The 144,179-nt window shown below is 36.4% G+C and overlaps 1 long non-coding RNA gene across 1 annotated transcript; it reads right to left on the bottom strand.

Moving 5' to 3' along the window:
- Window positions 1-67,646: 67,646 nt before the first annotated feature.
- LOC122838493 lies at window positions 67,647-137,486 on the bottom strand. The gene is made up of 4 exons (XR_006371902.1): window positions 137,431-137,486; window positions 137,296-137,353; window positions 68,272-68,461; window positions 67,647-67,861 (listed from the first exon to the last, which is right to left on the bottom strand). It is a non-coding gene; the product is annotated as an uncharacterized LOC122838493 (long non-coding RNA).
- Window positions 137,487-144,179: the final 6,693 nt, after the last annotated feature.

Raw genomic sequence — 144,179 nt, 5'->3', positions numbered from 1 at the left:
AGCTACACTATTCAAGCTTTTCCAATTCCCTTTTGTCTACAGAGATTATATGTTATTTCTTTCTGTCTTTCAGTCTCTCAAAATCACACAAGACCATCCCCCTGCATGCGTCATGTGCCACAGATCCAGTGCAGATAAGCAACCCCAAACCTCCTCTCCCTTAACAAACACAACCACACAGGCACACATATATAACCCATAAAAACTGATTTAAGGTCTCCAAAGCAGAACTGTCCACATATGACTATCTTCACAAAGCTGCTACGCATGAGTTGGTGAGCTGTCTCATTGATCTGCCTTTCCCTGCAGTCCGGCCTGGGCATTCACTCTTGTTTGCTACGCCTTAGCGACTCCACTTTGGAAAACATTGCCCATGGGAGAGATGGAGGAGATTTCTTTTTTTTTTTCTTGGAGGGTGGGGGGGATTCAAAGTTTTACTTCTGTCATCCCTTTTAAAGAGTACAAATTTATATGACCTCATAAATTGACAATTGAAAGCATGCCGCAAATGCAAACCAGACATTATGTAATGGTGGCATGTATAACTACAAGAATGTATCTAATCTTCCATTGAAGAATGCACAAGGGTTAATAAGACCTTATTAGAGTGGAGATAAGTAATGTTCATAAGTGTACCCATGCTTGCTCTCCAGCATCAGCTCAAATTTATTTATTCTGTATATGAGGAAAGAGGGAGGCATTACAGCATTAGTTAGAAATCTAGGTTAGTTCACAAAGTCACACAAGAATGCAAAGTGCTTTTCTTAGTTATTTATTTATTGGTTGTTATTTTTAAAGAAGGTAATTCTAATCTGACATATGAGCATCATTTGAAAGCATATTCTAATTTATTGAATATGACTGTTTAGGTTCAGCAAATTTCTTACAAACACAGAACAAATAGATGAGTTTAAAGACATTTCTGACTTATTTTGTCCTTTGTGGCATGATGAACATTGAATGTTTCCACTTCTTGAGTTGGATTGCTAAGTTGTGCTTTTACTTTGTGCATATTTTTTTCAGTTTGTTTCTCAATTGGAATCTTGTCTGTGGATTCAGACTGTCATAGTGGACTAGTTACACAGTGAAGAAAGCATGTTATCAAGTGTGTTATAACCCTGTTTCTATAAAATGAATGTTCTTGACATCCTCTGATCAGTTGGTTGACTTTCAATTTTACTTCCTTCTACTTGTTAGCATTAACCATACAAATATAATATAATATAATATAATATAATATAATATAATATAATATAATATAATATAATATAATATAATATAATATAATATAATATAATATAATATAATATAATATAATATAATTAAATAAACCATTTGATTTAATTTCTCATTTTATTATTTGAAACATTAAGCACATCCATTACACATAGAGGGAAGTGGTTCATTCCTTTTTGTATTTTTGATTTTGATCAAAGGGTAAGGAAATTAATAACTCAAAAAATTTAAACATTATGAAACACCAATTTTCTAAAGAAAGTCTTTTTAATGTAGAAATGTTATACATCGACTTAGATCTTAAATTATTTCATGAAGTAAAATAATTTAAAAAGCTCACCTCACTGATGTATAAATTTGGGATAAAGATTAGAAAAGTGGAAATTGCCATTGTTTGGCATAAAAACCAAACCATGTATGGTAAATGTGAATCAAATAGTATATTATCTGATCTGAAATTCACAAAAAGTGACATATGTCACTATTTTCAGTGTTCTGCTTTTGATCAATAGATTAAAATAAGACTTTTTATATCTACATGTAATACTTTTTAGCTCAAAATTGAGTTGAAAGCCCCGTCCTGGGTTTTCTTTTCAATAACTCTTCCCTAGGGTACACTTGCTTTGAATCAATTAAACCTGATCCCAGCCTCTCAGATATCATTTAAGGCTCCTGGCGTCAGCATTATCTGTGTCATCAAGCAGATTCAAAATTGGTGCTTTTGTTGTATCTGCTTGCTGGCAATGTTAAAGGTCATGGATCAATGTTTATCGTCTAAACAAAATTGCACAAACTTGATATTATCTTATGAGAGGCAGCCTGTAAGCGCTTAAGTTGACTTGTAGCACAAAATTGTAAGCTTGAACAAACACACAATATGTCTGCTGATAAATGATGGAAACCTAAGTGTATCATTGACATGAACAGCTGCTCTTTTTTATCAGATGAAGGACAGTGCAATGAATGAAGGGACAGTTGGTAGATGGTTAGTTTGAAGCTCAGAATTTAAGATCTGATAGAGTAAGTGTCCAATGTTTAGACAGTGGTTGGGCAAGCTCACTGGAGTCCAATGTCAAATAAGTTAACAATCTGCCGACTCAACAGAGAATTAAACATTTATACATGACACCTCAAAGTTTTTCTATTAAGCAATCTCTTCAGCCTATCTGTATGACTACCCAGATCACCGTACACCTTATTCAAATCCTCCACCTCCCATCAGCTGATTTTACATTTTATGTATGTATTTTAGTCTGCTGGAATCAGCCTGTAGTTTTCGTCAACCATCGTCATGGAACGAGCCTTATTATATGCAAAATAAACACATATCCTGGAACACTGATAACTTGTTCAACTACTGATTTGAAGTGCTGGCTTTAATGATTCTATAAAAAAGTTAAAACATGACATTTAATCCTCAATTAGTGGAAAAGCAAGCAGAAGATGTAAACAGAGATAAGCAAAAAGGAGATAGTGAAGAGGGAAATTCAAACTATCTCTTCCACCAGATCTCTGGCAAACAATACAGAAGAACTCAAAGTACTAACAACGACCCAGCCAGGATGTCGGAAAAGCAATGTTGCATGCTTTATTGAGACATGGTTGCAGGATCATTCAGAGATTTACAGAGGAGTGTCTAGAACAAAGACGATTAGCAATAATTGTCAACTTTAGATGGTGAAATCCAGGACATTATGTTGTTTTGTCTCTAAAGCCCAGATATCAAACAACTAGAAGTAAGTTTTCTTTCATCAGTGTTATTTTGGCAACCAAACACATTCCACCATCAATGTTGCCGACTCTGAATGTGATGTCATCAGCCCAGTTGTTGCTAAGCTATAGACACAACAGATATACACACTTTGGGGAATCACATGGTTTTAACTGGACCTCATTCTCTTCCATTGTTAGGAGGGAGAGCAATTCTATTGCATGTTTTAGAATGGTTTTATTTGCATGTTTACAGATTTGTTTTTGCAGGCATTGATTGAAGGCAGCTGATTGTAATTAGTTTGTCCCTATCATCAAAAAGGTCAGGAGCTGTGGCTGCCTGGAGAACAGGAGCTGTGGCTGTGCAGGAGTTGCTGCAGAAACTTCAGCTTGTGGGAAAAGACCAGTTTGGACAGTTGACAGGTACTCTGCTCTTAGAGTGAGTATAAACAATCTTTTACTAAATTCTCCTTTACTAAAATTTATTCCTGTTTTATACATAAGGAGACACCAAGCCAGCTTCTGTGACTTCTATGAGCACCATTGTACCAAGCTGTTCCAAAACAACAGCCTACGTGAGCCTTGTTGCCGACCACCTTCACAAACAAAACGTACCCATCTTCTGATAGCTTCTTCAAAAAAGAAAATGTGCCATGTCAATAAGTCTAAATCATATAGAACAAGCTAGAGAGTTCACTGTACTCCAGTGGCCTTCAAAGTCTCTATCCAATGGAGCACTTTGGTCATGCACTGGAACAGGAGATATGCAAATTGGATGTGCAGCCGACAGATTTGTAGCAATTTTGTGATACTGTCATGTCAGTATGGATAAAAACGTCTGAAACCTAAATGAATCTATGCAATTATAAATTTATACTGTGAAAAAAAAACAAAAAACATTTAAACTGGTGTATTCCTCTGGTATCGAACCCCTAAACATTTCTGTGTCACATTTATAATATTTATATTTGTCATGTTATATGCTTCTTTCTTTTGGTCAATGTCTTGCACTCTACTGGAACACAAAAGGTTAATGAAGAGTTTATGTCTTCCTATATTTTTTTTAAGCAATATGTTTTCTAAATTGAAGGAAATACGAGAATCTGATCAATACTTTGTTACCAACAGTGGACACAAAGCTGCTCTGCCACTTTCTTTAATAGTCATTCCCCTAAGACCTTTACTTTCATCTGTTCTCTTTTGTTTTTCATCTTTGGTTCTACAGTGACATCAATGGAATCAAGCAAAAGACAACTTGAGTTTGTTGCTAATCATTATTGCCTTAAAGGCAGAAAAAACACAACAACCTTACACTATCACTCGCCTGTAGCAACTGGCCTTATGTACTTACATTGTTCTATTGTTCTGCCCATGTCCTCGGGGAGCCTTTTCATGCTTGATATCTACCTCAGGGTGTGTTTTAAAGATGATATTCTGGAGATCGATAAGAATGAGTGCCCCTGGGAACATGGCCTTGTTTGGAACAAGTGCCTGGTAAAACTAGGGGATTGACTTTGGGCAGTCAAATCACATGACAGGCTCCAGGCTAAAGTCTGACTTCAATCTCAGAAAAATAAATCACTCACTTTAATACCTGCCCTATATAATATAATTCAGCCACTACATCTGTGACTTGAATACAGACCTGAACGAGGTCTGAAACAGACTGTGCAGCACATACCAAGAAAATGAAAATAGTGGTGGGGTGGATGGCTGATCTTTTGATGGGAAGCCAAACGCTAGAGCTGGGAGACATAAAGACAGGACTCTTTCCCAGAGTGCTGTTTTTTTTTTTTTTTTTTTTTTTTTTTGTTGCCTGGATTGTGGATAGAAAAAGAGGATTGAGTTACTGTCGTTTGGAGATTGCACAAGCAGACGCAGCAGACTAAAGGATGAGCAAGCTATGTTGAATGTAATTCAAGCTAGTTATTAGTCTCCAGGTTAATTGGCAAGATTAGAAAGACAGGTGTTCAAGGCTTGAAAAGGGGAACAAGTTACACCTGAGACACAATTATTGATGGACACTGGATCCTTGTAGTAAGTCGCAACATCAAGTAGCATTGGGTTTCAAATGAGGCGTGTAGGAGTTTTTAAACGGCTCATGCATCCTTTTGCAGTCACTAACAGTCATTCCCTGATTTAGTCACCAGACTACCCATATATAGATGTTTTGACAGAAGGTTATTCAAATTTGCTGTGAATTACTTTCCATTTCTCCTACAATTTGTCCTGAATTGAATCTGAAATGCTAATGTCATTTCAGCTTAAGTGAAACTTTAATTAGCAGGATCTTCCAGGGCTGTTACATATGCAAAACTTGAAGACTGGTAAGATAAGTAACAACATTCAAGGATGAGAGGACATAATTGTTGTTTACTTTTAGTAAACAGAAAAGTTGCTACATTCTCAATCCGAATATAAAGGAGATAATTATAGTCATTTTCAAGCTGCCTTTTCTGGTTGGTTTATTGCGACCCACGAAGGATTTCAGGACAAACAACTCCGCATAATTTGAGGGAGAAGCAGACGTTTGAGGATCATAAATTTAAGTGATTGGGGTCTGACCTTTTGTGGAAAATTGTCACACTTTGTTACAATGTGAACCAGGCTCTCTGATTATCCTGATCTGAAATTACATATCTCGTCAAACCCCATGACAGAACAGCATTACAAGACAAAAAGACCATTTGGTCAAGCTGGACTAACACAATTCCTAAATGTATTGAGTTCGGATCTTAGTGACAATGACTGGCCATGTTTCCACCAAGTCTCCTTTCGCCTATTATAGCCTAACCATTTCTGAGCTATACCTTTTTCTTGGTTCTTGTCCTACTAAAATGGACAAAATCGTGTCTGAAAGTCAAGTGACATGAAACTGCATTTAATGTGCAGCTATAGTTCATTCTCAACCTTAGTTCTTTAGTCTGAATATGGAGTAAGTGTGAAAATGAAAACAGACTCTGGCATCTCCTTTTCTATTTATACTTTGTTCTTTTTTTCTCAACCCCAAGTAGTTCTTTTTGTTCTTTTTAAAATGCTTTTAACAGATGCTCAGGGTGGCAGATTCATTTAACATAACATTGCAGCACATTAGCTTTTGCTTGCTAGTTAGTAGAAGGAAAATAAACTAAGACAGAGTCAGTTGATCACGACATTAATATTTTCACCATGTGAAACCCAGTGCTTCTGTCTTCACTGGAAGCTAACAATGGAAGTTTGACCTGGAGATTTCTCACCCTTAGTTATATAGCAATCATAAAACATTAGCAAGCAAACTTAATATAAAACTGAACGTTCGTAAAGCCACTAAGAAAGCTATAGGAATTCAAAGCACAGAAAGTATTTGTCTTTCTGTGCTTCATTGTAAAATAGTAGTATTATGTGTGTTTTGGACATATAACTTGGAATTGCAGCTGTGTCATCATATATTGTGTTTTGCTTCTTTAGCTCAACCTTTGATTTTAATTATATATTATGTGCAATCTGCCTAAGTAATTTCAACTATATTAAAGTAAAGTTTAAAATCATTGATGCAATTGGTGACATTTTTTTATACTATTCTTTTAAACATGTGTATCAACATTCTTTTTTTATATATTCAGAAGACAGTTAACAGCTATAAGCCTTGTGTGACAATGCAGCAATGGGCGAGGAGTGCATCAGAATAAAATTAAGGAACTGTAGAATAGGAATAGATATAATGGCTGATATAGACCTTTAAATCATCTGGCTCTTATACCGGTGCTTCTGCAAGCTGCTGTCTTAACACTTTTCACTTCCACTTATCAAAGAGACATTGATAAGTGGAGGGCAAGAGCTGGATCAGTCATTTTGCTCTCTGAACACTTTTTGCAAGCTTTAGAAAAATTAAGTGTGCTTGTATCACAGCAGCAAAGTCCATGTAGTGGGGAAACACCATTCACTGTTTTTTTTTTTTTTTTTTGATCCAGCTGTCATTGTATTGATTTGACAGTGGGAAATGGCTACAAAGAGCTTGCAAGCTGAATGTCAGCATTTAACTTAAAATCAAGAGTCAGGAGGCACATTGAAATCCCTGTGATTTACAGATTATTAAACAAATTGAGGCTAAGACTATTTTTCATGAGTTGTTTGTGTTGCGATTATCAGAATTAGTGAAAGCATTTCTGGTAAGTTTTTCTGTTTAAATATTAGTGAGAGTAAGATCTGAAAGCATTTAAAGTAAGCAGTAAAAGAAAGATAAATTTATGTGCAGGTATGTAGGTAAGCCCACAAAGATTGGTAAAAATAAATTACCCTGGTGCCTTCAAGTCTTGTTTTTTTTTTTTTTTGTGGTATTAAGAGGACTTTTACTAAAATAGAAAAAAAATGTGGCTTCAGTTAAATGTTAATAAATATGTTGTTTTTCAAGTCACAGTCAACTATTTATTTACTGATTTAGACTAAGGCACCCTTTAATTAGAGGTTTTGAAGTGGATTTAAAGAGACCACAGTCTTAAGTTGGTTGCTGTGAGATACTAAACTTATGCACAAAGCCCTAAATTTTCCACCACAATAAATGGATGTAGTTTAGAAAGATAGACTTTTGTACTAGAGAAAAATTATATAATTTCTGTAAATATGAATAGCATCTACAGTATGAATGTAAAGACATTGGAAACCACTCAATATAGTAACTATCAAAACTCTCTTCAGCTTCAAAGGGAAGTCTAAATTTACCCTTGTAGTTTCCTTTAAAGCTTTTATTGGGTACTTAAACAAATTTGGTAACATTTTTGCTAATTATAGCAAATATAATTATTTGCTATATATATACACACACAAAATAAGCAGGTGATTGTAAAAACCATGTATGGTAGTATTTTTTGAGACTGTAGAAGCCTCTGGGGTGTCTGGCATGCAAGACGATGCTGGAAACTCTTTCTTCTGTGCAAGACCCTTTGATTCAGGTCAGTGAACATACAAGCAGCAGAAAAAAAATATCACTTAGCAAGAACAACTCTCTCTGTGTCTCCTTAATGTTGTCACATACATGACATGGCAGAAATGCAGAGCAGATTTAAAAGCAATGTCTTATTAGTTGATAGTGAAACCTTCACTAGATTCAAAATTCATAACAATAACTTGATCTTGCTTGGAGTACTCTGTAGCAGACAGCTTTGAATAGTCAGGTCCTCTGCTTACAGATTAAATTCACCAATAGCTCAGGTTTCATCTGGTTATTTTGTGAGAAAAGGGCATTCATTTTGCATGGCACAAATTTCCTTGAGCCAAAAATCTTTGTGACAAAGCTTCATTTGACATTTTGCTCTTGCCTAATTGAGACCAGTTCAGTTGAAATTTGAATGATTTTCTGAGCCATAAAATTTGCTGACATTAAATTCTACAATGGTAGATGCTATGTTAGTGATGTTGTTATATGCTGCAAACATTGCAGCTATACTTTGATAAGTATTTACAGAGGACATTGTTTCTTAGAATATTGTCCGGGTCCTATGTAGCAAAGCAAATAGGACCTCTCCTTCATTTGAATTAGAAGTACATCCACTAATGTCTAATCTTTGCTACCACATTAATTTTTCAAAAGAAATCATAGAGAAACATTAAAAAAACCATTCATAATGACATAAATTGATATGTGAGATTATATACAAGAAGGCATCTTTAGCATCTCAAAGGAAAAGCATTTGTTGTGGAAGCTGGGATGTATCCTGACCTTAGGGAGGACTTCCATTAGTACAAAATTGAAAACATATTTTAAACTGATGCAAATTCTTCTAAGAAGGAAAAATTTGATTAAGAGGGTGGCAACTTGCGACCTGAGGCCCAGCGCTTCGAACCAGTACTGCACAAGTATGACAAGAATAAATTTAGCACCCTGTGTAGGCATTTTCTTAATCCTCCTCTGTAAATTACTCATTCGTCTCCCCATCTTTCAATTATCTTTATCAAAAAATGAAGTGAGGCCTGAGAAGCTCTACATGCAGTGAAGTTTCATCCAATTACCTGCTTCAAGCTTCTGTTTTTTCATCTCTATTAAAGATGAATTGGGAAGCTGTTGGATAGTAATTTGAATCCCCCTTCCTGTTTTGGAAATGTGAAGGGATGGATAAGGTACCAATAAAGTAGTCGTTGGCAATAAAGTTTATGTGATGGTATACAAATATATTAGTACCTTAATATAGGGATCTGATTTGACGGAGCAGAAAATAATTATTCAGTCTTGGTGTGTACTTGTCATAAACAAAATAATAAGAAACAATGTGAAAACAGAAAATAAAGCCACACAAACTGCTTTTGCTTTCCCACTCTTTTCTCATGAACACTTAAGCTAATTCTAAAGTCAGGGCATTTCCTTTTTTTACCTGCCTACACCTTTCAGTTAAAGCCAATGTTAATGCGCTTTCCCAATGTCTCAACTTATGATAAAATACAGCAATGTTGGGTTGAGTTCACAAGGCCAATCGTTAAGAAGATGGAATCAACTCCTCTGGGAGGAACCAGGGCCTAAATTGCTTTTTAAATTCATTAACAAGCAGATGTAGCCCATCCATATTCAGTTCCCGATAGAGATCCACCAACCTAGATAGGGGTTAAAGGGTATTGTGCAAAAGGATGCTACGAGTTCACTGACCCTGCGCCTGCCTTTCTTCACTATGTGGGAACCATTAATCAGGCCGCCATGCAATGTCTCATCGTGGTTTTGGTTTGGCTCTTTATCAAATATAGATAGACACCTCGAAGTAAGGTGTTAATTAGGAAGAAGGAAGAAGACAGCTCTGCTCAGTTTGCTGATCAGTCTGTTGGGGCCCATAGGCTACAAGAACTAACTCAAAAGATGGAACAGTCTTTCACTTTTCCCCTTCTATCTCCACTTCCCATTCTTTGTACATCGATCTCATCAGCATGGATCCTCGGTGACGGGAAATCAATCTGTGGAGTCTTCTTGATAAAGCCCCTGACTCATTCTGGTTCATTCTCTCCACTGAGTGAATTATACTTCAACTCCTGGTGCCTTGACCTCGTGCATGTTGGTGAATCCACACCTGCCAGAACTCAAGAGGCTCTACCATCACAGATGCTCCTTTCTCGCAAATGTTTTCTAATTGCATTACCTGTGACTAAATAAACAGAGAAATTGCCAGATGGTGAGAGTTACGTGAGAATTTTCTTAGTTGATTGCAAACATACTACCAAAAAGAAATGATCTCAGATTCTACACTGAATTATATAGGGAGAGTTAGAAAATGAGTGTTTCATTCATACAGTTTCATTAAACAGTTTACTAATACATCATATTTAAAAATGTAAATCTAATGTGTTTTTGTATCACTCCAACATGGAAGGATGACACAATTACAACTTCAGTCGTTTATAAGACAAAAAACTGGCTGCACAACCTTTGGAAAATATTTTTTCTAATTCCCAGTAGTTAATAAATATTCATATTTTTGCTAGTTGTTCAAGAAACTCAACATTAATCTTTTTTTTTTTTAATCTATTGCAAAATAATTTTTTGTATGTTTTGGATTATTGTTCTTGTTCAACATCCACCAGTTTTAATGAGCTAGCAGTTAAATTTGGGCCTATGTCCAAGATTTTGTAGGGTATCACTTCTCATCTTTATTATTCAGTTCACTTTCTGCAGTGCACTATTACTACTGGTTGCAAAACAGCTGCTACGGTATTATGATTCCACTACAATGTTTGACAGCGTCTCGAATCATCCAGTGTTCTTGTCTCTGTGGCCAGATAGCTCAGTTTTTTTTTTCTTGTCTGACCATAAAATCTTTTTCCAGGAGAAAGTTTGCTGTGGGCAAATTTCAATCTGTTTTATGGATGATAATTTCAGAGAAGACAGTTCTCTTTTGGTTGGTAAAAGAGAACTTACATTTAAACATCTTAAAATTAAACATCTTACACTGAACAGTGACACTATCATTCGAGTATATTCCAGTGTCCACGAGTCTTGTTCATTTCTTAATTGATCTTATCTTATCCATCATCCTTATCAATTTCCTTTTTCTTAGAGTAACATTGTTATATTAGTAAAACTTGGGCACAATTGGGTTCTTCAACCAAGCACTAATCCCAAACACATCAAAACCGGTTTTGCAACATAGAAAATTAAAGCCCCCAACTTCAACCTGGTTGAAAAATAAAGAAAATTGATTAGTAGACGTGCACGGCATAAAGCTTGGCAGCTTAAAATTTTGTTAAGGGACAATATAGGAATTGTCGATGTAAGCCTGTACAGGGAAGTCTGGACTTGTAAGGGTTAGCAAAAACGTACAATAAAGCCAAACTTGTACACCCAGTTCATGTTTTAGATTTATGTAAATATCAATGTCTCTTCGAAAGCCAGTAATTTCTATAAGATTAATGCTTCTGATTAACAATTGTAACTTTCTGACCATGATGTTTCCCTAGACATTTTCTATTAACATTGTTTTTCCCCTTACCAGATATGCATTTCATTTGAATGGAAATCACACTTCCACAAGGGCAAGGATCCACTGACTCATTTCCCCAACTCTTTGAGACAAACCTCAGTACATAATGTTGTACAAAAACACACAGTAACAGTAAACCTTAGCAAATGTTTGTACATTTTCACATATTAATAGATATACACACAAGCTAAACCTTGGCTGGCCTGGCCCACCACAATACAGGTAATCTTCTTTATCTAGCAGTGCAGTCGTCACCCGGTCAACTCCCAGATTATTCCTCTGTGTGTTGATGTGTTTACTACTTATCTTCTGGAAAATGTTTGTTTGCCAACAAGCACAGCTGCATCCATCATGGGACAGAGATAAAATACTGTATATCACAATTCAGTTTCAGCTTGAAGTTGTTTTCCATAAGATGGTGAAGATACATTAATTAAATAATACAATGAGAACCATGTTCATGTTCCTTGTTCAGGTTCTGGACCACTCTGATTTTCCTGGCAAGTGTTCTTTTCCCATCACCATGTAGAGTTTATCTAAATAAGCCTTTGTACACAAGAAAAAGATCCACACAAAAACTTCTGCCTGATTTTGAAAAGTGAAAAGAAATCACCAGAACTCATCAAAACAACCTATTACAGGAGTGCAAGGTGGTGCTGTTGGAAGAACTGTTGCAAGCAGGATGTTTTTTCTCTTTGCTTTTTTTTTTTTTTTATTATGTAAAGCACCTCAAACTGCCTTCCTGCTGGTATGTGCTATACAGATAAATATGGTTGACTGTTTAGAATTTCCAATATGCTTTTATATGTTGATTTAATGCATGGCTGGCTAATATTCTTACAAATGATTTTAAAAATCATTTGTAAGAACGATTCTTTTTGGGGCTTTAAAAAGATCAGCCCCAAAACCAGTTTAGGCATTACATAGTGACAGAGTATGTGTCCATGTGGACAGCATGGACACATCTCTCTGTGTTTATTTTGAGTTCCTGCGTCTTCCGAGTCTTTGTGTTGTCCTGTCTTCCCCTTGATTGTTCCCAGGTGTGTCTCGTTTCCTGATTACATCCTGTGTATTTAATGTCACCTGTGTCTCTGTGTCTTTGTCGGGTTCTTGTTGAATGTTTAATTCCAGTCTGTCTTGCTGTCCCTTTTGTTTAGTCAGTTGCTACCAGTGATGAGCCTTAGCATTCCACTCAGCTGTGCTGCCTGGTATTTGGAATTGCTGAACTTTGAAATTTTGGGCACCAATCATTAAAACCATCATTATTCATCTAATCCTGGGTCGACTGCCTGCTGCCTCACCACCTCACTCCACAATCTTTGGCAGTCTGAGAATTGCCAAATTTGTTTGTTTTTTTATTATTCAGACAATAATATGCTATAACTGGTTAAAGACAGTTTGTGTTAACTAAAACAAATAATTCAAGTGACTTGATGAGAAAATATTTACATTGTACATGTAATTTTGTTGACTAAATTTTATTATAATTATTTCAACAAAACTAGACTAAAAATAAAACATTTCAGATGACTAAATTGTGATTATAGCTAAATGATATTTTAGTCAAAAGACTAAAACTAAACAAAAATTTGCTATCAAAATTAACACTATTAATTCACTGAATTAAAGTGTCGGGGAGCTGTCAGCCTCAACAGGGGGCGCTGTTGGTGCTCTCCCCTCAGCTATCATCTGATTCAATCAAAAGAAATCCCTCTAACCATCATGCTTCTCAACCACCACTAATTACTGATCTGTGACTCAATTAGGAGAATGATTTATGGCTTTCCAGAGAGCTGTGGAAGGATTCAATTATAAACAACTTATGGCGTCAAACTCATCTTGGCTTGCAGTTTGGACCAAAATGGAGCAAATCTTTTGACGTGGGATTTTCAGTTTATTTCGAAACATTTAGGGCTATTTTGAAACTCACTACTTTGTAGTTTTAACTTCCTCTCCATAAAGCAGGAGCTGAGCATGCAGCCCCCATAAAGCACGGCCCATTGGTTCCTGGCCCCAGTGAACTGTATATTGGGGCGACCTGGCAAATTGCCTCAAGAAAGCACAGATCCAAGGGGAGCCTTGTTTATTTTTGTCCAAAGAGAAGCTTTGGATTAAACAATCTGTGATAAAACGAATGTCTTACTTGGGCAGATATCTGTCTGTTTCCTCCCTAGCGCTAACCCTTGTATAACAAACAAAATGACATTTGAAACAGAGCAGAGAAGGAAAGTTGGCAGATTATGAAGTTGCTGGGAGGAAGAAAATAGGAAGGTAGCCATACAATGTAGCTAGAGATAGATTTTTGTTGAATTTTTCTCTAGAGAAAACTTGTAGGTACCTTTAATGTAGAGACATTAAAAGTAAAGGCTATTTTATATTAGACTAGTATAAAAAAGAAGGACAGGGTCTGTCTGCTGTAGTACATAAACTCTAAAGTGCCCCCCAACAGAGACAATATCTCTAAATTCCTCCAGATCCTTCTTCGTCTTGTCTCCAAAAGGACAATAACAAGTCTGAAAGGGAAGGTAAATATTTGCATGACTACTGAAGCTTGTTGTAGCAAGGTAACAGACCATCAGCAGGGGCCAACTCAGATTCAGTGTTTTGGGATTTATAGGACTTGTTCTGTGAACCAACTTAGTTTGTAAGTTTTTTTTAACAGGCATTTTATCACGTTTTTGGTCTATGTAATCTTCACCCGTATTCTTTCTAAAACACTATATTGTAATTTATCCAGACCAAAACCTTCCCTAAATAACCTATTTATTATTATATCCTTTGGCATTTCTCTTAATACTTTTAGGTTCTTCTAACCTAAGTCTAGACATAATCATTATCTTCAAACTGACAAATGAAAAATTCAGGGTATCCCAAAATTATTTATAAAGTAGTTTTAGGATACTACTTAAGTATCCTAACTTGCATTTTCTCAAGTTATGCCCACAAATTTCACAATGCAGTCCATAATCTGTGTGTGTATACCAGAGTAATATGTATTTCCTAAGCACATATCTTCATTTTATACCACAGTTAGGTATGTTACCTATGAGCACTATGTTTTGATTTCCAAACATGAAGACTTTTGGCCTGAAACAGTTCAGTTGTACTTGCTCTACTTTGATCTTCATGTATTTAAAGTGTACCTTCTTGTGTGTGGTTAGATTAAATAACACATTTTAGCTAGGCTTTCCGACGTAAAATCGGGCCAATATAAGAAACCTGTTTATTTCCATGTTGTTGCCACATGTGTATATGTTTCAGGAGAGAAAGTGGGATGGCCACATGATTTTTATTCAGTTAAGGGACAGATGAAGTGATACAGTGCAGGATAATGGGGTGTTTAACTAATGTAGAGAAGGTGGTGGGGTTACTTTTACAAGGTGTCGACAGTATAGGAAAGTATGTATAAAACATACATAATATTGGTAAATACTGCCATTACTGCAGTAATCATATCGTCTTTCAATATCAGCTTAAATTTGGCATTGGTGCATTTCTGCTAATTACTTTTCTGTAGCTCAGAAAATTAACCTGGAACAGAAATAGTTAACTTTTTTAAGTCAACCTGAATAAAAGTTACATATTTATCAAAAATTTAATTCAAGATAATAATAAAATGAAAGCAGCAATTTCACAAAAACACCTTTGAAAAAATTGCATTTACTTCTAGTTTATGTATTCATCTTCAGCCAATTGAAAAGATTAACTCTCACTTTCCACAACGTTTATAATGTTTGTATCCATGTGGCCTACAGGATCTCTGGCACCTTTGTGACGGAAATGTATTTGCCAGCTATCAAAATGATAAACTCCACCACCCATTTGTCATGTGAGAGACATTTTTTTTATAGTTCTTTAATAAGGTAAAGCTACATCCTTGGTTTTGTAAGCATCACCTGTAGCGCAGCCAGCTGTGTTCTGTCTCTCTGCTCTGCTGCGCCCCACCACCCACTCCGTCACTGTTCGCTCTGAACCTCCCATAGTGGGACTAAAGTTAAAATGTTTAAAACAAGAAATGAGAACCACTTGCACGCCCAATCACAGCTCTCTATGCCCACATTCAGTGGATCTTGCATGGATCTAAGGGAAGAGAATTAGTACATGTGGTTGGAGAAAATGAGTGCCCAAAACCCTAATGGTAACATGGGATGCCAAGCGACGCAAGCATACACCCTTTGAAAGCCATCAGTCATAATATTTATGCTCAGTTTGTCTAATGCTTACTTTATTCTTATGTTGTGATGGGAAACTTACCATCAACTTTACACTGCAACAGGTACTTGTTGATACCAAAGAACCACATCTGGAAAAGTCATTCACAGCAGTTTTCCCTTAGGAAAAAAGAAATACTCTGCAAACGTGAAAATTTACTCTGATTTTCACCTAGCTCTAGCAAGTAGATATCATTGTATGTCAGTATGACATTAATCTTCCAGTTTTTGTCATTATATGTCTTCATCTTCAAAATCCAGTTCTCAACTTCATGGCAACAGGATAAAGAAGATAAAAAGTCACAGTAAACTCTAAATTTAAAGATGGCAAACATTTATTTATGTATTAAGATAGAATCAAAGTTAAAGTTAAACTTATCTTTTTTATATATATATATATTTGCCTTTCTTAAACTTTAAGAATAGAATGCATTGAAATAATTTAAAATATTTGGACAGAATTGTGAACTGTACAAAGTTAATACCCTCCCAGAAGTTTTTTCTCTTTGAAGGATAGCATGAATGGTGCAATAATCTTTATAGCAGATCAGAAACAACCCTCCCTGTCTGGGCTTTCTCTTTTCAGTTTTCCACTCACCCTTTCTCCCTTTACTTCCTCAATCTGCTTAACATTCACGTGTATCTGTGTTGACCATAGATTAGTCTGATTTATGACTAAAACTGTACACAAGAGATTTAAAAGGAAAACCTACATATGTTCTTTATTTATAACCAACACGAATGAAAAGTGAGCTCATCCTCTCCTGCTTTGTTTTTTTTTGTCCTTTGGTGAGTTTCTCTCACCATTCACCACCAGCGCTCCATTTCTTACAAGGAAGCATGTGGGATGACCACCATTGAGCCACAACAAAGCAACTTTTCTTCCTAAGACACATGTTGTTTGACCAAAGTAATTTGGAACGGACATGTAAGTTTTGTGTATTTATGGAACTTATTATATTGCAATTTCCAGATAATTTTCTTTACTTGCACACTGACACAATCTGATGTTGAAAAATCCCCCCCAAAAAATAAAAAAAAATCCAGCCTTTTATTTTAATACATTTATTCAATAAAGCAAACTTTCCCTATTAAAGTTAGCTTGTTTTGTCTTTTTAAAAAAACAAAAAAAACAAAAAACAAAATAAGTAGTAGCATACATTTTAACACTTTTAACAATTTCCATAAGATTAGTTCAATTTATTCAATTATTTTATTGATATTTTAAGAATAATTTAAGAAAGATCAGACTACACATCAATAGCACAGTATAAATGAAATGGTTTGCTTATAAGTATGAAATTGAAGTAGAAAGGAAATTGAGGAGAATCTGAAAAAAGGAGGAATTTTACCCTAAGCTAAATTTTTTTTTCTTGCCAAAATGGTATGGAAGAGGTAAGGTGCAGGCATTGCACTTTCCCAGAGGAAATCTTTTACATTTTTTTAATACTTCAGACAGATCTTAACAGCAAGATAAGAGAAACAAAATGGTTGCACGAAATTAATTAAGATCCACCAAAACGATTGCTGGATTAGTCTAGCAGTAATTGAAAAAGCAGATGAAGACCATATCCCAAAGATTAGCAGCATCTGAGACTCTTGTGTTCAAAGGAATAATATGAGGTGCCAATTTTAATTTCAACATTATCTGCAGGTAGCAAAGTGTGGGAATATTGTATCAATTAGCCCAAATTGGTATTTCAAGACTATTTGCAAAGGTGTCAGGTTATAAGAACTTGAAGAGAGCTGAAATTAAATAATGCGCAATCCACACAGGTCAGACCAATTTTCTTTAGATGTCTGCGCCATGTCTTCTGTGGTTGCCAATTTTCACACAATGCACTAAAAATAAAAATAAGCAGATTCTCAATACACAGATTTTTTATTATTTTTTTTTATTATTATTATTTCATTTTGAGCTATTTCAGGTTCCTGGCTCACTAAGAAGACAAACACTAATGCAGTGCCTTCAGACATAGAGCGTGGAGGAAGGAGCTTACAGCCGTAGGGTTAGCAGGCTCCAGCTTTATTTTCTCTGAGCAGGTGCCCCATCACCATCCCCCAGTATCAGCCGTGTGGGATGACTACCTTACATATTGCTAAATGCAAAGCCGACGGCAACACAGTTGCCCTTCCAAGGCCTAGTAGGCATGGCAAGTCTGCTCATCTCCTCAGCCTTCATGTTTCACACATCCAATAAATGTGATCCTCTGTCAACAGCATGCACGGCTGAGTGGAGGTTTAGTATATTTTGGCAGACATGGATGTTGGACTCACAGCAAGGTATGCAACTTGCTGAGATGAGGTCATTATTTACCTGAAGATGTTGCAGTTCTCGTTTTTCTTGAGGGCAAACAGGTACAGACCTTATCAGCTTTGAATTCCATGTTTTGTTCATGACAGCATATGAGCAATTCCATGTACATACGGCTTGCAGGAGAGATTATTTTTGCTTGTGCACCGTCTGTGTTTGGAAACAGGGTAGACACCTCACAGCTCTAGCCATCACTCACAACAACAGCAAGTCTTCGACTTGTCTGAGCCCTTACTTTCAGATAAGGCTTTGAATCCTTTGGCTCTGCAGTTTGATCAATCTGCAGATTTACAGCCACCACTGCAGCACACTGATGAACCAAAAGAGCAGTAAATTCTACTTCCTTCATAGAAAATTCTCCACTATCTCCCTTATGTATTGATGTAACACCCATGAAATCATTTCTATCTAGTTTGAGTGAAATAACTAGCAAGTGGCTGATCTTAATCAGTTAAGATATGTTCCTCACTCTATTTGTCTTCCTTTTACAGTTTTTTTTTTCTATCTTTCCACAAACGCATTCACTATATCTAATACTTCCCAGAAGTTGCAAGGTCTCTCATTAATTTTCTTTAAAGCTGGGGACTCTACTTAGCTCTCTGTAAAAAAAATAAAATAAAAAATAAAAAATCTTATGAAACTGATTTTTTTCCAGACAGTTTTTTGATGCCCTTCATATCTAAAGTGGGAGGATTACTGTAGCATCCAGGCTCTTATAAAGTGTCTTGCAAAAATATCTGTCTACCTTGAACTGCTCTATTTTTACATTTTAACATTGTACAACTAATTTTTTTCTGCATTTGAAGTTATTTGTACATTTTCTTTGCCACTTTTGCTCAACTAGAGAGTGAAATAGTTCCTCTTAAATCTGTGCGAGACAGAACTATCTTAGTCCTATCACATGGATTGTTTTTGTGAGCATAAATTCACAAACCTCAGGTTAAGTTACACACAAGTAAACTATTTACTATTCTGTTGGTTTTGTTGGAATTTATTGAAAGGTGTCAGAGAAAAAGGGGGCCAACAAATGCATGCAGCACTATTCAGTGTTGTTTTTTTTTTTTTCATTTATTTCTTTACAGTTATGTGTTGGTCTATCAAACACACATAATGGTATGGTTGATAGACACATAGTGTCCCATACACACTTTATGTATATCCCAATGTCATAAAGTGAAGTACATAATTTTAAAGAAACAAAATGTTGGAAGCTTCAAGATTTAGATCAAGATAAAAGAAAAGTCCTTTATCTCTACAATGTTTTTAAGTCTTTGTTTTTTCATTTAATGTTAGAATGGGTCTTTATTGTTGGTTTCTGCTGACTAAAAGGAACTTGGCTTTGAATGTGATGGTGTGTCTCCTTTCACTTGGAGTTTTTAAAGCATGACCAACTGTCACAAGACCCTGAGGCAGACCATGAATACTCTGGAGAGATTATATTCCTCTACTGACCCAGGAGAGTTGGGGATCCCCTAGGAGGAGGTGAAAAGCATTGCTGAGAAAAGGGATGCCCAGAACTAACTTGCTTACCCTGCAGCGACAACATTAGGATAACTGCCAGAAAATTGATGGATGTTTTCAGATAAAACAACCGCGGTGGGACAGGAAAAAATGTCTATTTGGCTAGATAAAAGATCTTCTTAAAATGTAGTTGTGATAATGATGCTGACTGGGTTAATTTCTCTGCTCTGCTGGTGGCTAAGCTGAAAATGGCCATCCTTTGGGCTGTTATTCGAGATGCAGTCAAGTCTCCTGAGCTCTAAAAGCACAGAGGTGATGAAGCAAGTACAAAGCCTGGATCCCTTCTTGTGCATTGTGAATGATAGAGAGGGGTGCGGTGCAGCAGTGCTGGGAAAAAGGATAAAGCAAAGGCTTAATGGCAACCTCCCTAACCTCCTGACCCTACTTTGTTGGTAGGGAGGAACCAGGGGTACCTGACTAAGACTCCATTCAGAAATAATGAAAGCACAAAGCTTGGATATCCGACATGTGGTTCAAATTCCTCCCATCTTTACAAGGACTTTCTGTAGACTCTGAAAAAGGTACACCAAAAAGTACAAGTCTTAGTCTTCCTATGCTGCTCCAAAGGCCAGATTTGATCGTAATTAGAAATACAACACATCTTAGCATTTCAATAACATTGTTAGTTATAGCTCATGATTCTTTCTAAATGTTTGGCAGTAGTAGACAGCCCTTATGTGTTTGATGTACACAGTTACAAATATGAGACAGGCAGGGCAGGTAGGGGGTTGGAATCATTACTCCTGGGAAGGCTGACATCAGAGGCTTTGAGCAGGATAAAATCACTCTGATCTTCTTCCCACATGCTCCGCTGCCTTGGAACTTTCCCCGAGCAGCCGGATTCCTCCTGACACTGGATCAAACAACCTTTGCCTCCCTGGAAGAAGAACTCCTAATTCACTTTCATTAAGGGGCATCCTTCTTCTGAAAAAGAAATGCTGTAAAAATCTAAAATATCCTATATTGCTTGTGTCACATTATTCCTCATTAAGTGTTAAATATATGAGGTGTGTGAATGGGTTCACAGAAAAAAGACGGTTGTGCAGTGGCAGAAGAGCAAGACGTCAGAGTTTCAGTGTTCTTCACAGTTTGCTTTACACCTGTTATACTATAGGGGGAGCCATGACTTCACACAACCAGCTGCTCAAGCTCAGCTTCAAATTTGATCATGTGTGTTCCATATTCCTTCTTCACATTATGCCTGGAAACCCCTGGCCCTGTGAGCACCTCAGAAATAAAATACAGTTTGATCAAACACAATGCCTCCTGCATTCTGTCTGACAGATGAGCAGCAGCATACAGTAAGTAATGAGACTTGATTGATGCACTTTTGCTTTCAAGATGGGCCTTAGTGGTTGATTAATGGACATCATTGTCAGTCAATCTGACTGCTGCTTTTCAGCAACTAAAATATGTGGTGGAGTGGAGCAATATCGCATAGGTATGTACAGATCAGACCATCTGTAGCCCATTGTGAGGTAAAAAAAAAAGAAGCAAAGTCCTTTACACCAACTGACTTTTCCAGATACCAGAAACATGCACTCTGCACAGGATAACAGCAGACAGTAGATCATTTGACTGCAATGCAACATGTAAACTCTATCACCACTTTATAACTGAGGACAGATTTCTAAAGTTGCATGTGAGTGCTTCGGGCTGAATGCTATTAATAATTCTTCTGACCCCATTTGAGCTGCAGGGCAAACGCTTCAACCATGTGAAGCAAAAGAAAGGGTTTTTAAGTGGATTTCTGTTTCCAAGAGATAAGTTTGGCTCGAAAACAGTCCTGCTAAATGTAAGATAGAGATTCATAAAAGAAGGATTTCAGAGAGAGATTATACACGGATGTGCAAGTGATGGACTTCACATGGCTCGTGTGACAAAAGACCATTGGCAAAAACACTGGGTGTTGTTTGCAGACTCTCATCCTAGAAAAAATGTTGTGCCTGTGGCAAGGCATACGTTGTCTTTGATCCCATGACTCGCTCCATTCACATGTTGTGTCTGGGATCAGCTGTTGTCAGTGATCCCTAAACAACTTAGAGCACAGTTTAGGATCAATATGTTTCCCCCAAACTGTAGTAAGGTGAGTGTCAAAAATATTCTCCATGTCATTCAAAGAAACATTTTTGTAAAAATTTGGCTATTGCAAACATAGTATTGTTAATAATTAATAAGTTATAATAAAACCTTGACAGGGGTAAAAATTTGTAGTGGATGCAGGGCTGCATTCATGATGCCGATGTGTTAACTGAAGTCTATCTAGTTACCAAAAATAATAAAAGGATTGCCTCACCCCAACTCTCCTAGAGTAGATAATGAGTACAAATCTCAAGATAATTGACAAAAGTTGCTTAGGTGTGACAGTACCTCAGAGTTAAACCTCAGCATCTTTTAAAAAGCTATTAAAGGGTCCAAAAATGTGCTAAAAACACAATCCATAACCTTCTGTGCTATAAAGATTCATTTCATGCTTGTATACGTAAACCCCTACTCCTAACTCAGAAAGTCACGCATCTGAAAGACCAGTGAAGCTGAGATTACTTTTTCCTTGCCTGGTTTGAAATGATGACCTGCAGATCAGTAACATCAGCAACAATTGACTCAATAGTGTGTATGGGTTTTTCCCCACTGATCGAGCATGTGGGACCAAATTCATACTCTTGGTTCATCCACCTACTACATTTAAATGTCGAAAAAATTTTAAATTGGGTTTGACACAGGAGACCTCTCATCAGCAATGAACAAGGTCTTTCTCTGTCTTATAAAACAAACTTTTCACATTTTTTTGGCTCATTTCATCAGCATCTATAATTGACCAAAATAAATTTCATGTGGGAACCATTGTCTTTTCTCAGTGTTTGGGACTACATGCAATTGGGGGATGAGTGAGTTTGAAAAAATAATAATGGAATGTCAAATTATTTTATTTTTTATTCACTTTCAAAATATTTTTTGGCAGGCTGTGGTAAGGAAGCAAATGTTCTTTAAATCATGAGAAATGCTCAAGGGGGGGTTGGTTGGAGTATTGGAAAGAGGTCATGTGGCATTACTCCAAAAATAGTCAAGTTTGCTTAACATTGACATTTAAAACCAACATTAGTTTCTAGGCCAACACATGCAAACCACAACTGAAGGTTCCTTTTGTTCTTTTGTGTGTTTCTTTAATGCTAACTTTCATACAGCCACTTTTCATAACTATTAAGCCTAATCCCGTAATTATCTTCTTTTTTCAGAAAGGTAAGCAAAAGGCTTTCCGTGGACTTCTTTTTTGAGAAAAGCTATAAAGACCCAAACAAAATAATGTTCAGACAGGTTGTACAAACTACAAACATAACTATGTCAAAGAGGGACAGCTGTTGAGTAATAATTTCATCAGTTTAATGTAGAGGTTTGCAATATATTAAAAGTAAGTGTGATGTCTATATTTCTCTTTTCCATTCCAATTACCATAGTAGATGTTATTGATTCCTCTTTTATTGAAAGTGTAATTTGGCTTCCAGGATTGTAAAAGTAATGTGAATGAGTTCTGTTTCATTAACATAGTTTATTAGGTGTTTATTTTTTTTTTAACTACTTTAATTTAAAAAACTTTCAAGTCAAACCCTATAATTTACCTTGAATATATCAGAAAAGTATTATTATCCAAAATATTTACTCAAGATTGCCCATTTTAAAGAGAGCCGACTCACAAATATATAATAATGAGCTTACTGGTGGACCTGAATAGTTTTCTTCCATTTAGATTGTTATTTATTAAAAAATTAAGGGGGGGGATGATTTCATTTGAATAACATTTTGAGACCATACCTAAAATGATTAAGGAGTCTTATAACAGTTGCTTCTTCTTTCCTTTGATTTTCCCACTTTATTTTCTTATTCTCCATCTCTCCTTATTTGGTGTTAGTGACTGGTATGTGCTCAATTCTCCTATTTTTCTTATGTTTGTACATTATGTACCAGCTGTCATGTGAGCTGTGAAAGACTGTTCACTATACGGTATAAAATACGATATTTTCTTGGATGTTACAATCAGTAGCTGGTAAAAATCGTAGTGTTAAAAATTCATTCATATTTTAATCACTGGATCATTCACTGTGTACAAAGATTTGCATGACATACATGTTTTATTTTTTCTTGTTCAAAATCCTTTGTCCTGTAATTATCTTATGTTTGTCTCAGGTGCTTTGCATTTTCTTTGCAGACCCTTATATCTGGACATAAAAAGAAGCGCCTTTGTTCTTAGACGGAGTTTCACGTATGTAAAAGTTTGAACCATCTCCCTATATGCATATTCCATGAACTTGGTTTCTGGTTTTCATTTTTTATGCCCATGCTTTTGAAATGCTCTGCTTCACCCACTGCCAATTGTACCCAGCCCTCTCCCCTCTCTTTGTCTATCCCGTCGACTTGGCCCTCTGAAAATCTGGAGCATTCTGCAGCATGAGTAGATATTTCTAAAGCCAAGTAACACATACGTTCATGTTTCAAGCACCCATGACTGTGACAGACATATATATAATGTTATCAGACCCTGTCAGACATGCTGGGTCTCTACTGTTGTTTGTCTGAAAGCTACTTAAGGTGTCAAACCCACATGTGCTGGCTCTTTCCATGATTTTGCAGATGCTGAAAGTACATGAATACAAAATCTAATTTACGAGAAATTACATAAGGAGTAATGATCTGTATTGTATTTAATATAGCATAAAATGAATTGCTATTGAAAGATAACTTTTCATTGCTTATGACATAGATAATTAAACATACAGTGTTCTAACAAATCACAGAAATGCCTGATTTTAAACCCTTTAAAGTTGGACGCCACCTACCCTCCTCTGCTGTTGTTGGAGTGTGCCCATTTCAAGTTCGAGGGCAGCGTGGTGTGTTTTGTTGTGTTGGTGGAGGTCCAAAGCAACTCTTGGAAATTAAACTGTGGAAAAGCCCCACAGTCAACATTGGCTTAGCTAGTGCCATTGGCAAATCTGATCGGATGTGCAAAAGTCACCTTGACAGTTTCTATAGCGGTAATGTCACCGCTAGACAGGAGTTTCATCCAAATAGTGGGTGTTAAGTATGTTAAAGGACACTGCACGGAGTGCAAAGGAGACACTGCACATAAAGGAAAATTGAGCTTGTGCCCTACGTTGTTTTGCCACTGGTATATTTCAAGAAGATGTGATTATATGTGAGGATTTGATAGATGTTTACATTTTATTTTCATTTACAGACAAAACATTTAAGTCACCTGCTCACAATCTGATCTGAGATGCACACTTTTTTATTACAAAAAAAAAAAAAAAATTCTATTCATCACTACAGTACAAAGCACATGTCAATCTGACAGCTTTGGTAGCTCAGGCTAACAGGATTTTACACAGTAATATGCAATCAATTCATCCTTGAGAAAGTTTCTTGTCATATTATGTGGGACTGAAAAGACATAACAGTGACAATGTCTGTGATGAATGGTTCTTGAGTTGCAATCTGAACTTTCATTGTTTACAGTTCCTCAGATGCAGTTCAGGGTATAAATCATAATCTGTGTATATGAGCTGTCAGAATCAACTCTTACATAAGTGGAAGATGCAAAATGCATTGCCTCCATTACTGCCAAAAGCAGATTCTGGTGGATGTGCTGACAACATATCTAGATCATGATATGTTTTCTTGAGATGATTAGTTTTCCACTCCACAATAATTTGAGCTTTACAACACTGGTAAAAAGTTTAGCTGCTACTATCCAGCGTTTGACTCAAAAGGCAAACAAAAGTGATTTTCTTAAAAAAAATATTTGACACAATAAAACATAGCTAAAATAACACATTACCGTTAGACTATTTTGAAATGGTTTTTTTAATGATTCTAACAAGGAGCTTCTGTAATTTTAGATCTAAGATAGTTTATATCCTGTATTCACAACTATTGTTCAGTATATGCAAAGACAGTCAGGACCCTGCTCTTTAACCTGCAAATACTCTTCATTCTAACTGTGCAATAGCACTGAGTTGCCTGAAAGTCCTATTGGACTTGTGTTTGGCAGAGGAGCTATTGATTTCATTAAGAAGACGTGTGGAGCACATTACAGAATGATGACTGCTTCATGGGAGGTCAACAAGAAATCAATATGAAATTATATTACCGCTTCGACCGGCTGGGGTAAGTCCAGCCACCACGCGTTGCTGCCAATACTGAACTGGCAAAAGAGGGGAAGACGTCTCCTGCAGGCATCTCTTGTGGGAACAAAACATGGTGAGGTTAAAGAAAGGGTCCAAAGATTAACTGTGGCCCTGTCTGTCAGCACAGGGCTGAAGAAGTTGAAGTGGACTTGAAGACCAAAGAGACTATGATCCTTTTGTGTTTTTTCCTGCTCGTTGTACTACCTGACTCCAGTGAAAATTAGCAGAGTGGATGATGGTGTCTGAACATGTTTAATGATAATGCAGAAACATTCCTGTACAATAACCAACATTGTATTCCTAATCCTTATAATCTTTTATGTTACTCCATAAAAGATTATAGCAAAACTACAAAACTACTTATTATCTTAGATCATCATTTTGGATCATCTACTTCATAGAATCAAACATGGAGAACCAACACTTAGTTTTATGCTTCACTAATCTTGCCAAGTTCAGAATCAAGACTCCAGAGATCAAGAATCCAGAGAAACCCCTACTAGATAATCAAGTCTTATTCTTACTAAACATGGGGAACCAATGTGTAGTTCTATACTCTTACCTTTTTACAAACTTTTATACTTTTATTTTTTCCTTGTTTTTCTTTCTTTATTTTGTTTGTATTTCTTCTAACTCATGTAAAGTACTTTGAATTGCTTTGGATTTGTTGCTGAAAATGTACCAAATAAATAGACTTACCTCACCTAATGTAGTTATTAAATTGATATAACCTCATTGAATAGTTTCTAAAAAATTTACCTAACTAACATGAGTTTTCAAGTGTATTCAATTCTGCAAAACCTAATAACAAAATAAAAGTATTTCGATAAAGGTGTGGCTAATGAATTGGTTTCTTGCATTGTGACACAAACCTCTTATAATATTCAATAGGTGTGTTCAGACAAAACAAAAAAGAAAAAATAAACAGCAAGAAAACAAGTACTAGGCAGCAAGATTTTAGTTAGTGTTTTATCTTGTTTTCTTGTTTTATATTAGGCTATTTTTATTTGTATGAAAAAAATAAAACAATCATTCAATTAGTAACACCCAGCTTCTTATTTTATAACACCTCAATCCCTCTAAATCTAAGTAACAAAATTGAACTGCTTTATGCTACTCACTTATTTGTTAATATCAGAGAAGGCTATTATGATGCATAGTGTTTAGTAATGCATTTGTATTCTTACAGGTAATTAAATGCAACCCAGCTAGATCATTCTAAGAGACAATATCAGCTACTATTAAATTATATAATTTTGTAAATTAACACATTTCAACTTTTAAGTGCTACCTGTAACTGCCTTGAGCAACGGGTGAAGTCAGGTGACTTAATAAGAGTACACCCAAATTTTTGTAATGTAAAGGTCAGTGTGGATGCATAATTTGACAACATGGTTTCTTAATTATTAATCTCCAAAGACTCTAGAACTTATATATTGAGGATATTATACAATAAGTGATTCTAATATGTAGCTGTAGCTATCTTTTTCTGACCTGTTTTGAATCTTTAGATTTTATCTTAGCAAGAATAAGAAGCTGCTAATCTGTAGTCCTTTCTTTAGCCAAAATTTTCCCCCAGTTCTCTGACTTCTGGGCACTAGGACATACTGGAGTGCATGTGACAATATGAGAGGGTGCTGGGTGCTTAAGCTATTTCACTAGCAAAGCCATGAAGTCTCCATAAGGTAAAAAAGAGCAGAGTGAGTGACAAGTTAATTGGCAGGATCAGTGGACCTCAGGGTCTTGTCCTGATGTGGAAGCCAGACGGGTGGGATGGAATGCCAGCTAATCCTCCTTTGTCCTCCTCCTGGTATGGGACTAACTCACAAGAGAGGAAGGTCCTGTTCATATGAGTAGTACTATAAATGTTTGATTTTTCCTGCTCCAGTCCTCGTATTGCAACAAATATGTTCTCCCTTTACTTTCATCTGGCTCTGACTCAAGTACATAGTTCATGAACAGTAGAGAAAGATATCCAGTCAGATTTAACAGTGCTAGTCAGAGGCTTACATACAATAATGATCAGCATAAATGTAAACAAAGCAGGACTTTTCATGCATGACAGCAACATGCATGGACTTAGCCAGTTGCAGAGAAACCTTTTGTTTCCCTCCAAGGTCACCAAGGACCTGGCATAATTCTGAGTTAGTATGTGACCACTGTTCAAAGAAGAAAAGGTAGAATTCATTTGAATTGGTTGTTCCAGGCATGGTAAATTGAGATCAAGTCCTTAGGGAGGTCATTTAGGGAGCTTCATGTAAGATATGGGATCATTGTTCTGGCAGAGTACCCAAATTTGTCGAAGTTTTTACCCTCTTTCCAAGATAGACACCCCTTAGCTGAAATAAAATATCTTAAAATGTTTGGGAATAGCCAAAAAACCTCTGAGACTCCAGCAGACACCAATCATTATCCACATACTGTATAAAAGAGTTTAACCTCAGCATGGTCATAATTTGCAGCTGCTAACATGGACCATCTAAAAGTCTTCTGAAAACAAAATGTTATTGTGAGAGCTATTGATTACAAGGACAAGAAGTGATGTGATGGACTGGCAACCAGTGCTGTGTTAACTTCACAGCTGGAGATGAGCAATCCACCACTCAGGCTAACCTGCATAGATATTTGGGTAAACATTGAATGGACCGATGAGTGGACAGGCAGATTGATGGACATTTGAAGCGTTCAAATCAATGAACAGTAATGCTTTGCTGCAAGTTGTACTGTTGCATTGCGCAAAGTTGGTGGAATACTGATTAAATATACAAATTTATTTAAGAAAATTTGCATTAGATTGAAACTTAGACACCTAATTTTATGGTATTTTACATCTTCAAATAAGGATTTCATTCATTCAATTAAGTTAGAGTAACACATAAAATTTAGGCAAGCAACAAGACAATAAAAACATTATCCTGCTTTCTCAAATGAACTCTTAATCTCAGAATGTCTTGTGTCAGGAGAAAAATCAAAGTCAGCTCAAATACATTTCAATGGTGCCATCCTTCTGCCTAACTGTACTTAATAAGTACAGGGATTCAAGTTGTTTAAAGCTCAACGAATTGTACATTTCTGGGCATTACTGCGCTGCAGGAGACTAATTCCCTATAAATACTCACATTGTTCAGTGTTATCAGTAATGCTCCAGTATTTTAACACTTCTTTTTACAAGAACAGTCATAAATTAGTGAGTTTGCTAACTTTCTCTCAACTCAACTTTCTTTCTACTTTTGCAAATTTCTGTTTTTTCTTTTATGTTCTTTTTTGAATTGATGAAGAGCCTTGAGTTTTCAGGAGGTCAAACTGATGGTTAAATAAATCGCAGCATATTTCTTTGTGCTTAGAAGAACTAGTTGAATCACCTCTTCTTTCTCAACAGGGTGACCAAGTCTGAAAAGATTGACTTTTCTTTCTTTCTTTTATTTATTTATTTTTTTTACACAATGTCATTTAATCAACTTGTTCAAAACTGCTCATAAATCCAGATGCAAAGTAAAGCTTTATTTTGATTGGAAACAGTGAATAGGTTATAGTTTAAGGATAGGGCAAGTCAAACATCAGAGGTGGTATTACATGCTTTCCATTTATGCACTTCTGAAGGTGTAGAATCAAAAGAGTGAAAACAGGGGGGATCCAGACTATCATCTGCCGTAAAGAGAAAAACATTGAAAAGAAAAGCTATGAGTCATTCATCACAATTTAGTTACTTAGCCCAATATTTGACACCTGAGTGCACAGCTTGCCACTAATGTCAGCTGCTCAGCAACATAAATCAGTGAGAAGCTCCAGACTATCTATTGTGACACAAAGGATTTTCACTTTGAAGATTAGATATTCATGTTTCATTTACTTACAGATGATTTGATTACAGACTAAAGAATCTTAGCCCAAAAATGTATAATAAATTAGATTGAATTAAAATGTAGATATTCTAGTTCCATTTTTTATACTAAAAAAGATTAATTTATCTTGTGCTAAATTAATCTTTTTTGTTAAAATTATTTGCTTCTTATAATTTTAACAAACAGAATAAATACACATTGAAGCAACTATATTTGGATCCAGCCTAAAACAAAAAGTTCTGAAAAAAACACATTTTCGTGTTGCATTGAGGTGTCGTGAAAAACATACTATTTTCATATTGTATTATTTATATTTCATATTTTATTCCATTCATATCGATGCAGCTTTCAAATTTGAAACAACATTAACAAATTAATTGATTTCAGCAATTCATTTCAAAATGGGAAACATAAAATTCACACTAACATACTTGGGGGGGATTAACCCCCCCCCAAAAAAACAATATTTTTCTAACACCTGAAGGTAACAGATTATTTTTTGTGTTATAACAGGTTAATATGTAGCTGTAATATGCACAGTACCACTCTTTTAAATTGACAAAATGTCAAGAAAATGGCAGTAACTAAAGAAAAATATATATTCAGTCAATTATGGGCTGTGAGAAGGCATTCATACATTGAGGATTCACTTTTGTTGGACACATCATGGAGGTGAGAGGAGTTAAAGGGAAAGGTTGTGCATTGCTATTTTCATCTGCTTGTTAAGATAAGATGAGTTCAGGGAGCCTCTTTGGCATATCTTTAGAACAGACCATTCGGAGCCATCCCACGCACAGGCTCATTCCCAATAATTTGGTTATTGGAAAATGGGTTGCACAAAATCTAGGAGAAAAACAGAAAGTGATTGTTCTAAACATAGAGCATTTTTTCAAGTGTGAGGCACCCTTATATTGTAATTACATTTTCTGCACGGCGTGCAGCCTCCAACATTCCCTGTTAACCCTTGAGGCTAACCATGCCGCAGGGAGAGCTCCTAAGATGGATTAAACAGCAATCGTTGAGGCAGAGGGCTCAAGAAGCTGCCCTCCTCCCTGGAGCTGAGTGCAGCCTAAATGGCTGGTCTTTTACAAAGCTTTTTTCTGTATTGTTTCACTATCCCCTCAACACCTGATATTAACTCAAAAAGCAAACTTTGAAATTTACTGCTCCAGCAGGCTTGCAAAGAAAATTTCAAATCAATATGCAAGGATTCTTACAAAAACAAAAAGTTTGAATTCTGATATTAAAGTCAAAATTTGTTTCCTTTTCTCTTCAGTGGCCCTAATTCTTTTCTGTACACTTTAGAGATAAAATATTCAGTTATTGTTGGAATAAAATATGTACTATTTGGGCACAGATTGGAGTACTGAAGAAATGATTGAAACTGCAGGGTTTCCTCAATTCATTGATGTACCCTTAAGCCATGCACTGAAGTCCTATATGCTTCCAGTGGCAACAGAGCAGCTCTTCTGTTGTCGCTGGAAGTTGGTACTCACTTGGCCCGTCTGGGGGTGATGAAGACAAAACACAAAGATGATCCATCTGTGTCAGACTCCAAACTGCTTTGAAAACATTTTTAAAGTTTTACCATGAACAATATTTACAAATGTCTTTTTTTAAACCCACACCACGGAACATAGACAGGACTTAAGGATAAATTTCATCCCAAAGTAAGAATCTGAAATGAATCCTGTAAAAACTGTATAAAAGTACTGGTCACTCCTCTGCCCCCTTCAAAAATATTTATGGAGACAGGGCTTTTATGCATAAAATTTTATAACACTTTTGTATGAATTTCAGTACTTTTCTTCAAAATTAAAGTAAATCGAGTCTTTCAGGTTGAAATTTATTGTCTGTAGAATTACAGCAGGTTTTGTAAAGATGACAAAGGAAGGAAAGAAAGTGGCATATTCAAAGCTACCAAAGTTAGGTTGTCCACCTGACTTGGTATGCTGTACAGTGAGAGAATTTATCAAAGAAGCTGACCAAAGGTCCATTGTGTCCCTGGAAAAGCTGTGGAGATCCACAGGCAAAGTGGGAAACACTCTTGAAAGGACATCTATTAGGTGTACAATCTGATTAAAAGGGACTGATGAGGGAAAGTCATCAATTTTGACCAAAGACCAAATTTGAACTACTTGGTACAGATTAAAGGTTGGGCCCAAAGTTTTTTTTTTAATAATAATAATAATCCTAGGCAGAATACAGAAATCACAAAGTCTCTTAAGGGCAACAACAGTATTTTAATTTGACCATTTCAAAGCACTGATCTTAGTTGTGTAAGGGGATTGAGAAAATGTACATTATAATAAAATATATCTGAGTTTATACATTTTAAAAAGTTAAAAACAGTCATTAAAAAGTTATCTTGGTTATTATTCTGGCATTAATCCAAAATAAACTGTTAAGATAATTTCAACTGACCTAAAATAGTAAACATTTTGTGTGACTGATGACAAAAAATGAGAAATATTGTTATGTATTTTTATACTTTGTGATTACTAGCTTCTAACTTCCCTTTCCACAAGATATCTATTAATTTGATTGATTTTTGTTTAACTCTTAGCTTAGAACACAAACATAAACACTGTCTCAGATATCTGGGCTCAGTGAACATCTACTGGGTAACAGACCAGCTAGAAACAATGAAAGCAGTCTGCAGCAGGTCACTGTTCTTACACTCTGAAGTGCTCCTTAAATGAAAAGAACTCTATAAAATCAGAGCTACTGTGCTGTGTGTCAAAAGTAAGGGCATTATTCATCTGTCTAAATATAAGTAACAGATGTTTGTTCCCTCTAAACAAAGTACTCTCCATAATGCATTAACTCTCTGTCACTTAGTAACACCCCAGATGGTGTGGTCTGACAAGTCATCTCACACAAGAAAAGTCAACTTGTGCAGCAGAGCTCAGGACTGTGCCTCTATAAAATCCCTAACAGTCTTTCTCTGTTTGTGTGTTTGTGTGCACATACTGTGCACAGCATAAATGAAGCTTGGATGATCCAGCGCAGGCTGGATGCATAACTTCAAGTTAGAAGCTAAGGTCAAGGGCATGTGTTTGATTTCAGTACACTGGTGGTCCTTTCAGGTTCAATTAAAAACAGTCAAATTGTATTGCTTTATATCCAACCAAGCGCATGACATTAGATCATCATTTTCCTATGTATCTAATACTGCAGCATACATAAAGTTATCTCCAGCTTAGTCAGGTTACTTCAGATATTTTAGGAATGTCCAAAAATGCTGTAGCTTGAGTGTTACAACTTAGAGATCCAAAATGTACTCCACCTAAGAACTATTTAAATTTCAGATCAATGATCCAATAATAACTTTCCTTAATGTCCTTCTATGCTACGCAAATACTCTCTTTGTGCTCATTGAGATTCACCCACCTCTGCATTGAAGTGCCTGACACAGCAGAGGGACTCAGTCAGGACTCTGACCTATTCTATGAATATATAATTAATTCACGTAATATTTATTTAATCAAATCGGGACAGTAATAGACTATGTATGCAGCGTCCAACAATTAGTTTGCTGATTAGGCAGCCATTGAGTATGTAAAAAGAAAAATGTGTGCACATACTGTACATATAAAATGAGTGCCTTCATGGACTTGACATTGTTTGAAGCTTTTTGTTTTGTATTAAATTTGATATATTTTAAACTTTAAATGTGTTTGCACTCACGTGTTATTATCAATAAGTCATTATACTGAGGAAGATGATCAGTGGCTCATTTTTAATTTGTACTTCACTGAGGGGGTCAAAGTCTTAGTTAGAAGGGTTAAACTTTCTGTCTTTTCCTACCATTTGGAGACCTGTATTGTAGTATTTCAAAAACTATGGCTTTATTCTAGCATTTTGAAAACTACATGTTTTAAACATAAATAAATTTAGTAGAAATGTGTCTGCAAAAATACATTTTCATTCACCCGTTTTTTATCAGTGCATTTACATTCCAGACAAAAGATTTTAATAATCTGCATATTTATTGGATTAAGAAGTACATTTTGGAAAGTTAAATCCACATTTTTTGTCCCTCTTTCACAACTCAGTCTTAAATGTCTGTATCCAGGTATCTAAGTTTAAATTTTTAATGACACTTGTTACAAAGTCAATTATGTTCCACCATATGAAGGTTTTCCCAGGTGCCTTTGAAGGACTTCATATTTCCATTGAGCTGATTCCTTTTTCCAATATAGCAATTTGAAATATCTTTCATTTAAAAAGAAGCTTCTCATAAATCAAAGTGGGAATAACATTATCAAAGTCTGCTAACTGTGTTTCAGTGTCACTACATCTAATATAACTCTGCGTATTTGTGCTTTTGGGGACAATGACTAGTACTTTTGGGGACAATCTCTTGACTAGTGTGTGGGGAGAGAAGTAAGCCCCAAACGCACACACACAGGAAGAGAAGAGAATAGGATTCAGCTTAGATGAAAAAAAGAAAAATAAAGAGAAAAAGAACAAAATTTAGAATTTGGATTTGGAAACAGAGGTAAAAGAAGTTGGCTATCTCTGCAGCTTTTCCCTCTCTCTCCCCAGACTTCTTCTTCTTCAAGATCTGAAGGTTTTCTCTGAAGAGCTGAAGTGTTTGTACAGGGCATTGTCAGTAAAAAGGGTTTATTAACATTCCTAAGAAGTTACTGTAAGCAAAACTGTTAAGGGAATTTTCCTGGAAATGTCTAGGTGCTAGCAACCTGAAAGAAGGGGAAGGGAAAAAGTTTGATTTATTCTGTGTTTATATTGAGCTATGAGAAAAATTGGAACACATTTGAAAATACGATCTTTTGGGGAAGGGGGGGAGGTTCCAGAGAAATCCATCCTGTTTTTGTTTACAGATTCATCATAACAATAAAGACAGTACTGCAGTAAAATCAGTATTGCAGTATTGAGTAGGAGTTTCTTCTTCAAAAAGCGAGAGAGACACACATTTCTATTGTCATCTTTATTATTCTGTCATTCTCAGTTTATTGCCACTCCCACACCAGAAAAGAAAAGAAAACGTGAGGCTGTTAGCTGCTTGGTTAAGCAGTCTGTCAAAGAATGAAATATGGGCAGTTAATAAGAAAGTGTTGTGACATACAATACCTCACTGCATGTGCAACAATGTGTATGTGTGTGTGTGCTGACATAGGATGGCCACTGTCTGTCTGCTACCCTCCTACCATTTCCTATGAACATGTCTGTGTTCAGGGGACAAAAGGCTCCTTCAGAAGCCCCGTCTGCCCAGCTGTGGAGGAGTGGGGGCTTTATCTGCAGAGGGTTTTCTTTGCAAGCAATTGGTGTTACCCTCTATCTGTGCGATGCACAGATCTCGCAGCGATGCAGTTCTTTTCTCATTTACTTGGGGGTACTCGAAATGTGACTAAAATATAAAGCAATCAAGCATGAACAGATTGCAGAAATTTTGCCAGAATTATTTCTCTTGTTTGTATTTGTCCCTATGATTACAATGAAAAGAAAAGCATGTGTTAAAGTGAAGACTGAAGTTATCGGTGGTCGAAGTGGTTTTGTCATAGCATTAGTGTTTATATTTTAGGCAAATTTTTGGTTTGGTTTCTATTTCTTTTATTTACACATTTTCATGAATGCTGTAAGTTCAGCATCCCTACTCTAAATACTTTGAACGGTACATCATTTGGAGGAGACATTGTTAAAACCAGAGGGATCACAAATCCAAAGACGGAGATGCTAAACAGCTAAAACAGCGCCCGATCAAAGATTCTCCCAAACAACTATAGTTTTGCTTTTGTTTGATTTTCTTTATCGTTTCCTAAAGTCAATAACTTTTTCACCTTCCATTTAATTAATTTAATAACAGTTTTGACCACTACAATAATTTTAAGGTCCTCGCAAGTAGAAATTGCCTTTTTCCAACAACAGAAAAAAGCCTCCTTTAGAGCTTTGATATTATTACTTTATGTTCTAACAGCTTAACATTTTACAGTACTTGTTGGATTTGTGCTGTGCAATTGATATTCATTGTCTTAGTAGTCAAAGTTAAACCTAAACTTATCTCTGTCTTTTGTCTTTAGCTCTAATGGTAAAGAGGGAAGGAAAAAAAGGAAGGAAGGGACTTCTTAATATCTGTGAATTCTTTGTGGTAAATGAGTCCATATCTGTGACTCTGCGTGTGTGTCTGCCTGTCTATGTTTCTGTGCGTGGGCGTTGAGATGACACAGGCTGTCAGGCTGTAAAACACTGTGAGGAGTCAAGGGAGGCCCTGGGTCTGCTCTCAAATGCTCCCCTTCATGACCCTGGACCATAATAAATCTCCTAATTCCCTCATTCCACTGTCAAATGCAGCAATACTCTCATGTGCTGGAAATTCCCCAGTTACAGACTGATGGAGAACAAATTCTACAGTAGCCCCACAACCAAAGCTCACTCTCTGTGGAGCTGTAACTCTATGACAGGGTCATACACGTTGCTCAGCGTTGCTTTTCTTTTGTCAACTTTTAAGCCCAACAAAAATGTTTTCTTTTAAGACATGGGTAAATAAAACAAAAATATTAAAGAAAAACCTAATTCCCAAAATTTTAAAAAAGGCACCAGTGGAGTTTATTCCATAGTAATAGGAAAGGAGGAAGGACAGAGAGAGAAAAGGAGAACATGCAGCAAATTGACCCAGAGCAGGGAATCAAACTGGGACCAAGTAGAACGAGGACTGTAGCTTCTATGTATGCTTTGTTTGCTCTACCTCTGAGTCATAAAGTGGTCCACAAAAATTGGTAAAATGTTAATTAAAATGAAACCAAATACACTGAATTGAGGGCAAATCTTTTCCTTGGCTCCATCATGGAGGTGCAGCCGTGATGCATGCAAAGTTGTCAACAACTAAAATGCATAAACATCTATAGAATACCACAAATGTGCTAAGAAAACCAGTGCAGTTCTTGTTTTCTTCAAAGCATCTACCTCTAAATGTTTTAACTGACTGTTGCTGAAAATAACAGCTTCTTGAAAATAAAATGGTAAATATGCTCATGGCTGGTATGATTTGGCACTAACTTACATCCACATTTGTCCATTTGTTCCTAGCACTTACTGTTTTGTCAGTGAGTGTTTGTTTATATAAGTACTAAGGATACACACAGGGGATAGAGTCAATCTCTGCTGATCAAATATATTATGAAGGCACATAGATGCTCAGATTTTATTTGGCATAGTCAGTATAATCTGACTTTTATGCAGGCTACACACACATCACTGGCTTTCTAAATCTTTTATGTTCTACTTAGTGTTAGAGTCATATAAATGTCAAATAGAATATGTTGAAGATTTTATTTGTATCATTACAAAATGTGAAAATACAAAGGTTTAGATGTCATAAAAAAAGTTGCAAGGCATTTTTGTTTATTTATTTTTTTTATCTGAACCAGCTTTTATGATCTTAATAAAACCCCTTTTACTAAAAATTTCCTCCAAAACATTTTTGTATCTAATTATTAACTCCAATGCTAACCATTTCAATCAGTATTTGTGTAATGATGTTATTATTTCTCAGAAATTAAGGATCAATGACGACAACTTACTCATTTACTCATTTGGACATAAAAAATTAGTAAAAAATTCCATTTTTAAATTTTGATAAAATGCAATTTTATGGAAAAATTAATTTTTTCCATAAAAAAGAAAAAACCTACAAATAATAAAACAATAATTTCCTTGAAATTGATCTTTGGTAAATGTTTTTATATTGCAATGGGTGATCTTTATAATTGAACTTGAGACCCATATACAGTTCAGGGTCAAATTGACCCGTTGATTAAAATCAAGATAAATGAGTCATGCAGAAAAAATTTATGTTTTCCTCCACTTCTGCTGAGTGTCACTCATTGTGGGTGGAGTTTATCCACGGGAACAGAAAAAGTTCCCATCAAAAATTGTATGAACACCTGCTTTCTCACAGTTTCCTTGTGAAGTAAAGAGAATAGTGAGAAAGTGGGTTCGTGTGTGTGGGCGTGCACATGTATGCATGTGGTTGGGTGTGCTTGCGTGTGCTTGTGTGTGTGTGGTGAAATATGGTTCATAGCTGGAAGGAAACATATAGAATTGGACATTTTTAAATCTTTTTTACACTTTAACTTGACTGCCAGGTCAAATTGACCCGAACAGTATCTATGTAAAAAGAAGACACAGGGGGTGGTGCAAATGAGTAAAATGAATAAATTTTCAATTTATATATAGAGTACACCTATTAAGACAAATAGAAAAAGTTTCATGCCAAAAAAATTCTTCCAACTATTAAAAAAAAACCAAAGCAAAAAAAACAAAACTTTAAAACGGGTCAATTTGACCTGGAACATAACAGGAGGGTTAAGAACCAAATATGCTGAAATGTGAGGATAAATTTGACAAACTAAGAATATAGTGACAGAGGAAATGAGGGGTAACAAAGCTGGAAGGACCACTGGATTTAAAATGACGTTCCAGAGAGCGTCTTTCAACAAGATTTGCTGCTTTAATATAAACTCACTTATTTTTATTATCAGAGAAGAAACACTTGTAACATGGTCTTAATGGGGCAGCTTCAGTATCCATATAGCTTTTAAAAGTGATCAGTATCACAGCGCCAAACATGCTTTATTTGGTTTACTGTTTGATCAGAGGCACTCTACCCTGCTGCCCTTTGAGACCCTGGCAGCCAGGGAACCGACTTCCTCTCATGCTTCTGCTGCATTTATTAGCCCAATTCATGGGAACTTGTGTGGAGATTTACTACTTGCTTCATCTTGAAAGCTTTTTTATGGCTATAATGTTAACCCCAAAAGTACATATTAAGTATCAGTGGAGGCATTTATAACAACACAAGGGCTATACCTTTTATATTTGTTTTTAAAGTGCTTTCTAATATCCACACACACACATCCCCATGCACACACCAGGGAAAGCAGACATACCTTTTTTAAGGCACAAGCACACACGGCTTGGGATACCACAGCTTCACCAGGTCTGCGGGATTAAAAAAGAAGGATTAGTTAAACGAGTTACCTTGTAGTGTAAAGATTAAGTAATTTTTTTCTCCCTCTCTTATTGGCAAACACAAACATACATGAAATAATGGATGGTAATTAAGAGCGAATTATGCATTCTACTCTACTTGTATAAAATAAATATACCAAAATATGGTCACTGTTACCTTGACCCCTAGTGAGCATGTATACTACATCCCAGCTCATAGCAAAAGTGTCATTTATCCTAAGCTTCAGAAAAAAAACGTGCAGTGAAGTGGCACAGGAAGGCAGAGTGAGACTTTAATGGAGACTGAGAGGGGAAGGTACAGAAAAAAGTTGGGCATTTCGACCTTGTTTCTCAAATAGTTCCATTTGACAGTCCTCTTTTGTTGAGGCCCATTTCCGTCCAGGTATCCACCAATATGGAGAGACATGCATGAGAAAGACATGCTTTGGTTGAAGGGGCTCAGAGGGTGAATGTTTTTGACAAAGGAGCTCATACTGTGGAATTTAAAGTGCCAGTGAATTGGGGTGGGGTGGGGCAGAGCAGCATAAATGGAGCAAGCCCTTCGGGGCGGCTGTCTCCTCGAAGCTGATCCCACCGAGTTTAATCCCTGACATCGTGTGAGTAAAATCCCAATGCTGCCGTTACTGTCTCCTCCAGACGGCCTGTGGATGTGGGTTTTATCAGCTCAGGGATGGATGTGGGGCAGCACATCAGTGAATTCCTGTATTTTCCTGCATTAAAAATGGGTACTTGGTGTAGGCACATACAGTCAAAAGCGTAGGTATCCATGATGCCTAAATGGTATACAGTCCATTCCTCATGGTAACCCACACCTAGTATTTGTTTGAAAGTACCATTTATATAACACAATCTTAGATTTAAGGCTACTAAGAAGTATGTCTTTTACTGTTTCTCATTCTCCAGTAAGGGTTCACATGTGATAGAAAAGAAATTTAAAGCTGAAGCTGAAAAATAATCTAAAGTACCAAATGTCAATTGTCCACTCAACAAGTTATAAGTTTCATCCATTGTGAACAAAGGGTTTTATTAAAACTATTCTTAATCTATTCAAATTAAATTTTATGTTCATCCATTTTAACTTCACAAACTATTTCTTCCTGTGTATCATAATGAGTCAATGGCCTCAACAACACAAGTGCATTCTTCCAATTACCATAAAAATAAAATCAGCACAACCTTTTATTTAAAACTGTTTCCTCCTGAAGCTATTTACCATTAAACCACCAGTCTCTCTTGCAAGGCTGACCATTAAAGCAGCAAAGGAGTTAATGGCTAAACAGGGACAAACACTGTCTTGTTTGACTGCTTCTCACCCACACAGGTGCTTTTATCTGCGCTCCAGGTGCGCTGATCTCATCTGTGTCGGACAGTGTGACTTAACAAACGCAGAATATACATGTCAAAACATCTATCATTGTGTGGTAATCCAGGATATTCGTCTGTCACAAAGATCTTTGGCTGTGAACTGTGAGGTAATCACAAGGAGCAACCAGTGTAAAACCAGAATACAATTTTTCCAAGTGAGTGTGCATGTGTGGGTGTATGTTTGTGAGTAAAATGTGTTTTAACACATCAAAAGCACTGGCACAATAAAACCACTTAGATGATTTAAAAGATCATGTGAGTTCTGTGTTTTCATTCTGTGTACATAAAAGCTTTTAATAATAAAGATTTCTCAGACTATTGTAAATTTCATGTCATTGCACAGTGTTGCTATTAGCGTGTGTAATAATTAGGTCAAATGCTGATGCCACCTTGTTACGTAATAAGAATAAGTCAAAACGTTAACTAATGCTGGATACACAGGAGCAAAGTTGTGAGTGATTTTTTGAGCCATATAGTTCAGGAAGTGACAATGACTCCAACATTTCTAGGGAGGAAAGGTTCAGTGGAGAGGGGTTGGAATTGGACTCTAATGGTAAAAAACCCCCAGATCTATTAATGTAAAAATTATTCGTCTTTAATTCTGGTTTAATTCAAGCAGCCCCGTTTCTTCAAAGTGACTTGTTCAAGTTCTGCGTGTGTTCCCCATATGAGTTTGATTTTGTTTAGATTCCAAATCTGATTTCTAGATAAGGTGTGGAACAAGTGGTAACCAAATTATATTTATTAAATTTACTTGGACAAACTAAATTACACCCTATACCTACAATTCTGTCCTTGTGACCCAAAGGTGCTCTAATTTTTAACACATGAGCTCAATGCCTTCACATTTTTCGCAACTTCTGATTTAAGCTTGTTTGACTTTTTTTTATGTTTAGACAAATTAATTGTGTTTTCCATACACATAATGAAACAACATTTAAATGTTAAACAAGACACTTTAACATCAAAACAATCTAGTTTTATTTGTCAGAATCTTGAATTTTAGGAAGCCTAAAATCAGTATCAGGGCATGAATACACAGAACCTTAAGACTTCAATAGAAAGATAACCTAAATTTATTTGGATTAATCTTACAAGTTTGCACAGGTCTTATAATCTCATTTGTAGCTACCAAATATTGTTACAATAAAAACTATAATTGCTTCATTTAAAATTATAGAAAGATTGCCTATTGTAGGACACAAAACTCTTACTTAAAATTATCTCAGAAATATTAATTTCCAGCCTTCCGGGAGGCCTGCTTTTAACTACAAATAATATTTTGTTAACACAAGATTTCCACAAGATCACCTTCCCTGCACTAACATGTGCTTAAGTGTGTCTTAGAAAATTCAATCAAAACCTTACAAGCATAGCTATCCGACTATAAATGACTGTCTTGAGAACTCATATGTCTTGCTCCGATGAGTTGCTAAGCTGAGGTTGCTTTTACACTTTACATAGACCAACATCCATGTGAACTAACCCCTTGGTTAAAGTCACAAAATTACATAACACCATCACTACCAGTGCCATTGCTCCATCCACACTCATAACACACTTTACATGGCATCAAGTGGTCCGGGGAGCACCATAACAATTGGGTTTGTGAAAAATCAGAATTAATCATAATAACAAAACGTGTGAAGCATGTTAATAGATGACCATGAGCAATATGATGGTAACAAGTTTGCTCCAAAAATTTATGAATCTCATTCAGGCTTCTCCATGGTAACGTCCCTTCCCCACCTCCCAGTGGTCTGCTCTGTTGTGCTTCGATCTCAGGTGTGGCAGACATTTGAGTTATACATCTGAGAAATAGTCAGGGTGGAAAAGTGAAAGGAAGAGACAATGAGGGACAATGCTTGCGTGTTGCTTGCACTCTGTCTCTCCTTTCTGTCAGTCAATCAATCAATCAATCAATCAATCAATCAATCAATCAATCAATCAATCAATCAATCAATCAATCAATCAATCAATCAATCAATCAATCAATCAATCAATCAATCAATCAATCAATCTTATTTATAAGGCACCGTTCATGCTAAAATCATCTCAAGTTGCTGCTTTTAAAGACAATAAACTTAAAAGATAAAAATAAACAATGCTCTTCCCCCAACATAAACAAGCACATGTGGAAAATGTATGGACTGAGCAGAAACAATCAGTTTTAGGAAATGCAGATAAAACAATGATTCATGAGCCTGCTCTTAAAAACATCAACAGTCTCTGTGGTTCTCAGGTCCTCCTGCACACTATTCCACAGCCGCAAGCCATGATACTGGAAAGAATCCTTTCTGTAATTGTATGTTCTGACTTTTGCAGCTGTTAATAGACTACTGCCATAGGACATCAGAGTCTGCAGGGGTTCGTAAGTTAATAGCAGCTCTGCAAGATAGGATGGCGCAATACCATTTAAAGACCACTAAAGAAATCTTAAAATCAATCCGGAGACTTGCAGGGAGCCAATGCAATAATTTTGAAACAGGTGTAATATGAGCCTGCCTTCTGGTCTTGGTTAGCACACAAGCAGCAGATGAAGGCTGAGCATATTTTTCTTAGGGAGACCAGAAAGCACAGCTTTACAGTACTCTTAACAGCTACAAATAAAAGTGTGGAATATCACTCCAGAAAGAGAAAAGGGCGAACTCTGGCTACATTATTTAAATGATAAAATCATATTCTGACAACATTGATATGTATTGAAAACTAAAGTCAGAATAAAAGCGACCCCTCCTGGCTTGTTTGGAAGAATTAAAAGACAAAGCTTGTAATTTCTGAGTTGTATTTTCTCTCTGATCCTGAGGTCCAATGAATAAAGCTCCTATTTTGTTCTAGCCGGGCGTTGCCTTCTTGTGCTATTCCTCTCAATTCAAATCTTGCTTACAGCTCAGTCTGGGCCTTCTCCCATTCACTGGGATTCCTCTAGCAGAATTTCTACCAGATCAATCAGTTAACAGAAGGAGAAGTTGTGAACAATGATGTTGATTTTCTGCACTGACTTTAGATAGTAGTCTGCCTGTAGTTTTAGCAATGGCAGCAGTTGAAGTAAATGAAGCCAATAAGTCTGTCATTCACGCTTGGCACTTTTCTCTGCACAGTGGAGGATGGTTATTCACAGTACAGAAAATTTCCAGTAAGCTTCATAGCGTTGAACTGGTGCAATACATATATCACAGATAAACGATAGCTATAGGGTAAAATTTAAAACCTTAGCAGAACACACCTCCAGGAAGCAATCATTTCTCAATAGCGGACAGCCCAGACCCTCAGAACGAAGCAAAGCGTAGAACAAGGGATTGTTTTTTATCAGGCTAATTTTGTTCCCTGTTTGAGCTGGAGAAAGTTGTGTGCCATCCAGGTCTTTATATTTCCTCCTATTCTGCTTTTTTGTCCTCTTGTGCTTAGATAGCGCTCAGAGCAGCTCTGTGTGTTGCCCTGTAGCATCTGGGAGCAAAGGAGGATGAATCATATAACTCACTGAAATTATTTTACTGTTGCAGACATTTAAAAAAGTGTGTAGTTGTTTGCAGTGTAACGCAAACCCATTTTATTCTTGTTTGATTAACATTTTGTTAATTAAACAAGGTGTTTTTTTGTGTGTGTTTCATCAAGTCTCTTGATGAGTTCAATGATACAATCTGTAACATTTCTATTTAAAATGTGTAAAATATAACCTCATAACATCATTGCAAACATCGTTGTTGACCTGCTGCCAGTACAATTCTTCCGACTTGGAATTTTGTTTAAGCAAAGGTAGTTACACACATTTCTCTCTGCGTGGACTTGAATGTATCATAGAAATCCACAAGCCGTAGTTTAATAATCAAGTTGTGTGGATGGAAATTAATGCAAGTTTTCAACTTCAAAATTAGCTAAACTAATTCACTTTTAGTCTCAAGTAAGCTTTGTGTCAGTGAAAGCGTTCACCTTAAGGTCAGTCACATTGATAATGATAATTACATGGTCACTGTCGCAGTCAAAATGTCAACACAGATTTTTCTAGTCTGAATGGCTAGCTTAGTAGAAGTTGAGGACAACCCTAAATGCACTGGCAAAATCTGCACCACAATTACCTTTACAGTCAGAAATGACTGCTTTCATAAGGACATTACTGCTGTCAAAAGAGGAAACTTGAAAAGACTTGTTCTCTCTGCAGCCACGACTAATAGTTACACTATCACTGCAAAACCATTATAAATGTTCTTCTTGAACACTGATGGATTACAGGATTTATTATTACTCTCTTCCTAGTGGGCTGCAATGTGGGGAAGTTTGGAGCTAGAGGGCCATTTATAATTCACCTTGAAATGAATGCAATGACAGAAGTGTAGCTGTACACCTTGATGATATTAGTGCCCATTGTCGCATGAGGCTTAATGGCTACTCGAACAGGATATTGACCCAAGCAGAGCAGGCCTGCTTGGCTTTATGATTCTTATCAGAATGAATGAAGCTGTGGATCCTGCTAAGAGTGATACTTTAGCCATCTATTCTTCCTCATTCATCACTGAGGCGGGAAGTAAGAATCCCATATCCATTAATGGAAGATAGATTCACAGTTCCCTCGTGGCCATTTAAGTGAGAAAGAACGTCCAGCGGAGGTCAGTTCTACTGAAATAGCCTTGAACCTACCTTGAAATCCCAAAACATTCATCTTAGATGAACTACAAAAGATGATGATTGGTACACATTTTGTCACTTTTCCAATTTTGCTTTTTTGCTTAATCTTTTTGTTATATGTTCTATAGAACATATGTTGGCAAAATTTACAAAAGAGTTGAAATTTATACCTGCCTTGGGAACTTTTAAAACTCCCTATTCTATTAGTTTGATAGGTTTTTTTTTAAATTGAATAAGCATTTAAACTTTAATTCAGTTTTTAAAGTACAAGAATTTGCTCATAGTTTATTTTTTGTCAGTCTGATTACATCATTTTTTAAATACATCAGGTGTCATGATGAAACAATTATACAGCCCTTCAATCAAATACTTGTTTCTTACCTGAGTACTTTGAATAGCCACCATTTACTCCCATTTGTGCAAAAATATTTTCAAATGGTTCTACCCTTACTCCAGTACATTTTTTGACCACTGTACTCACCTCTGATATTTAGATAGTTCCATGTAACTAAAGATTTGTTGTCAGTCAATCGCATATAATTCAATAGAGATGGTTTCAAATTTTTCTAATTAAATATCTTGAGATGACATTATTTAACTCATTACCCTCATTATGTATTCTCAAGAAAATAAGTCTCAGTCAAACAAGGGACATTTTTTCTTCAGATGAAAAAAATACCAATCAACACAAAATCTTCAGAAAATTGCATCAAACGTAGAAAAAAATTCACATCTGTTCTCGTTGCATATAAATAATTGGGACTACAGACAAGAAATCTTCAGAATATACATTGGAATACTTTTGAAGCTGGTTCATTATTCTTTCTCACACCCTTGCTTATGTGATGACTGCCTTGACTTGTTAAAGTCTTAATCTTTTATATTTTTACAGCAACAAAGCATGTCTAGACATGTTCCTGCCTCCCACTCCAATAGATGCAGAGTTAAATGGTGTTTTGTATACATTTCTTCCTCTCAGGCCTACACACTCAAGGACATTTGCCGGCCAATTAATTCTTTAGTAATACCATCTCCTGTTAACCTGTGAATGAAGAGTAAATTGAGGTGCTGAAAATGAGAATTGAGTTTGAGTCTAAAAGGAAAAAACTTCAGCATCATAAAATACAGTTTCTGTTATTAATTCTGTTAAATTTGTGAATAAACAGAGTTTCCTGTTATGACATTTAGAGATAGCATAGAAATAAAGTTTTATTTTCTGCTTTAGTTTAAGAAAAAAACAGTAGTGTTTTGGTAATGTTGTAAGAGACATATAGATTGCCAGTGGTTTAAAAAACTTATTCTGGTGATCAATGGTACTCTGCTTAGTTAGTATAATTTGGATTAGTTTGATTAATCAGACATATGAATCCCAACAGCTTCTGTCCTTTTTACTGCTGTGCATGTCTTTCAGTTAATAAATAAAAAAAGAACAATACATAGCTTAATTATGGGTTCATTATGTATTACAATGAAATACAATAGCAGAAAGGACAGTTTTGGTTTCTGGTATATTAACAGTGAGCTTAATGACATACATGTCACCACTGGGAAGGACGACTTCAGGGAACAATCCGATTAGAAAGAGAAAGCACGTGGCAAACGAAGGAAGAGCAGTCAAAGGATTATGTTTTGGCACATGCATGATGACACATACATTTAACTGTGATTTTAGCATCTTTCAGAATACAGAAATGTGGATTTAGATCACGGTGAAGGATTTAGATACTTAGAAAACCTGTTTGCCATATTATTTATTTTCTGAGAGCTTAGAAAGAAAGGCGATTTTGCCTTTTTTCAAAGATTTTGAAGATATATCATTTTGATTGCATTTTTACATGGCACTTCAGTTAAGAATAACCAAGAATTCAATCTGTCCACAGGAAATCAATGGATAAGTGATTTGGAGGAAGCAACGCTTTGAAACTGCTCGGCTATGATTCTCCAACTTGCCCTATGCAACTCGTTCGCCTTTGTAAAAACTCGGCCAGTGTGTTTGCCAATCTGCATTTTTGTTGTTTTGACAGCCAGTTTCTCAGATGCCTCCTTGCCTCTGATTCTCTGTTGGCATGGGGAACAAGCAGCGGGAAGCCTTCACTCCAATTTGCCATCGTTTGTCATCACTTGCCCCTATGACACCAACACATTAACACAAAGACACACACACACGTGTGCTGCCATCCATTTTATGTAGTATGTTGAAACTGGCAACTCTGTGACTGTTGTTCTAGTTTTTTGCTCCTCAGCTTTGTAGCACCATCTGTGGTGTTACTTTGGTGACTGCTGTCAGTTTGTGGCAAATTCTTTGTGATAAAATAAACTGTTTAATTTCCTCATGACTGGGACTTACTAGGCCTAATTGAAACTTTTTACCATCTCTAAGAGAGAAAAACACATTCATAGTTAGAGTGAGGTTTTCATAGATCTTTGTCCTTTTACAAGTTATGTAAACACTGTGACCACAAAGGAAAAGAAGACATGACAAAAATGTAAAAAGCTGGTGCTCTAGTCAAACTGAAATTTAGCTCTTTTGGTCTGCATGGAATATACAGGGCAAAGGAAGACTACAGCTGGAAAACCCACTGAATACTACATCCCTATAGTGACACATGGTCACTTTTCTTATTGTGGGAGACTTTTCTCCAGCAGGACAGGGAAACTGGTTAAAATTATGGTGGACATGAATAGAATTGGATGTCTTTGCAATCCTGAAGAAAACACCTAGAGGCAAATGTTCTTTGCAAAAATCATTCAGACCCCTTCCTCTTTATAATTCTAAACTATTTTATTGTTTCTCATAAGATCCAGATAAAATCAATGAAAGTTTGTATTTGTGAAAAAGGTTTAAGGGTGTGATAATGTTTGCAAGGCCCTATTTATTGGGCCTTTAGGTTTATTGGTTGTATCATGTCACATCTGACATTTACTGTTTCAATAATGTTTTGAATAAATTTTACTGCCTAGCCTCGAAGGCATTCATTCCAGTTTTATGTGATTGGCTCTAGCTGGAGTTTGTTTTTCTATCAAAAGTGAAGTGAAACAAAAAATGTCACCTGCACCAAACAAAAGAAGGGGTAAAGATATGTTATTACTCCAGTCAAACAGTCCTGGATGAAAAGGATGGACAGATGAACAACTGTAAAACACTTAAGAACATTTCAAAGAAAAATTAATTTTAACCTCATCACAAAAAGGCAGTTTTAAGCTTAGAGGTCGCAGTTTAAAGAGTTTTTTGTGTAACTACAGTATTTTCAGTTTGTGACTTGGCTTCACTGTTCTTGGCTGTTTGTTAAACTGCTGGTGATGAAAAGTGGTGTTGTGGTATGTGTTGGTTGCACCATAGCATCGATGTATCTCACTCTTGCTTATCTAGTGCTTTAATCTCTTTCTTATTTTTTGACACATGCTTTTGTGCAATGTTCTTTGAACATGAAAATGCAAAAATGAGAAAATCATAGATCCCAGATAGAGTATCTATAGATTGCAAATCATCTATTTTTAGTGAAAGGTGGCACACGAGGTCCGTGTCGAGTTGCAAGAGATGAAGTTGTTGCGACGGAACGGGTCAAAATGTCAACAAAATACCTAACTTAAAGTCATTGAAGAAAAAGAAAAACCCTAAAGCTAATTGAGTTATGTGTAGTTTTGTAAAAAATAAAACAACATACACTGCAAACTGCATTTACATTCATGCCAAAGAGAGCAAAATCAAAATTCTCTGTAATCTCTTTCAATTGTTTGCCATAGAATCTCCATTCATGCCACGGAGGTTAAAATAAGTATGATTTTATCAACCCCTTCAGACCCTAATGTAATTGTCTATTTTAGGCTTGTAGTAATCTTAAATTTGACAACGGCAATTAAGGAGAAAAAAGGTCTCATTAAACAAATTACTTTGCTGCTAAGAAGTCAGGAGGTTAAAAGCTTTCCTTGGCTGAGCTGGTACTCCTCTTCATCATCAAGTATCATCTAACCACTGGGAGAGGTCTTGGCTTCTGATTTCATTACACATACTATTTGCACTTCATTTTACAAGCATTGACGCTCCCAGGTTTAAACATGAATCACAGTAAAGCCTCTTTTTTTCTAATTCAATATGTATTTCTGCTTTGCCCTTCATGTTAGAGGAAGTGGGTCAGTTTTTATGTTTTTCTTCTTTTTTAATTTACCAAATATAAGACATCCAAACCGGTCATAAATCCTGCCCAGGCACCCCTTAGTGTGGATTCATTTTGTTGATGGATGATGGTAGAGAAGACTCAGGAGGGGTGCTGGAAGTGGATTCTATCCATTATTTTGGTATCTGTGTCCTGGCTGGTTGTTGGCTTGGTCAGTCAGAGCTCCTGTCTCCTTTGGAGGCTGAGCCAGAACCCTGGAATGCAGAGTATGAGTGCTGACATGACGGCTTGATGCCATCTGGATGCAGGGATTGACACAATGATAGATATAACTATCTGTATAGTTCAGATGGACATGGGGAGGTCCCAAATCCCCGCTGCTATGGCGTCGCCAAACCCTGGTGCTAAAGATGAATGGTTTCCAGTTTAGTGCACCATCACTCCCGCTTTCCAGCTACTCGACAGGCCAGAGAAAAGGGGTAACAGTTTGTGGCTATTGGCCATAAACTCATTAGGATCTAGTTCAGCTTACACTTCCTGCCTACCAGGTCCAGGATAACCACCTGCTGAGTGTGAAAAGCTGGTAAAACTTTGGCTGAAAAAAATTGCACCAGTTTTAAACTGACACTGGTTCGTAATTGTCATAGAAATGTACTAAGATAAATTTAAACTACAATAACACTGGTAAATTTGATATTTTCTTATAAACATCTTGGCTGCACTGCAAAATAATTGAAACAATTACAATATATTTATTACAGCATGCATTAGCATGTTTTAATGTTGGTGTGTTAATGTGAGCACACTAGCATTAAAACATTGACAGAATGTTGCCATGGACAATATAAATCTATTAAAGTTAAAATGACCAAAGTTTGAGGACTTAAAACATTTCAGGTTTTTCTACTTTTGTAGTCTTTTTCGCATGTCCAACAAGACATATTGAAAGAAACATTCCCTCAGCACTTTAAATTAAATGTCTTTCTAAGTCGCTCACCAGAATTGACTTCAAAATACCATTAACATAGTAGGACTTTGTTCTTTATTGTTAAGAGTTTGGCCAGGCTCAAATGACAGATTTCAGTAGCTTTAGCAGTTAATGGAGAAGTTAAAAAGGCAGTGGACATGTAAGAGATTACTGAAGGAGGTTCCCTCTGATTAACACATACGAAACTCATTAAAGTTACCTTTCAGACGAAGGGTAAAAACACAATTTTTCTGCAACACTACAATAACCCTACCACCAACCTCCAACACGCTTAATTAACATCATCTTTTACTTTCTTTCAACTGATTTATCCAATACTAAGACATGTGGGTTTTTTTTCTTTTGTTAAGGATTTTTTCGCTCTAGAGGCCTCCATCTGATAGTGCATCAACAGGAAAATGGGTAATGAGAGAAGGGGGAAGACATGCGGCAAAGGTCGCTAGGCCGGGAATCAAACCGCGACAGCCGCGTCAAGGACCAAGGACCCAACCCTGGCACCACAATATCACACTCAAGACATTTAGTTTTGTTTCTTTAATCAAACTACATATGTTTACACTTTGGCAACACAATATTTTGCTTAACTGGTCAAGCAGTAATTGAAAGACAGGGATGATTTCAGAGTAATAAAAAAAATATGCATAAAAGTATTAAAAAAACAAAACACAATCTTGTGTTTTTTTCTTTTGTTTCTTTGATTTTTCAAATCCTGTAACTTCCCTTCATCCTCCTTTTGCCTCTTGAATAGATTTTCCAGAAAGGTTACAACAAATGAAAGATGAAATATACTTGTCAGGTGTCCACAACATGAAACCCAAGCCAAAAATATCTAATTAAGGTTCTTGCAGCCCATCTCTCTTTCAGTTTGTGAAATCCTCAGTAGCATCTTAAAGGTTGTGTGTATGTAGCATGCAAAAAGTGTTTTAGCTGGATCTGGGACATAGGAGAAGTCTGGAATGTAGGCTATCAGAGTTAGAAATCAGGCAGTGCACTGCAGCTCCAAGATATTTCTCCTTGCTCAACAGAGTTCCATTTTAGAGTTGCTGATTACATCTTTGAACATAGTAGTTACAAATAGATATGTGATACTGATTAGCCAACAGCAAGTACGCAAAGTCACTGATACTTCATTCTCAGTGGACTGTTGACATATTTGTTTGGATCATTTAACATTTGTTATATTAATAAGAATAAGAATCTTACAGGACAACTGTTTATCTGCTGTGATTAGTGGAAATACTGTGAATTCAAAGCAGGTTGTTCTGTAAGGGAGGAACTGTAGTGGATCAGAAAGTAAGGGGAAAGGTATGAGCAGCATCTACACATGGATGGTTGACAGTGCTATGACTTTTATCCTGGCACTCTTTGGTTGTTTTTGACTGAAAGCAGTGTATTTCTGCAGATGTTCAATTCAAGCAGTATCATACTGTTAGGACATAATGAGTTTTCATAAATATGTAAAAAAGATATAAACAACATGTTTTAATGAGAGTTAACTACCACAGATTTAACTAAAAACTCATTGCAAAGATTCCAACATTAATTTTAATTTAGCTTTTGAGGATTTCATCCAATTAAAATTTCTAAAAGTCCTGCAGTCCATATTAGTACCACAACAGGGGTTTTCACATGAGTTAATATTAAACCTTATTTGATCAATATCTAAGGCTTGAATATGCTTTTAACAGTAATTGATATTTTGCTGGTGAAGTCTGTCAGCACATAAATTCCTTCTTTCTTCTGAAATATAGTCTTATCTCACATATAAACACCAGCTATATTTTCTGTTTGTGTGGGGTTTTGCAATCACATGGCTCTTTCTCAGTATATTGACTGTGGCTACAGTCCTGCAAGGACTACAGACAAACAGTGGAAGAGGAGGGGCTGCATGACTGTCAAGCATCATGACAAAACAACCCTCCAGAGTCCTAGAGTGTGAAAATTTCCTTGTGTGAAATCTTTGAACTAAATTGTGACTCCTAAGGGACATGAACCTTGACATTTACAGCAAAATTAAATAGAAACACAGATAATAATAATAAAGTTTATTGTCATTGTTTAATACCTTCAAAACTAAAACTGTATTGTATGTTCCAAAATCATAATTGTTAGAATACTTTTTAAAATGAATTTTGGTAATGTAGGGGAAGTATGTACTGAACGTGTAAAATGGGGCTCTTGAGCTCAGATTCACACAAAGTGTTTAAAGGGGTGGTGTTATGTACTTTCCAGGCATGTAAAGTACCATTTTATAGCACAATCATGTAACTATGTTATCATCAGTGTTCTAAAAATGCTACATCTATCAAACATGACTTAAAAGAAATTTAACTTTACAATTCGACATACCTTGAAATTGGGCCTCTGTCTCTTTGAGAAGCTCATGTTCTTTCCCACATTCCATCTACAAGACATCATCGGAACAATGATGTCATGCTCAAAAAAGTTGATTTCACAAAATCTGCTGCCCCCAACTCAACTAATTCACACAAAGAGAGAAAATAAAACTTATTCAAAAAAATAACTTAGATATATAAGTTTTCTCATTAACACAAGGAATATTAATATTTTTTAGGGTCCCATGATCTCTACAAAATGCATTACATTTAATATAGTGTGAATCTTCTGGAGGATTGATTTTAGTGCCACATATGTTGTGACTGTTAGATGAATTGCAGATTTGATCATTCTTTGCTTCTGAAAGGACATCCGTGGATAAGGTCTGTCTGCCCACAGACTACTAAAGAGGAATCATCAGAAACCCTCTAGGGATACCAAAATGAAAACAAAAGATAAAACCTTCCAGCTGTCCGTAAAAACATGCAGACAATATAAGAAGTTGAGGGAAACACTTTTCCTTAAATTCTGAAGAAAAATTTCCTGCTTTGACCATATTAATATGGTCAAAGTGTGTTCATCAGTCATTATGAGTTAGACATCTCAGTAACCTCTAGAGTCTTTGCTATTTCAGTTCCTCCAATTTATATTAAATTTATTACTCAGGAAAAGAGTAATGTATACTTACTAACTGGAATATTTTCCCAAAATGACTTTCCAGACCCAATAAGATACTGTATATCCGTTTTCTGGTTTGCAATTTTTCTCCAGTGTGTCTGGCAGTCATATTTACTACCACTCTTTTTGTTCCCTAGAGATATCATGCCTTTATTTTGATGGAAAATTGGATACCAGGTGTTCTCTTATCCACGCAAAAATCCAGCCAGATACAAGACATGGTCTAGGCCCTCCTTCTCACAGCTTTTCATCATCTCTTAATTGGCCCATCTGCAGTCAAGGCAGTCTGGACATGCTTGAGCAACTTCCCTCAGTGGGTTCTACAACTCCTAGTGCCTTGGTGTAGTCTTGAAGTGACCCTATAATCTGACACAAGAAGTTTTTCTATGTAGTTTTTATTCTACCGAGAAATTAATTATTTTAGTTACAGTTATAGAAGTAACTACTAAAGTAGAACTACTAAAGTGTCACAATATTCTGAAATTTGTGGGGGGGAAAAAATCAATGAATAAATCAATAACATCATATTTTTATGTTTTTCTTACTGTTCTTGGCATTATTGCTCATAGAATGTGCTCCTGGCTGTTTATGTGTTCTCCTGTGCTTCTGTGTTTTCAGATTCTGCGTCTCCCTTCTGTCCTCTCAAACCGCAGCCCATCAAACCAGATAGCTGTTTGTCCTGTTTGGTTCCCTAGAAGTGTCTTGGTGTTAGAAAATCTGTGGTTTCTCTCTGTTACTAATTGCTAGCCTGACCCACAAAACACTTCAAGTTGAGGATTAAACTCCTTATGAATGATTTTTTTAACGCAAAACAAAGCAGACTATTGCTTCATAGTTGTGTGTCTTCTTGTTTGTGATTGTACACTGTAGTGGAAAATAATGTTTCTGGAAGATTTTAAACTTCCAGCCAATATTAATCATTGTAGTATTATGGTTGCTGATACAGTGCCACGTTGGACCTAAAGGGTCTCGTGTTCTAACAATAATGAGACATAGAGAAAAGTCAAGTCTACATGCCTGATGTTCTTTAATTATGCATCTACTCAAGGAAAAAGAAAATGAAATTATTTCTTATTTCGTTTTTTAATCTTTTTTAATCAATTTATTGACATGAGATGTCTGATGGACAACTTGCATTGGTTTTTAAGTTTCAAGTACATGAACCTGTTATAGATGGTCATGTTCTGTCTTAAATAACAGCGTCAGTTTTAAATTGATGAAGAGCTGTGTTTTCTACTAAGTAGTGGTTGGTGCCAAACTTACTACTTTAATTTATTCTGTTTCCTGTCACACTTGAAAAACTTAAAGCAATCTACCCAAAATTACATGCTCTGGGTAACATACATTGTCTTTTTCAAGTTTGGTCTTCACTGGACTGTGTTATATATCTATAGTAGTTACCAGGCTTTTTTTCCCAGCATTGAGTACTTTTGGTGTTGATGAGTCATCTGGAAGAAATCTGTCAATATCAAAGGTGGTTCCTTGGTCTCATCAATTTTCACTGAAGCTCTTGGTGCGTCTCAGAGAAGGGAATCAATGGAGATGTAAACTGCTGTTTAATTCCCCTTTATTCCTTTTCGCTCACTCCTTTCCTTGTGGCACTGTGAAGCTGAGTCTGATCTCCATTCAGTCTACCTTTCCAATTGCTTCATTTAACAAAATGGAGCAATCAGGCCTTCTTACCTGCTACTTTACCATTCCATCTTCAGATAGGAGTACATAGAACAATTTAAGACAAGAATCTCTATAATCATTTTGTCTGACTTGACTCATTTAATCCATCACATTGATTGTGTAATTCAGAATGCCCTCATACATGATTAAAAATATAAACATTTACTTATCTGAATAGCTATTTCAATTGTTAAAGCTAATCACAATTACAGTCAAATGTCTCTTGAATGAGCCAGCTGAACACTAAAGCAGGGTAATTACTTTCTCACAATTACTTTAAAGTTAAATAATGCTGTAGAGTATTTTAACCAATGCTTTACTACAATTTTTAATTATGAGTAAAAAATTTATTCAGATCATCATATGTTGAACAGGTGAACCTTGAAATTGATCTTTCCTGTGAATTCAACACTATCTAAAGCCCACAGGCGGGGATACAGGGATAAAGATCTGCAAGGGCCAGATGGATTCAGAAAGTGCCAGCATGAGGAGAATTTGATACCGAATCCAGAGCTGCTACCCAGTCAAGGAACTATAGTGGGCTTTGGGATCTGACAAAGACATAATTTAATATAGCTACAGGAAAAGACAGAGGGTGAAAATATACACATGAGGAGACAAAAACCAGCTACACTCTTCTGAGCAAGACTTATGTGTATTCTCAACTGGCTATTGTAGGCCAAGCAGTTGACCGCAGGATTGAAATCGGTACAGGAACGCTATCCTGTAAAACTAGATCTCTGACAATAAGCCACATGTCAAAGAACATGACTGATTGTCTTTATAGACACCTCTGAGATGATATGGCGATGAAGAAGAGAGAGGGTAACCAAACCAACCAAGAGAGCTGTTGCACAAGCGGAGTGAGGCTAAAGCTACTCTAACCATGTGCGCTAACCAGAAAGATTTGGAATAAAGGGGAAATATCTTGTCTGGCAGCCTCTAGCAAAGGTTTGTCTTGATGATGGGAAAATGTCCGAACAACCTAAAGTGTATGGTCTACATGAGAGATATTGATTGACACAAGCAAGTTTATACATTTGGTAAGAGTAGTTTGACTAATTGGGTATACAATTAGGAAAAATAAACATATTCTTCTTGAAATATGTTATTATTGCAGGCATTTGCATACCTTATAGCAACTTTATAAGCAACATCTAAATACAGAGGATGTTGTGAGTATTTAGGTTTACATGCAGTGTTGATAGGCATTCAGAATTCCACAGCAACATGTCCATAAGACAAATATTTTTCTTTCCCAACCAGTAGCTTGACAGTCAAACAAAGCCATCTGCACACTTGCTTGTTCCCCTGATGTGAGGGGTAAGAGAGGAGGATGGAGCACCATGTCAATCTCTCCGTCTATGGTACATTAGGTCTTTTCAAAGTTTAGTGGCACTCAGAAAGTATGGGCATGGACTTTCAGCTGCGCTCTAATTACATTTGTCTCCTGGGGTAAGCAGAAATCGCATATCAACTCATCTTCTTTTATGAACTAACCACTGGGGCATTATCCCGCCTGCCTGTCACCTGGGACCTTGGCTGCCCTCAGTGATACCCTCCTGTTGATACACAGTATGGAGGGTGAAGTACAACAAACCGTTGGTTCTGTCTGCATAGACATCTGACTCTTCACATGCTAGGCATACTGGCTCAAAACAGGACCTCCCCGCCTTACTAGTTTTTGGAGCTTTTAGGGTCTCGGCACAGAATGTAGAGTCGATTGAGCAGTGGGAGCAGCCAACCTCATGTCAGGCCCTGTCAGCTCAGTGGGGACATTCATAAAGGCAGCCGGCATCTTTCAAGGCCAGCAGGGCTTGAATGATCCAGACTGGGATTTCTGCCCAGCCAAAGTGTTCCTGCCTCTGAAATGCTTCACTGCACCCACTTTCGTTTCTAATCCAAATGGGTGTATATCACTGTGGTATTATTGGGGGAAGAACAGCTTTACAGGAATGTTTATTTCATAGTCTGAAATGACTGACACTGAGGTTTTTTGGGAATAAGTTAAAGTGTCTTTTTAAATTTTCAGTCTTTAGTTTATGTCTTTATGTGATCAGATCACATTTTGCGACTAGCTTGTTGCACTCTATTTATACATCTCTCTACCAATATCACTTAAAACATGGCAGGTAGCCTATCTAAAATGACATTCAAATAAGTAAATGACTTCTAGAGAAAATATGTCCCATGTCGCAATAATATTTACTTAATTTTAATGGAGGTGGAAGATACAGTCTTGCTGTTTTAAAGTCATTATTAGTACATCTTATTTTTGTGTATACCTATCTGACAATAGTCTGTGATAACAGTAGAACTAATCTGCGTTTGACCACAAGATGTTTTTATGGTGAAAGAGTAAATTACCTATTGCCCTCTGAAATGAGATTCTGCTTTGAGATAAAAATCTTCTGTTATGTATTTTAATAGGACCCTGTGGATATCAGACAGTATCCCTCTGGCTGTCGAAAGTTAATGGGATCTCATCAAAGGAAGTTGGCCCAGCTGGAAAGAGATTATTGAATGGAACAAAGAAAATATCCAATGTATGCAGCAACGGGTTAAAATCTGGATCATGAATCTGGGTGCACTGAGGACCGGTTGACCTAAAAACACTTCACTGGGTTGAATAATAAGCAAACATAAACAATGCACACAATATTTATTTTTATTTTTATTTAAGAAGAAATTAAAGCATGGAGGTGTGTGTATGTGCATTTGTGTGTATACTTGAAGTGTTGCACTTTTGTGTGTTTGCTGTAGCCTAAGTTATTATGATGAAAAGTCTGTTAATTAAGGCCCCTTTATGAAAATGCGATGAATATTAATAGAGAAGAAGAGCAATTTAAATCTGCATTGCCCTGAAATTTCTTGCCGACACTCCCATTGTAAATTGCAACCATTTATTATGTTATTTTCCTCGTCTCACTTGGGGAATCTCAACTCACTGTTGTGACGTTACATGGAAGAATGAAAATAGATTGTCGCCTAATTAATCAGAGACTACTTAATTACTTGACTTTGAGGGCTTCCAACAAAACCTGGTAAACACAAGGGAAACGTCAAAATTTACTCACTCACAGCTCTCTTAGCGCAGGAATTATACAATAATCTCATTCATCAGTAACACATCCTCATGTATGAAGACCTGTGCAAAACATTTTGTATAATGTTAGCATTTCTTGTTAACGTGAAAAAATGATATCCACGAGATACAGGTAATGCTAGTGAAGTTGAAATATGTTTTTTGTTTTCTTAATCTGGCTTCTCTGTTTTTCCATGTTAATGTTGTTGCACATACAAGCACTTGCAACTAATTTTATATAGGACCTGTTTTGTCCCTCTTCTCAAGAATTACTGACACATTAGTCTTGTAGACTATGTGTGTTTGTGTATTTAATTTAGCCACCTATAGAATTTGTAATTCTTTTGGAATAAAAGAGGCTACACCTTAATTACTCATTAAAGAACGACAGTTTAATGAGACTGGCTTTTGAATATCCCTAAGCTTCTTAAAAACATTTGAAAAAAATGGAGAGAATAAAATTACTACCACTTTTTCAGACACCATATGCATCTATACCTCTTCAGTTGGTTTTCCTGGACTTGGTTCACAGTTTTGGATACAATGAAAGGTGAGTATTGAACATAGAAATTAAATAACAAGCTGCTACACAATTTATATTGTTGAGTATACAATAAGATTTCAAACATGTTCTTCTCATCCGCATCTCATCTCACTGCCCAAAATGTTGAGGTCTTTTGGTACATCACTAAGATCCTATTTACATTGAGACAGTTTTCAGTGAAACTGTTTTAGTTGGAATTCAACTCCGTGATAACGCCACTCCGATGATCAGACTGTCTGACACCAGAACTTCTGGAAACCAGGTCTCAGACTGTGAAAGTGTGAAAGCTCTCATATTCAGGATGCACGTCTGCAGGATTTGTTTTACACCTGTACAGGTAGATAAAAACAAAAATGAACAACTGGTTCATTGGCAAAAGAGACAGGTTACAGTTTCCTACATTAGTTGGAAGCTAGTGAGGTGAAAGCTAACAGTCAAAAGCACATAAGCACTTTTACCGACATGCTCAAATCAAACAGTGGCCTTTCATGGCAACTGCAATGGATTCTAGATGTCTGTCTTGTATAAACATGGAACTTTTCCCCTATCAACGTCCAAAAATACCAGGAATTTCCAGGCAGTGGTCTCATGTAAACATGGCCCAAATATTAAATTAAGGACAACTCAGGAGGTAGACATTTTTTCTCACAGCAGCTAGCATATGAAACCATTGTATGTGCAGCTGCTTTGCATTTTAATAACAGCAATTGTTCTAATAGAAAAGATTCTTAATTTGATAAAGCATTCTTTTAACTCATTGTTTCTTCGAACTTTAAAGAGCATTTATCAAGGCTGGCAGCGAGTGTGAAACATCTTGGTGTAGACATGCAAATGAGAAATAGGTCATTCTTCAGCTTTCTGATACAATATGGTCTGAGGAAGGAAAAAATAAAACTAATTTTATTTTACCTAAAGTCACAGATGCATAAGGAGACTTGTCAATATAGTACAGGAAGTAGTACAAATATATAATATCTGCTGCAAGTTACCATAACGGAAAACTACAGAAAATATTCTAAATGATAGTGATAGTGAACGACATCAGTAGACGGATAAACATGTTGGATTTACATAATTTATCGTAAAAAACACATTAAAGTTATCATAATTAACTTTCTCTTTAGTAATTAAAGAGGCCTTATTTGAATATTATGTTCAGTATATATAGTTTTGTCTTGTGCAGATATATCCCGTTGAATATGATGAAAGACATCACACCATCACCACATATCCCCAATAGTTGCTGAAAGCAGTTCGCTCCCACTGCCATGTGGTGTTAATGAATTAACGCATGGTGTGCTACTGCTGCAGCTGTAAGCCAGCAGTCAAGTCAGGGTTTGTGTGGGAGGAGGGTGCAAGAGAGAGTTATAACACCTGCCTTGTAACTCCCCTTGGCTCTGTCATGGCTCCGCTTCACGTTGAGGTCAACTTGTCTTCTAATCTGCTAATCTGCTTCATATAATTACGATTGAATGTTCGATGGCAGCATATGTCCTGAGGTAACAGTTTTTCTTCCCTGATTCCAGTGTTGTGATACCCAATCAGAGTTAATCAGTGCCATTGAACCAGTCAGACTAATGAAAGTGGAAGGGTTTTAATTCACACACCTGGTTTCTGCTTGCATGTTTGGGGTGCTATTCGGCATCTATGAATAATTTAGATTCATCTGCATCTGTTTTTAGGTACATATTGATCAATCTGATATGATTTTCTGCCCATATGCAGGCAGAGTTTTTTTTTGTAGGACTGAAGATTATTTATGTGAAAGTTTGTTACAAAGAAAACTTGTGTTTATACATCAAACCTTCACATGTGAGTTTGAAGCTGTGAGTCAAAATGTCTGAACTCAATGTTCTGTTTGAGAGATCTCTCAGTAACTCTATATTGTGGCTACATAAGTATGAAGGTAAATGAGCTGTCAATATTTTAGTAAAATCTCACTTAATGAGATTTTAAGTCATATTATGAGTTGTCACTATGATGGCTTATTTTAGCAAAAAATGTGTCTATGCAGTGTGCTTGCAATATAATCAGAAGGATGTTAATTTGTTTTTACAAATAACTTTACTGTGAATAAAGCTTTTTGTAACATGAGGTTATTAGTTTTAGTTACACTTGAAAATCTAAAAAGAAAAAAAAATCAGTAATTTGTTAGATGCCATCTGAGCTGTTGGTATCTGTCAGTGAAAGCTTATGACACACAGTATGTCAGACAGGTTTGGGTTTAACTCTGAATGCATGCAAAGTGGATGAATAAGTGAATAAGTGATGAATAATATTATTAAAGGATTTATTTGTTTGAAGGTACATACAATAAAGATCTTTGCATGTGTCTGAGCAGTCACACAAAGCCAAATGGTGGAGCAGGCTACAGCACAGACAAGTTTATAAAGATTCTTATTCTGGCTAGATGAGAGCTAGAGCTGTTCTTGAGAGTCACACAAAAATAAAGACCAAAGTAAAGAGACTAAAGTCTCTTCCAGACTCTTCAACTCCTGTCATATTTTTTCTGTCTCACCTTCCAGCTTTTTCTACTTCTTCTTTTCACTGTCTTCCCTGCAAATGTGTCTCACTTTTTCTTCCATCTATCTGTTACTGCCCTGTCTTCTGCTGCCCACTCTTCTTTTTGGCCTTTTCACAGTGATGACACCTTTTTTCTTTTCTTCTTCTCTGCCTTGGTGTATGCTATACAGATAGAAATTCCTTGCACTGGCAGTTGGCAAATGGTCCTTTGTGAAGTTCAAGGCAGATTTGAGATTTCATTGGGTTTCAGGAATTTCATATAAAGAAAAATACAAAAAAAATTCCATGAAAGAGCCTGTCCATTTTGGAGGTACAGCAAATGTAGAATGTAAAAACCTGCATTACATGGAAACATGGAAAAGTGTTATTGTGAACACTGCTACATTATTTTAATAATAATAATAATAAACCTTTAATGATCATCTTTCTATCTTGCTATGTCCTCGCACTCTTTGTGGCTGATGTGGCGCAGCAAAAGGTAAAAGCATTTCCTTCTCTTAAGATGTTCTCTGCCTTTTCACACCAGACTTCTACCATCATTGAAGCCCAGTTTAAATGAAAGATTCACAATAGCTCAAAGCTTTTTATGACTGTTAGAAAATATTTCTAGTGCCATCTGACATACCTCATCTTGAGTCACAGAGACATGTGAATTTGGCTGTCACTTAGCCTTTGAAATCAGTTCAGTTCTCACAAGCTACATTTTCTTTCTAAGGCTCAAATGTAAAACATGTCTTCTTATCACACCTTCATCCCAATATTAAGGCAGGTCTCAAGTGTTCCAAGTGTGAGTTTAAAGTTTTTCAATTGTTGCAGAGTTACATGGTTTTTGAAAACTAAAATTAGTAATGTTGATCCCAGGACGGCTAAACTAACCATTTGATAGGTATCTGGTGTTGAGTGAATGATCCATATTTTCTCCCTACAGTTGTCCAATATCTTTTAGGTGTTATTGTTGAGGTCAGCAGGGAGGTAAATTATGACAGGTGAAGAAGAGGGACCAAATTATTGTCTCCCAATAATCTCTGGGAGACAAAACTAATCTTCTTCCATGAGGGTTGTGATGACCAGCAAAAATTATTGCACCTTTATGCAAATTCTAATTTTCTGAGAGGGATCTGTGTAGTATCTATCACCATTATAAAAATCTAATAAAATGCAGCAGTCTGGTTAAACACCTGTCAGTATAAGAATGTCATTAACTTCTTATTAGTCAGTGGAGTTCATGCAGAATTGGGACAGCAGAAGAGAGCTCCAGAGCCTCTGGGCCACAAACTGAAAAGCCTAATCTCAATGTGTTTTAAGATGAGCCTGTGGAATCTCCAACAACTTCTGGCCAAACAATCTCAAAGTCTGAGAGGAACATCAAATTCCTACAAATTCTGAATATGTTCAGGAGCTTGGACATGAAGTGTCCTGAATGTCAGGACCAATATTTTAAACTGTAACCTATAACATACAGGGAGCCAGTGCAAATGATGTGATGACATGTTCACTGACTGACAGATCAACATGGTGTTCACTGACCGAAAGGGTGACAGATCAGCAAAATAGAGAACAAGAAAAAAAAGCATATATCGTCATTAATGAACTCTTAAAGTGAGCTGCTCTTGTTAATAAACTTCTGTGTCTTTCCATTTACTGCTGAAGCAAGTGACAATTAATTTAAGTCTTTAGTATTTGGGACAGAAAAAGCACATTTACCTGTTTCTATGAATTGGTCACTTTTTTATCCCAAGACTCACAAACTCGTAATGCAAACTATCCAAATACAGAGGACCTGCAAGCAGATCTTCATTCCGGCCAACCTCCCACACACAGTCATACGAATACAAAGTGACAAATATTAAAATATACAACTGGCGTCCTGCTTTTTTTTAAGCAATAAACAAGATAAAAGAATGAAAAAATGCCAGCTCTGACATTCCCAGGAATTCAAACATGAGGACATTTTTCAAGTATGTACATGATTGCTCTACATAGCCAGTTTATTCACACACTTGTCAGATGAAATGAGTATCTCCAGATGTGTTCACCGTTGACAAATATTCACATTTGTCAAACAAGCTTGTATCCTTTGAAGTCTTGCTAAACAGACTATCACACTTCAGCAGCAGACACTTTGTCACGCTCAAACAGACACTCACTTATTTGGTCATGCAACATAAACACAAGTATACAAACACAAGATCACTCAGGAACCATTGAGATGTGTTAACACTCTTAAAGTACAGAGGTCAAAGCCAGATGAATACACAACAAGAATAGACTATTTTTAGCAGAAGTACCCACCAGCGATTTATTATCCATTTCATTATTTTCAAAGAAAAATAAATGTCCATTCTGATTCTGATTTGGGATTCAACCAGTCTAGTTTAAGGTCTGTTGTCCGTTTTAGACTTTGGCTCAAACACCTTTTTTTTCTTTCTGTCTACCACAGTGAACATTTGTCAAGTTTGACACTTTCTAACCTTTTTGCTAGAATCCATATGGCAGAAGCAGCAGTATCAAAAAATGCTATGGACCATTAGATATCATTATAATGTATTAAAGAAATGCCCATGTCCTTTGGATGAGTATCAGAAATATCATTTAATGTCAAGGAACAAAACAATAGAGCTCATTGTACTGTAGGTAGCAGCTTGAACTTTTGAACTTCAGCTTTTTTTTCCATTCTCATTCAGTCTGAATGAGCCCCAAATTGTTTACCTCTCCTTCACCAGACGTGATCCCATCCTGTACCCAAAAAGGAAAGCAACCTTGACACAAAATGCCCCTTTGTGTTAAACTTTGCAATAAAGTAATTATTTTGAGAACTCATTTTTTTAAGTGTGATTCTTGATGTTGACAAACATGACCTTTTAAAATGCAAATCATAAAAAGGAGAGATCTAAGCAAAACAATTAGTTTTTGAATACACACAGTCATATTCAATAAATTTGAATAACTCATTTCTTTCAGTGATTTTAGTGCTCACTATATAACGTGCATTAAAACACAGACAGATGTTTCAAAGCCTTTTGGTTAATTATTACAATTTTCTACATACAGCTAATGGAAATAAAGCATTTAAAATTTCTATTACATCAATAGAATAAAATATATAGCTAAAGTGCCCTTATAAAATATGTTTAATACCTGCTTAAGGGTTATTTTAAAAAATATATAATTTATTGGAAACATTCTAATTTATTGACTATGACTGTTTGGTACTAACATATTGCAGGTGCATGAGTGCTTTTCCACTCATGTTGTTCTCATGTAGGTGAATAAATGATTGAGTTTATGCAGGCATGACTGCAATCATTTTAAATAACCATGTTTACAGGAATACTATGATTATTCATGGTTACAGGCAATGACACAACAGATGCACTCCAAGCATGCATGTGATATTCTGTACTTATTTTGAAAGAGTGGCTAATGGCCTTACTTCTAATGGTCCCAGTGGGTGCCAGTGATTGTTTTGAATAGCCAATAGATCAGAGGCAATTGTCCTGTAATGTAATCAGATGAAAATGGCTTTATGGCGTTGCCTGCTGTCCTCCTATGTAGAAGACTGAAAAGCAGGTTTGTATTGAAGAGCAAATGGCACAAAGATCAAGGTAAAAGGAATTAAATCTGGACTGGCAACAATTTATTTAAAAGGAATCCAGTCAACTTACCGTAAGCCCCATTACTGTTTTTAATAAAGAGAAAGGAGGGAGGTTTTACTTGTAATTTGATCCCCAATCATCAAAAAGCTTATCGTTGAAGCCCAGCTTCTGTTTGAATTTAAAGCAGAAATAAACGTTGTCACCAGTAACAGTTGGGTCACATGAATGTATGATTCAGGCTCAGTGGAAATAGATCATGTACTGTATGTCTTGCACTGTGAGGCTGCTCCATAATTGAATGAGATTGCTTCGATCATGAGTCACAAGGTCACAGGCTCAATCCACAGCCGTGGGTTTTAACCAACATTTTCTCCCTTTGCCTAACACTGGTACCATTCTTTTCACTCAGGCATATTGTTTTATGAACAGAAATGAATGAAGTATTATCAATAGTTGGCTATTCAGAAAAAGAAGTACACCTCTCAACAGGTTTTATGCTGCACCTCCAAAGGTTCATCTGTGGTTGCCATTTTCACCTTACCCATCATTTTAACAACCCACTTTTTATCTTATTTAGTGCATGGGCACCCATGCACATAAGCAGAGAACAAAGTTGCTGAATTGGCTACAAAAGAGTGGGGGAGAGGGGTACAAAACAATTGAAATTGTGCCTGGCGTGGCCACAAGATTGCAGACTTTTAAAGTCTGTAATAACAACTGCTAAATTGACCATAAATTTCCATTCCAGACTATCTTATATGTGGTCTTGTCTGTGGGATAAGCATGTTTGTGCTTGTGTATGAGTGGTGGTTTGTGCATGGAAACTGTCAAATGTAAAAGCCTAAATGAGCAAATAACAAAGCGTATTGCCATGTCAGAGAAGTCAGGAGGGAAAATAAGTCCTCTCAATGTCAAGAAGGAAAGAAGGCAACAAACAAACAAAAATAGAAAGAAAGAACAAAAAAGAAAAATCCAGTTGTTGTACCAGTCAGGGGAAATGCCAAAAAACATGGTCAGGCCAGTTGATCGTAGTGAACACACACCTCATGCCTCCGAGTCCTTTCAGCCTTCCTTTGAAACCATCCTTTCCAACCAAAGCCTCTTGTCACAGGTGGAGGACTTCCAGAATAATTACTTCCAATGCTCAAATGCTTCCCTTTTCTCTGCTCTTCTATTCTCAGTCCTTGTGAAATGCATTTCAAACATTCATTTTCATTTCAGTTTGACCCAGGAGAAAACACCTGCCATGACCGAAAACGGCTGTGTTTTTCTTCCCCAGCAGACACTTAACTCAACTATTCCTTCACTTGATATTTCACTCAGTTTACAGCAAATTACATCTTAACATTAACTTGATAGGCTGTGAGGATGGTTGAATGAAATGAGAAGGGGTGACTAGGTGGAATATATTGATTTTTTTTTTTTTTTTTTTGCAGGTTTGGAACTATTTGTTTAGTGATATCATTTTTAAAGGCAATTTAGTGACTAAAGAGTCTGTGCAAAATGCTCTTTGGTGTATGTTTTATGTGCACGTGTGCAGAAATTGTTCTGACCTCATACTGTAATTAGAGCAACTAAATTGTATTTAACTGCTGAGAAAGAAAATTGTGATTTATGGAAGCATATTAAGAAATAAATCAATTACCTTTGTTTTTCAATGAATTGGTGTTCCAAAAGGGTTCTCTTTCTAACCAAACCTACAAGCTTGAATATTTTCCCTATTGCTATTGGCTATTGCCAAAGCCAAAGGTCACTATAAATAGTTATTTCTGAAGCAGAAATGATTTGATGTTGGCCCACAGTAACCGATGGCCATTTTTCTACAAACCCACTCAATACAACAAAATATTTGTTGAAAGTATTTGGGCCTTATAACTGTCAGGTGTAGCACTTATTAAGTATGGCTGTAGTTGACTGTTAGGAATTATGATATAAGGAGACTTCAGGCTTTAGGATGTAAATTTGAGAAAAGTGACCAGAATGGGACTGGTTGGATTAACAATCCAACAAGACACTGAAAAACTCCAGTGGAAAATAAATAAATATTCAAGGCAAAATAATCTTATCTTTGGTGGTCCAACAAGAACCCCCCAAGCATATCAAATCCCTATGTGATTACATATGCTCGGCTTCTCAAATATAGTGTTAGGATCCATTGTTAAAAATTTTCCTCATAAAGTTCTTGAATAGGTAAAAAAATGGCAACGTCTCATTAAAAATAGAAATGAGATTTGTGAATATGGTACAGTAGACAAATCTCAGTAAGACCAAATATCATTGCTGGTGAAGTGCAATGTCAACGGCAATGGAAAAAAGTCAATATCTACCTGAGGCACAAGTCTCAAACTCTAGTCCTCAAGGGATGCTGTCCTGCAACTTTTAGATATCTTTGTGCTTCAGCACCTGGCTCCAATATTAGCTCACTAGCAGAGCTCTCCAGAACTTTATGGTATACATGTGAGGTAATTTCAACATTTAAGTCAAATGTGCACAAGGTCTCTGAAAAGCAGTTTGAGATCCGTTATCTGGGGTTAGATTATTCTTTAGACTAAAAAGATTTCCATATCACAGATGATTATTTAAATAATAAAAAAAAAAACAAGCTAAATAATATTCTTTACAGATTTAAGAGTGCATCCATCTGCCTCAGACTTTGTGGCAAGACCTGTGCAATTATACGATTTTGTACATGAAGTCTACATAGTTTGGCCTTGTCCATGCTGTCGTTCCAAAATTTCTTTGCATGGGGACCTGCCACAGTATGGGATCGCAGTTCTGATGACAGGCGAAAGGGCAAGTCAAGTCTCCCACTGCTTATGAAGGACAAAAGCTAGTCATAATAAGTCAAGGCTGATCCCTGGACCTTGGGCCCCAGCAAAAAGGAAGACAAAGCGTTGAGTTCTCCTCACAAAGGCAAGTTATTACAGCCGGGAAACCTCACGTTGCTACACTGTCACTCAAAGTCCGACCTTACAGAGAAGCAAGGCTGGGCTATTTTTCTTCATTTAATTTGAGGAAATCAAAGGCATTTTCCCTTTCACTCTCTCCAAACCTACTCCTCAAGCACTCTTTACCCCATTCCCTTTTTTAACTTTCTCATTACTTCCACTTGCTCCTGACTCTCCAATTACAGGATAGTCTTTCATCTCCACAGCCAAGGAATGGAGTGATAGGATCAGGAGGAAGAGTGAAGAAAGAGGCTTTGTGGCCCTTTAGCTCCCCCCATTGATACCTCACCCTGCCCTTTTAATAACCCTAGGGCCATTTGGGTCACTCCAATACTGTGACTTACACAGGGTTGCCTCTGTAAAGATATAGCACACTGCCATATACTGTAAACTATCTCATCATGATGGCATTCCTACCTGACAACACCAGGACTTGAAGTCTCAAGTCTCAAAACCTTTCTGTTATTTCAAACAGTTTTGCAAAGTTGCTGTTTGCATAACAATGGAAAGGGTTTTAAAACAGTATTCGTCATTTGATTTTTTTTTTGTTTGTTTGTTTGATAAGATAAATAAAGCATACGTCCATAGAGTTACATGTTTGTTTGTCACAAGGTTTTTGGAGTTATTAACAATGCTTTTCACACTGTCTTTAAAAGCCTTGACAGTTGTCTTAAACCAATATTCCACATATATGCATGCAAATATACAACATTTTAATTTAAGTCCTTACAGTTTAAAAATATCCATGACAGGTTAACTGGTCCCATTTATCCATGAGTTGTCTTGTGTAGATAGATGTTGCCCTGGACTGGTAACCTCTCCAGTCCATCACAGGGCAGTCGCTACTTCTCGCCCTGTACTGCTGGAGATTTTCACCATGGATGGATGAATGATTTCTTGGGTAGAAGGGATTCTTGAGAATGTGGTTGAAGGCCAAATGGTTCTTCTGTGGGTTGCAACAATTATCAGCAATGGGTCTCATACACCTCTTATGTATTTAACTCTTAGAAAGGGACCAACACATATTTTATGTGTTGGGCTCTATATCACCCCTCTAAGCTGCACTCTGTTTTCATGTATCAAAACTTAGATCTGTGTAGGGCATAGTCCACTCAATTGAAAATTTCTGAATGGCAAGACAATTGAAGTTTTGTGAAACAGACTGATAACTTCTAGATTATCAGTCTATAAGTTATCAAACTGATAACTTATAGATCTTGTAGATGTTGTAGTCACGAAAAGGGGGTATGAACTGAGTTTTTTTATTGTATATATGCAAACGTCACCATTCACATTTAGAGGAGAGATTGTCTTACATATGTAGAAAACAAACGTACCTGGTATCAGCCAAATTACCTGACAATATTGTAGAGCTTGATCTTGTTTTGTAGTAGTGGCCATCCTCATCTTTTTCTCCCCCCTCCCACCTCCTGGCCTGTAGCTTTGCTCTCTTCCAGCCTGTTTTTTCTCTAGTGCATGGAGCTGCTACAGGCAAGATAAGACTGGTCTCCCCGAGTTGGGGCTTAGCATAATCCCTCTTCCCTCCCTAAAAAAAAAAAAAAAAACTGTTCTCAAACTCATCAGCACACAGTTGAAGAAGAGAAGAGGAAGTGATGGAGAAAGAGACAGTCATGGGGTGGGTGGTGTAAAGGGTAAGAGGGCTGGGAGGAAATCAAAGAAAGTGGAACAGGGAGTATAGTAAGACTGCTGCCAAGTATTAGCAAAATTTCACCAGGCATGAAAATTGTACAAAGGAATGTGTGCAGCAGCAGTGGCATTGGAGAAAAGAGGAGGAACAGTTCTGCATTCCCGATGATCAGAGTATGAGCTAATCCTTTGACAAGGGGGTCTGGAGAAACCCAATCCCAATGCCCAAAGGCCTGACATGCCTAAAGCTGGCATCCCAACTCCAGTGGCAGATTTCAGACGATGTGTTTGTTAGCTGGTGCCATTTACTGCCACTGAATATGGTGGCAAGAAGACAAAAAGTTAGTAGATGCGGTACAGAAACGTAATAGATTCTCCACATCCACAACAAAAATTATTTTGGTTGAACCAAGCGACTATGAATAGATAACCGGGGGGGGGCAAATAGATATGGACAATACCCTTTTATGGAGTTCCTCTGCTTTAGGTTTATTGCCACAACTAATGGTTTCAAATCAGGTAAAAAAAAAATTATTGTAAATCACCGATAACTCAAATAAACAAAAAGGCAGTTTTCAACATATCATTTTCCAGCTAACTTTTTTCAGGGACAATTTGTTTTGACAATTTAATATTTGTTTAATATAAGTTTTAAATTAAATTGAAAACTCCTCTTTGTATTTACTATAGTGTTCTTTGTCAGAAATGTATTTGATGACTCAGTAAATTTAATTGTGTCAAAAAATTTCCAGAAGAAATATGTTAAGAGGCAAGTATTGTTTGTGCTAAATTCTATATGAAGGCATGTCTATGGTGGGTGAGTGGTTTACAGCAGCATGCATTTAGTACATAGTATAAGACCCGATAGTCTTGTCCTATTTTCAGTTCTCAAGAGATGCAAGAAGACAAAAGAAGAAAAACAAAAAGAGCTTTTGTCATACAAGTAGCTAAGAATCAAAGAAGAATGGAGACCTATGCAAAGTAAACAAAACAATGAAAATGACAGCAGGAATGTGGCTATGAACATTAAATAGGACAAATTATTATTCTGACACTGGGGTTCAGTCTTGTGGAAGAAAGCATATTCATCTTTTAATATTGGCTACTTTTTTAAAGTAAAACTCAATTTACTGTCAAAGAAAATAATAGATTACTCATCCCAATATGGAGTAAAATACAATGATGTGGCAGATACAACTAGGTGTGATGATTTCCTCCAGCATTCTAATGTCAAGATAAGTTGTATGAGGACAAAAGCATAATTAGTGGACAAGAAAGAGACATATAAGCAACATATATAAAAATAGCAATAATCTCTCTTTGGTGCAGTAAAATAACTTTTATTTCTTGTGGATAATGATTCTGTTACAAACTATGCAGTTTGATTAGTATTGTCACTGTTTTACTGACCTGATAATGTTGTGATGACTGACAACTATTTGGATTTTTTTGACATTTTTAGAGGCTTTTCCACTCTTGCCTCAAGACTCAATGGGTTCTTTGTTATGAAGCTAAATCTAGACAAGCATGAAACTCCCGTTAGAAGTTAAAGACAGAAACATGTAAGATTCTATCATCTTTTGTTTTGACATTTCATAGAAGATTTCATTTTATGTTTTTTTTCCCCACTTCATGCCACAAAATCCTATTATGTCAAGAAGCAAAACATTTGTTTAGTATAAAGGCCTTAGTTCTTTTGATGGCAGCAGCAAAAACACAAGGATGTGAAAAAATATTTGACTAACTTTGGAGTCCACAATTCTCTTAAGGGTTCCATATCAATAGAAAATTAATTACATTCAGAAGAAAAAAAACATCAGTTGGTGATCTGAAGCTGGCAAGTGATTGATTAAGGCTGTTTTCTTCTCAACAAACAAGTTCCAATGACTGGAAATTTACGCATATTTTTATTTGTGGTGAACTATGACTTGTAGAGCTTAAGTTTTTGACAATGAGTTTTCCTGAAGAGCTATCCATCATGTCACTCTGTTGGCTGTGAGAGTATATTTATGGCTGATTAGGTTTAGTGAAAGCTCATTTACATGGTAGTCTGAATGTGCGTGACTGTTACTCGGAGAGTAAACGCTTTCACCTGTTACAAAGGATAAATGCCTCTTTACATACATGTGTATTTCCTGGCTGTCATGAATCCATAGTTATGGTTTTCAAAACATACTGAGTTTTTAAATGTTTTTGATTTGAGTAATAAAATAAAACAAGACTGCATTATTTGATAGCTAAGATCATTTTAATGTATGTATGATTGAACTTGAATTGACTTTTTTCACTGAAAATAGATTAAAACACATCTTGGCATATTGCCAAGATCTATTTGCAACCAGTATGGTCTGAAATGCAAAGAAAAAAACATGTTAGTAACTTTCTAATTATTACTTCTCCTCTAAGATGCCTTTTATACATAGTGGCTCTATAAAGCATTTAGAAGGGAAAAATAAACTATTCTACTGAGAGATGTTTATAATTGGTTCTCCATATGTATTTAGATTGGTTAAAGATTTTATAATGATTCTTTAATGCTACCCTGGAAAATTCCCATGTTTACCTCGGTGTAACTACTTTCTTCTAATCATTTGATTTATTACATTGCATCTTAAACACTACATTATGTGAGGTAGGGAAACCCCCTGAAATATGGCAGGATCTCAGACTTAATGAAATGTTTAAAAAAGATTCTTGATTAGTGGGGGCAAAGATGGATTTGTTGTCTTGCCAGTTGGTCGTCTCGGCTTCACGCAGAACCTGAGCTGAACTCAAAGCTGAACTGAGAGCTCCCTAAAAGTCATTTATTTTGTCTTGTGAAAATGCATGTTTCCCCAAGACGTCTTAGCTCTCAGTCTGATCTTAACAAACAGTAGTCAGGTCATAATTCATCTTGTCAGGCCAAGAGTTAAAAAACAGATTTCACGAACAAAAACCAACTTATTAACTGTATATTATATCGAAACATGAACACTTGCGCTTCTGCTCAAACTGAACACACATTTATAAATTCAGAAAAAACCTATTGTGTAAAACATTATAAATTTCAGAATGATGCTCTTATATTTACAGACTGATCACATCATTCTCACATGTCCATTACTGAAACAGTTTGTACATCATCCGTTATAATTCTATAGGCTCTGCTGCCTTCTCCCTATGGACCTGCTGTCATCTGAACAAATACACTGCTCCGTCAGAAACAGCCAATCAGAGCAGGGAGGCGGGACTTAGGGCTGATTGGTTGTTTTTGACCAGGAGCGGGTGCATTTCTTTAGATGGCAATAGTAGCACCGGGCAGAGGTGGAAGAGCTCAATCTTTTCACTTATTATATGTCTCATTATACTGTTATGGTGACATTTGTTACAATTGTGTAAAACTATATATTTTTGTAAACGTTGCATAGTGCGGCTTTAATAGGCACTGATACATTTATTTATTAAGCTCACATGAGAGTGTATGTGGGCAAAATCAACTCGAAGAGTAAAACAAAGAAAAACATGTGTTTTACCAATTGAGTTCTGTAAACAATCAACATCATCATAGTGAGCATTTGAAACAGTGTTTTTTAGCTTCTTAATATAATTTTAAATAAAATACACATTTGAGTGTTTTTTTACTACTTTCATCACATTTTTAACAAGTAATCTAACACCATTGAACAATTCAGCTTCTGGTGGTTATCCTTGAATGAAAATAATAATAATAATAATCTTTTAAAAGAAACAGTGACTCAACTCCAAATGCTGGGCGTACTGCCAAACTAAACGTATACTGTAAAAGAGGATGTGGCATACCAGACCAGCGGCATGATGCTGGGAATATTTGGCTGATGTACTGAGTGTGGGAGGGAAAAATATGAAAACAAGCATAACTGCTGTTGTGCTCTATAATTACTACGTCTAAATGATGTCGAGGCAACATCCAACCTGCAAGAAAACAGGTTGGAGAGAATAATTAAATTGTCACCACATGGCCATTTATCTTACTAAAGGTACGTTTTTATAGATCATTAAAATACTTTTGAAGTTTTGAGTTCAAAGGAAAACTGAAAAGCTGGTTCTTCCGTTGTTAGGATTTTATTTTTTTGTCTTTTTTTTTTTTTTTTTGCAGAGCTCTAATAGTGCAAGTGTGGATTTATTGAACAACCAGATGTAAATCACTAACTCTTGAATTTTCCAACTACATCTTGCAGTTTACCAAGACAAAAATAGTGGGAGAAACACTAATAAATAGAATAGAATAGAATAGAAGTACTTTATTCATCCCAGCAGGGAAATTACTTCGCAGTTGCAGCATAAAGTTAATTGTTTAAATATGAAAAAAATGGATTTGCTACTACAGCAGAGTAATGGTGAAGCATTTTTTCAAACATGTGAATGATATAATAATAACCAAAGCAATAACAATTTCATAAACTTGAAAAGATATTATGCTGTCTGGGAACAACAATAAAGAGAGACCAGTTTGCAAAGGCAGCTCTTCATTCTATCTTTTTAAATATCAGACTATATAAATGCAAAATGATTAAAGTATTCAGGGATAAGTAATAGTATTTTACATTTTTGAAAAATGCTGAATGAGCTCTAAAATAAAATGTGAATTGTTAATACTGTTACTTGAACACATGCCAAAGCGTAGCAAGATGTCTCTGATGCAAATTAGGATGATGCAGACATATCTCATTTTGGTTCACATATCTAAGTGTACCAGGACTGGTATGTGTTGCTGGGAACAGATTTCTGCATGGGATAACACAGATGTCATGTCAGCAAAGTTAACTTAGGGAGCCTTTGGATTGACTAAAAGCCTGCGTGCCAGATGTGATTTACTGGTCATTTATGGTTATGTCCTATATGAAAACTACGGCTATCTTGGCAAAATGTAACTATACCAGTTGAACATTGTTACATTTCATTAGATAATAAACTGCAACAGACGCTATTACCTGTTTGCCTCTCAGAGGGCTGAAGAAAGGTTGTAGGTTGGGTAAGATGAACATGGTCATTGTTTTTCTCATGAGGAACTGAACAAAAGAGTCCACAGGGGTCGTCTTTTGGTGTCACCATCACAAACACATTAAAAATCCCACTAACGAGGCGTGCTGTGGTGGCGCAGGGGGTTAGCACACCCCACGTTTGGAGGCCTTAGTCCTCGACGCAGACATCGTGGGTTCGACTCCCGGTCCTGACAACCCTTGCCGCATGTCTTCCCCTCTCTTCACCCTCCTTCCTGTCTGCCTACTGTCACAGAAATACGAGCCACTAGTGCTGCAAAAACTCTAAGGGGGAAAAAAAAATAAAAAATCCCACTGACAAATCCCACTTACAGTTTCATGCAAATATTCACATTGACTTTCTTTTTTAAAGAAGTACCACAAAAAAAGATATAAATTATATATTTTGAACATAATATAGCTTATGTTTTATATTAGGTCCCCAACGTTCCCTTACTGTTTCAATCATTGTTCTCTTTTTACTGAATTCTCCAAAAGACACTTTAAAAAATTGCACGTGATATGCTTTTTCATGCCCTAACTACACTGAATTATGCATTGGTTGTGCTGCTCATTACTTTTAAGTGGCATTAAAACCATTTTTTGTTCTGAGCCTCTAAGTCCAAATGAATTTATTTCCTTTTTTCACCATGTGTTTTTCAATTCTCATTGTCCTAATCAGCATCAGGATTTTCCACCACAGATTCTCAATTACCCTAATGAAATGATAGTTCAAGGGCAAAATCACAAGATTTTCAAAGAAATTCTAAGATCACTGAGAAACAAGATGCAGACTATAAGCCCAATACAATTATCACGGCACTCAGAGTGGTTGATCTCAAGTTATTCACTCACAAACCGCATGCTTAAAGAGAGATTGATTTGATAGTCTTACAGTGGGAGAAATAAAACACAAGGTTTCTCAAAGTCAATGTGTGCATCTTTTTATCACGGGTGCATCTCTCAGTTCTGCTCATCAAACTTGACATTGAGTATGAACACATTCTTTAAAGAATCCTCAGACTGTGCTGCAAGATAAGGCAAAACATTAGCTAGTCTATAAGTCCAATTCCAACAGAATGTTTCAAATCATTTTAATTTATAATATCTAACATATGTAGTCAGAACAATCTGCTTTGCAGTTAGTGTATATTTATTACATCTTTCCAACATCATTTCACACAGTCACCACATGTTATATTTTAAAATATCTTTTTTTTCATTTCCTCCCAAGTATCCTAATTGAAATTAGTGTGAGATGACCAGTGTCTTTAATAGGCACTGATACATTTCTTTATTAAACAATACCTTACTCAGTGAATATACACAGGCTCATCTTGGTCTGTTTTTATTTTTTTATTTATTTTTTTTATTTTATCCATTCTGTATTTGTCCAATGTTGTTTCTCTGATAGCAGTTCTGGTCAGTCTTTTCTCTACAGATGTATTTTTAAATAAGCAAGGGAACTTGTTGCATGTGTGCCCATGCCAAACATAAAAATGAGCTTTAACCTTTCCTTTGTTCCAAATAATTGGAACCTAAAGGATGACGAGTCAATCATGACACTGCCTGCTTTGATCGACACAACCTGAAAATATAACAGACAGTCTATTGGAAAGAATTAGGTGTGCTAACTGCATTTAACTTCATCTGCTGCATTATTGGCTACAGCTATTGATTTTCCTTTCGTGATATGGAGATTCATTCACACGCAAGAGCCCATCTCATCCTTGATAACTTTTTAACCTTGACAAATGTGCATGCTGACGCAGTCCTGAAAACATGTTTGGTCCAAAGACTAAACTGATGAGCTGGCATGCATTAGCTTAGTTTCCATGTTTCCTTAGGGTTTAGGAGTAGCCTAAAGCAGCTCACTTTATTTATTATTTTTTTATTTATTATTTTTGTGTAGGTGTGTGTGGGTGGGGGGAAACACATTCTCGGTGTGCATGTAGGTGTGTGTGTCAGTGACCCTTCTAATGCAGGTGTGTGAATGCATGTAAGCCTGTCAAAAGCACTTGGAAATGCCAAGGTGAAGGAAAGACCGACCCTCTCCACCTGTCCCTGACTCCCACCTCAGAGCTCTGTCTGCCTCACACTTCCCTACTTTATACATAAGCGTACACGCAAGTGATTGATTAAGCCAGAAAACCTAAGGCACAAGGGTGAGTAATAGGAAAACGGAGGTGGAAAAATGTTCAGACTAAATCCGTCTCGAGTCTTTGTCCCGGTTAGTCAGGTCTGACAGACAGACGCTCAGACAACCTATGCATCCAGCTGTGGCGTCAACTGTCTGAAGCGTCATGGTGAAGAACGCTGAAGAAATGCAAACCTAAAAACAGATCAGTGTTGAATTTCTATTCATTTACCATGCACCATTAATTACAGTGACTCAAAGGATGAATGTACACTGCAATTTTATGAAAGGGTGCGGAGCAAAAACTCAGACATGTGACAGGCTATGGCATGTTTCAAAGTCACGCTCAGGTGATTTGTTTTTGCAACAAGAGTCTCCATTTTTCTTTTATTCTTGTCAAGGGGAAGAGGTTTGTCTGTCAGCTACAAGTCATGGTGATATCCGATGACGGTTTTTTTCTCTTTTTTTCTTCCTCTTTTCCACCCAGTTTCCGAGCTTTAAAGAGCCTTGTTGACATGAAATGGGGTGAATCCATCGCAGATGAAAGAGAATACCTTGTCAGCTTGGAGAACAACAAAGATCTTTTCGAAACTTCGTAGACTTGGAATGAAAATGGCCTCTCCACACTGCTCCTCATAGGTATGGATTTCCAAGACTTGTGAAAATAAACACTTTTCTTAGCAACTCAAGCACTACCAGCACACTGTCACGCAACAATTAAAACACCTTTCCTTTAGAAATGCTAGAGGACCGTTGTCAAAGAAACAAAAAAGTATTAAAGAATTTTGTTTTTACATATATGTGACAAAATTTTATTAAATTGCTTTTTGGGATATTTTGATATCTTTTTTATTAGGGCGCTTTTACTGACATCAATTCTTTATTACACCAAGTATTTGCAGATGTGGAGAAAAAAATAAAGAAAAAGAATCATGTGCAGCATGCTGAACATTTTCCATAAAAAATCATGTGATTCATATTTCTTCCAATATCATCTTCTGAAGGTGGAAAGCATGATTCTCAAGCCCTCATAGCCATCAATTTTCATTTTATGAGGTAATTCAATAAACTGCCATAATGGGCTCAAAGAAATTGACATCTTTCCTCAATGCTAAATTAATTTAACCTGGCAAGCTACTTTGTGTAAATATAAATAAATAACCCTGATATGGTAGATTAAATCAGGGAGTTTTGAGAAAGAGAGCTTCAGGGACAACTAATTATTCAGGGGAAATGGGGGAAATGTCAGATACAAATTACCAGCTTTGTTGGCAACAGGAGCCTTTTCTGCTCAAAATGGAAACTCTACTGGTCTGGAAGGCAGAACCTGACACCAGGTTGTCAGTGCACATTAAGAGTTACAAGTGACTTCAACAAAAGGACATACTTAGATATTTTCTGATCAATTTACAGCCAATAAATATTTGACAACCTGGAGGGAGTACCAAACTGTGTAGAGAACATTGAGATTTCACTCTAGATGGTTGAACAATCTTTAAGACCGTACAATAAATTACAGGGATATAATCAATCAATCCATCCATCCATTTTCTAACACCCTTGTCTCCAGTGGGGTCAGGAGGGGTGTTTGTGCCTATCTCCAGCGAGAGGGTCAGTGTATAATGTTATTAAAAAATATTAAATATTATAATAAGTTTTACATATATGACGGGTGTTAAGAAAGCTGTATGAAAGGTTAAAGACAAGCACTTCAATATCTATATAGATCTATAGATCTATATAGATATAGATAGATATTTATATAAATAGATATAAAGTACAGAGCAAACTTGTCCAAACTTTTGGTCTGTACTGTATATCTATCTATATAGATAGATAGATCTATATCTATCTAGATAGATATAGATCTATCTATATACATATAGTATTGATATTATAAAAGTGCCAATTTGCATTCACTATAAAGCACACTGAATCTTTTTAGACTGTGGCAGGAAGCCGGAGCACCCGGAGAGAAACCTACAAACTATTTATAAAGTTTAATTACAAAATTTATTTTTTATTCGCACCTCAAGAGAATTTAGAGAGACCAATTAACCTGACAGTCATTTTTTAGGACTATGGCAGGAAACTATGGTACCAAAACTATGGTCCAGGGACCCCAGTTTGAGAAAGAATCTAATCTAATCTACTATTATCTGACACTTTGATCACTCTGATTTAAGGGGATAAAGCAGATGAGATTAACAATGATTTTCCAAAATGAAAAAAAGAAATTAAATGATATTTGCAGTTTGTCTTCAAGCTGTGAAAAGGTGCATAGACCCTGCATTCATAGTGATATATGTAACTGGGTCCATATTGTTAGTTATATATTTTCACAAAATATTTTATTTAATTTATTTGTGCTCTTATACTTGACTGTCCTTGTGTTCCTCTGACCTAATTCTAGAGCTGAGAAATAAACATCTATATACATCTATATATACAGTATTAATTATAATAGTAATCTGTAATTATAGTCTAAATCATTGGAATGGATTTTAGAATTTTAATCATCATCTTAGATAATGTTGCCAACAATTAAACATTAACCTTCTGATACTTGTTCTATATAGTACAGGCAGCACTGCATTTCATCAAAACCTCAAATGTCACAAAGGCATTGACCTGAAAACTTTTGTTATTTATCTTGCATTGCGATACATGCCAACATCAGGGCACCATGCAGCCAAATTTGACAAGCAAACAGCAAACAAAGACACACAAAGCACTGCTCATCTATTCTGAACTCTAGATGGAAAGTGCGAGGGACAAGGACAAAATGTAATTTATCTTTATGAGGATAACAGTTCTCTTGCTTGAATTTATTCTCAAGCTTTCTTCTAATCTCTAAAAAACATTTAGAACAGTAAAAAGTAAAATAAAATAAAAACATAAATTCTGCATTAAAACCTATTGGTTTTGCTTAATCCTTCGTTAGAAAGTCAAATTTTCAATTAAAGTAGTTATTTCGGGGGTGGAAATTAAAAAATGCTCTCTACCAGTCACAGTGGCTGGAGGCAAAGGCAATGTTTGTTTGTTTTTTTGTTTTTTTTTTCTTTCGATTACAAACCCCACAAATACAAGCAAATTATAAAAAATGTATTATTTATTCTTAGCTCTATGAAAACCAATTTATTGACAAGAAGTTTACCATACAGATGTACATATACAGAATAATTTAACAAAGCATGGACACCTTAACATGGTTATAGTGTAATAAGTTAATTTGAAGTAATTACTAACGGCAAACTTCTAATTACACAACTGTCACATTCTTGCAATCATATGTTGAACATTTCCAAATTTTGGGTACAACTTTCCCTGATAGTATAAAGATGTGTCTAGTCATTTTAGAAGTATTTTTAAATTGCATCAATAGTTGTTTTCTAACAGTTTTATTATTTTTTTCCTTACTTACTACAATTATTACTAAAATATCTCAGAACGTGTTCATTATTAATTCCATGGGCCATCATCATTCCTGTGCTACTCCAGAGATTTTCTGACTACCTGGAGCTTAGAGTTAGTTTCCCCCTCACACACATCTGCCTTCCTGCCTGCATGAAACTTTTTCTATATGAACATTTTCACTCCTTCTTACCGGGCAGCAACAGCTAATCTGAACTCTTCCTCAATCTGCCCCAGGTCACGTCTGTCTCATCATCCTCCTCCGACTACAATAAAGCCCCTGAATCGCTAATTCCCTCTCCTTGTCCGCTACTGGATCTCCTCTAACGGTCAAAGTCAGTGTGGTAATTACCATATCGGTTAGTTTGACACATTTTTCTGAATGGGCTTATGTGCTTTTTAGCTTTTGTCGTAGGTTTTCTTACCGTCTCGTATCCGTTCATTTTCTCGGACTCGAGTTAGCTGAAACGGTGCTATATATAAACTTAGAGGGGAAGGGCAGGCCAAGGAGGACTGAGGGATTTCATTGGATAAGCCCAATGTCGTCAATAAAATCAACCAATGGGCTGTCGCAGTCATTAAAAATCTGATTTAATATAATTATTATTATTTTTTTTGTCAAATTATGACAGCGTAGGGCCGGCTGATATGGACAGTAAATGCATCACTCTGGACTCCAGATGGTCAGTCATCCCCTGGACAGAAATTTAAACTGAATGCAACTTTTTTTTTTTTTTTTCCCGTTCAAATTGTCGAGCCGCCACAGTGTCGGGTGCATTGCTCCAATCTACACGCCACTTCATACTTTTACCCGCATTTGGCCATTGGTCCGTGCTTATTTGCACCCTGAGTTATTTTAAATAGAACTTATCATATGGTTTATTTTTCCAAGGTAACCAATTTCGAATACCCTACTCAAGACTCTGCCATAAATATTTTTGGGGTAGATCTGCTGTACTTTGAGCATGTAACAATTCACATGCTCTAAATTTACCACACTGCACTCAACTTTTACATTAAGATGATGTGTTAGCCCATTTCATCATTTATTCATCCAGGCTAACAGTGTTGTCTATGGGGAGTCCATGATCCTCTCCTCTGAGATGCACTCCACATACAAAAAAAAAGAAATCCTTGCTACTGCAAATTGCATTCTCACGAAGGAACAGGCCATTTTGTCACAAATGCAGTTGCTTGCTCTTGAGAGATTCCGTATGACCAGTAATTGACTCTGAGATAGTGTCCCTGCCATTTCCCCTTGTCCCCAGCCGGGGGGTTTAGAGTCTAAGTAGCAAAGAGCCGCTTGCCTTGAGGAAGGCGGTAGCTGGATTAAGAAGTAGGTGCAGTAAACGCCATTAACACAACTAATAACGAATAGCTCTCTGGTGTGAGGGCAGTGGTAAATGGCCTAGCACGGTGGCATTTTAGCATTTTGCTCCACAGGGACTTCTACACTTAGCCTTTTAGGCCAGTCACAGTTCTTCAAGTCTGCTGGAGGCAGAACCAGAGAGTTGCAGAAAAAGGCATATTAATATAAAGAATTGCAAATAATGAGACTGTCCAGCATTTGGTAGAGCATTTTCTCTTGTACAGTAAAACATGATTCTGTTCAAAGTAATATTGTACTATTTTTGTATTTTGGAAATACTAACCATGGGCAGAAGAATGTGACTTGGTAAGAAAAACAGCTCTTTGTCCTATTCTGTTTGCTATGGACAGAGAGTCTGGGTGAAAAGATTGCTCAATAAGGTTTTTTTGCTGTTGTTTTTTTTTTTTTCTTATGGAGAGAGATGCACAAACAGTCGAATGTGCTTCTTAAGGAAGATAAAGGAGCAAGATTGTCAGCGTTGAGACTCATGTTGTCAGAGAGGACTTTAAACTCACAGAGAGACGGAAAAGAAAAACAGAGCACTCGTCTTAAGATTTATTTTTTAACAGCCAATCATTTTCATCACAGAAGAAATAAACAGCACTGCTTCACTAATCAGATCTAGAGAAGGTTGTGTCATTCATAAAATTGAGACAGAAGGTTATTGCTCATGCAGGGATGCTGAGATTGCAGTGTTTTGATCAAGTTAAGAAATACTTCTTAAGTGCTACAGTATGTTGAGTACGGCTGTCTTGCAACTATGATAGTGTGAAAGTGTCAGGGGGAGGACTCCAGCATCCAACAGTGAGATACTGGCTTCTTGCTGGCAGCTGGACAGGTGAGCTGTGATGTAGCCTCATTATATTCAAGCACAGTGCAGCTTGCTCTGCAGTCCTTGAACCCAAGAAAGTTTTAAACTGAGATAAGGTAACACAAAGCACATAAATGGATTATTTTGCTCTTGACACTCACAAACTTTATTTCACAAACTCAAAGCTACAGTATTTAACTTATAAAAATATGATATGTTTTTTACATATTTGCTGAAACTGTTTCTATGCACACACAGTATAAAATGATACAGCAGTGCCTCAAATGGGTCAGTGTGCAACAATATGTGGTGCCATCACTTCTAAATTTGACCCCTCATGTACCAGAGACCTGATGTATAAAAAAGTGTGCAGCTTTCAAACTGTAAAATGAAAGCTGTATGAAGAATATATGAAACTTGCAGCACACAAAAAATAAGTCAGATGTAAATAAATATGCATAGACGTGTCACTGCAGTGCACACTTTGCCTTTATAAATCTGGATTTGTGGTGAATTGGGTGCAGCTGGACATGTGATAGTTCTCTGTCTATAAATGCATATGCAAATTAGCTTTAATACTCAGAATGATTCAACCACCTGTCTGAGTAACCGTGGCAATGACCTCTGCGTGAGTCTGTTTCCAACTACATCTAATAATATGGATAGATTTTATGTAAAGAACATCTTTCAGAGCACAGAAGGTCATCTTTACAAAAAAATGTAAGCAATAAAATGAAAAGCTAGACACAAAAATAAAAAATTAGAGATTGGTCAAAGACAAAATGCTTGTTTCAACTGATGAGTTTTCAGTCGGGATTTGAAATAGATTGCCAGATAGTCCATTGTATTGAGTGGGGATATAAACTATTCAACAGTATGAAGGACTCATGTTGAACCAGGTCAATGTTCCACTATTTGTTGGGCATATTTGTGCGTTTTATATAAGTTGGACATTTACAGAATGGAAGTGCTTTCTATTCGTAAATGCACATTCATTTACAGAGGGTGGCCTTATAGCAATATTAGTTGACAGCTCCCATCACGTTAGAAAATCTGCTCATCGCTGCAAATTGCAATTTGATTTCTGCTTGTTCATCTGTGGTGTAGGGGAACCTTATGCATCTGGGCAACATGTGTTGGGAATGCTGAATTATGACTGTGATATTCCAGAACTGTCAGATATCTCACACTAAAATCCTCCATTTGCAAGAAATCCCAGCATAGTGAAAACTTAAACTGGTAACACACACAGAGGGACACTCCTTCTAGTTTCCCTCTGCAGAGTGTTGGGGGGGCCAGTTCCACGCTTCAGAATGAATATCTCCCTTGATTATTGTTGGTCTGCTTTCGTAATTAATATCTAAAAGGTGAGTTTTAATTTCTCCTTCATCTAGAAAGTCTGCATGGTTTAAATCTTTGAATCGCTTTCATGGATTCCATGGCTCTAAAATGTGTGCAAATCACTAAGGATAGCTGAAAATGTAATAAGTTTTCTGTTTGCTTAACTGCTTTGCAAATATGCCCTTGTTATTAAGAGTAGCATATTATTTTTATAGTACAAAATGATGAACTTTTAATTGCAAAGACTATAAAATAAATGACAGAATTAAACCAGCCAAAGTAGTATTACATTCACTTACCCTCAATTCCATCTACAAATAATGCTGTAACCTTTTTTGATTTTGTGTCGTGTGTGTCTGGGATTTATAATCTCCCAACACACACTTCTAAACAGACACACTCTGAAAACACTTGCCAAAAAGGATGTCAGTCTCCAGTGTCAGGAGCTTCCACTCTACTGAAGGGCAGCAGAGGTGAAAGGTGAAAGGCTAATTGTGACTCATTGGACTGAAACAAACTTCGATGATAAGTCGTGTTCTTCATGTGCCCACAGTGGAGGTCAAACAGTCCCTGGATGTACTGTGAGTGCCTCATCACTTAAAATGCAGGAACAACAACCAATATGTCACAAGGGTTCTGGGGGGAGAGATCATTTGGTTGGCACAACAATACATGTCACCACAAGCAGTGGGAGAGGTGAATGTTTTTTTTCCTCAAAGATGAAATACATCAACAAAACACTTTTCCCATTAGAAACCACCAAATGTAAGGTACTTTGAGCAAAAAGAAAGGAAAAAAAAAGAAGAAGACAACGAAATTTGACAGCACTTTAAGGTCCTATTAATGTGTTTTGTGCTGTTGTATACCTAAAACAATTCATTACTGCATTAAAAGCTAAAGGACACATGGAATAATCAATAGCATCATCTATTTACAATAAACAATATGTGCTCAAAGGGCATTGTTGCATCTGCTAATGTAACGCATTCCCTTTGATTATTGATAGGCCATTTGCAGAAAGCCTTAACTGCACAATATGTCTTGCCATTAGTTCTCTGACCTCATTTTGGCTTAAGGACAGCATTATTCAAGAGAGAGCTGAAGGAGACGAAGAGAAAGAGATATGAGGCCTTTGGGGAAAACGGTGCAAGCGAGGGTGGAAGTAAAAAAAGTCTGCAGAATCCCCATCAATAACCCTCCTCCTGTTCTTGTGTATAAAGAAAGGAGAGAAGGTGGGAGGAAAGGAGGAAGGGAGTGTAGGAAAGGGTAACTTGGGGTTGAGACAGGGTCAGAAAGAAGTAACCATTAGCTTAAAAAAGGACCTGGATCAAATGCTATTTTTAAGTTGCTTATTTATTCTGCTCTCAACAGCTTGGGGTAATTTAAGAGTTGTCTAAACTCAGACATTGCGCAAGGAAAGAGGCATCCATCACCTAGAGTAGACACAAGGTGTTCACAAGAAAAGAAGGATGAGGGGCCCAGGAAAAGAAAGAGGGGAAGGGATAGAGGAAAGAAAGATTGTTAAAGACAGAAGGCTCTCTAACTTTGCATCACAGTCCATTGCGTTTTGTGTGTCTGTGTTAATATGCACTTTGTGCTTGAGTATATCTCTACTTCAAGTTGACCAGGATTTCACACTTAAAACACTGTCACTTCTCGTTCTCATAAGAAAGTAGGAGGAAGACATCTTGCAACAGCAAATTAAGCCCACTATTACCTCACTGACATGTTCAGTGGAATTATACTATGTTAAAAAGTTATTGAAGGAAGGTAGATAGTTTTCTTACAAAATTTGAAATTTAATAAATTAACTAGATCCATACCAGTGCTCAAGTAGCAAGCTTACACCAAATTATGACTTGCCAGGTGCCCCAACATCTCCTTCATCAATATATTAATAATATCTAGTTAAATAAGAAATGCCTAAAAACAACGTCCAGAAAATACAGTTGGTATTGTGGTGCCACTGCCTCTGAAAAAGATGAGTGAAAGTATTAAAAAAAATAAGAATACATCACACCATTGTCACATCATGCTGCTTAATTCTAGACATATGCAGTGACACAAACAGGTACATTGCAGCAAATCAATAAGAAAAAAACATGCAAGTGATCTGGTGAGATTTATATACATCATACACTGAACACATCTTACTGAATTGTGGCTAGACAGTAGAGACCCAGGGATATTTTCTGCAGTAGTGATTTGTTACTATGTTTTTAATTTCCTTTTGGAAACAATAATGTATTTTTTATTTGAATTGAATTGAATGTGATGCAGAGAGTGAAGAGGACAGCTGGGCGACACATACTGTAGTAATTGTTTGCAGACTTCTCCAATGTAGGTTGCTAAATTAAAAGTCCCTTTCTCAGATCAGAACATCAAAAGACAAAAAAAAAGTTGAGTTTAGAATTTTAGTCATGACCAAATCTTTCCAGAGAGAAATCCAATGATTTCATGATGTTGACATCAATCATTATAGCAACACATAAATGAATGCAGCAGTTGGTGTTGAAGTTCTTGCAATATGTAGTTAATTACAGCTGCAAGATATGAAAGGGAAAAGAAAACAGTAACAAATTTTGTTCTGCTTTAAAATATTCTGCATGACTTGATTTCTCATAGCAAATATTTTTTGCCGGAGAATTCACCTTTTCATATGTTTAAACAAAAGACCGCCAGGTCATTTATAACCAGTTGAGAAATGGAATGCAGACGCTCCTAAATCTAAAAAAAATGCACTTTCCAGCTTGACAAATGCGGTGCACATCAGTGAACCTTTTCAGAAAAAGGTAGAGAACTTTTATTCAATGATGTTAAATAAGAATGACATGAACTTTGTGTTGTTGGCTCAACTTCAACTGATATCCAGTGGAAGGATATCCTGGAGGCTGCCTTCTGGTACTAAAGCAAATTGAAATATGTCAAACCAATGCATCTTTGTAAAATGACATCTTTAGTGCTTAACTCCCACCAATGCATGACATAGCATGTTATAACTAAAATTTAGTTACTGCTATACATGCCTGGCTAGCTGGTACAACTGAAATAAATTACTCATACAATTGTACAACCCTTCACTTCATGGCAACCCACGTTTTGCTTTATATAACACAGCACTTATGCTAACACTTATCCCTCAAAGCAAAACCTAAAGAGTGCTGTAGATTGCCCCATATTTAGCTTGTTTTAATCACAACAGGGCAAGTGTTAAACTACCAGTAAGTAAAGAGAAACTTTTTCTTTTTTCTTAACCCTGGTGCAATCCTAACATTCTCTTTACTCCCCTTGTGCTACGGGTCAAAAATGACCTGCCCTAACAAAAGCCCCAAAATAAAGCAAATTTATTGAATTTTTAATCCAAAATCTATTTTGCATAACAAAACAGTCTGTTATTTAGCAATTCAACTCAATTTAATTTTTTTTATCATGTATTTTTCTTATACAATACAAAAAGAAGATCAAAAGGATTACATTCTTTTTTTCTTTTAACCACAAACCATGTGTTGTAGCAGTTTTCTTTTACATAGTACAGGTTTATTGTTGTAATTATATAAATGTGAAGTTATTACTCCTGAATTAATTATACTGAAAGGGAACAAAATGTCAAAAATTTGGAACTTTGTAGTCAATGGTTTATTCTTTAATATTTTTTTAGGAAGTGAATTTATAAAATACTTCTCGTAATGCAACAAACAAAACTGTAGCTTGATTTTGTGAAACATTTAACATCATCTCTTATGTTTTGTCTCATAATTATATGAGATGTTCAACAAAAGATGAAGAACATCTTCTGCTCAAAAGAACATTTTCAGAAGACAATGTTCATCTCATGAAGATGTTCTTATGCTGAACATCCTCAATACAAGATGAAGAACATCCTATCCTTCCTACCACACATTAAACATAAAATGAAGAACATCTCCACCTCTTATGAGGTGGAGATGTTCTTCATTTTGTGAAGATGCTTTCATGATGAACATCTTCAACATAAGACGAAGATAATTCTTTCCCACCCCATGTTGAACATAAGATGAAGAACGTCACATAAACAAGATGTTCAAGAAACTCTTCATAACACCTTCTGTGTTCTTCACTATATGAAGACGCTGAACATCTTCAGCAAAATAATTTGTCTAACATCTTATGCTGAAGATCCCATGTAGGACAGTATGTGAAAGCATAGGACCTGTTGAGCAGTGAAATATCTACTCATGGCGTCAGCAAGGAACCTTCTAGTGGTACTCAGATTCAGCGTACCTTCATATTCTCTATACCTAATTTGTTTTTATTATGTCTGAGATTATTTGTTGTGTTTGGGAACTTGTGTAGAGTCCTGCTGAATCTACCCCTGTTCCTATATGTGTTTTGAACAATTGCGGCTCAGAATTTGCTCTTTGGCTGAAGAACTGGTTTTCTGACTATCTGTGCAACCCCAGAGATCTGTTGAACATTGCACAGATAGTCAGAATAACGGTTTTTTCACATAAAAACATACCAATAAAATTCAAACCAATCACACTATAGGTTCACATGGAGAGTGGCGTGAAAAGTTCGCCATGGAGTTTGTGGCAAGAAGGGATGGACGACATGAGGCAGATAACAAAATGGAGCCACTTTTGTCACACAGCTCCGACAATGAGAACTGATTTCAGCAGTTAAGCTCAACCATACAGAGCCCTTTAATGTGACAATTGTGCCTTGGCTCAAACATCCCTCTATCCCAGAAATAGTCCAGGAGCAATTCTACTACCTAGGCCTGTCTTTTTACTTTCAGGAATGTCAAGAGTAATCCTGCAGTAGCAAACAGTCTCCAACACTAGAAGGAGAAACTTCATCAGATAATATAAAACAACTAAAAATTATGAAGTGGTTGTTTTTCTGACTCCTTTTAAAGAATGAAGAGTCAAAGTCAGGAGAGTTCCTTCTCATGATCTTATAACAATAATCTTCTCATAATAATCTTTCTGTTTTTCTTTCTGAGCCATTGCATAGATGTCTGATTCACAACCATATACAACCGGTTGTGCAGCTTGAATCTAACACCATTGCAGAGTATCAAGTAAAAACGTTAAGCTAGTGAATTCACAGGAAGAAAAAAGCAGGAAAAGGAAATCTTCAAGATGAAAAGGTAAACCACCTTGTCTTGTGTTACTGTTGTTCCTGCTTTTCTCTTTTTTGTCCAATTAGAAAGTGGGTCTTGGCCCATTTTTGCAGGCAAAGAATGATAACTTAATTCAGCGTAAAAAACTCATTATGCCACACTACAGATGAACTCAGCCATGCAGAGGAACCTTTGTGCTCCCTACAGAATGCCCGATTGAAACAGGGGCACTATTAAAACTATAAGCCAACCATTTGTTAATGACAGTGATGTGCATCAGGGGCACAAAGGGAATATAGGAGAGAAAGAAAGAAACTGAAAAGCAAAAAAGAGTAGAATGAATAATGAACAAGGAAGACAAAATACAAAGATTAACAAATGTACACAGTGCAGAAGAGCAAATCACTGTAAGCCAAGTTTGCTCAACAGCTTTGGAGGATTCAAAAGTAGTTTAAAGTAAAGTATTAGTTTTTTGGTTCACAGCTTAAAAAGATTTTATTTGTGTCACTTTTACAAAACTACTTAGTTTTCTTCTGAAGGAGTGAAAGAGTTCAAGGTGCTGTTTTCACTCCTAACTAAATCCACCCATTGATCTTCCGAAGCCATTCTGGAAAGGGAAAAGACAAATCCCAGATACCTTGTCAGTCTTCCCATTTTAAGATTCTCATGCAACAAATACTTCAGCAAAAGATGACAGTAAAGAAATCACAGACAGTAAAAATGTAATAAATCAACAGTCCCTCGAGCTAAAAAATAAAAAGAAATTAAACTCCTTTGAAGGTTGAGGCAGATGGTGGCTCCATGATAACCTCCCCACCCTTGTGCCCTTGGGGCCAAGCAGGCAAAAAGCATGTAAACATGTTTTATTACAACATAAAACTCAGAGGAGGCCAAAGCATGTCTGGACTCTTGTTTTAGGGGTTTTTTTCTTGCCAGAAAAAGGTATGTGGTCTCTGAGTTCTTAAATGGCCATAAACATGTATGACTAACTGCACGTTAATGGAAAAAAGGTTAAGGAGTAATGGCCTTTATAGAGTATCAGATGTAGCAGTGTCACAGTTTTAGTGTTCTTAAGGTAGGTCTTTAAGAGTGTGGTTACTCCATAAAATATCCAAAATGAGACCTAAATATTACTCATGCAATGACCCTTTAGAAGAAAAAAACAAATTGATATAGAATTTGTTACTGAGAATCTAGCTGACCCTGATGTTATGGTTTTAAGCACAAGCAACTCAAGAAGTGGTGTAGGAATTTGAAAATAATAAATGCAAAATAAACAAAGCATACATATATTCGTATATATAAAAAGGAAAAAACATAGAAATAAAGAATATATAAATATATACCAGATGTGTGGATGAGATAGTTTTGTTTTGGTCCAAGAGTTTAAGTTTTAATCCAGTTTTAATTAGCGTTGGTGACGCAACAACTCTATAGGTAAATAGGGGGTGGGGACACTTGTGAAGCTTCAGCAACATGTCTTAGCACACCTTTGCCATCAATCAACTTAGCTCATATCAGCTACCTGGCTAACAAACTGTTGAGTGTTTACATCGCAGCATGAGAGGCAGATCAGAGGCTGCCAAACTGCTGCATGAGAAGATAGCAATAGTGGCAGAGAAACACTGAGACTCTCTCTCACCGCTGTAACAGTGCAGATTTCTCCAATGAACTTTCAAAGTACAGACAGTATATTTAGTGCCCCACCAAAAATAAAAACTCACTGGACCACTGCCAGACAGCTATAAAAGATGCATATTGTGCTGTTACTAGGGCCACTTTGGGACTTTCTGATTATAGTCTCCCTCATCTGAATCCAACTAGTCAGAGATGAAAAACCTTTGAGCCTGTGTACGGTTGGGAAGTGGAAGGATGAGTCAAAGCAGATGTTGCAAGCCTGTTTTGATTAGGTGGGAGGTTTTGTGAAGCTTCAGCTAGAGATCTCAATAAACTTACAGAAGCAATCGCTTCCTTACATCAGTTTGTTCGAGGATGTCTGCATGCAGACCAAGACCTTTTGCATAAACAATAATAACACACTATGGGTCACTTCAAATATGAGAAAGCTGCATGTAGGACAGAGAAAGACACTAACAGTAGTGGGGATCAGGGCCTCTATAAGCAGCCTAGGAACAAACCGACCAAGGAGATGAGCTGGGGTAAATTACAGTGAGAAGCCAAAAAGCAGCTTTCCAGCTAACAACAAAGCCACCTTTTATCAATTTTATCAAGTATATTTTAAACCATGTCAGGAATTTAACTAGCTTGAATGTTAAACTAACATTTTTTATCTACTCAAATAACATGTGTACACCATGTCAAAAAGCCCACAGGTCTATCTTTTAAATTCCCAGCTTTAGAAAGTACCAGGATGCAAAGCAGCTCACGAGACTCTGGCATATTATTACGTGCTTGTTTCTGCAGGAGTCATGTTCCTGGCTTTTTATTGCATTTGTTTCAAAATGCAAGGTTGCATAATTTTCTCTCAACCAACCATGTGAAATTGTTTCAAACTAAAAAAAAAATCATTACACCAGTAGTCACAACATGCAACCTTGCTTATATAAACTTCATATTAGTACTACTCTATATATAGATAGAAATATTCCAACCATGCGGTATTATTCTGAAAAATATCGAGAACACTCTACACATCAACTTGATCCCATTTGTCAGTTTATTTAGTTTTCTTGTTTCTGTTTCTGCTTGCAGCAAATTGTGTTATTGTTATTAACAAGACTCTTAAAAATGTCTCCGCACTTAAATCTGCAAAGACTGCTTCTAAATATCTCTGGGATCCATTTGCAAATCTCTAACAGCAATTTCAACACCTAATCACACTCTGATACCAAAGTTAAAGTCATTAGTGGTGATATTGTAAGACGAAACCACCGCAGAGACGAAAACCCCAAAGCCCAAAACAATTATGGACATATGGCACACAATCCTCATGTAAACAGAGGAAGAAAGGCAGCTTAACTCCATGGAGATACAAATCTTGGAAAGTCAAATCTTTCATACAAAATTGAGGCAAATACAAATCACTTTCAAAAGTGGAAATTGAACATACTTAAAAGGTCCCATGCCTTTTAAGGTCAATGCTGAGTTCATCACAGGTATGAACTCCTAAAAATCCACCCCAGACCTTAGTCTTTGTTACTCTTTAGTCTCAAAGTTAACCTTTATTTTATGTCAGGTTTTCTATTGCCTATGTTCTCATGGTGTAAGAGGAACAGCACAAGTGCCAGTCTGGGGAGTAGCTGACATTTCAGCGGTTGTTAAGAGTTTTAACATCTTACCTGCAGGAAGTAGCAGGTCAAAAAATGAGACTATGGCTGAACTAGGATGACCCAGAAGTCATTTTTGGACTTTCATATGGCATTCCTAGGTAGACTAAGTGAGGAGACCTTTTGGAAATACAAAGAATAAATTGTTAACTTTTAACAAGTAATAGGCATTTATTTCGTGTGAAGATCAAAGGGTATATCATTGCTATGGAACTGGGGCTAATTAAAAGCAAAAAATAATAATGAAGCTTTAGCATGAAAAATAAATGCCTGAAAAATGTTCAATAGTAAAATTATTACTATTTGCAAAACTGCTTTTATCAAGAAAAAGAGAATTAAAAAGGAACCTATGCAAAACATAAAGGACTCCCAGTTTTCACTGTACTCTATAGAAACCTCAAGGTTTTTTCAAGAAGCTTAAAGCTTGTGGACCGAACCAAAAGTTACATATGTTCCTAAAGCAACAGTATTGTTCATCTGAAACAATGCCCAGGAGAATTTAAGCATCACCATTACTGAGAAAATCAGCTGTTGTCCAAGTGGCTGCCCACAGCATCACTCAGCTCAAACTCTGTTCATTGTGTAATCCTAATGGTTTTCTTATTACTCTATAAGATAAAATCAGTTTTTTTAAATTGAAAAATATTTGTAACTTTTTACTGCTGATGGAAGTAAATAAAAATCATATATTTTTAACGTCTGTCTATCTGACAGGTCTCTTTGTCTCATATATGATTTATATTGGGCAGAAAAAAGAGGAGGGGTCTGCAACTATTGTTCAGTAATAGGATATAAAAATGGAAATTTGACAGGAGTGATGTGGTTCCTTGACAGTCTGTCTGGCTGTGTTGTCATGTTTTACTTCCATTGGAACAGTTCCATCATTGCCTCATATTTACACAGCCTACATCCCCGGAAGCATTTATTTATCTCCTCACACTCAATAAATGGATAGCAGCAAGCTGGATGACTTAATAACATAATGATAACAATAGTAAGAGTTAAAGCGTTATTGATGACTCAGTCAAGGACAGCACAGCTCTTGCCTGCATCTCTTAATTAGTAGCTTGTAAAATTGCATTTTATCCTCAGACAAATGTGCTGAAATATTGAGCGGCAATGTGGAAAGCTACCATTGTATTTATATGCCATGCGAAAGTAATTTAATTTCACTGGTAAATAAAACAGGTTTTTTTTTTTTTAATTAGTTGCTTCTCTATGACAGCTAATGAAACAAAGAAATTACTCCTGACATGTTTTTTTCCTCACAATATGTAGGAAAAAAAACATATTTTTAAACCGGAAAAAATGCCTATATTTCTTTTCGGTTAAAATTCTAGGAATCACCTATGTCACACATTTACAAACACTATATGAAAATACTTTTTTCCCCACTGTCTGACATTAAACTAACTTTACCTATTTTAAATGAATTAAAAGTATTTTTTTTTTCTATTTGCTAAGTGCCAGAATAATGACAAAGAGATTTTAAGGCAATTATTGTTTTTTTTTTTCTTAAAACTTAAAAGTTGAAAAACACTAAGATTACGATAGTTTGCCTTTAAACAATTTGGAACATTTGATGGCACAGTTTTGGAGGTTTCTCATGGGTCTATTGACTACATGTAATTAAATTTGAGATACCTGTGGATGTAGTATACCTGATACACTGTGCTTCATTGTGTAACATCATGGAAAAGTCAAAAGAAGTCAGCCAACATATCCAGGTGAGAATTATGGACTTGCACACTTCTGGACCATCCTTGGATGCAATTTCAAGATGCTTGTGTATAATCGTTCAGCTGTACAAACAATTATACACAAGTACAAACATAGATGGGAATGTTGAGTCATCATACCATTCAAGAAGAAGATGGGATGAACATGTCTACAAAAGCAGAAACCAAGAGAGGATTCTGGCAGAAGCTGGTAAGTGTGTTTTTATCCACAGTTAAATGAGTACTGTATCTACATAGCATGAAAGACCACTGTGCCAGGAATAAACCATTGCTTCAAAAGAAACACAAAAAAGCCAGATTATTGTTTGCAAGTGCACACAGGGACTAAGTCCTCATTTTTTGGAGATGTTTTGTGGTCTGACAAAACTAAAATTGAACTGTTTGACCATTATCACCATTGCTATGTCTGGAGGAAAAGAGGGGAAGCTTAAAAGCCTGAGAATACCAACCAGACTGTGAAACATGAGGGTCACATCATTATGTTTTGGGGTTGTTTTGCTGCAGGAGGGACTGGTGCGCTTGACATAAGGAGGAAAGAATATTATGTGGAAATACCGAAGTAACATCTCAAGGCATTGGCCAGGAATTTAAAGCTTTTGGTGCAAATTAATCTTCCAAAAGGACAATGACCCGAAGCATACTGCCAAACTGGTTATAAAGAAAATTTATGGGCAAAGCTGAAAGGCATGACCGAGCAAGGCGGCCTACAAACATGGCTCAGTTACACCAGTTCTGTCAGGGATGGGCCAAAATTTCTGCCGACTGTTGTGGGAAACATGTGGAAGGATATCCAAAATGTTTGACCTGAGTCATACAGTTTAATAAAATTTCCCTTATATACTTCTCTCTCATTAATAAGGCAAATGGAAAAAAAAGAGTATTAAATCTAACTTACCTAAAAAAGACGTTTGTTCTGGTGTCATGTCATACAGTGTGAAAAGTGCCTGTGTTTTGTTTTTTTGTTTTTTTACATAGTGTATGTAAAGTTCTGGTTTCAACTGTACATAATTATGATATAAGTACTGGTGGCTCAAAAGTCACTCTCACACCAACGTGTTCAGTTCATGCAAGACAGAGTTGCAAAAATGAGATGAAAGAGTGAATGTCTTGAATTTCTGAAATAAAAGGAATTTAAACTTTTATCCCTGTTGTGTAAATTATATGAGCAGCTGTATTTTATTTATTTATTTAGTTTTTGTTACCCCTCCAGGGGATCTTTTGTGGGCTCTAGAGTCCCTTATATGAAAGTAGGCTGACAGGAAAGGGGGAAGACATGGGGCAAATGTCATCGGGTCTGGGAGTCGAACCCGCGACAGCCGTGTGGAGGACTCAAGGCCTCCAAACATGGGTCGCGCTATCCCCTACGCCACCACTGCATGCCCGAGCAGCTGTATTTTATTACAACCTCATAATAAATGTGTGCCTTTCTCTATTTCTTAGTACTAGTTTAGTACTGTGTTAATACGAAGTTAGTACTATTGCTTTAGAGTAGAAAGGTTTGGATGTCAGTTCTGAAGACCTTTATAGTTTATTATGATCTCAGATAGGAAGTCTGTCCACAGTCTGACAGGGAACTTTCTTTGAACAATAGATTTCTTCTTGTCACTCTTCCATAAGGGTCAGATGAATAACAAACAAAGTTGACATTAAATTACACAATGATGGAGGCCAAAGGTAACAGTAGTTTTTTAGTGAGGGATATCAGAGGAGCAGGAACTAAACAAAAATACAGGTCATACTTTTCAAATTTGAATTTGTAAAAAAAAAAAAAAACTGTTTTGCAACAGGAACTAAATGGGGAAAACCTCAAGACATAAAGCAAATACTTTTGCAATTCATTCCATAGATCTTAAGACTAATTTGCTGATGTCTGCATTGTTTATTGTGAAGTTTTGAATCCAATGTGTGCAGCATTACTGCAACTCTGAAGGTTTGCTGCTTAAAATTATATATTTATATAAAACATCATAAGATGATAACAAGGTTCCCACATATTTGCTGTTCAAGAATAGAAGAAAATTCTAAGAAGGAATTAAAACAGTTCAGAGAACAATTCCACTCACAGTTTGCCTTTCTCTATTTCACTGTCTAGCCAAGTAATGAATGACCCATCAGTCATGCCGTGTGCATACACTGCTCTGACACTGCCAATGTTTGGACAGGTGTGCGTCTGTGCACATGGGTGTATTAGTATATGCTTTCTCTCTCTCTCCCAGCTTGTAAAACAGAATGGGTATAAGTATGGTGTACCAGAGTAAACTTTAAACCTCTTGCACCGTATGTTTTTCCCTCATTTTTTAAAAACATATCTGTTTAATGAATTAGTCTTTAGTCTACCTTGCACATTGAATGTAAATTTTGATTCCAAAAAACATTCAATTCACTAAAATTCTCAACATCCACCTGAACTAATAGACTTAGCATCATCTTCTTCTTCTTCACTGATATGAGCCAAAAACAGGAAGTCTAATCCAAGTTCTGTCACTTTGTTCCTATGTCACACACGAAGCACTGCAGGTCCGCTGCAGCCTTACACAGACTACATTATCTGTAGTGCTCAATGCTGCAGCAATATGGCTCATAAATGTCCACACAAACTCCAATCTAATCTGCTCTTCTAACCATTTAACTCCAGTTAAATGAGCAAACCTTGACATGGATGCAACTTTGTACATCCCTGGAGGATTCATAATGTAATAACTGCATCTCTGAGCAGATACCAGTTGTGCTTTCTTTATATGGGAAACTTTCTGTTCAATCTGAGCAGATCTCTGCCTTTCTGTCTCTTGATATATCCTCAAAAGCATTAAATATTAACATCTAAGAAAATGAAAGACTGAAGAAGATGTTTCACTCATGTGGTTTTTTAATTGTGAGGGTTTATTGTGTCCTGATCATGCATAATGTGACATCTGTTTGTGAAACAACATCACACTTTATGATTTATTTAGATAGGTTACTTTTTCCAGTGCAGAGCTGATGATGCTGGTGTTCTTTATCTCACACCTGCTCCTGTTCACATGAGAAAATCTAAAAGATAAACTCTGGAAGATAAATATTGACACACAGCAGAGTCATCAACATCCAACACATTTACTAGAAGGTTTCAGCTTCACTGCAGAGATGGGTAATGGAAATGTAGTAAGTTAAATTTACTGGCAAGCCTGAAAAATTGCAGGAGAATGTCAATTAATACTATTTTATAAAAGCAATTTGAAATAATAATTTTGGTCTGTTTTATTTTAGCTATAAAACTGTGCTGCATTTTGTTTCTTTATGGTTTCCAAAAACACAAGAATTATGCATCTTAAATTCTATATGTTGAATAAATCAATTTATTAATATTATTTTCTGTAAAATGTATTTGTATTGCACATTTCAGTAACAACATACTTTAAAGTCCTTTACATCTTAAAAACCCAAAAAATACAAAGTCATAGAAGTCACCAAAAAATCAACAACTGAAACATTACATTTTGTTAAGTGTCATCATTATACGTCAAAATGTTGGTCAGTGTATTATGGTTTAAAAACAACTGAACAGGTTGGTCTTCAGTCTAGATTTAAAGGAACTCAGTGTTTCAGCTGTTTTGCACTTTCAGGAAGTTTGCTATCTAAGGAAACCCAGCCTACTTCGGATCAAGTCCTTCTCCTCTATAAGCATTTGGAGAAACAGTGAACAGTTGATTGCATTGAGTTTTTTTACTTTTACTGTGAGCGTACAGTATGTAGACAGTAGAAAGGAAACCTTCAGTTTGAGAGGCAAACACCTCAAGTACAACTTGGCTCAGTGTGAGTGTCCATCTGCAATAACTTTAATTTCATGGTATTCATCCCATTCAAATTTGCTAATGTTGAGACTTATGAGCTCAGATTGTAAACTGTAGAAATAAATGACTTCCTTTACTTTTTCCCTGTGGATTACTACATTTAATCTGAACATTATAAGGTCAATCTACCTTGGTGACAAAATATTTTTCGACTGAGTGTGTTATCCTGCAACAGATAGTGATCATGCATGGATACACTCACAGGTAAGGCAAATTAGACACCAACTAACTTCAAATCCAAAATTATGACATGTAGGATTAGACTGGTGTCTGTTGACAGAAAACTGAAGATCCTCTTTACGAAGAGGAGCTACATTTGGAATCTGAACTCCAGATCACCTTGATGTGCCATAACTGTGCTAAGAACAACCCAACTACACAATCTATATAGTGAACACATTGACATTAATTCCCTCGAATTTTCAAAATTCAAGCTTTTCAAAAGTTTGGGTTGATCAAATCTCTTTATGTGCCATTAAAATCTTAAATATTAGCTGAAGAAAATCTGATTAAGTAGGCATATATTTTCAGCTTTTGGAGTAATGGAAAGTGGAAATAGTTGTTTTAAAGCATTCATTTAAATTCTGATATCCCCTTCCTCCCTTCACAAAGGCAGACACCCCCTCTAGTAAAAAAAAAAAAAAGGCTCTCTTTCAGTTTGTGGGAACAGGGAGACTGAAAAACATATCTCTTCTTCTTTCTACAGCCTAAATCCTTCCCACTACACACATGCTCCTGCATACCCCTTTGCCCTCTCTCCAGTGGAGTCCAACAGCTCTCAGGGAACACAGGATTTTCTTCTTGCTCTTTCCAGATGACCTCTCTCAAATGTGGGTCCTGGGCTTAGCACACAGTAGGAGCACGAGGGGGAACGGTGTTGCAAATTTGTCGCCCTGAGTGTTAAAATTCCCCCTGGAATGTTAATCTGGGCAGTCTTCTCCACTCCACACACACAGACTCACGCATGCAGACATGCAAACTTTAATAATTGTCAACTCCATCCCTTGAGATTTACAGGGTCGTCCACAAAACTACTTGTAGTGGGAGCAGGCAGTCTTTTCTTTGTTATAGGCTGAAAAAGATTTTTTTTTTTTTTTATTTTTTTTTTTTTATGTGCGTTAGGTTTCAACTTTCTATGAATGTGAACAATATTAAAACTTTTAAATATTTTATGCCATAGTTAAATTATTGTTAAAAACACACAATAATGTACTGAAGGTGGAAAATTATTTTTTTCAATATCTGGTAAAAATTTTTACTTAGAATAAATGTGCTTAAAAAATAAAAGTAAATAAAACTTATAGAACAGAATGTCAATTTTCAGCTTGTGTCCTCAGATTGGAAATAAAGTAATCCAAAGGTATTTTACTTCATTTGTCCACACAGAAGTACTGTGATGGCTGAAAGCAAAAAGTGAGTTTAGAGACTGTAATTAACTTTAAAAAAGTACAAGACTTTCTTATTTACATAATATATATACGTAGGCTTCAGGTTCCAGTTGTACTGATTATGTTCCCGATGCCTCCACAACCGCTTAAGACTTTATTAACAACGAATATGAACTCCAAAATGTTTGCCAATACAGCAAACATGTTTTTTATCAACAGTGCAAAAATTGACAATAAGTCCAACCACTGAAATTATGAGCTGCCAAAATTTTATTTTACTAGCTAGTTTTATGGAAAGCCGCATTATAACAAGTCCCTGCCATGCATTTTACAATGTTTTCGTTTGATCCTGAGTGCTTTAACTCTTTAAAATTATGTTTTTAATCAAACTTTTCATGGAAACTTTTAATCCACAAATACTGCAAATTAAAAAATGGAAAAATTAACAAATGAAAACAAGATTTATTTTAAATATTCACTGGATGTTAATTATTTGCACTCAATGCGATTCTTTTAGAACCACAAAAGTTCAATTTAGGTCATTTCAGCACAACGGCATTGTAGCATGTCAGAGTTTTGAATTGCATTCCTCTCTCTCTGTAAATAATTAAGATGGCACGTGTTGTTTCTCATAGAATATGAAGCCATAACTAAAGAAAACTCAGACAAAAGAGGCATGTGTTTTGTTTCTTTCTTCTTTTTTTACTTTGGAAGATCTCAAGGGGGGGGAAAAAAAAGACCCTGCTAAAGTGAAAAAGTATGGGACCAGTAATTGACTTTCAGGAACTGTCTGCTCACCCAAGGTAAATAGCTGTGGATAAGGAAGCCCGTTTCAGACAGATAACCAACAAGCCAAAGGCTGGTATAAATGAGATACAATCTGAATTTCCTCTGTAGAAATGGGACATGCTTACAATATAAAGGAAATTATTGCAGCACACTACTGAGTTTGAAGGTTCTCTTTTCACACCACATCTATCCTGAATGAAAAAAAATTATATGAAATGCCTCCAATCAAATGACGTTTGTCAAGCAGACTTGACAAACGGCAGGTCAAAGGAAGAAGGTGTCAAGCTGTGCTTCTTAGTATACCTGACTATGAAGCATGTGACTTACTGACACAAGCTAATGTCTGTCTTTTCCATTGCTGAACACTTTAAGATTAGCAAAAAAATAACTTTGACTTTTTTTAGATCTTTTTTTTTTTTTTTTGCCATATCAGAAATACATCATGAAGCTATAAGATTGCTAAGCAAAGTAAATACATCCTATGCAGTGGTATAAACTAATCTAACGGAACATAAACTGTAAAAAGCGTATATTGGAGGTGGGACAAAGGTTTTTCTGAGGGTTTGGATCATTTGACACAGCTGTGAGAAGTGAACTGCACCAAATGAAAATGTACGGTAGTAAATGTTGCAATTTTGGTGTCAGTTAAACCCAGTCTATCAGACTGTCAGATGTGAAAAAAGCACATCGTACACAATTTCTTAGATGGGAGATTATTGAAACAAAGATCAGATGATTATGTGAATATTTGACTTATGAGAGTAATTAGCTAACAGCAACTGAGCAAGGTTTGTAATAAAAAAAACCATATAGAACAATATCAAACATATACAACAATATCAAACTATGACCAACCTATCGAGCAGGCATCAAGAAAAGTCTTTTGTTTACTAAAACGTATGCATTCCAGCTAGTATGCTTTAACAGAAATAGCACCAATGTGGACTCAGTTTACCATCCCATCAATTTTTCTTATCTTTCTTCAATAGACATTAACAATAATGATATGCATTTATCTCTGAATGCAAGTTTGCGTATATGTGTATATGCTACCTACCTCTATGATTCTCCATTAAGATAAGTCTATGTTTACTTGCAGAATAATTTTATTGGGTTTGAATGTTTCCTTCTTATAAAGTCTGTATTCAATTTTTCCATTTTCCAGAGAGAAACAGGAGGCAACTCAAAGCTTTTTAACTTCTTGACCTTCAAACATGATTGGATCTGTTCCGTTGCCAAGCCAGACAAAAGGCTTCTGAAAGCAGAGTCAGCTCATGACTTGGCCTTCATGTAGCCATGCACAGAAGCAGGGGGAGGGAATGAGAAAGTGTGTGTGTGTATGTGTGAGAGAGCAACCATGTTGTGCACAACATTTATTTATTCAAAATGTCCATCTGTTGGGTGGCTTCAGCTTGGCCAATACATAAACACACACCTCTCTCTCGCACAAAGACTGTCCCAAGGACAAGGGAAACAGAGACTGTTAAATCCTATTTTTCTGTTTGGATCAGATCGCGGCAATAGCATATTCTTACAAAACCGTAGTTGAGTCACAGCCATGACATAGACCTATTAATAATTAACAGCCCCATAGGCACTGTGTAGCAAAGAAACAGAAATCCAGTCTCAATTGTTCTGTTTTAACTTAGACGCCTGAAAAAGAACAAAGATTTCATACAACTATATACCTTTGTTGGAAATCATTATTGTACTAATAAAATAATCATATCTCTGTACTAACTGGAGCCTATCGCATAGACATAAGAATATTTTCAAACTCTCCATGTAACTGACTGAACTAATTTAAGATACATTTCTATATTTCACAAGATAAGCAATGTAAGCAAAAGCATTCATGGAATTGAAGCAAGCTTAAGGGTTTACACAAAAGATCAGTTTTTAGAGCAATTCTTTACCAAAGCAATGGCGAACTGTTAAAAACATGTGCAGAGATACTTTGAGAACACACAATGACTTTCTGGTGGGTGTTTTTGCAGTTTTGTCCTGACTCTGAGCATGTTATTCTGGATCCAGCCCACACCTTATGTTTACTGCATGCTCAGTTGACTCAACTGAGTTGAGGCTCAACCAATGGTTATGTGGTAAAAAGTCGAGCGCAGCACACTGCTGTTAAAAATTAGAACATTCAAAGCATTTACCCCATGAAACGGGGAATGACTGTTTCCATCAGTTTTGTACACAAGAATAACTGGGAAAGCAAAGAAATATATCAAAATAAAGGAAGCAGGTCACATTAACCTACCAGCTCATCCTGCTGAATGTCCTTAGCACAAAAATAATAATTTAAGTTTTTTTTCTTTTGCTCAGTTATTTATTTTTCTTTTTTGTCTTTCCTCTTGTGTTTAAGAAACCCTTCTAATTTGTTGAGGCAATAAAGGTAATTCAGCTCATGAAGTAAAAATTTCTGAAAAGAAGCAAGTTTTCATTATTCTTTACAGTCAAACATAATGATGACTTTTGATCTCAATTATGGGATTGAAGTGCTATTTAATTTGCTTTTAAGTCGTAAGCAAATTCAATAAAAAAGTATCACTTATTGTTGTGGACTTTATTGTCTAGAAGTAAGATTTGGACCTTTGAATGTGAAATTTGAGATCCTTTGATAAGTGCGAAACCTTCCATGCATATAAAACTACACAACCATCTGAATAAATAGATGAAACAAAAGAATATTATGACTGCTCATCAATGACTGACGATAATGTGGAACAGCAATTTGCATAAATGCCACCGGAAATGTATGTAAATAGTCATGGCATGTTGTCAGGATTATGGTTCTGAATACACATGGGTGGTGATGACAGGGTACAGAGGAAGCAGCTGCACAAGGTTGGGTCTGTAAACTGTCGTGACATAGTAATGTGTTGATGTCTCAACATTGTTCCTTTGTGTTAGCGCTCAACTGGTTCACTGGTAAAGCCCCAGTGATGATGGTAGGTTGGTTCCTCATTTGACAGCTCTGTTGCTCAAGCTGTTGTGTTGTGGTACACATGGAAGTGTCATGAAGGACAAAGCTCGTGTTTGCAATGATTTACACTTACCTATTAAGGCGCACATGTCACTGTGTTCAGTCAGGCAAAGTGAGGTGTGAAGACAGTGTCACAAGACAAAAGGACACATACTGAAAAGTTAATAGTAAATCAGTGTTGAAAGAATTGTCAAGAATCATTTAAAATGTTACGAAAATGAAATATCTGACTATTTTAACTTGATAACCTTTTGTTGTTTAACATATTAGTGTTAAACAATAAAACATCTTAGCATGAACCAACCATGAAGAATGTAGGCAGGGCTGCTTCCACAAAGATAAATACACTGTGATTTAATTTTTTAAGTTTCTTGTAAAATGTTCTCATTTTGCTGTTTTCATAGTTAACAATCTTTAAACTAGAAGCTTGGAATCTTTTACAATATTAAATTGACAAAAACTGAGCTGTTATTTTGGTTAAATACAATATCATGTAACATCTTTTAATTTAATTTATTTTATTTTTTTTAAAGGTTCTGGGTGGAACATTACATCACAGTAATAGCACAGTAATGAGTGCTATGTTTATCTCTTTGGAAGAAACGTGACAACTGGAAAGTTACAAGAAGTATGAATACTTTAGCACTGCCCTTCACTTTCACAATAAAATGCTGAATAGTGAAGCCATGAACAACAAAGATATGATTTTAAGAAAATCTTCTTAAATTGCTTTCCTTTAATTAGCAGTTTTTCCACACATGAGGTTTATGGTCACTGTGCAAAACTGTACCTCCAGGTCATTTGAAGCTAAGTCTGTTTCAATCCAAAGTATCAGGTGAGCTTTTACTAGAATTTATCAAAGAAAAAAAAAGAGGAAACCTGGAAAACATATCCAGTGTGAGCTGATACCACCGATGAAATGTTCTGGGACAGCATACAGCTATTACCCCAGCGGATGTTATTGCACAAAGCTGAAGATGTGTAATGAAATGATATATGGCCTTTTACTGAGTGTGTGTAGGAGTCTGTGTGTACTCGTATGTCTGTTATGGCACATTTGTGTCTGTGAAATGAGGAACCAGGAGACACCATCTGTCTGACGGTAGCAACACCAGATGATGAGATTGAGTCCGGGAGGAAGTCTACTTCTGTTTGCTCCACGTTTCCCTGCTGCCTTACCTTTGACATGAACATTCACACACAGTGACTTTAAAAGGGTTCTGCTTGGCTTTGTCAGCTAAGTACAGGAGCAAAGAGGAAAAAAGTAATACACAAAAACATAGTGTCAAAAGTTGTTTGTGCCAGTTTTCACTTGTGTCTTATTAGATCAGCAAAACAAAGAGGTCAATGAGAAGCACTATCACAGAGGGAGCAAGTTACACCTTTGAGACTGGACAGACTTACAACTTGTCCCGCATTTCCTGGACTGAGTGGCTCTTTGTTTGACACCTCGTTTGACAGAGGATCTCTGCCACGCACTGGCTGGCTGACAAACAACATACCCTGTCTCTGCTGCACACTTCATGGTCTCCCAGACAAAGCTTAGAGTGATGAGCGAATGACAAAATGGGAACCACAAAGTGACATGGAGAAATTTAATAGAGCAGACGTCCCTTATCTTGGTCCTCAGTTTCCTGCATGTTTTAGGTGTTTAACTGCTTCTCCACACATGACTTAAATGAACAGCTGGTTAACAAGTTTTTGTGGCAATATAATGTATGCTAAAGAGGTAATGCAATCATTTCAATCAGTGTTGCAGGAGTGGGAAAACCTCAAAAAACATGTAGGACACTGAGGGCTTAAATGAGGCCTGCATTATTGGGATATTTCTTCGTCAGATCATCATATCTAACACAACTTACTAGATACCCTTGGACCATCTCTGCCTTAACTAACAGAAGATTTTGTCCTTTTGGTCTCCCACTGGAGATCCATGTCAGTCTAATTGAGGCATAAAAGACTTAAACCATAAACAGAATGGCACAACTGTCTCTGGCTAACCTTGTATTATAGTGGAGTTTACTTCTTGTAATTTGTTTTTATGACTGTGGCTTCACTGACAAGACCCATAATAGAAACACTATCATCTCCATGACACTTTTTTTTCTCAACTAAAAGCTGTCACTTTGCTGCAGAAAATTGAAGATGAGAGAGCAGGAGAGGGAAAAAAAGGAGAAATGGGACAGATGGCTTACTATGTGTTATGGAGGCCTTAGCAGATGTTTACTTCTGGGGAAGGTGAAAACGTGACCATCCTTTAGCTGTGTTATGTTAGAGCCAATGGGGAGTAAGACTAAATTAAGTTAGCACAAATTAGCATTGCCTCCTTTTAGGCAGGTCAGCTCTACTTTTCTAATTATTTTTTGCTTAGATTCAAAAGGAGGAATTGGACATTTTTTTCTGCTTTTAAACAAAGTGTATTGAGAATATTTGCTTGAACAGCCCCTTCATTTTATTTGATTTACTCTTAAGCCAGATGGGGAAGTCTGATTTATTTGACTTCCCCAAAATGATGTATTTTGTCCCCAAGAGAACAGAAAGTCAACTGTGGCAAAGCGGGAATATCTTCAGCATCATTACATCTGTACTTCAAGACTTTTTTAAAGATTTAAAGCTTGCTGCTCGCTATTATTTCCACTCGAAACAGGTTCCCAGTTTTTGCCTCACTCCATGCACTTCAACATTCAGACATGTCTTTCACTATAGACAAAGAGATGCAAAGCAACAAAACTTCATCTGAATTCCACCGGTGAATATATTCTTAGGACTGGTGTCTTTAGGTGCATTGGATGTAACAAATGTGTTATGAATGATCATTTTCAACAATGCCCATTTGGTTATAAACTGACTTAAAGCTGCTCAAAAGTTATGTAGGTACATTTTGCTAGACCTGGGAAGGCTCTTCACATATTTCTCATCTCTGAAAGCACACAGCCCAGACCACAGTGACGCACAGTTGCCACTATTTATAATTTTTTTTTCTTGGTTAAACCACAGCATTATACAAAGGGATAGACACTCACAGGATAATTTATTTTATGGCCCACTTCAATTCAACACAAATAATGAATCTGGAAATTCAGTGCATTTAAGCACCTGGACTCGGCACAGATGATGCACTGAAATTCTAACCATACATCAGAAAGCAGGAGAAAGGGTATTTATTACCCTCTTTAAACATATAACGCATAAAGTTCAGACGATCACTCTGGATGCCTCTCCTTCCAGGAAACTAAAACTACAGTTTACACATGCTCATCAAAACTAGATGATAAGAGCTTAGAGAAATGTCTGGTCCTGATGAGTCCTTGAGTAAGCAGCCAGATTTAGATGGTGCCAGCATTTGGTAAAAATGACAAACAACATGTAGCCATCATACCTTGCATTAGCATTTCAGGTTTGTTGGGATATCCGACGCATTTTGCAACTGAGAATTGATTAGTTAATACTGACAACCTGAACACCGTTGCTGAACATGTCCATCCCATCATGAGCACAGCTTTCCAGTATCGTTACATTTTATGTTTTGCTTCCAAACACTTGTCATTACTTGCTAGGTGTTTGAAGCCACCCTTTAAATGGAAGTTTTAACATCTCACATAGTCTGCAACTTTGTCCAAAGCAATATGATGCACAAGATTCCTTGCACAGGTTCAAGCAAACTTCAGATCAAACTGGACAGTATGTATTCAATGTAATTCATGTAGGAAGAAATTGTCAAAGCATGTTGTAAGGCTTACATTAAATCAAATTATCACCTTTTTAAGATTTAACTAAATGTCAGATTGAAAAAAAACACTCAGATAATCATTTTAGAATTGCATAAAGAATGTGTGTACACATTCATATGACTGAATGAACATTTGTTTATTCCAGTGTAGCATGTAAATTTGCTGGTGGGAATATTTTCAAGAAAAATAATTTTCTGCCCTGCTTCCAGCAGTAAACTCAGGTCTGCACTTGAAGCAACCACACCTCACTTATGGCATGCATTATGCCTAACTCTTACCGTAGTAGTATTGTGACGTAAGTAAGTGATCTCTAATGATATACTGAGGTGTGAGTGTTATGACAGACTTCAGGAATGAACTTCAACAGTCTTCGCAAAGCAATTTCTACAAAGGAAAATAGACAAATGCTTTTTTTATGTTGGTGTTCAGAGCAATTGAGACAAAATAATTGGGACCGGTGAGTCATGAGGTGAATAGCCAGATTCAGACATAACAAACTTCCCCACATTGTCTTAGTCATGGCCAAGTCTATTTCTGTAAGTTCTAAGTAAAATCCACAAAACTTAAACTAAATAGCCTCAAGTGACAAAGTGAATTCCTACGAAGTACTGTAATCGCAAATCCAAAGTATGGTGATGCAACACCCTTATATTTCTCACTACCCAACTATTACCTAACATTGACTGATATTAATTATGTAAAATTGTTTTAGAGATTTTCTTACTAGTTTAATTTAAATCATGAAGGCAAACATTTTTGAAATTCAACACTTTTTCAAGATTACAATCTAGTTTAATTACTGTAGGCCACATGGTTTTGCCTATCCAAAGCAATTGTTAATAGCTCCATTTACTTATTATGGCCAAGATTTTCATACTAATGTGGGCATTTTACAATTTATTAGAAATAGAAAGGTAAGTTAGCATTGTACTATCACAATGTTAACATGATATAGCCCAAAGAATTATCATTTTTCGTGCCTCAAGTCCATTTATAACTGTTACTTATATTGTGCTCACTCCAGGCAATAATGTTTGGGGAAAAAAATGTTTTGATTCAGATACTAAATTTTGATTTATACACAATTCAAACCTGAAAGTGAACAATTTTCTTTCCAAATTGTTACATATACAACACAAACAGATCTCAACCTTGCCATCGTCTTCTTATAAGCTTTCTTCTCCCATGGTCAGCGAATTTGACTGTAGTAAGGGAAAGTCGATTAATTATGGGTCATTGCAATCACAGTGTTGCTGCTATCATTACACAGTAATTAACATGCTAATGGATGTGAAGTGAAGAGAGAGATGGTAAGATGAAGAGTGGATGATTGGATAGGAGAAATAAAATATGGTGAGTAACCACTTTTATATCGCTCACACGTGAGTGGAGGCATTGCATCTCATAGAGATTATATGTCAAGCCCTGTCTTTGCTGTCATTCATCATGGTTCTCTATGCCAGAACCAATGACATAGATGAAACTATTATGATAAAAGCTCTGAAAAGGGAATGGGCTTTTTATTTATTTATTTATTTTTTTTAAATCAAGCAGATAATCAGTCATCATGCAGTTGTCTCAAGTACTGGTATGAGTAATAACAAGTCAGTCAAATAAAAGCTTAGTATACAGCGAAGAAATGCTGCAGGATGAGAACACTGCTGTATGGTAGTGCTCTCAGTTTGAAGCTGTCTTTGTTCACAAAACTTCATGTTCTGTAAGGAAGGACACTTAAGGAAGAAAAAAACCTGCACAGGTATTTGGTACCTGGATCTTCAGTGGGAGGTGTACCTATTTCAGACAACTTCAAACACCTATATTACAGCCACAACTGTGACACGTACAGTGTGTCCAAACTTTTGGTCTGTACTGTATGTGTAAAAGAAATATATCATACTCACTCAGTTGTTGATTGTTTCTTTATAGACCAAATTCATCCTCCTCTCTTTATGGAGGGAGACTTTAATGACTCTGTCATAGAGCTCATTTTTTTGTTTCGGTTCCATTAACAAGTCCTCTTTGGCTGCATCACAGCAGCCCTAGCCATGAGGCTGGGGTTGGCACAATGTTTTATCTATCTTGTTGTATTCCATTTGCTTGATTGTAGAAAATGTTCACTCGACAGATGCCGTGGTAGAAAATGTCACAACCACAACTGGTTATCAATTCTGGCTTCCCCAAATGTTCTTAAAAGTACAAGTGTGATGGTGGCAGCCATTGGGGCTTCCTCAATGCTTGCTCTCACAAAGCACCACCTATTATTACAAAAATAGACGAAGTTCAGGCTTATTTTTGTGACGATAATACAAAATTAAATTTCTGTTGTCATGTTTGATATAGAAACCATTTCAAACTTAAAGTACCAGTCACTTGATTGTGCTATAAAATCTTGTCTATTAAATACATAATACTGAATCTTTAATACATTCTTGCTAATTACTCTTTCTCAAGAAAACAAAACTGTCCTGATTACATGGTTCAGTAGCCTTCGTAAAAACAAGTATTTTATGTTTTAGGGGTTTGCATCAAACGAGTACAGCATGTGAAAATAGGATGAGTCTTATTTCTGTATTACACTCCCCAATGCTGCAACTAATTTATTGTAATGCATTTTCTCATTCTAATCCCACACCAAATAGGAAGAAATGTACTGAAATATACTTAATTACCATTTCCATTGAAGGTCTGCAAGAGGGGAGTCCACAAAGCTTGTGTGCCTAGATGACCTTAATGGCTAGCAACGGCCCTGATAAAAAGCCTTAAGCACAGTAAAAACCGTCCAGCTTTGTGGTGGCAGCATCATGCTAAAGGTATGACTGATGTCAGAAGAACTGTGGCATTGCACAAATTGAGAAAACTGACAAAGTATGACTACTTCAAACTTATAATAAGTTCTTTATAGAGTTACTGTGAGTTTTTCAGCTCTTCAATTGAAATATTATTTTATTTTAAGGGATTATCTCTCATTGTTGTCCTGCCTCCAGTCCCTCCTTTTGACTCCACCATGTTTATTTGTCATCTCTCTCTATCTTTTTTTCTCCCTCTCTTCTTCTCATCCTGCTTTTCCTCCAGATCCATTGTGGTGGAACTGCAGCTGATGTTGGCCCTTCTTCCTCTCAGTATTCCAGCAGGGCCCTAATTACTTGTGTCTCATACAAACACACAGAGCTGCTTTATCTCTAGCAGGCCACGCCACGCTTCAACAGACAGCTCTGCTACAGCAGACAGTCTCTGCCTCTGCTGTGCAAGCCTTCCTCCCAACCCCCTCTGAATCCCCTTCATCCAGCACAAACACCTTAAAAGACTCCAATTAAACCATTACAGTGAGAAAGAAGATAGGAGGCAAGAGAGAAACGAGGTCGATAAAGGAAGAGACCATATCAAAGAAAGTCAAAGAATGATCTTAAGATAAATAGGAAGTTGGAAGTTATTTTGGTTTGTTATGAAAAGTAAACAATAAGGAAAGAAGGAGGTAAGAAAGGAAGGAAGTAAGGAAAGAAGGATGGATATTAAGGCAATGATTTACTCTCCTTTTTGTTTTGGTGTTCATGGAACCTGGGGGTAAAGGAAATGGCAGGAGGCACTGGTAGATAAGACTCTTTGTTCTCTGGAGGTGAAGAGATCATTACATTCCACCAGATAGCTTTACACTCCTGTCCAACTTGGGCAACTGGAAATGTAAAACAATATGTGTTGCTAGCTGAGAAGAGCTGGCAAAATGTTACTGAATTTCTACATTAAAAATATTTTCTTTGTAGAGTGTACTTAATTACTCCTTTTCTATAGCAGTGATAGACTCTATCAGCATTTCTATAATTCACAGGGAAAAAAAATGTTTTGTAAAGCTTTTATCTATTCAGACCAGCTCCACAATAAAATGTGAAACCTGGTCAAAAGTGCTTTACAAATTGATCTGGAAGGTGCTAACTAGCTAGGTAGCTTTGCTAGCATCCATCCATGATCGAGGCAACCCAGTCCAAACTAACAACCCTGCACAGGTTGCCACTCCTTTGGAGGCCAACCCGAGAGAGACAGGAAAAACAACTATGCATACAGACACACAGACAATTTTAGAGAGACTAAAGGTCATGTTGTTGGACAGATGGAGGAAGCTGAAGTACCCAGAAGTACCACTCAAACTCCATGTAGAAGAATCAAGGCTGGGATTTGAACCCAGAATGTTCTTACTGCAAGGTAGCAGTGCTACCAACTGTGTCACTGTATAGCTCACTTTGCTGGTATCACTTACTGCTGTAAATTTTCTTTCTTTGTGCTTCCATACTAAGCACAGGATAATTTATTAAAATGACCAAAAATAAACAAAGGAGGCTGTGCTAGATGTTTTGAACATCGGCAACAATAAATATGGCTATATTTACTGGCAGACTAAAAATATAATACCTACTGACAAACCATTTGTGAGATTTGAACTCAAACGTTTAAGGTTATTAGTGGAGTTCTTATATACATTATGAAAAAAAATACTATGTTTGCTCAAAAAAAACCCTGAATATCAACTCAAAGTGGGATTTCTGAGTGACATATCAGATATAAACTGCAAAGTGCTCTGTTGTTGATTATTTGAAATTTTCTATTACATCCATAAACACTTGGCAACCCTGACCCATTCTGAAGTTGGTGCCTAATCTGCACTGACTCACAATGGCAATGCAGAAAGCCACTTTCATTATTCTTGAACCAGGATTGAGTGATGAAGCCATTCCCCTATGAAGAGACAAAGGGCTAACTATATTAGCAGTCTGCCCACATGATTATTTTTGGCCGAAAGCTACCTGGAGGGCTGGGATACATGATGATACTTTTTCTCTTGTTTGTCATAAATTCAGTCTTTGCGGAAATCACTGTTCGAGAAATAAACCTGTTTACCCAGGGCAGGAAGTGTAGAGATATCTGTGGTCACTAGTTCATATATTCAACAGCACAGTACAAAGACATAATACATCAGCTTTAACAGGGTAAGGGCTGGAAGTTAGACACTATTCAGTTCTGTAGGAGGCAACTGACCAGATATGTCTTATTCAGATATTTATGGTAGCCTTGCCTGGAGTTCTTCCAGTGTTGGGGCCTCTGTTTAGCTTTAGTAACTTGATCATTTTGCTTCTAGTGTGAAGAAATTGTCACAAAAACTGCATGTAAAGGAAAAATATCTTGACTTTTTAAAAGTGTTTTAAGAAACAAACATTGAAATAAATATTTTTATAAAGAAAATTATTTCAGAAAAAAGAATGGAGAAACAAAACACAAACACATGATGGAGTGACTAAAGAGCAATAAATTAGTGTCTGGAGGGAAGTTGGGATTCAGTGGCCACCCTGAGGCCTTTTCTGTGTGCAGGTTTGGAAGGGGATTTAGGGTTAAATTTGAGATAAGATAAGAATGACAACGAAGGGCGGGGTTGTTTAATTGTGTTTATCCAGACCTTTGGGGTTGTTGTGGGTGTGTGTGTGTGTGTGCGCGTGTGCGTGTGTGTGTGTGTGTGTGTTCTGTGGGGGGAGCAAATCCATGGGTCAACATAGCCTGGGAGTCATCTTCACTTAGCTTGACACCGGGGAGACGGATCACCATTGAGATGGGTGGAGGGCCAAGACACAGAGGATTTTCACTAGCAACTGAAAGCATCCTGTCTCCTTCTCCTTCAATGCCGTGTGTCATGAGGAGGAAGACAGACGAGATTCACCTAAACACCTCTTGTGTATTTTTAACTACATAAGTACTGCAATCTCTATTCTCCCACAATTTATTCAGGCAATATGGGACCATTGAAGACACTGACAGGCGAAAATACCATCTCTGGTTCCGTTAATAGCAAAAAACACTGCAATAATGGACACAATGGTTCATTACCACTTCAATCATCCCTGAAATGTCCATAGCTAGTCTTTTTGTGAGCCTGTGTTTCACTGAGACATTAAAGTAGTCATTTTCTTGAGTAGTGGTGGGCAAACCCCCTACACTGAAACATTGATCTTACATGCAAGTAAACTGCATGTAAACTGTTTGGGCTGAGAGATTTTTATAGACAACATTGTCTACTGTCTTCATTGAATGTTTTCATACAGTCATGTTGGTCAAATTTTCCTGATTTTATAAAAGTTTAAGTTTGGCAGTTTTCTTTCTCAAGGTTCACAAATCTGCTGCCATCCAGAGACATTCATGGAAACTACTGGGAAATTATCAAGAATAAATGATACAAAACTAGCAATGGTTTCAACTGTTCTCACAGTTTTGTGGTTTATGTCCAGATACTCCAAATAAAATTATTCTGACAAAACAATGGTAGCCAAATGTGTTTTTACCTACAAAAGTGACTGTTGCTACTCGATGCTTTCAAATAGGCCTCTGTCTCTGGGGACCTCCTGCATGAAGGAATCAAAGTACCTCCATAGGTATGTTTTTGATGAGGGAACATTATAAGATACAAAAACAAATAAAAGTGAATTTTACACAATATGTCACTATACAGATTTTTTATAAATCTAAAATTTGACAGTTAAATCTTTTTGTCATGCAGAGTTACTTAAATATCCCCAAGCATAGCATAAGATTTTAATAAAAACTAAAAAAAATGAGATGCTCATAATAGGCAAAGTTGGCTCAGATGGTGGCTCAAACAAAGCACATCAAAAACAAAACCGACCACAAAGAACATGTAGATGGAAACAAACAGCTCGGAGTATAACTGGTCAAACCAGAAACGTCATCCTAGAATACCAAGCAGCCAATAAAAGCGTGTGACCAAGTTCATGACTAACTCAGGCCATGTTTTTGCTCCATTGACTTTTAGAAAGGAGAAAACAAAAGCATTGAAAAGTCTCACATTGTTCATGAACCACATAAAGTAATGGGGAAAAAAGGGTTTGGAAAATAGAATGACTTTAAGGGGACTACTTGTTGTGAACGTTCTCATGAGGTCACCGGTGATTGTAGAGTGAACAATTGCCTGCATTATATATCTTACTGTCTTTAGACATTTAAATGAAAAGGTATATTTGAACACTGGATACCAACATCTACAATAAAACCAATGACATTCTGAAAGTACAGATGACTAATGAAGTTGGACAAAGCTATCACGGGATAATAAATACATATATAAGACACCTATTCAAAACTCCACTTTTAATTTATAGCACACCTTAGAGTTTCTGTGGTACAGGCTTTTTTTCTTAGAAGAAAAACAAATATATTACACTCTGCTCCACTATGTGCCCTCCAGGATTTGAATGTTCTGTTCAACTGTCCTAACATGCCTGCCATTTAAAGTGTCAGGGAAATGACAGAACAGGCATGAGCGTACACAAAAGGGAAGTTCTATGCTAAGTAATTTGATGTGGATGAAAGATGACTAATTGTTCACAACCATAAGTATGAGAAGTGAAGATAAAACATCTCAAGTGAAGTAAATACTGCAAATAATGCAAGTAGAACATGTGCTTGTTCATGCAAACATATTCATAATCAGTTTATTTTCAGTTTATAGGTTTCAGAAAAAAAAGTTAAAATTATCAAATAGACATAGTGCCAGCCAAAATTAATAATGGAAAATTAAGATGAGGTAAGATATCACTTTTCATTACATCAACACAAAATATACATTTCTTCTTGGCATTTACCAGATGATCTTACAAAAATCTTAAAATTACACATATCGCATCAATAAATAATTAGAATGAAGTGCTTGAATAATGCATGCATACACACACAGATGTAATATTATGTAAAAAAAAAAAAAAAAAAAAAACTTTATAAATGTTAAATGCTCTTCTTCAACTTGTGGATAGAGATAAATTGTTTTCAGTTTCAGTAACATGCGAACATGGAGTTTTCCTGCTTTCTGTTAAAGAAACCCTGTTTTGCTATTGTTGAATATAAATAAGTATAAATATATATTTTGTTTGTTTAAGTCATTGGGTAAACAAAATTAGACTGCCAAAACTGGTATATTTGCAAATGCAGGTAAAATGCAGGTCATAACCCATGTTTCTATGAAGACGCCAAAACAACTTCATAGCTTAATAAGATTTCGAGCAAAGAGAGAAAAAGTAAATCTAAAAAGATGAAACCTAGATTCCTGCCTGAAAATTATACTGTAATTATTATGTTATTATGACTACTGGTTGCAATAATTGAGACGGACACTAATATTGTTACAGGGAAGCAAAACAAGGCTTAATGAAGTAACAATTTTAGTGATAATTCATAAATTGCTTATGCTGCTGAGTAACATAAAAGGATGGGTTAATAATAGTAATAATAGAAACAAGCTCAGTCACAACTCAGTTGTGTTAGCAGACAGAGAACGGGATCCAGTACTCTGTCTGGGAACAAGACCATGAGGAAAGAAAAAGGGAAAAGAGGAAGTGGAACATTTATTTAGGCTGTTGATGCCGGGAGCCAAAAAACAGCAAGGTTGGATGAGCATGTATTCAATAAGATGACGTTTGGATTTCAGGTCGGTGTCACAGTACTCAGCAATATATTTGTCACAGATTTTCATATATTCATTCAAAGAAAAAGCATGACTAACAGGTGGAAGCATTTTTTTTTTTGAGAAACAGTGGCAATGAAGTGTGGTAAAGCTATTAAAATTATGCAGAATGAAAAAACTTTCTTGCCACTTTGCTACCATATTTAACAGTGATGTATGTTACAAACCTTTTGTCCACACCTAATTTCCAGACTTTTAACTGTAATACTTGCTTCTCTTTCATTTTTTTCTGGTGCCAGTTCAAAAATGTTTTAATTACACAATGCTTTATAAAATAAAAAAGTCCAATACACATTCAGTTAGATAGCATATAAAATAAAGTCAATTAATTTCCTTCCAGACAATCTTATGAGCATATAATGTTTTATGAAGATGAATTTAAGAGAGAAGTTAATTGTTTTTTATGTATAATCTTCAGATGAGAAATGCCAAGTTGTAGTTATTAGTGGTGGTACTAGACTGGAAGAACTAATGCAAAAACGATCAGCCCGGCTTCAAAGCCAGGCCGGCCCGGGGGCAGTGGTGCAGTGCGAAAGGGGCTGTAGACAAAAAACAAAGATGAGTTTTACAAAACAATGTGTGCCTTCTTCATAAATACATGCAATCTCTGGTCTACAGTAAGATCAACAAATGGTTGCAGTATCCTGGATGTGGCATCTCTGAGTTTACAGACGCCCCTCAGTAAAAAACTGGCGTACATCGTTTCTTAAATCTTTTAAGCTTGAAGGAATTATATAGTGTTTCTACAATTGATAAGCCAGTCGAACTGTGTAATTCATTCAACATATGCACATCTGTCAGGAGAAAATGGTTCTCATTTTGCTAATGTTGACTCAAATCTCTTAAATGATGCATACCGTAGGTGTAAAAATTAACTTCAGTTTTTTGGTGCCAAAGGCGGGACAGTGGAGAGGGCATATTTTGGATTATTTTGAATTATTGTTAGGAAAGATTTTAAAAGTTTCAAGACCATTTTTACTATTTTAGCTTTTTTAACCAAAAAATTATTTTTGCTCTTTTAACATACTATCTTTGACATTTCTTTAACCAAAGACAACCTGTTATTGCTTATAAAAGCAACAATCACGTTGCTGGAAATCACATTAGAAAACATCAAAATGTGTAAAGTAACAACTTTATGGGACTAGGTTAAAAAATAACATGGCTGAAACCAAATAGCTGTATTGTAGCTATGCATACAGTCTTGGGGTGATTTATTTTATTTTTTTTGGGATGATTTTGCTTCCTTCTTAAACTGGGCATCTTTTATAAAACAAGTATTCTAAGAATTTTGGTTGTTAAAAGAATGGTGCAGTCCGTGTCACGATGGTTATCACTGACTTTTCATCACATCATTTTAGTAAATTCTTATCTTGATTAAAGCAAAACAGGAATGCTGGAACGCAGATTAAGTATGGGCCTTCATATGCGTCATCAGCATTTTTTTAGAGGCACTGCAATTGACAAACAAAAGTATTATCAATAGTACATCTATATCAAAGCCAGGTCATGTGTTGTACATTAGATGTTAAGTGTTATACACCCTTTATGGTTCACTCAAAGGCAGATGATTGCAAATCATTTTTCATAATGAGGCTATAGTGAAGCTTGAATCACAATCCACTAAAGAAACGGACTCGCTTGTAACCTACTGTATATGGTATTTAATGCCAAGCAAAGTCTGATCATATTACACAGCGATTTTAATGAAACTCCCCTATTGTCTGAGCCAAGTCACTAATGATCAAAATGAAACAGTACACAAACACATAAAGTGTATTCAAGAGTGCCGTTAATAACTAGCTGCGCTGCTATGGTGGGTTCATAAAACTGTGCTAAACTCTGTCTCCATTTCTCACGCAACAACAGGAAGCTAATTATTTCAGTATTGTGTGATGAAGACGACTGCTGCATGGGTGTTCACCCTATGGGAGCTCCTTTGATGCCGCAGATCTGTCCACTGTACACCCTGAGATGCCAGACTACTAATGATTATTTGGCTCTGGGTGTCTTTGTCATTCTTCAGCACATTAACAGGAAAAGGCAACCACAGGCAAAATTGGTTAGACACAGACACATACTGGCCCACAACTGGGCTTTATTGCAAATTCATCCTTTGATCAGTCCTGACATATGGTAGTTCACATTTGGGTACCATGGAGAGCTTGTTGTGAAGCATTGTCATATTACATGCAATCAGCTTCTGGATTTATACAGTGTGAACTACTATACAATAAAGAATTTCAATGGGACACATTTTGGCAACACTTTGTAAAAAGCATAGGATGCTCCCACCTGAAAACCAGCACTAATAGTAGCACTCCATTGCTCCGTTCTGTGTCATGTGCTTTGTAAAATGCCACTTGAAGGATGTCTGTGAACCTCTCTTCCTATCAAAGCCAGCAGTCCACTTGAAACTCAAGCACCAACATACATTTCACACAACACCCCAAAATAACTCGAGCAGGTCACTGAAGCACTTGAAAAGCAAGAGGAAATTTGCAATACACCAAATACAACTGATAACAAGCCTGTCTGCAAAAGTTCTGAGTTACCTTCCCAAATCCTAATATATCATGAAACTTTTATCTTCTTTGTTTTACATTAATTAATTTTAAGTTATATTAAAAACTAGCAGTGTTGTGTTGTACCTGTGGGGGTAAGTGTTGTTCTGAAGCACTAGCAGATATGCATAATCAGTGCAGTTTACTCATGGAGTGGTTTGCTGCTACAATAGCCAGTTGATCTTGAGTTATACAAAATACTTTTTTTTTTTTTTTCCTAGAGTTATTATTGGACCTTTGTACTGTACCAGCTGCAGGCAAGAGGATGACTGCCTTCTCAGCTTGTTGTCATCCATTCAACTGAATTACTTTGATGTTTTATTCCTTGCTGTTCCTGGGTTGTAATAAAATTAATGCCACTTTAATATGCATCAGCGCCTTGTTAAGTCTGGGACTAGGGGGATGAATGTACCATTGTTTGAAAGTGAGGCCATCTGGAGAAAAAAAAAAAAGTACTTCACAAGGGTACACTTAATCAAATTATAATTAAATTCACATGTACTTTATTTGGACTTCATGTGATGGACCAACAAAAGTAGTCCACAGGAGTGCGGAATGTATAATTTCAAATTATTTTTATAAACACAAAGCTGAAAAGCATCAGGTGCATTTGTATTCAGTTCCCTAAAGGTTAATACATTCCCTCTTTCGCTCCATAGCTGCAAGTCTAACCTGCAGGGCCTCTTAACTGACTCTCTGGTTAAGGTTCTCTGTGCTCAGCCTGCCAATTTAGGTAGCCAGTCATGTCTTGACAACTTTACAGTTGTACTATTCTCCATTTTTGGATAATGGAATGACCAGTTCCCCATAAAAAAATAATAAAATGTGGAATATTGTTTAATAACCTAATCCTGCTTTAATTTTATCCACAATTTTATCCCTGACCAGTATGTTGTCTTTCTTGGTCTTTACCCTAAGACCCTATGTGGCCTTCACACAAGACAACCTATGCCCATAAGTGCCCAAATATTACAAACTTTGGTAATTGTTGCTGCTTTATATATGCTGCCTGCAGTACATGAGAAGTATTTTATGACATATGACATAATGCCATGAGGACCACAGACTTTACAACAATATCATAAAGAAGAAACAGTTTTCTTATGCTTCTTACAAGCAGAACACAAAATATGTAAATACAAATTCAGCAGGTTTACCGGTAATACATTTTGTTTCCATTAACCAACACAAAAAGGGGATGCACACCTTAATCTGCTTGCATTTTCACATCAGGGTAAAGATGGATGTCCCATGCTTTTAACACATCACATTACATAAAAAGAGCTTCAACATTAATGAATGGACACAACTGTAGTTCGAGCCCTGTTCTTGAAGGGGCACTTTTGCTGGCTTCTGTTTTCTTAATTAAATCATGAGTCATCCCAAGTGTGACAGGTGAGCAAAACAGACGGTTGAGGGTTTTTTTTCCCCCAAATCCCATGGAGATGCTTGCATCTAGAAGCCTGACACTAATGATTTCATTAACATGGATAACAGGGCATCAGTACACCTGTTCATAGTCGTATGAGCAGGTTCCCCTGTAACCTTGAGACAACTGCTTGAGAGACCCGCCAGCTCACTTTTTGTTTAATAGCCACTGATTTGAACAGTTTTATTAAATGCTGCGAAACGTTTTAATTTTCTTCAAGCTGAAAACACTGGCAGTCCTGTTTACTTTCAAAGAGATGCCTGTAGGCTGCTTGATGAGGTGAAGTCATGTCTTTTAAATGAGTGGATATTATGAGCTTTATATCATGCTAAAATCTTATTCCCTCATCAAGAAAATACCCAAGCTGGAGACGCGCAACTCATTTCAATGTTCTTATGATCTTTGAACTGAAAGGCATTTGGTATGACAAGCTCAGCATGTGTGTAGATCCACCAGGTGTTTGCTAATTACTGTTGCCGCTAGTCTGGTGGAGCTGATGAGAAGGCGTGGCGGAGGAGCGGTTGCTCTGTGAGGCGAAAACTTTGCTGTAGCACGCAGCTCCAAGAAGGAGCTTCATGGAAATAGGTGAAGCTTTGTCAGAGCAAAGATTTAGGCATCCCCAAATGGTTGCCAGGGGAGATTAAAGGATTTCTCAAACAATGCATGAAAGAATCAAAGTAACACAAAACATTATAACGTACAATGAAGCTCAAAGGAATTTGTTTTTACATAATACTCCACTTTATGTTTAATATACAGCATACAACATTTTTTATTACTGAAGACAACATAGTTACTTGGTTTTACCAACAAATTGCACTATGTGTATGAAAAATACACAATGATAAGAAAATCTTTGACAAGTGAGTTTAGAAATTATATATTACCCATTTTTAGCTAAGCCTGTGCATTGCATGTGCAGAGACTTTTCATATTTAAAAAAAGAAATAGATGAAAGCAGAGAATATTTATGGAAAGCACCTCCAAGTCAAAGTTGCTCCTGCTCTACTATTCTTGATTTGACTGTTTTGAAACATAATCTATCAGAAAAACCATCTGGACTTTCAAGCAGATCTTGAGAGTTTAGTTTGAAATTGTATTATTATTATTATTAGTAGTAGTATTAGTATTAGTATTAGTATTATTATTGTCACTTGAAAATTTAAAATAAATTATGCAACTGGAGTTTTTCTCTAATCCCTAGTTTTTTTCTGGTATTTTTTTTTTTTTTTTGTTGTTGTTTTGGCTGGTAATTCTCCCAGTGGTGCAGAATATATCTCTCTCTCACTGGACCTGGTTTTCCACATCAGCTGCATGATTTAATGTTCTGTAAACTGTCCAAAGAAAACCCTATCTGTTTCTTCCTCCACTTATCTGACAGCTTGACTGGTCTTTCCTCCTTTTCTACTTCAGAATGTGATCGATAGCTTCTAAACCCCCCTTCTTGGCTGCTTTCGCAGGTGGATATCATTAGGGGTGATAAATGCACAATCAAACTATGCAATAGTCTGCCCTCTTAATAAACTAAGCTAGCTGCTTACTGGAGTTGTAAGTGAAAAATAGGGTCATTCACAGAATATCATTTTGTAAGATGATAAAAAAAAGGCATGCTTAAAAAAAAAATTGCCTTCCACTTTTTTTTTTTTATGTTTGCGTTTTGCATTACACAAGTATATTGTATTGTTTCCTTTTTTTTTCTATCCAGCATTACATCAAAAATTAACTAGCTACAGCAGTCTTTGTAAAGTCAGTATTTTTATAATGAAAGTTTTTAAAACTGCAATCTGGATAGGTAGTGTTGCTGTAAATAAGGAATCCTTTGTCCAGCTCACACACACCTTATGCTAGAGAAAAAAAGCTGTAAAGGAGAAAAAGGACAGTTTTCCTAACTGATTCACAAAGTTTCCATTCTAGCACATTTATGAAACAGAATAGAGTACAAACACAAAGCTGAGTAACACAATAGAAAAGTAGGGAGAAAAAAATATAAAGCCAAATTGCTGAAATTTGTCTGTGCATAACAGTTTAAAATTATACTCAAATTTGTTTAAACAGCAATAAAGATTGTTTTCTGCATAGTAGTATAGGAATGTGTATTCCAGGAAATATCAGCATGGTAGTCCTGATTCCAGTTGAATGGAGAGCGCTGGGTATAAAGGTAGGTAAGGAGTTCAGTCTCGTTTTCTCTCTGTGCCGATTGCGTATATCACATCCTGGATGGAATTTGGATGTTGTTGAGAATAACTAATTCTGTGTTTTCCTTCTAACTCTTTTAATTAGTTGCAAAGCTAAAGCTAGAGGAAATGACATGTTAGGAAATGCAAATGAGAGCTATGGATAGAGGAAAGGACACACTAGGGAATGCCCTCTTTGGGGCGTAACTTAGATAGTGCCTAACAAAGGAGATCACAAATTCTTCTGGGGTGATATTTTGTCTGTTACCTCGTAAAGGTGGTAGGTCATAATGGACCAGCTGTATTTTGGTATTAATAAATGGAATTCAACTCAGCGACTCTTCTTTGACTTCGTAGATCAAGAACTCAGCATGGAGTACGGATGATTCTTTACAGTGTATTCTTCCAAACCTCTTTGTTTGCTCTCCATTTCAGATTTTAGGTACTTCATTCTAGAACTTATAGTGGTTTTTAAATTCGTATAAATATATTTGTGATACATATGTTTACCATTGGTGGGCCATCAGGAATCCCTAACATACATTTGCATCCTAAATTATAGCATTCATTCAATTAAATGTGAATTTACTTCCTAAAGTCAATTTTCTTTTTTTGTAGCATTTCTCTTGGATATATACAGTGCTTGTATGTACAGACATCGTTATGCTACCCAATAGCAGAGCGTATCTTTGTCTACACTAACACCTGAAACCACAAATCCAATCTCAGGATAACTATTGTGACTTTTACAGCAAATCCACAAGGAGACTAAACCCAACACATATTCAATAAGAGTAGTGCTGTGTTTTGTGAATCCAGCTGTGTCTAAGGAGAAAGTTTGGTTCAAATCCCTAAAACAAGCCACACATTCATTAAAGTCATGGGTCTTTTGCAAATCCTTACTGAGATCGTGCCTATCTTGTAAATGTACAGGAACAGATTTGCCTATGAAAACCACAGTATTCTCCTACCATGCATTAATTCCCTCCTCTGTGTATTTGTATTAAGCCACCCACACAGGCAAACACACACCGATTGTAAGCACGAGACAGATGTTACATCTAATGACTGAAAAACATTGTTCACTGAACCACTAGAAAATTTAGATAGTTAAAGATAAAGATACCTCTGAATTTGATAGTCTTTGTATTTTCCTAAATGTCAAGGTTTATAGCAGGGCAATAGTGTCAGCATCACTGATTGTGATCTGTTTCTCTTTCTTAAACTCCTTTCTTACCACCGTTACTAGTTTCAAAATTATATGCTGCACAAGGGCTGTACTAGCATGAGGCTATGGGAAATTTGTTATATTGACATATCTCACAATAACATTTTGAGTTGGTTTACTTTATTTAATATTTTAAAACTAGTTAACAAGATTACATTGTTAATTTCTATTACTTTAGGTTTATATAGACGTTTATATCTTAGAAAGAGGGAAAGATATGACTTTGACTCCCTGACATAAGGGGAGGAATGCATGTCTACAATGTCTGGAGTTATCAGGAGCCCCGGGACCCTCCCCAAGCTCTCTGATTCCATCTGCAAGAGTAATATATCCAGCAAGGAGGGAAGGGAGTAATGGTGATGGGTGATTGCAGACAAGCACGTCTGCCAAAGTCCAGGTTCACTACCTCCACTGTTTGACTTGGACTGCTGATGAGAACTTTGTGATTATCAAGAAACCCACAGCCTGCTTACTGGTCATTATCGCTATCTTGTTTATTTTTTTTTTTCAAAGCTGTCATACTATGATTTAGGAAATATGTTTGGGGAGGATGGATGTGTCCTGTTTTACTTCAAACTAAAATCTTAAAAATGTGCAGAAATTCTGTTGACATTTGACCCTTGTCCTTTGGGACAGAGTTACTCATACTGCCTGTCTGCTTCTTCAAGTATTTCTCATCTTCCTTTTTTAAAAACAGGATATTTTGATATTTTAATCTGTTTCAATAGTCAAATCTGTGAAAGGGCTAACGGCGGAAATACTGGACTAGGGGTGCTTTCAATGAAAACCTACTAAGGTACTTGAAGTGCTGAAGAAAATAATAAGAACCATAGAATTCTCCAAGTGCTTAGCAATCAAATACTATTTACAATTTATTCAAAAGAAAAATAAATGAAGCAACTGAACATAAGTTTTAAGGAGCCTTAATTGTAAGCCATTTTTTTAAAGATTATTTTTCTTTTAGTGTCATGAGGTAACTTAAAATATTATATGCAATACATTGAGTTTTTAATTCCACTATAATTAGGATTCAGACCAACTAAGAAAAACAGCTGAAGTACATGCAGCTGTGTGGCATCTTATCACACAAGATTTTGTCAGACTTGAATCATATAATCTGAGTGAGAGTGGATTTCAGTTTTGTTTTTTGTGTGGCAGAAAATGGTTAGGGTTAGGTAATGCTAAGGTGTCATCCTGATGTTTCTTGTGTATTTGGCTAGCGATTCTCCCTCAGTACCTTAGACTACTCTCCCATTCAGCTGCTCCAAATTATGTCTCACGTGTTCCTTTAGCAAGTGATGATGTCCTGCGTCTGAACACACAAACCCAATTCTTTTCAGTCTTTCAGAAATGGGACCAACTTGTTTTTTTTATTGTTTTCCAACCAAGTGTAGAGTCAAGTCTCAAGTAAAGGTGTGAAAGTCCCCAGTGGAGTCCAAAGTGAAGGCATAAAGTCTAGAATTCATTCAAAGTCTTGAGCTTTTAGTTTCAAGTGTTAAATATGTAATTTTACTGTAAGTGTAAAGTATCAATAGTTTGGGGATTTTTTAGTTATTTCATACAGTGTTTTGTGTGCCAAAGTGACTAATAGGGGGACGTTAACTTCAAAATTGTCAACAGTAAACAAGACATACAGTAAATTTACAGAGGAAACATGACCAAAATCATTCACAATAAAGAAATAACATAATTTCCATAAAACATAAAAATAAATTTTATGTCAACCACATTCAACAGTATAAATGTCCTTTTACAATTTTATACTAATAATATCAAATGTTCTGCTTTGTGCCAGCTTGGATCCACTGACTGTTCATGGTTCAGGCTTAACACTCATAAAGATGTTGTGTATACATTGACGTATGTGATTTTTTATGCTCAATGACTAAATTAGCATGCAAAAAAAAAACCTTAAATGATAAGCTTCTCTTTCCAAGACTTCTTTCCTGGAAAAGATTTCTGATATACTGTAATGAGTGGGTTGATCACGGTGTCCACATTAAGGATTTGTAATTTATAGAACTGGTACACCTGCTGAGTTTTATTTCCCAGATGTAAAATAAGCATAACCACTGTCTTTCAGGATGATAATTTGTGTGTTCTGAACTGGCAGTGTAAATTCTGACCCCTTTTGAACTGGCAACTTCACCACCTGGTCTGTCCTCGTGCCTGTAAATCACTGGGAAAAAGTGTTTGGAGCTCAAACACTTGCTGTTGTTACCTAAGAAATATAAAGACAGCTTGTGCAATGCTGCACTTAAGTTTTACAGAACAACGCCTTTATCCCACAGTTCCTTATCAGTGGGTCATCTGGTTTTATTACTGGAAGGAGAACCCAGTCTTACAGTACATGCATTATTCTCTTGAAGCTATTTTGTGATTGTGTTCCTTTTTTCCCTGTGGTAAAAGCTCCAGGGAGTATTATTGGCTGTGCAACCCATTTCTCTATCTGATTTTAGGAAATACTCCCTTTTGGTGTTGCTATGGAAAAAACAAGCTTTTCTTTAAAGGGTGATTATCAGTTACTTTAGGATACATAGGCAAGTTTAAGTAACAACAATGAAACAATACATGCAAATACATCCAGCAACCAACAATAACGTCTAAAAATATGTGAATTAAGACATCTTCAAAACATAATGTGGAATGTAATGTGCAATATAAATACTCATAAAATAGTGTAGAGACTCTATACATTTCACCTATTTTATCTTGCCATACATTTTATTTGAAAAAAATCTTACAATAAAAATGTGCTTTGTTGTTTTCACAATGTTTCACTGTTGGTAGCACTGCTGTTTTACAACAAATAGGTTCTTGGTTAAAATCCTAGCCTTGGGTCTTGCAACTGGGAGCTTGTAAGTTCATGTAGTTCAACTTCCAAAACATGACTGTTAGGTTTATTAGCCTATCCAAACTGTCACTTGGTGCAAGTGTGTGTGTATGGTTGTCTACTGTGTGTCTGTGTTGCCCTGGCCTATGTTGTGCAAGGTGTGCTCTGGCTTTGCCCAATGACTGCCGGAAATAAGCCCTAGCATCCAAATTTCGTGGCCAGCAATTTATGGAAAAATAATGCATCAAACATAGTGGCTGATGATCCTGTGACCAACCATAGAGCCTGTTTCACAGTCATTTAAAAGGATTGACAGATTGCTACTGTTCACACTGAATAAAATGGGGGACAGGATGCTATCTTGTCTCACTTCAAGAGACCACTGTTTGCCCATTTCACATATATTAACTGATTAGCAGAGCAAAAAGCAGGATTCCTCACCATACATTTCGGAATGAAACATGGTTTACATCATCAAAGGCATTTGATGAATAAATAAAACACATAAAAAGGCTATGCTATGTCTGTTGTATAGATAAAAAAAAAATTGCCTTAAAGCAAAAATGCATGTGCCTGTTCCTTGTTTATGTTTAAAACCAAAGCCAAAAAAAGCAGCAGGTTGAATTAAACCAAGGTAGTATAGTCTACTTATTGCAATGGGGATTTATTCTTCCACTTAAGCATAACCAGTTTATAGTTAACATTTCTAAATTACATTTCAAACATCTTTTAGACCTTCCTGAATATGAAACCCTGGAAAACTGAGATGTTTTGTTTGAGACAATAAAAGATTTTCTTAAGCAATTTTTATATTCTACGCTTACAAAGTAAAACATTGTGATTAATCACAGGTTTAGATTGTGATTAATCTGATGAAATGTTTTAATGTATTGACATCTCAATTCTATTTTACATTTTATCATGTTACCTTTCCCTCTATAAAAGAAAGGGAAGAGATAAGAGCATTGGCACAAAAACTTTGTGGTTGAGAAAGATCAGGGCAAGAGCCTGTTGGACTGTGCATAGATTTCGCTGACCAATGTAATGAAGATTCTTGTTTTTTGATGTGAATGACACATTTCTTCTTCTATAGCCAACTTCCTCTTCCAGTTAGTCACATGATAACCAAGAGGATTTTTTTTTAAGTCTTGCGTGTTTTTCTTCATATTTAGTTGACGTATTTGCACCTGCTTTAATATTTGGAAGTATCTGGATGTTGCTAGTCTCCTTAAATCTTCATCATGGCTTGCAGTACCTTGAGAGCTACCTAATGGATCCATGTTTGCTTGAAGTTAGCAAGCCTGTCTTCTGGCAACGTGATTCCCTCATCATCTTCTTTGGCTGGCCACCATTCAAGAACATTTAAGCTGATCAAATGACATTCCTCTCACTGGAATGAGACATTATCTTGCTTACTCTTAGTATGCATGTCATCCTTCAGTCTTAATACTATGTTTTAATTGATGTGAGGAAAGGCACTTTTTGCAAATATTCTTTATTGAAATATGAACTCAGGCCAAATAAACTGACTTTTTTTTAACAACATGCTTTTTCTTACCAAAACAGCTTTTTATTCCTCTTCGCTTCAACCTTTGAAAAGGATACTGTAGATTTCTTGAAAGACGTTCAACCTATATCATCTAACTTTTAATGATGTTTAAAATTAGTTCATTTTGTATTTATTATTCTGCTATTACAAGTTATGCAACATAGCATTTATGTCCTGCTGATATTTTTTTCAACATGCCTTTTATTCACAAAAGTAAAACTTCACATTTATCAGTCTAATATTTCAAGAATCAGTTAGCTCTACATTAAGGACAAACAAAAACACACCACAACGACCAAGCTCATTTCTGTATTTTGGAATAGTGCTCTTGTCTTTGATTTCTTCATCAGTGATTTGTGATAGAGTCATGGGAATGTTCCCTCTCATGTCAATAAGCCATAATCACAAAAAATACCTTGTCCACTTGTGAAAGTGTTTGTGAGTCTGACCTTTAGAAGTAAGCCGTTCATAGTTCAGTGTGTGAAATTGGATAAAGCCTCTATTCTAGAATGCTTCAGTTCAGCCTTAGATGTCTTATTTTATCTTCACCATCAACACAAACAGCTGCAACCTCCTCTAATCTAGTCCTGCAGGCATGCTGTAGATGCTTATTGACAGTTTTATAACTCTGAAACCTGTCTGGAAATTGCTAAGTGTTGAAAAAGAGATTGCAATTGATAGTTGTTCAACCTTTAGAATTTATGGTTGTTTTAATTAAATATATGTGTGACACTCTATTTTTTTGTTATTCACTGTGAGAACAAAACAAAAATTGGGAACTCAACTTGTGTGCTGTTACACATGGCATTGATAAATGATGTAAAATTAAAAGTTCAACAGCTAAAGGGGACCCTTTATTCAAAATTCACTTGTAGCACCTTTCTGTACTTAATTTTTATTTGACTGACCTAGGTCAATTGCTCCTCTCAAGAGACAGAAAAGGGAAAGGTATGTCACAGTGAGAAAGATGTACTGCCTAAAGCAAAACATCTCCCTGAAGATGCTTCTTCTGATGACAAAGCTTAAAGATAGAAAATGACAAAAAAAAGAAAAAGAGAAAGGGCATTGAAAAGGGGAGGCGATGGAACATGGAGATGAGTCGAATGTGTGCAAATCCTAGATTTTGGAGGACATGAAATCAATCAAGGGGTCATCATTAGCTGCAGTGAAAATCACCAACATGCCCTTTTGTTGCAAGAAGCCACTCATAGTTTCACTGAGCCATTTCACTTTTAAAAGTTTGCAGTTAATTTAAAATTAGAATGGAAAATGTTGTTTTCACTTTTGCTGTAAGATTATTTTAGGTGTTTAGATTTCCTTAGGTAATTCTGTGAAATGAATATGATGTTTTTGTTTAACATATAAATCTGGAAAAGTCACTTACTTAGCAAGATGGGCCAGAGAAGACCTTTGTCCACTCATCCAAGGAGCAATAAACGAGAGCAGTAAGAATATTCTTCTTATAGTTTTTCTATATTTTTTTAATCAGGTAGTGGCTCTTTTGGGAAGACAAAACTATAATTAATTTGCTTCAATTCAACTTCAAAGAAAAAAAAAAACTACTAAAAAGGCCATACTGAACATTCTACCTTACAAATGGAATGTAAAATGAAGTCAAATGCCTCGCAGTAAATACATTTATTTGTCTATTTATTTATTTACTTTCTAAAACTTAAAAAAAAGTTACTAGCTATTAGCAACATGGAGAACATTGATGAGGTTATTTTTTGAAAACATGCCAATCAGCTGTTACTGATTTTGGAGACCTTTGATTAGTTTAAGCACATCTTGGTGTCATTTGTATTTGCATATATGTATTTTGTAAAATCTTCTTGTAAAACTTTGTTTTCTTCTTTTTTATGCAACTTTCAAGCCTGGCCAATGAAAAAAATTTCAGTTCACAATATGAGATTGTGCCACAACTTTCCTGTGTGAACTTAATTGGCTTTTTGTTATAGTATGGAGGTTGGGAACAACTTGTGGAAGCGACATGATTCAAAACTAATCAACCTATCTTATCTAATTGCCCATTGTGCATTTCTTCAGTTTGTGAAACACCCTTGAGCTTACGTTTAACATCATTATGTGCATGAAAGTGTAGACAGTCTTCTGAGACACATCTGTTTTCAGACATGTTGGTATGAGCAGGTATTTTTTCCCAGGGGGTTACTAAACTGCTAATGTAAGCAGTGAGGCTATTTCTTTCAGGCTCTAAAATGGAAAAAAAAAGAAAGAAAATTAATAATATAGACATGATATCAAAATCTTTTGAACCCCCGTTTTATTTGAAATATGCACAAATCTACCAAAGTAAAATCAATTTTGTCAGAAGACACACATTTCTACAAGCTCGTCTTTCACTAAATGATATTTGTTTAATCAAATGTCCAGTGCTCAGAATGTTCCAGCTGTCTAGTTTGTCAAACTGGCTCTCTGCTTGTCATCTACATGTCTGAAAACTTGTGTAAAGCTCCACAGTAAGACTTTGGTCTTCAATGTGTCATTATGAGCTTTGAAAGAGCAACAGCATCTGAGGAATGAAAGCAGCTGATTTGGTTTTCTCTGCGCGTTGGGATCAGACACTTCCAGATTGACAGTGACTGAGTGACTGCACCACTGGGAGACTACCAACGGGTGTCAACCAGTGAGTGCCGAAGTGCGCGACTGAACCTGTCTAAGCTTGTGTCTGTAGTGACAAAAGCACAGATGTGTGTCAAATTGACAGAGTATTCTTGTCAATCAAAACAGTTGATAATACATTGGCAAAAGTGTGTTAAGAGCTGATACACTCTTTTTGTACCAAATAATATTTCAATACAATTTGCATCTGTGGTAAATTTACATGGTCAGACAACTCCCCACTCACTCATTCACTCTCTCTCTCTTTCTCTCTGACTCCCTCAATGATTTTTATCCATATCAACTGAATAGTATCATAGAGTTGCTAGGTATTTGTCAGCTGCAGAGCCATGATTCAGCTCTACTAAACGTGCATTTTTCACTTGAAATCTGGAACCTAAAACTCTAATTCCTTTCCAAACATACCTATAGGGTGACATTGTCTCTGAATAACACTGATGTCTCACAATAGAAAGGGCAAAAAAAAAAAAAATCAAAAAAAAAAATTGAGAAAGCTGGTAATTGTAGTTCATAACAATAATTTGGAATCAGCAAAAACTGGCATCAGTAGGTCAAAGCTCTTATAAACAGAGATAAAAAAACAAACAAACAAACAAAACAAAAACAAAAACTGAAACATCTGAGTGCACCTTTAATGATGTTAGAAGAAATTTGTTTTGATAAATGTGATGCATGAGTTCTAAAATCTTTTCATGAGTTAGAAACCTGATAAAACATACTTACATACTAACATACTTTTTGTTATGTTAGTGTCTGTTTCATTTAAAGCTAGGCCTGCAAGAACTAAAAATTTAATTAAATTAAGGGTTTTATTCATAACTACTACATTTTATCAAATATTTGATAAATTGATCATTCTTCAAACATTTTTGTAAAAAAAAAATTATAATAATAGTAAAACTTACTTTGTATTTTTGTGATTATCTTTTGAATAATGCAAGCACACATGCAATGTTTATTTAATTCCATTTTTAGCTCTGTCACAATACGTGACTTACCAAACAGGTTAAAAGGTATTGCAAATTGATGAGAGACACCCTCGGTTTTAATGTGGCTGCACCTTGAAATGTTTTTCCCCACAGGAAGCCGCAGCTGTGATGTTCAGCTTTGTTCTTGAGCCAAAATCACTGCAATGACTGTGCACACACTCATGCACAGACATAAACAAAGTGTAATATTGCAAAACTGACACAAGACAAAACCACAACAGAGATCAGTTGAGCGCGCCACACAAACTCAGTGAATAAGTTTGATGGTCAAAAACAAGGAAGCAACTGTATCACAGCATGACTGTGCACTCACTGGGATGTGTGAAACTGCACTACACTGTTGTCACGCTGCTTCTTATATACCAGAATAATGCATATAGTTGTTTGAAAGGAGCAAAATTTAAGTTTAACCACAGCTAATCAAAGTAGGCAGCAGGTGTCACTGCTTTTTTTTTGTCCTCTCAATGTAAAGTGGAGGAGCATATATATATATATATATATATATATATATATATATATATATATATATATGTGTGTGTGTGTGTGTGTGTGTGTGCATGTATTTGGGTGTAGTTTGTGCCGATTATACAGTAAACCTAAAATCTTGCTACAGCAAAAAGAGAAGGAAGGGATAAATACCAGAAAAAGCTGTGAGGGCAGCTGTAAAATGGGGAGTTTGTGCCCAGTGGACCCTTTATGTTTCTGCTTGCCCCGTTTGTCTGGGCATGTGCTGGCACAGACAAAACTAACTTCCTGTTAGAGAATTTCTTTGTTCTTATTATTGTTAAATATTTATGTGACACATTTATTTGGACACTTTTTCTATTTATTGGGGATTGATTTATAACATCTAAAGTTTTAGGCACTAGCAATCTTGATTGAAAATGGGTCTTTGCCCTGCTGTCTTGAGTTCAAGCAAAGCAATTTCTTAGGGAGCAAACTGCATAACGCCTGCTGCATTTTAAATATGCTCACATGCATGCATGAGGTAACCTGGCTATCACTTTTTTCCACCATTCCTAATCACAAACTCTGCACAAGCAAGCGCACACAGTGGCACAGGCACGCCATCACCTACACAAACACATCTTATTTTTTTTTCTTAAAGGCTATACATTGGACAGATGGTTAGTTCCACAGGTATGTTTGTGAACTCTGACGCTCGGTCAAATTAACCGTTTTACAGGGTGATGCAGAGGAGGGACAGATGGAGAGATAACTTGTGATGACGCACATAAGGGTAAAGGACAATATATATCCACATTAGACTGTGTTCCTAATGTTTGTATTAAGCTTAAAATCTGAATGAGTTTGAGTTACTAGAGAAAAGGTCGCATAATGCAGACAAGTGAGCTAAAATGTTTATTTTCTAAAAGAAATTAACGCTTTTAAACAAAAGGTAAAAACTAAATATCAGTTTTGTTTAGTATTTCAATGCTTTATATTATAATCATATTTCATTTATAATATCTCATACTATATTTGTATTAGATTTACATTTCAAAGGGTATGCCATGGTGGTGTAGGGGATAGCGCGATCCATGTTTGGAGGCCTTGAGTCCTCGACGCGGCTGTCGTGGGTTCGACTCCCGGACCAGACGATATTTGCCGCATGTCTTCCCCCTTTCCTGCCAGCCTACTTTCATGTAAGGGATGCTAGAGCCCATTAAAGACCCCCTGGAGGGGTAAATGAAAAAAAAAAAAAAAAGATTTGCATTTCAATAAACTGAATACATTTGTATGTAGCTTTTGTAGTTTTTGCTAGACCCACATTCATTCCAGTTTAACATGAATATTTTTATAAACCTGTTAATATATGTAAATATTTTATTCATGAACTCTGTAATAACCAGATATTGTTTCAATAAAATATGTACTAAAGAACATTACTGAATATGTGTACAAGAAAAAGCACAACTGAGATTCAAATATTTTCATGCAAGTGATAAAAAACACAGAGGTATTTTTTTTCTTGACATTATTCCAACACTCTACTTTTACTAGAATATCCAGGCATGTATAAAACAAAGCCTTCTCCGTAGGTCAAAAAATTTGCAGAACACTTTTTGGTGAATTGGATTTCCACAAAGCAGGCCTTCATTTATAAATGAACTGCAGAGGAAAAGTTTTTTTGTTTGTTTGTTTCACCAATCAGCTTTCAAATTTGCCTCAGAGCCTGTTAGCAGGCTTACAATAATAGAAGATTTCTTCCCACTGACATGGATGGTCAAAGCATCCTCAATATAAATTAAGGATGAATATAATTAAGTGAAATAAATTGCCTTTCATTAATAAGTTATTGAATTTTTATGTGCATAAATAACATTTTATATTTATCTCTACACAGAACGAAACGGCTGACTGATGGATCGGGTCTCGTGTTGTTTTACTTTCTGGAGTACAAGTGTCAAACTCCAGTCCTGGAAGGCCGCTGTCCTGCAACTTTTAGATGTGCCTCTGCTGCACCACACCTGAATAGAATAATTAAGGCTCTGGAGAACTGGTCTACACAAGGAGGAGGTAATTAAGCCATTTAATTCCAGTGTTTTGTACCCGTGGCACATCTAAAAACTACAGGACACCAGCCCTTGAGGACTGGAGTTTGACACCTCTGTCTGGAGGATCAGGTCCTTTCAGATCTCATCAACCCTCTGATCCAATAGAGCTGCTGCAGGAACACACTCATCCTCTAACAGGGATCCTCAGATCCAGGCATCGATGTCTGGTATCCTGCAACATTTAGATACGTCCTGGTCCAACACAACTGAATTAAATGGCTGCTTAGGACAGTCAAGTTCTCCAGAGTTGTGCTAATGACCTCTGACCTCATGATTTGACTCAGGTGGGTTAAAGAAGAGACATCTAAAGGTTGGAGAACACAGACCCTTCTGAACGGGAGTTAAAGCCCTGCTGTACGACTTTCACTCAATTGTAATCACATTTACTTGCATACAGTAGAAACTTTACATGTGTTGAGGTAGATGAGGAGTATTCATAGTGTCTTTAGTTTAAAACCTTTTTGGTTTCCATTTGTTGAAAGTAAATTATAAACATTTAGCCATAGTTTGACCACTGTTTTACGACAGAAAAAAGTTTGATGTCACAAATATATGATTTTAATAGAGACATCCTTTGATTTAGACTGTAGGAATAGAAGATGACAAAAGTGTTTCCTGAATTAACTTTAATGTTCACCTCACTGCACACAAAACACAGATTAAATATTTAAAATTGCAACAAATCTGTTGAATCTTTAACAAAATAGGTTCAGATTAACATGGGTGGTTTCACAGCTACCTAAAGTTAACAATGAAATGTCTTAAAACTTACATGGATGTTCAAATATTTACTACATTCAATTAACAAAAGAAAACACCATAAAGCTGTGTATTTAAAGATGACCAAGGTCAGTCTCTAAAAATTAAGGAGAAACCATAATGTCTACCAACAGAGCAGGTTAACTACTATAGTTGTTTGAAAGGCGTCTTAGCCCAGTTGACGGCTCAGTTTGAAGCTTGAGGTTTTGGTGTTGAACCTCCCAGAATCTCAGCTACTGCAGATTGTCTGAAGATGCAGAGAAAGTATCTTAAATAGTCTCCTGAAGATGCTTGCCAACTTCAGCATGATAAAACTAGATCAACCTGGGTTAAAGTTAAGACTGTAGATAGACTATCAAACTGTGCTGAGTGTGACACTAAAAATACATGGACTTGGCTGCGAACAGCTAAAGCAGCATAGCTCACATAAACATTAGCTCCTGCTAACAGGAACATATGAGGAGGGCAGAGTATCAAAATACCAGACATATAAAACGTAATCTGAAATTATTTATAATTACTCCATGTCTCATTATAATCGGAGAGCAAAGCCTGTGGGTTTAGCTTAGGGCAGACCACTGGGACGCTCCGTCTTGTTTCTTGGTTTGCCTGCCTATTTTTCTGGCTAGCGAACCATTCTGCTACCCGGTGGTCATTTTTCAGACCCCTTGGTCTCTTGTACCACTCAAAAATCCACAATATGTCTATTGTAATTTTGTGATATTATAAGGAAGTGCTGAGATATACCGCTTTCCACCGTACTAACGTATTTGCCACTTCGGCACAAGCACAGTGAGAAATGTTAGAGGATAAAAACACTAGATTCAGAGCAAAACTCAGATGACCCAGCTTTCTACTGGGTCATCTGACCCTGCGCGTAGATGGCGCATGTAAACGCATCATCTACACACAAATCTGGGAGCTCCTGAAGCGTGAAATGAGTCTCAAAAATACTCGAGCACTCGTAACCACATCTGTAAGGGCAGTTTTGTGCGCGTGTACCAAGCGCCTTGTGCATACTTTTTCAACATTTGAAGGTGTAGGAGAAGGTTTATTTTATTTTCAAGGTTTACAAATCCAGTATTACACATGCACAGATATTTTTACACACGCAGAAATACTTTTACACAGGCACAGATATTTTGAGACTATTTTCACTCCATACATTTCAGGGTTTAACTTAAGCTTAAACAACCGTAGCTTTTCTACTGATAATTAAGGCTAAGCTAGTGGCTTAGCAACATACTTCTTATAGTGTGTTGATAAACATAACTATTGACAACTATACTTGTTATAGTTGTTGGCTTCGGAAATTGTGTTTTATGGCAAATATAAGTAAGTAAACAGTGAATAAAGACCTGAGGAGTTCACATATACTGCGTCTCATCATATGCAGGGAAGCAGAAAAAAGGGGAAAGGGTTGTGGGAGTCTGTGATGCAGATCAAAGTCTCGGTGTACCCAGGGAAGGAAAGATGGAAGAAAGGTGGAGAAACTCTCACATACAGACAGTGTTTGCGTGTGATGAGCCACAGCGAGTCCTGTGAAAAGAAAGACCAGTGATCAAAGGAAAGATGAGGCGATGGAGACAAGGGGGAAAGGCAAGAAAGAGTGGGAGGTACAGTCAGTACCGCAAGACCAGTGCACACAGCTGCTTTATTGTTTTCTGCCCATCTTTACAGGAATAATTGTTTCTCGTAATAGTCTTCCCTCTTTTTGCCTGGCAGATGCACGCACCACCACACCCACACGCAAACAAACTGTCACCACCTCTCCTTCCAGTTTTATATCTGCCAGGCAGGGGGATCTCCATGGCTATAAAACTAAGCCTCAAAGCTTCCTTTAGTTATAATGACCACAAAAATAAATAAATAAACACTAACAGTGAATGTTTCATACTCCATTCCGTCTTTGCCATATTGCGTCTTCAAAGGGCTCACCTAGCTAATGTGTAAGACTTTTGGGGGCAAAGTAGCCTGGTAAAATCCAGCCCCCTGTACTATGCTTTGCTTTGTATAGAGGGTCCAGGCTACTCATCTTTACATAAAGAACAGGGATTTCTGTGTTTCAACAGGTAGCCTCTCATTGAAATGGACAGAAGTCACATGTGAGGTACCTTAAGGTTCAATCCTATGATCCCTTCAATTCAATATCTATATGCTCCCACTTGTTCGGGTTATAACAAGCTGCTGTTAAATCCATCTTCCAGACCTCTCTGGATACAAGTCTTCTGGTTCTGGTCTGCTCTGAATCCCCAGAATCAGAACCAAACATGGAGAAGCAGACTTCAGCTTTTATGCACCACAAATCTGGAACAAACTTCCAGAAAACTGAAGAACTGAAAGACCAAGTTTCTTTAAATCTAATCTAAAACCCCATCTGTTTAGAGGTGCTTTTGAGCCATAATAAATGCTCATTGTACAACATTTTGATGTGTAATGATCACACTTGGCAAAATATAATGTTTGCTGTTATTCTCAATTGTTGACTGCTTGGTGTCTTCTCTGACTTTGTAGTTTTGTGTTTTAATGATGCAAAGCACTTTGAACTGCCTTGTTGCTGAAATATGCTGTACAAATAAACTTGAGCTTTACCAGCTCTTATTACAGATACTCTGAAGCCACATTGTGGTAAAAAGAGTAATTTTAAAAACTTTTTTTATATTACCGTGCAAAAATAGACATCTACTCTAAGAACAGACCAATAAATTATGTGTAAAATGATCCATGACCTTATAGAAAAATTCACCCCCAAATGTCCTTTTTTTGCTGATAAACTGCTTAAGAATTTTTGACTCAAGAGGTCAAAAACCTATAAAGCAGTTTAATTTTCATACTGGTTACAGTGGTTGTTTGGTACAACTTTGTCACTTTCGGCATAAAAGCAGTGTTCCCTCCCTTCCCATACCTTTCTCGCCATGGTCATGGCGACTGGCGAGCAGTGATTGATAGAGTTATTCAACTTTATAAATGTGTGATTTATTTGCAATGCAGACCCCTTCCTGCTGCTCTGACCAGTAGTCAGAGCAGCAGTCTCTGCTCTGACTATTGGTGAAGATATGTGTGGGACTGGGTGCACTGCAGAGGAAAAAGGAGAGACTAATGGCTGACCGCTCTCGCTGCTCGCTCAGGACAGCCTGCATGCCTGCAGACAACCTGCAGGGCACTGTTGCCATAAAAGTCTCCAGCAACACAGAAAAAGAGTCACTAGATTTATCACTAGTTGTTGTTCTGAAAAGGGAGGAGTATGAAAACAATGCCTGTATTGGATAAATTGACAACAGTGCTTCTTTTGTCCTGATTGCAACCCTAATCACACTCTGTGCTCATCCCCACACTTTGCTGTGTCTCTTAGCTCTGTCCACTTTGCGGGAGTTTTTCAAAATTTTTGCTTTCAGAGGGGGATTAGTTACACTTTAAACTTGAACTGTTATGTCTCACTCCAGACTTATCTCTTGGCAGTCATATGCTCCTCATTTAAATTACACCCTCAAACTGCAACTGAACAAGTTCTGGATTTACATGGATTCAAGATACAATGTTACAAAGGGCACTGATGGTCCAACTGTGGCCCAGAGGTTAGACGGCTCCAGAGTTGCTGTGCTTCTCTTTACACTCTTTATGAATGATGCATGAATGATGGCTGGCAAGAGTTTAGCAAGTAAGACACAGCAGCCACAGAGGCAAATGAGCATTGATCAAGGTCGCTACAATTACACTGACCTCAGCTAGTTCCTTCCAGGAGGTGCCCCAAGGAATCCCATCCAGCCCTGAGCTGGATGGGATGCACTGTCTGTGTTAAAGGGGTATATTTTCAACTATTATAAGTGTTACAAAAGCACAGTGCAACAATACCTAAAATGAAGCTTTCAGAAGAAGAAATTGATAAGGTAGGATACAGAGAAGATTAGTAAGGAAAAGATAGAGGAGTGAGACAAAAGGGAGGTAGACAATAATACAAAAGGGAGGAGAAGATGTGATAGGATGAGCAAGGGAGTCGACAGACTGATGATTGCTTCACTGCAAAAAAAGCAAAGCACCAACAGAGCTGGAATAACACTCACACATTGTTTTTCAGACATATCTCAGTGCATTAATGTACACATAAAGGTTGTAAAAGGAGAGATGATACAGTTACAGAAGAAAAATACTGGCTAAGCAGCTTTTTAAAATATGTTGCCTTAGTAGCTAAGTACCAAGATTACACCCTTCATACTTAAATATTCTTCGAAGTATCAGGGGTCCCCAAAATCAGTCCTCGAGGGCCGTCATCCTCCATGTTTTAGTTCTCTCCCTAGTGGTAGTAACAACCTCTTCAGTATGTCAGTGTTCTTCTTAGGCTTTCTAACGAGGAATCATTTGATCCAGGTGCGTTAAAGCAGGGAGAGAACTAAAACATGCAGGAGGCCGGCCCTCGGGGACCAAATTTGGGAACCCCTGAATAAGTCAATAGAATACTGCAATAATCATCAAGGTAACAAAACATACTAAGATCAGATTAGTATATGCTGGCCGAGCTCAAACAGTAACCAGGAGGCTAGCTCTAGCGTGCTAGCTCCCAAACAAACAAACACTCACCAGTTCCCACTTGTCAAACAGGGTGATCAGTTGAAAGTTTTGATCCATAATCACACATCTAAAAGTTGAGAGGCACATCAGTGAGAGACAGCACTACGAACATTTGCGAAAGGCTTACAAACGCCAGAATCCTACCTGTGGCAGCGACGGAGAGCCTCTCTCACCTAGTCTGTGAGCAGGGGCCATAAAAGCAGTAACTGATGTATGGCTGGTCATGTGATACTAAACCACACGAAAACAGGTGTTTGGTTTATTTTTTGTGCTTAAAAGAAATTAAGGAAAGGAGGATTTTGTTTTAAAATGAATCTTTAAATAAATAAAATAAATAAAAGTGAATAACAGAAATGGAGAAAAAAAATTACCCTGGTTACATTTTGCTTAGATGAATGTCTTCATTGTCACAATATGAGTTGCAACAAGCACGCTGTGAAAAATGTCAGACTCAAATTTCACATTCAAAACATTTAAAAGCTTTTTCTAGATCTTCTTGTAAATTGTTACACTAACTTGGAAATTTAAATTCGTTTTTGGTGAATTTAGCTAAGTTTGCAACAAAATTAAGAAATATGGAAAGTAAATGTGATCAAATGAACTTATGTGGTATATTTATGCACAGACATGTATATGTATGGTACATTGAACTACATTTAGTTTTTTCAGTTTAGTCTTACTGTGTAAGAAAGCCAAGATTATCTGTGTTTTAGCCTAAGTACATAAATTCAAACCTACATTTTTTCTGTGTGAACAACGTACACACACTTTTTAGCTTTACGGCTTTGCCTTCATCATTGCTTTCATCATTTCTACAGCCACTGCACAATCACTTTGTAATACATAAAAATATCAGGGGAACCTAAGGCTACACTCCCTCAAAGTGATAAATAACGGCACTTTAATTTTCACCTAAATGCACAATATAAGCATAATTGCATGTGTGAACAAGCACCCAAGAGGCAGAGCAAAACCAAAAATCTATTACTGGTCCGGAGGAGCAACATAAAACATGTTCTATTCTTCTCTAATGAAGAATGTAAGCATACATACACAAGTCTCAAGTAGTCATACATTTACAATGACTAATGCAAAACATACACATATAATTATTTAGAAAGCAATACACACCAATGGCAGTTTGGATATGAACATTTGGTTTTCATCAAAAGGGCAAATCACTTGAACTCATGTTATTAATAGTGACGTTCTGGAGCTTTGGCAGAACCGTATAGAACGTTGATGATTGATTTTACCATTAAACTTATTTTTACTGTATATGACTGGATGACAGTCAGCAGAAGAAACTATGTATGAGCTCCTGATGGTGACACGATTGAAACTGTGGGTGGCTAATGTAACTTCACCACTCTGTGTGAATTTTTGCGAAGCTCCATTTATTTCCTAAGCAAAAGGGACAAAACTATTGGATCCAACACAGCAAAGTCATTGAATACCAAGTAATGTTCACTATTCCATTAGAGATGATGACTTCAAGAGCATGCAGAATGACAAGATTTAAATCACAAAGCTAAAAAAAGAAAAAAAAACATATGAAGAATCTGCCTGTTTTTTGGGTTTATTAGTTGCTTCTACTCTAAAGTATAAAATGTCTGCTTCTTTGAGCAAAAGAATCTATGAGCAGTAATTCTGCAGTCATTTAGTTTTCTGTTATTAATCAAACATTATTTGCCAGTAATTGACTAATCTTCCATTGATATATCACACTGTTAGTCAGAAAATAAATAGAAAACTGTATTTTTTATTTTCCTTTAGAAGTAATCTTCAGATAATTAAGGCTGTTGAAGAGCTGTATAATTGAACAAACACTCAGTATTTTTATTTCAACCTTGGACAAATAAGTGACTGGCCACAACAAAGCCAGAAACTAGCCTCCCTTGGGGCGTTGTGAGGTATTTAAAGATTCTGAACATGTGGATTCTAAACTGTATAATTATGTCAAACACAAGACAATGAAGAAAATTTGAATGTTCGTGTTCTGCAAACAAAATCAGTGAGAAAACAGGCCTCAAAGTTTCAGAAAAATTGTTCCCAAACCTTGGATTACACCTGGGAGTGTTAACAATGACTGCTCATTTACATTACTTTGCTATAACCCCATTCTCCAGCATTGACTGTTAACATGTATGACTGGAAATGCGTGCAGTCAAATGTGAGCTCTTGTCAAGCTTATCTAATTAGAAGTATATAGTTTTGGGAGTTAAGAAGTTTTGTCCCATTTTCCAAAAAGATTTTGAACCTCTGTCTTGTGGAGTCACCTGTGCGCCTTAAACAGTAGGAAATAACCAAAACTGGAATACAATATGTTTGACAATCTTTTAATGAAGTATGCAGTTAGCCAGTGAGACACGCACAGCTGCTAACCCAAGATGTGTCTGGTCACTGTCATAGGACAGTATGAATTATTCCAGCAACAGTTTTTTTCAACAGGAAGGCACAACAAAGAACAAATGATATCATCATAGTCTAAAACAGACAGAAATAAGGATTGCACAAGTCCTTTCTTGTTCTGTATTCTGCAACAGCTGACCTATCTGTAATTTTGGAACCAGTTGAGTCTTATCCCAGTTCATTTAGAAATATAGAAAATGAAATGGGGTAAAAGTATAGTTCAGTAATCTTACACAGTGAAGGTGGAGGCGACATATTGTTTTCTGCAGTAACTCAGAGGATTCTGGAAGATTCAAAGATGCAGACTTCAAACTTTATCACCACAGTGAATTAAAATCAATATAAAACCACATGTTAGCTCTAAAGTTCTATAGACTGCTTTTTGTGAAGAGTATATGTACTTGCAAAGAATTTACATGAAACAGGATGATATTGGCATCTGAACACACCTATGTATACACACACTTCTTTTTCTGTTTGTTTGATTGATTATCCGGCAAGCCTCTCAACACTGTAAAGCCTCCCTATCTATCCTTTTCCCTCACACACACATATACAGACACAAAGCATATATGGGATTGAGGAGGCCCCACTCATGGCATATTAGCCACCTGTGGGCAAGCCAAGCACTTTGTAAATACCCGCAGGGGAAAAGGGATGAGCCTTGGCGCCCTGTCAGGCCTGATATCGGTGGACACCTAATCTCCACAATACCCCACAGAGCCTTCTCCATCACTTCCAGATGGACAGAAACAGTATCTGAAATGACACCATGAGTCTAGTACTGTAAAGATTTCCAACATATTGTCTAGCAGACAAGTAAAGTTATGATTGGTAAGTTGTGTGTGAAATGAGCTGTGTTTTAATACATTTTCCAAGTAGATTTAGAATTAACTTGTAATGTCATGTTTCCATTAGAGAATTATGTAGGCGTTGCACTACATTCAGAAGTTAATAGTATTTCTATGAGTGGGTGTATCAATTCAAATCAAGTACATCTGGAGAGACAGAACATTTATATATTTCAGGTAAAACTTATTGCAATTTTCAAAACATAAAATGTGTTTAATCTCAACATTCACTGTTATCTTCTCAAAGCCAGAAAATCCTAAATGCCTTTCATCTTGTATGTTTTGTCACGAGGAAGTGATCTAGCAATTGTTTCCTGCCACAAAGCAAGTTTTTCCACAATTTCTACCTTTTTTGTTTATGACTGAACTTGTAGTGTGTCAGTAATCTTGAACCCATTCCAAACATCGATTACCTGCTGCTTTCATAAAAACAGGTGCTATTCTGTCTGCAGTGAGTTAAAGTAACTCAAGTAATTATAAAACTGAAAAATGAAATTTTACCGAAATAGATTAACATGCTGTATGTGACTTTTTGCTACATTTTGCATGCTAGGCGTTTCATGTCCAAAGAAAGTGTACATTTACAAAAAAAACAAACAAATAGACAAGGTCGACATATCCCTACTTTTCTTGGTTCGGGGTGGAGGAGTAACCTTTGGTAGGAAACTTGGTATGTGTAGTGGAGTCTCACTGTCTCCTTATTGTTCTGTGTTCTGCTTGCTCCAGATTGACTTACATCAGTGGGGCAACAAGCTGCACAAAGATATCTTTTTACTCATTTGCTTTTTATCAGTGGTAGTAGTAGTAGTAGTGGAGTTGATATTTCATCATGGGATTTTTCTATGTAAAACAAAAACACGCAAAAAAATTCTAAACCAAAAATAACAACCAGTAAATATGACTTTTAAATATCGATAATGATTTTTTTTGAAGTATGCATTTTTCTCACTTGTTTCTGTAAATAATATAGATGATTTATTATTATTTACTTTTTATTTTTATTTTATTTTACTCAATTTTTCCTCTCTGCCACTTGAAGTTGTACTCTCAGGCATGAAACTTTGGCAAAGCCAAAAAAGGTGGAAATATCATTTTTCACTGCTAAAATTGGTGAGATACTAGAGAGTTAGTTGGATTTGTTTGCTGACACAGACACCTTATTACATTTAATTCTTCTGAATCCTTGTGGAATCATGCACTTAAACACTATGAATAAGGTTTAGTGTACAATGACAGATATTTAATAATTCAGGCGAAGCTTCTGACAGACACCCAAACACCTTCATCTAATTTGAGCGTCTGTGTGATTAACAGGCCAGACATAATGAGTGGAGGGCTCAGGTTTTTGCTGGAACAAGCACTTTTGAGTGGAAGTGCATCTGCACTGAACCTCCACACTAATCCAGCTACCCGCACCCAAATATTTCAACTGTACTTCATATAGCTCTTGAAAGGTGAGTGGTATGGTGAGTGGGGGGAGAAAAAACAACAACCAATTTGCATTTTTCAAGCACTGCTCTGGCAGGTGGAGTACTAATGAACATTTCTATGATCCATTAATCGGGATCTCGTTTGCACATGGCCGCCATACCAAAGTGCCACTTGAGTTTGCGTGACTCCATCAGAAGGGCTAATGGAGACAATGCTGCTAATCAGTTCAAACTAAACAGCTCTCTAAATTCACAAGTTGCGAATCAGATTGGTAACAATAATAGACTGATGGGGGAGCTTGTTCTAATCTGTCACAGAGCATTATGAGTGGTATATAAAGGCTCTTTTCTGCAATTCATATTATGCACAGAGGGACAGGAAGTACATAATTGGCTATAGAATATATGCATATTTCAGTCAAACAAGCATAGGATGACATATGATTATTATTATTTTTTTAACAAAGCTTATATGACTGAAAATTTTCATATTCCTTTCACAAACATGCTGCAGATTTGTATTTCTCTGCACAAGCCAATCTGTGGTTACAAATCTCCTGCAGTGTTTGCATCAATCACGTATCACCCAATGCAGAAAAGTGACATGCAGACATGATAAACCAACCCTGACCTTGTTGGATAACCGCTCCTGGCGGACCAGATGGTAATAGGTGACTTGTTATGTCTGACAGAAGAAAGATGTTGATAACACCTTCGCAGCTGGTATGTGGTTAACCAAAAGAAGTTGTCCTGCTTTATCCCTCTCTGCAACCAAGATCATAAAATCCACAACTAGGAAAGAAAGAAATACAGTGGGAGCAAAAGTATTAAATATGTTAACATTTTCTCTAAAAATACAATTCAATCAAGACTGTCCTCATAAATTTGATGTCACATTTCTGTAGTACTAAAGTCATTCACATATGAAACAATTAACAAATCCTTAAAAATTTGTCTGTACATTATAATAAAGTGTAATGACACAGTAAGAATGGAACTTGTTTAATACAATTCATTTTGTGCATAGTAGAAAACTTTTATTTATCACATTTTCATATCTCCTCCTCGTAGAAACTACTAGAATGCAGGGTGTAATGCTTTGTCTAGTCTTTCATGCAAATTTTCCAACTCTTGAAGTTAGATGGCCTTTTGTACAAATTTAATTTTTTTTTCCTGAAATATCATTTTGAATTCAAGTAAGTGCCCATGTTTCTATCAAACATTTCTTTAAATGCAAAGTATTACATTAGAAAAGGATAATGGAAATGGCAAAATTTGAAATAAACGTCCTCAGTTTCGCAAATGCGTTTTTACACTCAGTTGAGGTGCTTTTTGGCTTTTCCAAAAAACATTTATTGTGCAAAAGGGGAGAATGGTTTGCTACATTTACATGGAAGTACATTTGCTGAATAAGTTCTTATGACCCACTAGTGGGTCTATGCATGAAACTTGGAAAAATGTCAAAGTCTAAACCTCCAGCATGGATGGAAGTGAGAAGTTCTCCTTGCTGAGGTGAGAGTGTTACTAACTGAACATTTTCTGTCTTTTTTTTTTTTTTAAATGTGATAGGAAAGTCTGAAGGCCGACCATCATTTTAATGGATTACCTTTCACATACCTTACTATTTGGTGCAGACGCACATCCAGTGAAGGAGTGCATTCTCTCTCACTCGGAGAGTGTTACTGACTTTCGATTGCTTCAGTTTGAGAGATCCAAAATTAGTAGTTTCTGATCTCACTGAAAAGGTCTAGCAACTCCCAGAGCTCTAAAAACAAACTTCTACAGAAATTGGTACCACAGGCAGAACGCTAAGAAGTCATATATATATATATATATATATATATATATATATATATCAGTGACGTGCGGTGAGGTTCATAGCTGGTGAGGCACTGACGTCATCAGAATCAGATTTGCAAATAGATGCATAGATTGACAGCAGTTTACAGGTTATGTTTCACTTCTGCATCCTTACACATACAAACTGTAGCTCACAAAACACACATTTCCTTAAAAAACAAAACAAAATAAATGTCGAAAGTCGGGATAAGCGAGAGGAAAAAAATCACTATCTCTATTATAATCTATCGCTGCACTTGACTTGCTTCCCGAATCGTTTAGCCTAGCTCGCTGTCACTTACTCGGCAGTTGAGGAGTGAACAAGACGAACGTCTGGGATCTTGAGCGCCCCTGCCATGAG

This window comes from Gambusia affinis, linkage group LG10, assembly GCF_019740435.1.
Source record: "Gambusia affinis linkage group LG10, SWU_Gaff_1.0, whole genome shotgun sequence".
In the NCBI taxonomy this organism is placed as follows: Eukaryota; Metazoa; Chordata; class Actinopteri; order Cyprinodontiformes; family Poeciliidae; genus Gambusia; species Gambusia affinis.
Note: the sequence above shows the minus strand (reverse complement) of the source record. Positions and strands in the feature narration are given on the sequence as shown.